General features: G+C 41.8%; 1 protein-coding gene across 4 annotated transcripts; it reads right to left on the reverse strand.

Moving 5' to 3' along the window:
- Positions 1 to 11553: 11553 nt before the first annotated feature.
- Positions 11554 to 99179, reverse strand: TAF1 (TATA-box binding protein associated factor 1). Of its 4 annotated transcripts, none has more exons than XM_075184450.1 (40): positions 99034 to 99179; positions 90446 to 90563; positions 82147 to 82263; positions 81915 to 82031; positions 80843 to 81084; positions 72654 to 72869; positions 72207 to 72425; positions 70890 to 71094; positions 70684 to 70800; positions 70295 to 70462; positions 70005 to 70132; positions 66217 to 66324; positions 65824 to 65997; positions 63890 to 64063; positions 63659 to 63763; positions 63360 to 63560; positions 63109 to 63250; positions 56739 to 56869; positions 56574 to 56654; positions 56347 to 56496; positions 48756 to 48878; positions 47950 to 48125; positions 41754 to 41995; positions 39451 to 39658; positions 39188 to 39353; positions 38775 to 38986; positions 38328 to 38436; positions 30733 to 30831; positions 30121 to 30298; positions 29962 to 30029; positions 24341 to 24463; positions 23942 to 24034; positions 23728 to 23812; positions 23109 to 23176; positions 22883 to 22999; positions 22208 to 22330; positions 21642 to 21740; positions 21402 to 21552; positions 20973 to 21147; positions 11554 to 12190 (listed from the first exon to the last, which is right to left on the reverse strand). In XM_075184450.1, the coding sequence occupies exons 1-40, from the start codon at positions 99139 to 99141 to the stop codon at positions 11974 to 11976; spliced, it is 5853 nt and encodes a 1950-aa protein (XP_075040551.1). In that variant the 5' UTR covers positions 99142 to 99179; the 3' UTR covers positions 11554 to 11973. The 4 variants fall into 4 exon arrangements, with proteins under 4 accessions (XP_075040551.1, XP_075040550.1, XP_075040549.1 ...); XM_075184449.1 differs by having other exon boundaries at positions 39451 to 39664; XM_075184448.1 differs by having other exon boundaries at positions 70684 to 70812.
- Positions 99180 to 129811: the final 30632 nt, after the last annotated feature.

Raw genomic sequence — 129811 nt, forward strand, 5'->3', positions numbered from 1 at the left:
TTCCACTCTGTAAATGTACTTTAATTTTGCACAAGTTCAGACCTGGTGGTTATGCATTAGGTGCCAATTTTTGCAAGTCACTGGAAATTGGTGAGTTTTCAATGAAAATTTAAAGCAGTAATGGCTTTAAAGGCATTGTTTTGCCTTTAAAGCCATTGCCGCTTTACATTTTCACTGCAAACTCGCCGATTTCCGGCGACTTGCAGAAATCGGCACTTAAAATTTTTACCCTCTGGTGGTCTTCGTGTCTTGTCCTATACTTTTTATGGGTCCTGTTTTGAAAGAGTAATGCAGTTACGAGTGCCACTCTGAGCAATAATATTGAATAATAAGCTCCATGCACACAATTGCAACCTGTAATAAAAACAGCTCTCATGTCCACTTTAATTTAAACCTAATCTTAAAATAATGTAATTTAATGAGGCTAAGCTGAACAGTATTTTACGCTTAAAACTGACGGTCCTTTTACTGAAAGGTGTGGTACCAAAGTGGTAGGAGATTTTTTCATATGATATTTCCATTTTTTGCACTTTCACTCCGGAAATTTTTCTAGGCGTGTGGAGGTGTTTTCCAAATTGCAGAATGTAGGTGCACCTTGAAGTGTTGGTTGGCGGAGCATCCGGGTGCATATGTGCAAAACCAAGGCATTTTGCAATGGGAGTTGGGTGAGCTTTGTAAATTACCTCATATCTAGTTTTTCCTGTTACACCTGCATAGCCCAGCAACCTATATGGTAGCGGTAAAGGGTTCAGTGCAAGTATATTGTATATTTCATGCAATTCAGTGTAATAAATGATTAACCAGGAAACCTGTAATCCAATTCGTATTATCAGGTACAAAGTTTAAAAGCTGTGACATTACTGTTATTGTAAAGCTGAAAAGGTAACAACCACATTGTGGCTGGATCACTTATAAATAACTTATTTGTGGCTGGATCATGTAGAATTAACTTATTGTAGAAATTTATTAGGAGTGCAGTGCATCTCTGTATATCATTGCAAATGTGCTTATCTTTTTATATTGGTATGTGTGGAAATGTATTGACTTCTGAGACAGTATGTCATGTTTGGGTTTTGAAACTGTCTGGAGACAGGTAATCTCATGTTAATTAGCCCTTTCAATGGCTGAGTGACCAAAATGTCTGTTGAGCCTGAAAGACAATAAGAGCTAATTATACTTGTTGGTAGACTCCCTATGCAAGTGATCACAGATGAATGTGAATTTTGCAAGTTAAATTGCGTTCAAAGCAAGATTAGAGAAATGTTATATCCTGAAGATAAACATTCAATAGAAAGCCAAAGTAAAAAGTTTTTAAACCCCTCCAGGATAATTTATGTGCAGGCTACATGAAGCACCTGGATTGGTTAGAGGGCAGAAGGCTGGATTGCCTCCTGCCAGTGAATCTGTGTAAATCTGTATAAAAAGTGCACTGTTTGACCATGTAGTAATATACCATCTGTACTTTCTGGAAATCACCAGTACCTCAAACTAGTGTGTAACTGTCCTTTGTAGAACTTCCTAAGCTAATAAACATCACTGCTTTAGGAAATTGATGCAGGGGCGGATCCAGGGGGGGGGGGGCAATTGGGGTGATCGCCCCCCTCACTTAAAGTTCATTTATATGTGGTTAAGGAATTTGTAATGGAAATTGATGGATTATACCTGGATCATCATCATCTATTTATATAGCGCCACTAATTCAGCAGCGCTGTACAGAGACTCACATCAGTCCCTGCCCCATTGGAGCATGGGAGGAAACACCAGTGTGATGAAGGTGGGAGCAGTGTGATGAAGGTGGGATGAAAGGGGCATACATATCTGTTATTTGTTGCTCTTATTGTTGAGATTTTATAGCTATATACTGTTTTATTTAAAATAAAGCAATGAACAAACCTGACTGTTACTACGGTAATAGTGCTCATTATTATCGTTAGTTTGGCAATCTTTAACGCTCATTTTTGCGGGAGCCGCGAGCAGAGATCTGGCGGAAAATTACTGTATAAACGCTATAAACGCTATGTTATTCCTAGAATAACGTGGCTGAATTGGATCAGTCCTGTAGTGTTGTAGGGCACAGGGCCTACAGGAGTTGGGACTGGAGAGGGGAAGGAGTTGGGACTGGAGAAGGGGATGATTCAGGAATGGAGAAGGGAGGGGCTAACTGTAGAGGGGGGGAGGGGATGCCTACTTGCTTCCTGTAACTCTTGTGACCTATAGATTAGACCAATCTAATTTTTTTATCCGGCTATTCTGAGGTTGGAACCCTGCATTAGGCACCAAAGCTCTGCTCGCTACCTGCAGCTCTGGCCAGTTTGATAGGTCAGGGGGAACCATCCACAGCAACCCTGATCTGAAGGCAAGAGATCAGGGGTACCAGCCCAGGTGCGCCCAGGAAGTGGGGACCCTAGCAGTGAGAGTTACACAGAAGGAAGTGGTCCTAGGTGCTGGTGAAGGAGCCTAGTGGTGGCAGCAGAAAAAGTTCCTACTACTACTACAGTTAGACGGTGCATTTAGGATAAAGTAAAGGTGGTGGTGGCAAGGCAAGCCCTGCTGGTCCCCAGCAACACATGGACATGATGACATAGGAGGTCCAGTCTGTTACACACATATCATGAAAATCCATTGTAATTTATTAAGATGGTAACACTATATTTTTTTTAAGATGGTATTATGAAACCATTGCTGATCTTGTGTACGATCACGTACTTGGGAACTATGATGTGGCGTAGTACCTCACTCGCTGTTGCCTTTCTCTTCTGTACCAGCTAAGGCATGGGTGTGGCATCTGCAACCAGAGGGTCCTCTTAATTATCAGGTGTTTAGCACAATTAAAATGGAGTGGACACTAGTGGTGTGCCGTGCTATGTCAAATAAGTGTTGGGCACCATACCAGCTCATAGGAAAATAACATGTCTTCATTTCAAATGACTTCTCCCTCATGCACATAGGACGGTTGCAATGTATAGGTCACGAGCGCCAAACTGCTCCAGCACAGATCATAATGGTTACAAGCTCAGCTTCTTCCAAACGCCTCCATCACATAACTTATTACTTACTTCACAGCAATCCTTTACTCCACCTGCACATTTCTTGCTGATGCAGTAGTTCTACACTTTCTAGAAATAGTGGACTTTTTCTCATAGGCATACTTCGGTGGTTCATGCGCACGTTCCAACAAGGATTTTATTACATTCCTCTATCCAGGGATTCTTCTTGCCATGGTGCATCCCATTCCACAGAGGGACTCTCTTACTCCAGCCCCACTATTGTTACTGGCCACACTGCACTTTCAATTGTCATCCCAATATCCAGGGACCTTTAAATACGTAGGGAACATAATGCAGTACAGTGTAATTACATGAACAGTTATTCAGGCAGATCTCTTGAACACATCCCAGTAGCCAAGGATTCTGCCTCATTTGCTTGTACAGTTTCTACACCACAGGACTCCCATCTACTTTTAACTGTGGGGACTTCTTTCCTCTAGAGCAGCCAAGCTGCCTAGTTGTAGGGCCCTACACAGGGTTCTCTCTACTCATATGACATGTAGCTGACATCCAATATCCCTCACTCCTACCAAGGGTCTCTGCAAGCTCATCCATGCCTCTCTCCAGGCACACTCATTCAGACAACTTTCCATCCAAAACATCTCTTCTCTAGGACCTTTACTGCTGGGTTCCTCCCCTTCTTGTCCACAGCTGTCCCAGTACAGCCCACATGCTCTCATTAGCACTGGTACTCCTGAAGATGGGAATCCCCCTCTGTAACTCCCCTTTCTCCAATGGGCTCTCATTAACTTGGGCGCAGTATATCCCCCCTTATGGGGGACTTTTTCTGTTGCCTCATGGCGTTTGCTGTGTCTCCCTCTCACAGGGGACCCGGGACCAACCTTATGCTGTACAGGTCCTGGCCTGTTTAAAATGGCCGCTCAACACCTAAACGCAGGAAACAATAAAAATGGAAAATATAAACACGCAAACCATTCTCATCTATTCATAGCCAAGTTCTAATAATAATAAATTGTTCACAGCCAAATATTAAAACAAATAAAATTAGTGCCTGACAGATTGTTTCTCTTCTACGCTGTACATATACATATATATTAGCTGGTTACCCATTCTTCAAACTATTTTCCAAAGAAATCTTCTTAATTGTTTTAAATGACCAGTTTCTTTGCAATATATTTACAATATCAATGCTTCCTTGTCAACTACATTTTGGTTTCTTTTGTTATGGTCAAAATATGAAAGATCTTCTTTTTACCAGAAGGAAAAGATGATGAGAGCGTGAGGCGAAAAGGTTAAATAAAATGTATAAGTGTAAAGATAATGGGCCTGATTCATTAAGGAAAGTTAAGCCAAAAAATTGAGTAAGTTTTTTTTTTACTCAAGTTTTCTGGACAAAACCATGTTGCAATGCAGGGGGTGCAAATTAGTTTATTATTTTGCACATAAGGAAAATACTGTCTGTTTGTTCATGTAGCACACAAATACTTGATAGCTTATTTGTACACTGAAATTTAAAGTTGCTCTAGGACATGCCCTACCCCAACTATAAATCTGCCATCACATTTTAAATTTACCTCCCCCTTCATTGCAACATAGTTTTGCCTTCCTTGCTTAGTTTTGCTTAACTTTCCTTAATGAATCAGGCCTAATATGGATAATGTGTAATAAGGGTTAAAGGACTGTTACCTACCTGCTTTTTTTTTTTTTTAACAGTGACTGCAAATGTCTCAAAGATACACACTGGTATATTTTAGACCACAATTGTCAGAGAAAATCTGGAACTCCTTGATTGAAGCCTATAGACATGCCCGTCATTCAGTGCGAACGGAGCAGAGAGGAAGGAAGAGGGACGCCCGCGCCGCGATCATGTGATGCCAGTATTTATTTTTTTTATTTTTTTTCTTTAAATACCCTGCTCCCCACCCCTCCCGCTCCCTGCTAAAAATAATAAAAGAAAAAAAAAGAAAAATTATAAAACAAGTTTAAAAGAAAAAAAAAAAGGTCGGCAGGTCCGGGCCGGGTAAATAGTAAAATCGCCCATCCTTAAAACAGAAGTCGTTAATCTAATTGGAATTCCTTTAGCTATGAAGATCTGTAGTTAATCATTTTTAACTAATTGGCTTCTACATTAACTATTTCTATGAAATCTACACATTGCTTAATTAAAAAGATTATAATTTCTTTTACATTAGTAACCTTCAGGCACTAATAACTTCTATGATTTTCACTCCCTCCTCTACTATGCCCTTCCTCTCCTATGGATACCTCAGTTTTGACTAACCAAGTGTACGACAAGGAGCCGCCCTGAAGGGCAAAGAATAAAGGCTTTAACATTCACCTAACAGATCGTTTACAGAGCAAGGGAGGGTGCACAGTGTCCCCCAGTGGAGTAAGAGAAATTGATTTTACGGTGAGTAAAAATCTTCTTTCCTCTTTCCTACCACTAGGGGACACTGCAAGACATTGGGGACATACCAAAGCTGCCCCGAAGGAAGGGAATGCTCTGGAACGGCTGCTCTCAATACTTTCCGGCCAAAGCTCTCATCAGACGATGCAAAAGCCTGCAATGTGTAAAATTTAGCAAAAGTATGGACAGAAGACCATGTGGCCGCCCTGCATAGCTGCTCTGCCAAAGCACCATGACGCGCCGCCCATTACGCACCAACCGCCCTGGTAGAGTGAGCCCTAAGCGAAACTGGAATCGGGAGAGAGGCTCGGACATAAGCCAGACTAATGGTGGAGGTGATCCAGCGGGCAATAGCCTGTTTTGACGCCGGCCAGCCGCGCTTTTTTACTTTATACAAGATAGATTGTTACGAGCCGCGGCGGTGTCCAGCCGCCGCGACTCTCTTTCATGCGTCCCGGTCGTCATAGCGACGTCAGCCTCCCTGCCAGTTATAGCTTCCAGTTTTCTGTCTGCTACCTGCTCCTGTGCTGTTGGTGTAAACCTTTTTGGATTGTCTTTGCCGTGTATGACCCCTGCCTGTACCTTGGATTTGCCTCTTTGCCTGTGACCCTGACTCATCTTGCCTGTGCACTGGACCCTGCTATATTGCTTGTGACCCTGACCTTTGGCATGTTTCCAGACTATTCCTGCTTGCAAGTGACCCCTGACCTTGGATTTTGTTTGACCATCCGCTGCCATCTACGCTGCCTCCTGGCCTGCCGATGCGGTTTAGTATCACAAACTTACACTACATTTGGAGATAAGTCCTGGGGGCATCTGAGTACCGGTGAGCGTATAAAGCTCTATGGGAAAGGCGGCTGCTAAAGGTGAAGACCTCCGCCAACTAGTTCTGTGAGTTTGTGTACTGACTGTCAGCGTAACAGAGATCCTTAGTCTTGCGAACTGTAGCTGTGCGGTTGACATAGCACCGGAGAGCCCGGACTACATCCAGCAACCGCAAGACGTAATCAAAAGAGGAAGACAACGTGGAGGAGGAAGGCGAAACGGGCCAGAATGCTGGAACTACGATCTCCTGATTCAAATGGAACCTGGAGACGACCTTTGGGACAAAAGAGGGTTTTGTGCGAAGCACCACTCTATCTTGGTTAAACACAAGAAAGGGAGAGTTGCAGCAGAGTGCTTCCAACTCCGACACTCTCCTAGCTGATGAGATAGCTAAGAGAAAAACAGTCTTCCAAGTCAGATGGTGCAATTCTGCTGTCTGAAGAGGTTCAAATGGCAGATGACAAAGTGCCCTGAGCACCAAATTAAGGTCCCAGGGCTCCACCGGGTGAGAGAATGGGGGCTGAATATGAAGAACCCCCTGCAAAAAAGTCTGGACCTCGCTGAGTGACGCCAGTTTTCGGTGAAAATAAATAGAGAGTGCCGACACCTGTACTTTAAGCGATCCTAGTCAGAGTCCCTTATCCAGGCCCTCCTGCAAAAAGGCCAACAGCCCGGACAGGCTAAACCTGGAAGTATGGACACCCTGAGACTCGCACCAGAGAATATAGGGTTTCCAAACTCTGTGATAGATAGCCGAGGAAGATGACTTCCTTGCCTTGATCATGGTGGTAATGACCCGTGACGAGAATCACTTAGCCTTGAGGACTAAGGATTCAACCGTCACGGCGTTAAAGCCAGACGATTTAAATCGTGGCAAAGAAGGGGCCCCTGAACCAGTAGGTCTGAGCGCATGGGCAGACGAAACAGCGGCCCTGTCAACATTTATAGAATGTCTGAGAACCATGCCCAGCGAGACCAATGAGGGGCGGGATAGCGGGAACCCGCTCATTTTTTAATTTCTTCTGAACCCGCGACAGCATGGGTAATGGCGGAAACTGATACACCAGACTGAACTGCCATTAAATGGCCATGGCGTCGGATGTGTGAGCTAGAGGGCCGCAGGACTTGGCGCAGTACAGGGGAACCTGGTGATTCAGCCTGGAGGCCATAAGGTCTATCTCCGGCATTCCCCAGTGTTGAACTAGGAGGGCAAAGGTCTTCTTGCATAGAGACCATTCGCCTGGGTGAACCTTTTGCCTGCTGAGGAAATCGGCTTCCCAATTGTCTACGCCTGGGATTTATACTGCCGAAATCTGAGACACATGGTGCTCCACCCAAAACATGATCCTGGCCGTCTCCTGCATGCTGCGAGTCCCCCCCCTTGATGATTTACGTATGCCACGGCCGTGGCATTGTCTAATTGGATTTAAAGAGGCTTCCCTGCTAGGAAACACTGCGCCCTCGTCAAGGTCCCGAGAATCGCCCTGAGCTCTAAGACATTAATCAGAGTAAAGAGTAGTCTCCTGGTGGGACCAGAGTCCCTGAAACCTTCGGGGTCCCGTGACCCCTCCCCAGCCTGACAGACTTGCGTCTCTGTTAACTGAGCTCCAGAGACCCGACTGGAGGGTCTGACCTTTGTCTAGATTTTGCGTGGTAAACCACCACGTCAGAGAAAGTCGAGTCGGTCTCGACAGGCGGATGATCTGCCTGTCTAACTGTTCGTGAGACCCGACCACTTCTGAAGGATCTCTAGCTGGAGAGAGCGGGAATGGAACTGAGCGAACGAAACCGCCTCGTACACCGAAACCATGGTCCCCAGCAGCTTCATGCAGCTGAGCATGGATACAGAGTTCTGGTCCTGCGCTGAAGGGCGTTGATCTTGTCTTGAGGCAAGAAGACTTTCTGCGACACTGTGTTGAACAGTAACCCCAGAAAGCACATGCGCTGAGCTGGGATGAGGGAGGATTTTGGTAAATTGAGGATCCACCCATGGGCTTCCAAGATCCCCATTGGGGTTCGCACATGGCGAGCTAAGATTTCTGCTGACGGAGCTTTTAAGAGAAGATCGTCCAGGTAAGGGACTATAGTGACTCCCTTCTGTCTTAGAATACTCGCCATAGTGGCCATGATCTTGGTGAATACTCGTGGAGCGAAGGCAAGGCCGAAGAGGAGGGCCCTGAACTGAAAATGGGCCGGCCCGAAGGCGAAACATAGAAGGCAGTGATGACGATCCCATACGGGGACACGCAGATAAGCATCTTTTATGTCGATGGAAGCCAGAAACTCGTCCTGTTCCATGCCTGCGATGACCGTCCGAAGGGACTTCATCTTGTACCTCTGGGTAATTACCTGTTTGTTTAGGGACTTTAGGTTCAATATAAGAAGAAACGATCCATCCTGTTTCGGCACCAGGAAGAGGCTGGAGTGGAACCACTGACCTCTTTCCTGCTCCAGAAACGGAACAATGACGCCCGCCCCTTGAAGGTTTGCCACCGCCTTCAGAAGCGCCTGACGTCTGAGGGGGTAAGAGGGTACGGGAGACGAAAAGAACCTCGGTGGGGGAGGCTGGTCCAAGTCTATCATGTATCTCCGCAACACGACTCCCCGAGTCCAAACATCTGTCGTGGCTGTCCACCACTGGCGCTTGAAGCTAAGGAGTTGTGCCCCTACCACAGATACCTGAGTGGGGGCAGAGAAGTCATGCTGAGGGATTATCGCTAGGGTGCGAAGCTCCCCGTCTGGAAGCGCCCCTGCCTCTGTTACCCCCTCCTCTAGGTGCAGCTGACTGACCCCTTGGCGGACCACTCAGGCCTCGGGAGAAGGAACGAAAGGAGCGAAAACGAGCCTAGCGAGGCTTTCGGGATCCCGTGGCCACCTCAATAACCTTTTCCAGTTCTGCTCTGAAGAGAGTGACTCCATCAAACGGCAAAATCTCTAAAGATCTTTTCGATTTAACGTCCGTGGTCCACGAAAGTAACCATAAGGAACGCTGTGATGCAATAATAAGACCACCAATTCTAGAATTGACGGCCACTGCATCCATGGTTGCCTGCCCTACATAATCTGAAGTCTCCTGAATATGCTCAGCCAGGGAGAGGAGATACGCTTGCGGAGTGTTGTTCTGGATGCTCCAACTGCTCCGCCCACGTCTGGACTGCCTTATTGGCCCAAGCGATAGCCATCGTGGGTCTGACCATGCTACCAGAGGCTATGTATGCTGAACGGAGTGCATGATCGCACTTCTTGTCTGTAAGGTCTCTGAGGGACACCCGCTCTTGGGTAGGAATGGCTGAGGAAGAAGACAAACGGGCGACCGGTGTGTCAACCCTGGGAGACGCCTACCATTTAGTAGAATCCTCTGCTGGAAGAGGATAAAGGCTCTTAAATCTGCCCGGCACCACAACTTGTTTTCCTGGTCTTAGCCAAGCGTCCGTCACCATTTCCACCATCTGCGGAGACGGTGGAAAAGTTGCCACCTGAGCTTTCACCCATTTGAAAATAGAGAAACCTGAGGGAGCTGAGGGCTCAGGGTCTGGGAAGCCTAAGGTATGTCTGATACCAAAGATAAGACTATCCACATTAGTTGCCGAATCTACTATGCTAAGCGAGTCTTCATCCTGCGTCTCCAGCTCTAATTCCCCTTCCTCATCGGAGGCGTGATCTGAGTCTGGACTGCGACCCCGGTTCACATCCCGCATAACACGTTTAGCCCAGTGGGTAACCGAAAGCAGGCGCTCTTCACTCTGAGCTACAGAACTCTGGGATGATGTGCCTGCGTTTTCTATAGGGTTAAACCCCAAAGCCTCTGTATCTGCGGCCCTTTGCTCTGCTGACTGAGCTACGCTGGCTACCTGTGTTTGCTGCAGTGTGTTCACGTACCTCTGCGGCCAGTAACATCACATTGGTGAAATTTTCCATGGCAGAGGTAAAGGACTTGACTCAGAGCGGCTCTTCTATGGCTGCTGGTTGTTGTGCCGGGGCGGGACACTCCTGAGTTCCGACCTCGCATGTCGTGCAAAGGGCATTTTCTTTTCCCCTGCTGTCCAACAGGAAGCTTTGTTCTACATATGGCACAAGCAAAATACACCACAGACACTCCAGAGGATCCCTTACCAGAGTTCCCTTTGTTAGACATATCTGAACAGTATTACAGTATAACCGGTAACACAATTCACCAATATAACTTGTCAAAACAGTGTCTCAAGACAGTACAGCAAGATTGTATACCAGATCTATATACCAGGCTACAAACTTGTATAAGTAGTGTTTTTAACCTCTTTGCAATGCAAAAGAATCTGCCAGAGAAGGTTCAATATACTTTGTGTCAAAAAAACCATGGTACTTTTATATCACTGTAACGATACCCATCACTGGAGAGGCAAGAGAGGAGAGAAGCAGCCTGCTTTAGCTGCACAATGTTTGCTGAAAATGGTGCTCAGTGCTGCAGGAACTGAATATGGGGGGGGAAGGACGTTCCTCCTCCGGATCCACCCCCTAAAGAAAAAATGTCTGCTTCTCTATGCCATAACCGATCAGCGCATCATTTGTCTGGCTGTCGGCGCCTACCGCACACATGCTGAATTACTGTGCCCAGGCAGCGTGTGTGCTTTCTCCCCTCCTCTGGCTGCGCCGTCTCTCTATATAGAGCGGAGCTCTCTAAACCCCCGCTGCTTGTTGTCTAAGTGCACGTGCAATTACATAAACAAGTGCCCTGTGCTATTTGCTTTAAATAAATTTATACCAAAAGTTATCTAATAGTGATCCAGTCACAAGAGGTCTAAAATGAGACCTTGCTCAACTCTCTAGCTCAATCAGGTGAGCTACAAATGCAATTTAAAAAAACGTTAAAAGCAAGTTTTTTTGTTAAAAAAGTGCTACTTTAAAGACGTATAACTTCAAAACCAGTGCACATATCAGCCTTAGATTTATGGGTTTTCTTTACACCCTTGGCAACATGTATTATACCAAATGTAATTGATATTAGAGAATGTAAGATAGAATATTTTCTAAAATTGTTTCGATTTGATGTGGAATGACCCAGAAAAGATACATAAAATGACATTTCTATATGTCCAGCAGAAGAACTTGTTTTACACTGGTCTCAGGGGGGGAGGAGTAGAGGTTGGATAGATTCAGAGTTTTATTAGATAATCAACACCCAGATAGTTTATAGCTTCAACTGGAACATGGAGAGAAGATTGACTGTGCCCAGTCTGTACATTTACCAAAATCTGATCTCATAATAGGTTAGCAATTTTTCACTATATATATTTTCTGCTGTTTGAATTTTTGAAAAAAAAAACCACACAGAACTTTAAGAAAACATTTATTATCAAATGGTATACTGAATAATCTTTGTACATTATACACACATTTTTTCAAATTTTCTTTGCACATTGAAGCACATATTTACAAGGCAATGCTTCAGCTATACAGTGTTTAAGGAGAAGCAGACTTCTGATACAGAGTAGCTCCTCAACAGCAACTTAAAAAAACAGCAAATTTCACGCAATGCGTGAACTTTATAACACTGAACAATGGATAAAATAAAACTTGATACTGAAGTAAATTTTATGAAAGTACATTGTTCATTTTGAGATAAGTCGATTACTTTGTATGCTTTGAAACATTTCTCATCTACTATTCTCAGGCTCTGATATTACCCCACCCAAAACAGTTTGTTGCATGGTTCAAAAGGCAAATACCCTGGATAAAAAAAAAATCTTAATTCTATTAATTGTCAGAGTCCATGTCAGTGTCTCCATGAGTTGATGTAAAGTCTTCACTATCCTCTTCATCTTCAGTTAACTGTATCTGGCTGAGTACATTGGGCCCATGACGCTCCTCCTCTTCATCCTCTTCTTCCTCGGACATCTCATAGCCTCCAATGCTGCTGAAACTGGTGTCTCTAGTATTGGATTTTGGCTCAGGCTCTTCATAACTTCCATAACTATAATATATAATAAAAGTTACACATAAGTAATAGGACATGAATCTATTCACCACATTTTGAATTAGATCTGTTGGTAATCCAAAATTGAGTAGATAGAGTAGACATTTCGGTGGGAAGGGGGTTGCAGGAAAAATATATTCACATTTCTGCGCAAGGTAAATGTACTTCGGAATGGAGACAAATACATTTCAAGGAAATTTTCTAGGATTGGTAAATTTTATTTATATTTTTGTTTTGTTTTCCCTTGGTAATGGGTATAAAAGGCTATTTCAATTTGTTGCAAGTAGAATTCACAGAAAAAAAAATAGATAAAAAAAGAATTAAGATGGAGGCAGCTAATAACCAATACAATATGCCTAGATAATAGGCCTAGATCAGGTGTAAACCATGTCCAGGCCTGAAGTGGTTAACTATGGTATTCTAGTCTCTTTCAAGACATCCAGCGAAAAGCCACATTTACATACTCGCTGGACACTGATGTGTGTGTGTTATATATATATATATATATATATATATATATATATATATATATATCTATATCTATATCTATATATATATATATATCTATCTATATCTATATATATTATATCTATCTATAGATATAGATATTTATTTATTTCTCTGTCATATCATCTGGAGGACACTGCTTCACCATGGGGATATAGAGATAGATGCAGAGCAGGGCACTTGGGAGTTAATTTAAAAAGTAAGGAAGTTCTCCTCCCTCCATATATCCACCCCTGCACCCTACCTGCTGGCAATCAGACTTTTTCCTGTCCCTGGATTTAGGCACTTTCCTCAGATGCCAAGGTTAATTTTTTCTTTTTGCTTGCGTAGCTTTGGTTAGTGCTAGCTGGCCGTTTGCTTCTGTTGAGGGATACTCAGCGAGGGACATGTCTGGTCTGTGGTGTGTGCATGCTCGAGTCCACTGCTTCCTGTGTGATGTGGTTGAGGCATGGTTTGCACTCCTGGCCCTGTTACCGTTGAAGTGTTCAGTAACTGTACGGTAAGCCATACAGTTATTGTCAGGGAACAGGTCAGGCTTCAAACCCTTTCAAGGGAAGTTTTCCAGCCAGGAGAAGCATGGTACCGTTTCTTAAACAGCTACCCTTGCTGCTGACCTAGGGGAAGGTCAGCAGCACTCCCCCTATTATCAATTCTTCCTCCTTTGTGGATTTTTTCTTGTATGTAAAATGCATACTTTTTATATGAATACTTAGTTGCTGAAGGGCTCCTCTCCTCTTTTTTCCCTGTGTTTGTAGGTTGAATTAAGGGGTTGAGTTTTGTTCTGACAAATTCATTGTTTTGTATGTTTACTTGTAAGTTGGTTCTTCAAGAATATGTCTGAAAAAGGGACTGGTTCTAAAGCCAAGACTCCCAAGTCTTTTATTTTACCTGTTCTAGATGGCAGGCAAAATTGCCTAGTGAACATCAGGAACCAGATGCCCAATGTACAGCTTGCAAAGCCCAGAACAGTGATCCGCCTCTGCCTGGGATTGCTGCTGCTGAGACAGAACCAGCTTGGGCGAAGTCCTTGTCACAGTCCATTGCTAAGCTAACTTGCATTACGGTGTATCACAAGGAGGCGAGGGAGTTTCCCTCAATTGTACAGGCATAAGGATCTCACACATTTTGAAAGTGTATAACAAAAATGAACGAAACTATTTAGGAAAACATTGTATTTATTTCTGAAAAGAACATAAAAGAGGATTTATGTACTTATGTTAAATCCGTTACTCCAATTCCGTCTGGGGGACACTGCTTACCATGGGTTGTGGAGGGGAGCTCGGGAGTTGGCACCTAGCTAGTTAACTTTAGCACTGCTGACAGACCCCTCCCCTCTACAATCCCCCTGCCTCTTCCTGTTCAGTTAATTAAAAAGCCCAAGGAGAAAAGGTCAATCAAACAAGAGCACACAGAAGAAAAGCAGAAGGGAGGGATCGCAGTGTCTTTTCTCTTTCATCCAGTCTGGGGGACACTGCTTACCATGGGGACGTTCTAAAGCAGCCCCCTAAGGTTGGGACTACTCTGAAAGCCCCGCTCGTAAAGCACTACGAGCGAAATTTGCATCTGCGGATGTAAATATATTAAACTGGTAAAATGTTGTAACGGTGTGGACAGAGGACCAGGTGGCTGTCCTGCAAAGCTGGTCTGCAGAAGCCCCATTTCTCGCTGCCCACGACGCCCCTACCGATCTGGTGGAACGGGCCGTAAGCCTCTCTGCCACCGGACGTTTAGCCTTTATGTAAGCTTACTTAACGGTTGTCGTAATCAATCTTGCAAAGGACTGTTTTGAGGCTGGCCAGCCTCTCTTATTAGCATCATAAAGAACAAACAGAGAATCAGTACGCCTAATCAGAGAAGTTCTTTTGACATAAATGCGAAGAGCCCTAACCACATCTAACTTTTCCATAGACTGTTGATCTGAATGGGAAGTACATGAAAAGACCGGAACTACAATTTCCTGGTTCAGACGGAAAGCCGAAAAGACTTTTGAAACGAAGGAAGGGAGGGTTCTTAACACCGCTCTGTCATCGTAGAAAACCAGATATGGTTCCCGGCAAGACAGAGCTCCTAATTTCGAAACCCTACGTGCAGATGCAAAAGCCAAAAGAAAGAGGTCCTTCCAGGTCAACCATTTCAAATCTGCCACAAGTAATGGCTCGAAGGGAGGCCCTTTAAGCATATCCAGTACCAGGTTAAGATCCCATGGTGCTGTAGGCGGAACATAGGGAGGCTGAATATGCAAGACGCCCTGAAGGAAAGTCCTAATATCTGGCAAATCCGCTAATTTCAGGTGAAAAAAGACTGAAAGTGCCGATACCTGAACTTTTAGGGAACCTAACCGAAGTCCTGCTTCCAGGCCACCCTGAAGGAAAGCCAATAAGCGAGGGAGACGAAAGGAGGACGTGTGACATGTCCTATTTTCGCACCATCTGATATAGGCTCGCCAAATCCGGTGATAGATGCGAGCTGAAACTGACTTTCTGGCTCGCATCATAGTGTTCACGACACTGGGAGAAAAACCCCTAGCTCTCCAGAGGCTGGCTTCAACAGCCATGCCGTTAAACTGAGCTGAGGCCGAAGGGAAGGGCCCGAAACTGATAGCGGGAGGACCCCACTGTGAATCCTAGGAGAGACTGATGGTCGCTCCAAATGGGAACGTGGAGGTATGCGTCCTTTATGTCTATGGAGGCCACAAACTGATCCTTCACTAAGCCGTTTATTACCGACCTCAGGGATTCCAGCCGAAATCTGTCCACTCGTAAGTGCACATTGAGGGTCTTTAGGTTTAAAATGGGCCGAAAGGACCCGTCTGGCTTCTTGCCCAGAAACAGATTTGAATAAAACCCCCTGTCCCTTCTGGTTGTCTGGGACCTTGCAGATGACTCTTTGCGAAAGAAGAGAGGCGACACAAGCCTGTATTGCCTGTCTTCTTGTTGGATCTCGGGGTAGAGGGGTTACAAAGAAACAATGTGGTAGAGGGCCCAGCAGGTCTATCATGTACCCCCTTGATATAATGCCCCGAATCCAAGGGTCTTGGGAAGACACTGCCCATTGTTCCCGAAACAGAGACAGACGTCCCCCCACTGGCGCTACCTCCGGCAGAGTAGAGTGGTCGTCAGGATGTTTGAGGATTCAAGTAACTGGTTCAGCTTATCCAAACCCTATATAAAAGCTGCGGACCATGCCGGTTCTGTGGGAACAGGGGCTTGGTCCGTATTTAATGAGGAAGGTCCTGGTATAGACGTTCCAATAGAACCTGTGGTAGCAGGGAGGCCCAAGGGTGTACTAGTATTATTAGCCACCGAAGTTGCCACAGTAGATAACAATTGATTGGATTGAAAAACCATCTGTTCTAAAGAGGAAACCGACTGTGTCAGGGAGGCCACCCAGGCCAGTTCCTCCGTCAGTGGGGCTGAAATATGCTGGGTTTATGCAGGGGGGACCCCTGCTTCGCAGACAGAGCAGAGCGCCAATGGGTCCTTCTGCCTACAAGGTAATTTTACATTACATTTTGAACATGTGAAATATTTTGGCATAGGGCCCTTTCCCTTATCTGTCTTTTTTTTTTTTTTATAAAGGAAGGCACACCAAACACACAGACTTAAATTGTTCAATTTAGCATGCGCGAGAGAGAGAGAGAGAGAGAGAGAGAGAGAGAGATTGAGAGTAATCAACTAATCTCGTCATAAAAGTTGTACTTGTAATTATTTTAAACACAATATAATACTTAGGCAAGTAGGAGAACTACAATATAACCCCTACTAGCCCATATTGTACACAGCAATACAGAGTATGTGTTTAAATATATCAGATACTTAGCCCAACGGCCAAACAGGGGAGAAGTCCAACAGCAGTGTCCTGATGCCTGCTCCCTCAGATCTGTTCTCCCTTCCCGGGCTTCTCCTTGGCGCCAGAAGACAGGGTTAAACCATCTCTCTCTGGAAGGCGGGGGAGCTCTATGTCTAAGCTCCCCCCCTTCAGTAGTGCTGCCTCTGCAGCGATTCTGTGGTCCATATAAAAAATTAAAAGGGTTAAGTGGCAGAGTAGTGGAGACCTTTTTGAAAATGTGTGGACAGACGACCACGTAATCGCTCTGCACAACTGCTCTGCCGAATCACCATGATGTGTCGTACAAGAAGAGCCAACAGCCCTGGTAGCGTGAGCTCTCAAAGTCACTGGGACAGGCCGAGAGGCCAGTACATAAGCTAGCTGAATGGTGGAAGTGATCCAGCAACCAAGATACTATTTGGAAGCTGGCCAGCCCCGCTTATGAGCATCCTAAAAGGACAAAAGAGATCCTTAGTCTTATGGACAGAGGCCATGTGGTTAACGTAGCACCGAAGAGCTCGAACCAGATTCAGTAAATTGCAACCTGTCGTCCAAAGAGGCAGAGAAAGAACGAAAAGCTGGGACCACCATCTCCTGATTTAAGTGGAACCTGGATACCACCTTCGGGAAAACAAAAGAAGGCTTTGTGCGAAGCACCGCTTGATCCTCATGAAAAATTAAGAATAGAGGAATGCAAGAGAGTTCACCTAATTCCAAAACCCTACAAGCTGACGCGATAGCCAATAGGAACACGGTCCTTCAAGTAAGATACTGTAAATCAACTGCACCCAGTGGTTCAAATGGGGCCACCAAATTTAAATCCCATGGCTCCACCAGATGAACAAAGGGGGCTGAACGTGAAGAACCCCTTGCAGGAATATCTGAACATCCCTGAAGCCAGTACGAAGGGACTCCATCCGAAATCTTTGAAGTCTGACCTGCTAGTTCAGAGACTGTAGGTTTAAAAGGGGATGGAATGACCTGTCTGGTTCAGCTACCAGGAAGAGATTGGAATAAAACCCCTGACCTCTTTCCTGCTGAGGGACCCAGACAATGACCCTGGCACACAGCAGCTTCTGGATGGCCTCTTGAAGGGCCTTGAGCCAGATGGGAAAAAGGGGTAGAGCTATGGTGAAAGCCCGGGACACAAGTCCACGCAAACATCCGTGGTGGCTCTGGAAGCGAAGAAGACGCGCTCCCACCACAGACTCCCCTGGAGGGAGTCTGTCCTGTTGCGGGCTTGTCATCTGGTCTCCTGGCTTCTCGCGTAACAGCGCCTCTCCCCAGGAGGCCGAGGATTGACCGCGCAACGGGGTTCCCCGACCTCTTCCAAAGGAACGAAAACGAGGAATGGTCCTTATTCTTGGAAGTCCCTTTTGCAGACATATTGAAAGGTAAAGGCACAAAATCGCAATAAAAAGCCCTTTAAAAAAAAATAATTATATATATATTGTAACAAAGGGAGGCATTTATCTGACAAAATGCAGAGAAAACCTACAAGCAGAATAAAACATTGGCGCAGTTATGCACCTAGATTGAGGTTAAACCAGGTAAAGACTTATGTTTAGTTTAAAGTTTGGTTAACTTACATGATTAGAAAGCTCCTTCCTCTCAGCACACAGACAGGGTGTGTCTGTTTGTGCAAACAGAGCCAGTGATAGGCGTTTCCTCTTAAAGAGAAGGTGGGTATGTCACCTGTCCATCAAGCTAAGGCTGGGGGAGGAGTATCAGGTATAAAAGCTTGTTTGTATCATTTGTTCAGGGAGACCAACGCTGGGGAAGCTGGCTGGTCTTGAGAGAGATTGTCTATGTCTAGCTAGCGTTTAGGGTCTCCATATCTGCTGTGAAATTCATATGGTGTCAAATACATTTTAAACCATCCTGACAATAAAGCTGCATAAAAAGAAGTTGTTCGCGTGTGCTTCAGCAGTAGCGGGCTCGTGCCAATATATATATAGCATAAGCAATTTAAAAGTCTGTATACTATGTAATTCCTAAGTATTTGACACCAAATCTCCAGAGACTGAAACAGTCTTAGGGGTGAATGTATCAAGCGGAGAGTTTTCCGGTGGGTTTAAAAAACTAAACAGATTCTACCTATTATTTATTAAGTACATTCTACAAAATGAAAGCTAGACTTTGGTTGGTTGCTATAGGCAACATCTCCACTTTCAAACCCGCCGCAAAACGCTCAGCTTCATACATTTACCCTCTAGTCTATGTCCAAATAGAGACTGTACATGTTTAACTTCGTTTAAAAAACTAAACGAGTAAAACAATCAGAGGTACCGGCATATTAGATGCAGAGTGGTTACAGCGTGCAGCACGGTGTATCTTATTGGTACAGTCTAGAGAAATGGCCGCCGTCCGCGCCAGAAAGCCGAAAGGGTGGGGGAGGAAGTTCCACCCTTCATCCATCCCTTAAAATGGTTGCCTCCATGTACTGCCGAATCACGCATACAAAGTATGGGTGTCGGCTATTAGACTGCATCCTCCACCTTAAGTTTATGGTATCCAGGCTGCAGGGCGCATTAGCGAGCTAAAGTCTCCTATGAACCTAAAACTAACACAAGTATAGGCAGGAGCCTATACCTATGTCACCTATCTCCTAGGCACTTAGAAAAAAACTGATGTATCTGCAGCAGAATAGGCCCATAGAACGGGAGGAGTGTGTGAATTAAACAAGTGTAAGTGCCTAAACTCTTAGTACCACCTACTATACCCCAATGTCTCGCAATGTCCCCCAATGGTAGGAAAGAGAAACAGGGCTTTCCTCCAATAGTTATGCTGCCCGGGATGTCAAGAAAGCCCGGAAAGAAAAGACTCCAGCGATCTTTTGGCACCAGACTGGCCAAAAAGAACTTTGTACCGAGATATCCTAAGGATCGTAACAGAGCCAGGACGATAACTTCCATTAAGACATGATCTTCTCTCTCAAAGTCCCTTTGTTACACCACAATTTGCTTCATCAGACATGCCGTTAAAATGAGTTGAGCTAGAGACTTTAAAGGGTCAAGGGGTTCTGTGAAAGGGTGATCCAGACTATGTTGAGAGCTAGGAAACCTTTTTCTGCCTTAAATAATCAAAGAGTTTGGAAGACCTATTTGCTATGATGTGAACATAGAGGATTCCAAACCTCAGTTTTGAGTCTGCCCATCTTCTCGCTTTTCTTCAGGGTAATTTAGGCAATGGGCGAGGAATAGGTTCTCTAAGGGTCAAGGTGTCTGTTCGTTCAGTCTCCAGCCGCCTTTTGCTCCTCCTATAGAACCTTGGGATCTTAATCTGGTTTTATTGATTTTGCAACATCCTTTTGAACCTTTAGATTCTGCAGAATTTAAAGGGGCAATGCAAGCAGGTGCAGGCTGTAAAAGGAGTTTTACTAAGCCTTCTACATTGTAGAGCCTATGCCTGCTTGCATTGCCCCTTTAACAGCATAATTAGTAGTACGGCTGTTAAACGCGACATCCATGCAGCTGTCGGGATATTAAATCGCTGCAATAGTTCCACGTCCATTTTGTAAACAGGCGCAATCAAAAGTGTAACTGAAAATTACATCTTCGGAATTAAGAGTAAGTGGGGGAATGTCAGTAATGCTATTACACTGCCGTTGTTCGTAGTGTCGGGGTTTAGTTAATCGGGATTAAGATTACCACTGGGCAGAAAGTGGTTTCAGGATTTCACATTATCAAATTTTCATTCCTTTTTGATAAGAATGTTCAGTAGATAATCAAAGTTCCTGTTGTCTACTGGATGTATTCAGTTTGTTTAGGACATATGTGTCTAGAACTTCTGGTGTTTGGAAGACAGATTCTCTCAAAGTCTTGTAGGATCCCCGGAAGAGGGGTTGTCGAGCGACGACCTGGTCCTCAGTCCATACTTTTACAAAATTCTATTGTTTCAACATTCAGGGTTACTTGTTTTGATAACAAAGTTTTGTGCTCAGCAGTGTCTGAGCGAACACTCCCTTAGGGCTAGCTTTGGAAGGTCTCCATGGTGCCTCAGAGGATATGATAGAGAAAACACAGACTTTTTTGTACTTCCATTAAATGCATTTCTCCGATTTTAGCTGAGGACACTGCAATACCCCTCCCTTAAATTACTGTTGATTTTGTTATGGTTATAATTCTTTTTGCTTTCTCTAGGCTTTTTTCAGTGAGAAACTTACTGCCAGCAGGTGGGGGCTATGAGGAGGGGATGAAACCTTCTTTATTTTTTAAATCAACTCCTAAGTACCCAGCTCCATAGCTACTTCTATTTCCCCATGGCAAAGCAGTGTCCCCAGATGAAATCAGATATATGGATTTACCGTATTTAAGTACAAAAAATGCTGTTATTCTTATTATATGATGTGAATATGGATCATACAACGGTTGTGAACAAAAATAATGAGAAATGCAAGTAAAAGTCCATATACATGAAGAAATCTCAATATTCCAATATGTACCTGATGTTACTGTCTTCCATCACATGTGAGGTTTCCATTCCTTCCCCGTAGGACATCATACTTTCATCATTCTCCATCCCCATCCTGGTGTTCTCCTGCATCATGTGTGGCTGTTTAGGTCTAATCCCTCCTGACTCAATGTCGGAGTCACTGCCACTCTCACTAAGCTGGATAGCTGCACACAAAGATATAAAACACAACAAATGTAAGAAATCAAAATAAGCTTATTTAAAATGGAGAATTTAAACTATACCTCTAATGAAGTCTATCTGATTTTTTTGTGATTAATACAATGAAAACTGCTATTTGTACAGATATGGCTTCAAAAAAGGTGCAACAAATGCAACAAAACTAGTCAACTGAAATCAGCGAATCCTCCTGCTTTCCATTAAGACCATACTATCATTATTTAATAAAATAATGACTTACAAGAAAAGGGATTATCGCCTTCCTCATCACTTCCTTCATCATCATCTTCCCCATCTGACATCAATAAGTCCTCATATAGCACACTGGCGTGAGGCTGCTGCACTGTGTTTTCATCTTCCTCAGCCAAATCTCCATCAACATCTTCAACTTCCTAAAATAAGGCATGGATTTAAAAAAAATAATAGAAGCCAAAAACAGCCGGCTATAAACTAGACACCAACCCTTTCTGGGTGTACTTACAGGGGCTGGAGTTTTAGGTTTTCCATCATCATCATCTTCAAATCCTTCAATATCGATATCAGAGTCATCTTCACCTAGACGACCCCTTCCAAGTCTCATCTGTAGATATATATGTTCATGTCCAGAAACCATCAGGAACATCACTTGCAAGAATACACTTAAAGCCTATGGGCCATTACACATGAAATGTGCCTTTTTATGTTAACCCAATGCATGCGTTCATCACTTAAAATGTCAAAACCGATCCAATTAATAATGAAACACAGTAGGTTTGGTCTTAAAATTGGATGAGACTGTTGACCATATAAAAATATAGACTAAAAAGATCTAATGTGTTTCATTATAAACTGCCCCAGCTATAATTACTGGGGAATGACAATATTCAAACACTTTTGTCTTTTAGTTGACCAGACTATAAAGACAAAAAGGTACACAAGTATGTTTCTTGGTTTACCTTCTAAGCTATATTAGGTTAGGAAATAAACCATAACATATTTCATGAGCCTGAATTGAAAGGAGTGCTCATGTAAAAATCTTTAAAAACCAAAATATGGTAAACTTTTTACCAAGCTTCTCTTCTCCAGTGAGGCTGTAGCTGCTTCTGTGGCAGACATGTTGCTTTCATCCTGGTAATAAGAGGCCTCCCGGGACATGCTGAGTGAAGTGTTTGTGTCATAGTAGTCAGGAGGCTGCAATTTAATAAAAATATTTGTTTTGTGTGATTTAATAATGTGTCAAGTAATTATAGTTAGTTAGTGGGCATGGAACACACATGCAGCACTTTCTCAGCTGAAGCACTGTGACAAGGAAACAACATTACCCATTCAAATTAAGTCTCACTAAGAGCATCCGATTACTTCACAATGTCAGAGTTAACAGGAGAATGCCAATGTGTCATAGGCCTGAAGCATGGCAGTGTCATAGCTACAGCTCATGGTGAGCCACCAAGGACTTGGTTATTAAGTAACAAAACTTATTTCCAAAATAATCTGACTTTTAGACATGTATATAAATGCAAATCAGAAATTAAATCCGTTTGCACACACTAAACAATGCTGATTCTTTTCTCTGCCTTATACATTAGGTATGTTTCCCTTTTAATGAATGAGCAAGTTTTAATATTCACATATTCTATTATTTTAAGCAGCTATTTACATTATGTCTATGCATGGAAGACAAAAACTCCCCAAAGCAGCAGAATATTGTGAAGAATGTAGACTGAATGTCTCCACTATACCAACCTGAGGAGTGTATGGTCCTGGAGTCATTGGGTCCAGGCTTTCCAGATCAGCCTCATCCAGAGCAGCCTCTTTAGCTGTGGCAATGTCCTTTTCTAGCTGTGTCAAGTGCTCATCGTACTGGTAAAGAGAGGGGACAAAGAGCAGAACACAGTTTACAATAAGTAATGTGTAAAGGTCTCACAAACTAAAAAAAAAAACTAAAAAAAAATACAATACCACTGCTTACCTCGGCCAGAGTCTGGGTACAGATGTTGACAATCTCCTGTGCTGTTTTACTATACTGACTGTCTGGTCCTGTGTATGGAAATAAAATATCAGTGTATGTGCGTGATGTAGATACACAGACACAGAGTAAGTATTAGAACAAGGACATCCAGACTGCTCCATGACATAAATAAATTATGATGATTTTCAAAAGTAGTGGAGGTGAAGTTAGAGAAACCGAATTAGACATGGGAGACTTGGAGAACTAAATCACGGCACTGCTGGATGTGTAACTGGAAAGCTTTACGTCTAACAATTTGCAACATACGGTCCCTTATAATAATAATTAGAATGTGTGTGTGTGTGTTGTTTTAAGATTATTACCTCCAATTATATATTTTACATTTGAAAATCACATTTGCTTTACCTACAATCAAAACATCATTGTTTATCACATTAATATATAATAATTATTGTAACCTCCTTCTAAGCATTTTACTTCATAAGAGGAAACTGTTGCAGGATGCATTTACGTTGGATAAATGACAATGATATGTTGTGAAAAGAAGAGACAGGTAAACAAGACAGACGTATCACTAGAAGTAGAAAGGCAGATTCATGAAGTGTAAATATGAACTTACCATTATACCTTACACTGTTTGCACTGATTAGGCTAACATCAGACAGAAATCTTTCTCGATTTTGATATTTATGTTTAGAAATATTCTAAAGGAAAAAAAAAAAAAAAAAAAGCCATTATTTGTTATAGGAAATAAAAAACAAAAAGCATTCTTTGAAATGTAAATTAAATGATGTGGTTTTAATACCAGAGGGGTAAGGCATCAGGTCACTTACCTGCTGGATGGTTTCCAGATCCATTGGGTTAATTATTACTTTATAGTAGTCAGGAACAAACTTTTTGTTGACAGGATGGTGGAAAGGCCATGACTAGATATTAGAAGAAAAGCAACACGAGACATTTATACTAGAAGAGTGCACTGGTGAAATGGATAACATTGAATCATAAATATAAATAATAATTAAAAAACACAATAAATAAATAAAATAAACGACTGGTGTGTTCATGTACAAGCCACTTCCTCCAGTTGTGATTGCTACTTGGAGAACACACTAAGAAGTGGGATGATAGAAATAGAACAAGAAGCTTGTTTTCATGAGAGTAAACATTCATTTAACAAGTGAATAAAAACCCCCAAAAAATAGTGTGTATATTTTAAAATTTGAAAAACTCACATCTGGCACTGCCATCATCTTTTGCGTCACTATGTTATCCAATATAAAGGAGAATGCAACTTGGTCATCATCATCCAGTAATGGGTTGATGGCTTTTTCCAGTCGTGCCAGCTTATCTTCTTTCTGGAAACAGAAACAAACAATAGTTGTTTCACAAACCCAGAACACTAATTCTCTCGTAATCACATACTCTTAATTATAGCATCCCTAACCCAGAATTCAATTATTTACAATAGGACAGCATTATCATTTATTATGAGACCCACAGATTCTGCCGAGCAACACAGCATTGTTCTCCCCAGAAATTTTTGACAGTCAGGAGGCATCAACAAGCAGCAGGAGGGGGAGGGCAGCAGTTGTAATACTTTTCAATAATAATGAAAAATGTATGAGGTTGTTGCTTGCACCTGCCAGGACTGGTCAGACTAGTACCTGTAGTGCCTGTTCTATTAGGAGAGAGAGTGGTATATTCTATTATATTAGGACTCTGTTGGGCTCCAAGAGACGGGTGGCAAGCACACGGAAAATAGATGCTGGGGAGCACACTGTACAATCAGTTATACACGAACAGAACGTCTTAATGGAGCAAGAGAAGAAACAGAATATAAAGAAACATTTTCAAGAGAAACAAAAACGGAGAAACTGAGGGTGATGGGAACAAGTATAAAGAGGAAGTGGAGCGTAAAGAGAATGTTATCTTGGGATGTGGTGAGGTAGACAAGCATGAAGGGGGTGAGTTTTGAGGGAGAGCTTGAAAGATTGGTGGTTGGGTGTGAGCCTGGTAAGGAGGGCAGGGAGTTCCAAAAGAGGAGAGCTGCGTGGGCAAAGTCCTGCAGAGGCGAGTGTTAGGTGGCGATAGGAGAGCAGGAAATATAAAGGACATAAGCAGAAGGATGTGGGTGTATAGGGGAGCACATCTTAACAAGGTCAGAGATAAAGGAGGGGGGTGTTAAAGAGGGCTTTATAGCAGAGTTTAGGCAGCTTGAACTGTATTCTGGATTGAATAGGGGGCCAACCGAGAGCTTTGCAGAGAGGCACAGTGGAAAAGCAACATGGAGAGAGGAACATCAGACATGACGCCACACGCGGTGCCAATCATAACACTTAGGCAGCGTGTATTGGTAACATGGGAACGATTCACATTATCACCTTTGAGAAAAACCAGGAAGAGGGATTGTGACAATGGGCGGTGGAAAAAACCTGACAAGCTCGGTTTTTGATGCCGAGCTTGAGGTATCGTTCAGCAATCCAAGTGAAGGTAACAGAACAGCAGTCGGAAATGCAGGAGATAAGAGAATGAAAGATATTAGGGCAGGAAAGATAGATTAGAGTATTGTCAGCATAAAGGCGATATTGGCGACTGAAGGAGTGATTGAGTTGACAGACAGGAAGTGTAAAAGGAGAAAAGGAATGTGCCTATAAGAGTATTGGAAAACCCTGACAGCTAGAGGAAGAGGAGGGGAGCAAGTGCCTGAGGAAGAAACTTTGAAGGAGGGGTCAGAGAGGTAGGAGGTAAGTCAGGAATGGACAGTGCTCTGAAGGCCAAGAGAGTAAATAGTGTTAAGGATCAGAGGGTGGTCAACTGTGTGGAAAACAGCAGAGAAGTCAAGAAGCAAGAGCAGTGAGAAGTGGCCCTTCAACTAAGTCAAGAGTGGATCTTTTGTTACCTTGATGAGGGCTTCTCGATGGAGTAGAGAAGGCGGAAGCCTGATTACAAAGGGTCAAGGAGAGAGAAAACAGAGAGAAATTGTGTTGAATGGCTGTACACCAGCTGTTTGAGAACTTTGGAAAGAAACTGGAAATGTAATTTGGGGCTGTACCTGGAGAGAGAGGTGAGGTCTAGAGGAGGTGCGAGGCAGGGAGATGTGATTGATGGGAGTATATTTTCCACTAAGCTGCAAAGACTGGCCGGTGAGGAAGGGCAGAGTGGGATAGAAAAGAGTTGGGGATAGAAAAGAGTTGAGGATGGCAAAGAGGCGATGGGCCTGTTAGACTGGGAAGAGATAAGAGTTTTGGAGTAGGTCTGCTTGGCAAGAGAGAGCAGCGTAATTGGAGGACTGGACAAACTTTAAGTGGATACATTTGTGCATAAGCGCAGAATTTCCTCCAGAGAGCATAACAGGAGCAAAGTGAGCTTGGAATGTCAGAGACAAATTGTAGTGGCAGGGGCAGCTTCATCCAGGGCTGCAAAGACAGTGGAACTGTAGAAGGAGATTGCTCCATTAAGTAGGACAATGAGTAGAGAGGAGGAGTAGTTCAAGGTTGGCAGAGAAGCATTAGGGGTCAAGATCATGCAGATTGAGTAGGGTCCATGCATTTCTGGATGCAGTTTGTTAAGTGCCTAAACTCCTAGTCCCACCTACTATACCCTAATGTCTTGTAGTGTCTCCTAATGGTAGGAAAGAGAAAGAACGTGTTAGAGAAGTACAAGATATCACAGAGGTGAGAGAACACAGGGTACAGGGATTAGCCATCACAGCAAGTATAAGAGGCCCACTAGGTGAGACCATGGGCAGAGGTAATGAAAAGGAGTTTGGAGGCAGAAGTCCCAAGTAGGGATGTCAACAGGAATTTTGAAGCCTCCAAGTAAGAGATTTGGGAGGCGGGAGGAAAGAAAGTGGAAGAGTCAGGCGGCAAAGTTGTTGAAGAAGTGGGAGTTGGGATCAAGAGGGTGGTAGATGTGTGGAACGTGGAGATGGAGATGAGATGTATAGTGTGAATCTTGAAGGGAGATTCAAAGGGACACTGAAAGGTGCAGCCAGGTGACAAAAGCACACCTACACAACCAATCCTGCGGCCATGAGAAGTGTGAATAAAGGATAGCTGCCACGAGAGAAAACAAGGGGTAGAATGCTAGATGGTAGTGAGCCAGGAAGCAGAAGTGTAGTGAGTGGAAGGCATAATGGTCACTAGGGAATATAGTAAACGTAGAAAATACATTAAAATAGACATTGGAGTGGAATACTGGAAGGAACAAAAGAGGACTGGTTGTGTTGAAGATGGAGGGTAAGAATTTTGTCCGTATAGGGAAAACTGCAGAGGAGTCACCGGTGGGTTCAGTAGGTAGAGGGAAACAGAAGGTTGCATAGCTAATCAATTGCTAAAGTGTTGTTCAAAGATGCAGGGGAGGGGGTTGGTGTAGACAGGTCAGGTTTCTGGAGGATCAATGATGGAGGGCAGGAGGGAGTAGTTGAAGATGCTGGAGGGTATAGAAGGCGGGCCATTACAGCGGGAGTTAACTGTATTATAGCACTAGCGTCTATTACAGGCCAGCATGTGATAACACTGTTTCTTTGGGGCAGTTCTAACTGTTCCCAGAAGTAGTACTGCAGAGGGGGAGAAGACATTAAAGGGTCACTGGCAGGTAACATAACAAGTGCAGAAGTTGGCACAGTGTGGTGAAGGGAGCACTTTATAATAAAATTTAGAACAATTATACTCTGCCCAATATTTGGTAAGATGCTATATTACCTGACAAAATACATCAAAACACCTTTAAGGACTTTTGTACTTGTCACTACACTCATTGCTTGGTATGAAATTGTTGGTGCTTAACTTTTGAGTTAACTTTAGTGAATTTTACCCAGTTAGCAACAAGCAACAGTGGGTGTAAAAAATCGAATTAAAGCACGGATATCATTATTCTGCAGTGTTCCAGAATCGTGATATCCGTTGCTTTAATTCAAAGTGCAAGGCAAAACAGGCAAGCAACTACAGATCAATTAACTACAATTTTCAACCTGCGTTTAATCAAAAACGTTCAGAGAAGTACCATACAGAACAGGATATCCTAGTTAAGTTGCATTGTATGAACCACTCATCACCTGGCAATGCACACGTTGCGCAAGTTTAGTGGAGCAAAGAACACAGGCAATGGACTATTGATAAGTGGAAGAAGGCCATATGGTCAGATGAGTCAGCCTTCATCTTATTCTCGATAAACAGATGAGTTGACATGTGAAGCTAACCTAAAGAACTCTACAGCACTGAGTGCTTGTATTCAACAATGAATCATTTTGGTGGTTTCGCAATGTTGTGGGACACATTTTCCCGACACGCTTTGGATGTAGCCATTCCCTAAGTATCTTAAAGTCACAATTCGCATTGACCTTTTCTCCTGAGTGATCAACCTCCTACATGTTGCAGAAATGATTTCCCCATCCACAGAGCATGTATGGTTGCCTAACTGATAAACATGATACCGAAATTATTTGTGTGTCATGGCTTTCTCAGTCACTAGATCTAAACCCAACTAATACATTACAAATCCTGTTTCTTTCTGGAGAAGCAATTTGTGCTGTTCTATCAGACCAAATGGAACAGAGATTTTACACAAGTCTGGTTCTGGATCACAAACAAAATGCATCTAGCATCTTTGGACAACACCATCAATGACGCCCATCTCCACAGTCCTATTTAAAAGACGCACCTAAAGATCTATATTTGCTCTAAATATGAGGACACGTGTCATGGTCGCCGAAGCTATGAGCGTTTACTGCAAGGAAGCCAGCCATCGCAACCATACAACAAGCTAGAATGTCAACAACCTGCTGAAACGACCACAGAGAATAGAAATAGTTTATGTGGCTTTGGAGAAAAAAACACCAGAATTTATGGCTCCAAATAGTGCAGTGATCAAAACAGATCTCCTGGCCTGTAGAAAGTGGAAGAGTCAGCTCAATGCAGAGGGAGGGACGACTATTGCAGTCCCTTTGACGGTCCACTTTCATGTTGAGAAAGTGGAAGAGTCTTTTGCCTTTACAGCCAATTCCCCAAAGGAATCCCAGGATTGGAGACCACTGCAGAACATACATGTGCTCAAGCTGGTGTCACGGTTATCCACCCACACATGGTGTGCATGGTGCCTGTAGTAGGAACAATTTAAAGCAGTAGCATCTCATTAGGCATTCCTTGACTACCCAGTCATATAATAGTTATCCTGTACTTGCAGAAGCCACATTCTTATGGAAACAGCAGTATTAAATTGTCTACAAATAGAGATTAAGCCTCAGTGGCTTTTTCCATGCATTCTTTTTTTTCTTCTCCATTTAAAATGTTTTTATATGTGGCATGATCGTCTGATCCTACCTATTTGTTTTGCTGAGCAGATTGTGTGAACACTTACTTTCCATGTTGTGTGCCTGTGAGCATTTTTCAAATCTCTAATGTTAACTCCTGGGGGCAGACTCAATTTAGAAAATATCCGCATCCGTGCGAGGTGCCTCTGGAAAGGCCACGAGACACCTTGCGTGAATGTTTTCTGACAGAAGTAGCGCTGATTTCTGCTTGCGCCCCATAGAGGTGCAAGCAAAAATCTGTAGTCACGGTAATAAAGCGCACCCGCGATGCTCTGAGGAACATTGCGGCCAACTGAATCTACCCCATAGACTCCCAAAAGTTTAGTTACACTGCATTCTACTATTTATCACTGTTGATATATGTGCGCCACTCACAGTTGTATGGAAATATTTGCATGCGTCTCTGCTTTGGAAAGATATATGCATAAAAGTTTTCTTCTCTGCTACATTGTACAATGGATGTGACCGGTATGTGCCATGCCATAAGAATGGTTTGTCACCTTTGCTATGCAGAGCTGCATTATCAGAAAGTTAGTTGCTCACCTCTCGCAGTTTCTCATCACACAAGTCCAGCATTACCTGGCAGATCTGGGTCAATGAATGTTTGGGCCCTAAAATATGAAAGAACAATTACAAAACTTCATATATCTATTCTATATTCAACACACTGTCTTGATCTCAGATATACTTTAATGCTCTTACCATTATAAAGAACGCTGTTCTTAACAATTAGTTCCACTTGTTCACGAAACTCCTCACGTGATGGGTACATTCGCTTGCGCACATTCTCCCTTAACGTTTGTAGATCCATTGGATTTGTCACAATCTTGTAGTAATCTTTCACTACTTTAGCATTGACAGGGCTATGGAAGGGGTAAGTCTGAAATTGAAAAGGATAATATATATATTCTCACACACACTCAATATAGAATGTAAAAAAACAAGAGAAATTGCAAATGAAGCATTAGTGAAATATTTCAATAATAAAACAAAATAACCTTTTTCAGACACTGCAAACTACAAAACAATCAAACATTGTAGAGCACCTGCTGCGTTTGTGGAGAAGATTACATAAAACAATACAGTAAAAGCCACAAGCTAAATACTATAGTCAGGCCACTTTGGTCTCAAACTTTTCTTTGCAAGTGATTAACTTGACTAACTAGCACACTCTTCTCATTGCTCTATTGCTTTTTATGAGTTTGTGTATACATATCTATGAAATAACAAAAATGTATGTGCGCCTTTTGTAAAATATAAAATTGTAATATTAAAATACAATTATAGAATATAGTACATAAAAGTGTAACATACATTGGGCATGTCTCTCATGTCATTAATTATGGACTCCAACACTGAAGACAAGGTGACCATGGGATCTGTTCTTCTGCGATGTATCGACTTATGGGGGCGCTGAAAATAGAGAGCAAATTACACACCGGTACATTTGTTTTATAAAGCATTACATTTAATGGGCTTCAGAAAGCATGCAACATACAGCTTATGCCATGTGTTTTCTTGCATTTTGTATTTGCAAGTAAAGGTATAGCTACATGCAGACCTTCAATAAGGAATTACTCCAATGCCACCCCTATTTCATTGCCCAGGACACAAAATGCTATTAATACCAGATATGAAAAGCTTGTGAATTACATGAAAAAATATTAACACTGGTTCCTTATGTGGAAAAGATTTGGACATGTTCGTTGTGTAAACATAAATGTTTAGCAACTGACATCCAGCAAGCTTTTCATTCCATGACATAATTGGGGTTATCAATTTTGGACAGCTCTACAGATTGCATAACCATGTAACCACAGCAGTGTTCTCCCAAGAAAATTTTGCCAGCCGGATGGCATTAAGAAGTAGCTGAGTGGTCCTTTTTCCAAAAACACATACAACGTCCTTCCTGTGGTATCTCTCTCCCTTTTCTCTATTGCGGTTCTAGCCACAGCGCTCCTCACTCTCTCTCCCTACTACCCCCCCCTTTTCCTTCTATTTTTTCTCTATATGTACCCTATGTTAAACATTTGGTTTTCTCTTTCCTACCACTGGGGGACACTGCGAGACATTGGGGTATAGTAGGTGGCACTAGGAGTCTAGGCACTTATCAACTTGTTTGTTCCTCACACTCCTCCCCTACTCCCCTACTATGCCCCTCCTCTCCAGCTAAGACCTCAGTTTTTTCCAAGTGCCTAGGAGATAGGTCACTTCGGTATAGGCTCCTGCATATGCACCCAAAGAATAAGATACAGATTTATTCTGTGACACCTTTCCTAGCATTGTATTATATCTAAAAAAAGGCAACCCAGGCGTATGATACCTGCTGGTTCATTGGTACCGCCTTATATATCTACCAAGATTATATACAGATTTATTCTGTGACACTTTGCCTAGCATTGCCTTAGGCGTCATACAGACCCATTAATTTGTATATTTTTATACTATCTTTTGAACAGCTTAGCCCGGATGCAGCTTGCGATGCTGAAGTCTCAAAACCAGGTGCTCCCACTTCGGTGTCACAGGCAGCATCAATAACCAAACTCACTAAGGTGATGTTAGCGTATGAAAAGGTACGTGAATCCTCCCTTTTCTCACACTTCTACACACACTCAGCCAACACAAATCAGATCTGTCGTAGGCACATCTTCACAGACAGAAGAAGTGGCTATGTCTCTGTCCCTGTCCGAGACCACCCAGACAGACACATGTTCTCACCATCTCACAGGGGTAAGCATATTTTTGTTTTTCAGAGTTGTCCACAGTCAGGATCAGGATATGGTACATTCCTCGGTAGAGGATGGCTAGTTGGGTCTTGAATTCCAGACAAGAACATTGTTAACTCTGAAAGTTCCACATCCCTCACAGGATGGATAGTCTCAGCTTAAGCATCAGACACACTTTAACCCTTGCAGACCTTGAGTCTGCGGCCCCATCTGCACCTAATTAGATGCTGGGCAGGGTGTCTGCTTATTTGGCTTAATGCCAAAAGTCAATTTTTAGACAGGGCAGATTCTCATCTCTTTTCCCTCTCCTGGCAGAGAAAATAGATATATGGGAAGATACCCCTAGGGTTGACAACCCTGTAACTAGTCTATTCAATTATACTGCTATTCCTACACAGTGTAATCTAGCCTCCACTCAGCTTAAGTGACAGCTGGCAGTATGTTTACACCCAACAGGGTCATAGCTGGGTTTTGTAAAAAGCCCACTGGGCCATGGTCAGAGCAGTTAGCCAGAGGTATTCTGGAGTACGTTCCAGGATCGGAGATTCTCATTTTTGCGGCGTTACAGTGTAGTCTCCAGGGGCCAATGGAGGTAAGAGTACATCTCTTCAAGTCAGCTCCACTAGGCAACGTCAAGAGCTATCTTTATCCCTTTTTTTCCCCAAGGGCTATGTACCCCATCTCGTATTCCCTTCTTTGCACTTGTGCAGGTACTGTATGTTCCTATAGGAGCTGTTAAGTTAGAAACCTATATACCTGGTGGTATTCCCGAGCGTTTGTATTTTATTCCAACCTCTTCCTGGGCCACAGACCAATTCTTTCATTACATTTAAGCTGGCAGGCCCTCAACAGGCAGGCCTGCATTCCCTTGTTTCAGATGTAGTCACTACGCACAGTCATTGCAGGCAGGGCCGGATTAACCCGAGGTCTAACTGGGCTATAGCCCAGGGGCCTCGGGCATCCAGGGGGCCCTTCAAACTCCTCAGCAGCATTATTGATCGGTCGGGGGCGGGGGTGCCCCCGGCCCGATCGATGCTGCTGAGTACTGTCAGTGCAGTCCTCCGTCCCGGCGCGCTGTAGTCTGCTTACTGAGGATATCTCGCGAGAGTTCATGAACTCTCGCGAGATCTCCTCAGTAAGGAGCTTACAGCGCGCCGGGACGGAGGACTGCACTGACAGGTAAGTGCTTGGGGGGGTCCTCGCGGGGGGTGGGGGGCGGCGGACGGCTCACATTGGGGGCCTCGCGGGGAATGGAGGGCCCCTTAGCCCAGGGGCCTCCATTCCCTTAATCCGGCCCTGATTGCAGGCAGTGAACAGAGACAGTTCCTGGCCTCAATATACATCATCTTCTTACATGTCAGGAAGGGGGCACCGGTGTCTCTTCCGCTTTGGCGGTACAAAGATTTCAGTTCCGGCTCAGGATCCTACTGCACATTGCACCTCGTGGGTTTCCGAGGTTATGGCATTCATGGCAGGGCTACGGCGCACCCGACGAGTCACGATAGTACCCAGTCTGGATGACCTCGTTCCGAGGGCTCAGTCATCTTTCGCTCACAGGCAAACCTCCATTCGGTTCCTGTAAGCGCACATCTGGGTGCAGAAACTATGTAGGTCCCCTCTCTATCTGCCACAGCAGATACGTTTCTTAGACATCATCTTCCTACCATAGAGCACTACGAGCGAAATTTGCATCCGCGGACGCAAAAACATTAAACTGATAAAATTTGGTAAAGGTGTGGACAGAGGACCAGGTGGCTGCCCTGCAAAGCTGGTCCGCAGAAGCCCCATTTCTCGCTGCCCACGATGCCCCTACCAATCTGGTGAAATGGGCCGTAAGTCTCTCTGGCACCGGACGGTTAGCCCTTATGTAAGCCTGCTTAATGGTTGCCGTAATCCATCTAGCAATGTTTTGAGGCTGGCCAGCCTCTTTTATTAGAATCAAAAAGTACAAACAGAGAATCTGGGAAGTTCTCTTAACATAAATATGGAGAGCCCTAACCACGTCTAACTTTTCCATAGATTGCTGATCAGAATGAGAAGTTGATGAAAAGCCCGGAACCACAATTTCCTGGTTCAAATGGAATGCCGAAACACCTTTTGGAACAAAAGAAGGGAGAGTTCTTAATACCGCTCTGTCCTCGTGAAAAACCAGATATGGTTCCCGGCAAGACAGAGCTCCCAATTCTGAAACCCTGCGTGCAGATGCAATTGCTAAAAGAAGAGTACTCGAGGAAGCATGGGAATCGGGGGAAACAGATATCCCTACCTGAAATCCCATTCCATGGTCATGACGTCCACTGCTACCACTAAGGGGTCCCTTGCGCAAAACCTTGGAACATTTTTGTTGTGTCTGGAGGCCATGAGATCTATATCCGGAAGACCCCACCTGTGAACTAGCGACTGAAATACTTCCGGATGGAGGGACCACTCCCCTGGCATCATCGCATTGCGACTAAGATAATCGGCCTCCCAATTCTTTATTCCTGGAATGAACACTGCCAAGATTGCTGGAACATACTGTTCCGCCCAAAGAAATATTTGAACTGCTACTTGCATTGCAGCTGCACTCCTCGTTCCTCCCTGTCTGTTGACATATGCCACAGCCGTGGCATTGTCGGACTGAACCCTGACTGGATGGCCCCGAAGAAGAGTCTGGGCCCCCCAAACAGCAAAAATAATTGCCTTCAACGCCAACGTGTTGATGGATAGGGCCGATTCCTGAACTGACCAAAGCCCCTGGAGCCGGAGATGCAGTACTACAGCCCCACAACCTTTTAAGGCTGGCGTTTGTTGTGGCAATGATCCATGACCACGGAGCAAAGGACCTGCCCACCAACATGTGAACCTGAATCAGCCACCACTGAAGCGATGCTCTCGCCTCCGGAGACAGCAAGATCTTCTGGTGATCCAACTGTAGGTGGGATCCTGACCATTTCGTCAACAGATCCCACTGGAAGCATCGTGAATGTGCCCGACCGAAGGGGATCGTCTCGAAGGAGGCTACCATCTTTCCTATAAGACGCATGCACAAATGAATTGAGGGACTGGGAGAGGACAAGACCTGAGATGTTATACTCTGAATCGAACTGATCTTCTCCGCAGGCAGGAACACCTTCTGCTGACTGGTGTCCATGATGAGTCCTAGGAAGACCATGCGTTGGCACGGAACTACCTGGGATTTCTTTAAGTTTATCAGCCACCCACGGCTCTCGAGGAACGCTATGGTGAGGGATAAGTGCTGACGCAAGCAAATCTCTGAGGACGATTTGATGAGCAGATCGTCTAAGTAAGGCACGACCTGAATTCCCTTTAAGTGAAGGCACGCTGCCATCACCAACATGATCTTCGTGAAGACTCTTGGAGCTGTGGAGAGGCCGAAGGGGAGAGCCCGAAACAGATAGTGGGAGGCCCCCACTGTGAATCTCAGGAGAGGCTGATGACCGCCCCAAATGGGAACGTGGAGGTATGCGTCCTTTATGTCTATGGAAGCCATAAACTGATCCTTCTCCAAGCCGTTTTTTACCGACCTCAGGGACTCCATCCGAAGTTTGTCCACTCGTAAGTGTACATTGAGGTTCTTTAGGTTTAAGATGGGTCGAAAGGACCCGTCCGGCATCCTGACTAGAAAAAGATTTGAATAAAATCCCTTTCTTTTCTGGTTGTCTAAGACCCTGCAAATAACTCTCTGCGGAAGAAGAGAGGCGACACAACCCTGTATCGCCTGTCTTCTTTGTGGATCTCTGGGTAGCGGGTTTACGAAGAAACGATGTGGTATCGGACCCAGCAGGTCTATCATGTACCCCCTTAATATAATGCCCCGAATCCAAGGATCCCGAGATGACGCTGTCCACTGTTCCTGAAAAAGCGACAGAGGTCCCCCCACTGCCTGCTGGAGAGTAGAGTGGAAGTCAGGACGCAGGCTTCTCTTGAGCCTTGGAGGCCTGGCGCTTAGCTGCAAACGAGGACCTACCTCTGACGGAGAAGCCTCTAGCATTCGGTTGTCTACCCCTAAATGACTGGCCCCTAGGAAAGGAGGTCCCCCAAAAGGACTGCCTAAAGGAGCTGAAGCGCGGGGCCCGGCCTCTACTTGTGTGTACTGGCAAGAAAGTGCTTTTGCCACCCGTTGCCTGCGAAATCATACTGTAACTCTGGCCCGAACAAAGCTGCTGCTGAAAAGGGAATGGTTTCAAGGGATTTCTTAGATTCTGAATCCACCTCCCAGGATTTCAGCCATAACCTTCTTGCTGAAATTGCTGCAGCCTGAATAGAGGAGGACACAGACGCTGTGTTTTGAGCCACCTCATAAAGGTACCCTGATGCCTCTTTCAAATGTAAAGCTAGGGGAAGTAAATCTGAGTCCTGTAAGGCGTCTGCCAGTTGTTCTGCCCATGCTTCCATGGCTCTAGCACCCCAAGCCGAAGCAAAGGTAGGTCTAAAGGAAGAACCCGCTGCTACAAAAATAGATTTTAGCCGAGATTCAACTCTGCGGTCAGTGGGGTCCTGCAGAGTTGCTGTGCCAGAGACTGGCAGGATAGTGTGTCGGGCCAAACTGGCTACTGGAGTATCTACTTTAGGAATCCCTTCCCATCGAGCCACGTCCTCTTCCTACAATGGATACAAGGAGGAGAATCTCTTTGGAACAGAGAACCTTTTATCAGGCTGTTTCCAGGCTCCCTCAGCAATATCTACAGAAGGAGGAAACTGAATAACTCTTCTTTAGGCTTTCTTAAAGAGACTTCTGTCTATAGAACTAAGATCCTCCCTTTCTGGGAGGTCCAGAGCCTGCCTCATCGCTAAAACTAAATCATCACACCTTGGTATCTAGCGTTTTCTTCCTGTTCCAACAGCTGAACCTGGTCAGGATCAACGTTTATGTCGCCTTCCTCTTCAGAAAACCCCTCAGAATCCGAAAGGACCAGTAGAGGTTTTGCGGATCTAAGCCACTTTCTTTTAGAAGGAGGTAAATCTGGGGATTCAAGCAACGGATTTAGCCTGTCTAAACCCTTTATAAATGCTGAGGACCATGCCGGTTCTGACGGACCAGGAGGCTGATCCGTTACTAAAGAGGAAGGTCCTGCTATAGCCGTTTCAGGAGAAACTGTGGCAGCAGGGAACCCCAAAGCTGTAACAGCATTATTTGACACAGCAGGAAGGGCTGCCACAATTGTCAGTAATGGAGTAGATTGAGTGATAATCTGTGCTAAAAAGGAAACGGACTGTGTCAGAGAAGCCACCCAGGCCGGCTCCTCCATCAGTGGGGCTGGAGTGTGTTGGGTTTGCGAAGAGGGGGCCCCCCCTCTGCACTCTGACCGCCTATGCTCTGCCATTGAGAGCCGTTGCTCTCTCTGACCGAGCCCTGTCATGCTGCGATTTTTTTCTGGGAGTGTGCGCTCTATAATAGAACACACTGCCAGCTCTGCCATCCACCTAACTACTGTTTAATGCAAACATTAATTCACAGAACATTTAAGTGCATCGCTCAGCTATATAAAGATAAAAAGTGAAAGCAGCCATTATATGGACTGAGCCAGTAGAATCCAAAATTGCACGCATAAATAAGTTACATTCGCTCAACACTGTGGCTTGAATTGCATACTTGTGTAAATTCTGCACCATGTGTTAAAATGAGACTGATCTGCACTTTTTAAAGAGTGGTCTGGTGCAGTGTTGCGAAATAAGCACATCAGAAATTATGAGTTACATGCGTCATTAATTTATATACACCCAGTGCTTGGGTTCTTCAAGATAGCAATACACATGACCCAGGATATAAGTAAATAGGGACTTTATGGTCACCAAGTTGAAACAGGGAGTTGCTTAGAAACATAAAGTGTGCTTTTTTGGGTTTACAAAACAGGGGACCCAAGAAGTCCTCTTTACAATAGTGACAGAGCGGACATTCTATTTTACCAAACATGCCTATTCAAACAAACATTAAACCTTTTCCAATTTTCAATTTAAGATTCAGCACTGAACTGTTGTAAGATTGCAGCTTAAATACACAGTACACTGCATGATCAGTTTTCCCACTTCACAATGTTTGTTTGAATCTATATATAAAATTACTTTGGTGCCGTTGATAACTATTTTCAGTCTACAGACCAAAAACCGTTGATAAACACATGGTTGTAACAGACATACATTATATACTTATGACTGTTAATCTCTAGTAGGAAAACTTACATTTAAATAATCACAATGCACGGTGCTCCCCACTCTTCGTTTCTTCTTTGGAGGCAACTGCTGTTTAGGGAACTTCAAGACCAGTGATTTCCTACGGACTTCGTCAGCACTAGAAAAGGACATACCGTAATATATGTAAATATTTAATTATCCTTTAAAGTACAGGTTCTAAAAAAAGGCTTTTTTTCTTTTAGCTAGGATATCATTTTGTTCATTTGTATGAAAAAACGAAGGCGACAGGTATGGATCCTTTCACATATTTAATTAAAAACATTTGTGATTTACATCCGAGTAGAATTCTTCCTACGTCACCTTCAGACATCTGTTAGTAAGAGGCTATATTGGCCCGATAGCCAGAAAACCAAAAAACAAACACAATAGTACACTTGTACTAGACCTGCCAGAGAAGTGCTTAAGTTAGTACACACCCTGCTAGTTCACCTTTACCTTTCAATCAGCTGTTTTCCTAAAACAATTTTGGTCCCCTCTACTTTAATCAGCTCCTCATTGTCATTGTGTATGACCGTTTTCTCCAGCTCCTCTTCCTGTTCTTCAGTCATTGCCACTGGGTTAGATGGAGGAGCATTGGTTTGATAGTAGAGTGGGCAAAACTTGTTGGTTCTCATGTGTCCAATTGCTCCACAAGCTCCACATTTTAGCTTCAAGAAAAATGAAGACTCAGATTTAATATCTAAATTACACACATAGCATATAGGTGCTTAACTTGTCTAAATTTGATAAACCAGCTTTATTTATCCAGTCAAGCAGCAGATTGCTAGGTATGATTTAATGCAAAGCTTGAACCCAAAAACAACGACAGCCAATTGGTGAAGACTTTAGAGCTCATTTACTAACATTACCTTCAGGTCTGGGCGCTCCTTCATTTTCTTGGGTTTCTTTTCTGGGGGACCTCTGAGCTTTTCCTTTTCTTGGTTGCGCTTTAGTCTCCGAAGCTGCTCTTGGATTCTTCGCCTCTCTTTCCTCATCTCCTCGCGGTGTTGCTCATCAAAAAGAGCAAATTTCCGGCTTTAGTATAGAGAAGAAAGAATCAAGAGTGTTGTGATCCCTTCCATTTCTACTATGAAGTAAAGCTCTAAAATCTGAAACATAAAGATGTACTCACATAAACTCGTCATCTTTGGTAGTACGGATTCGACTATATGCATCAATAACTGCTGGTTTGCGCACTGTCTCACATCGCACATATTCTTTCCCATCTTCATCTCTAAAAGTGCGGTAGATTTTCAGACGGCGTCCACTTGCTGCAGAATTTAAACTGGTCACAGAAGCAGTGTCATCATCCTTGTGAGAGCCTCCTGAAGTTGCCGACCCTGTGGCTAAGAAGAAGGGGTTTTTGCTAGATTAAAGAGCTAAGTAATATAAGCTAGAATTTGGTTAATAGCTGTGGTTATGGCACAGTTTGTGATATGTTGAAATACAAGGAACCACAAACTCACTTAAAGGCATATTAATTCTATTTTTTAATGTTTCCTTTATAATTTCCTAAAATGATGATACCTATACATTACCAATTCACACTATTGTTGCAAAATGGTCTCTAGTTTCAATATTTGTTTGCAGAGTATAGCTAGTCTACACAGAGCTCAAACTACCTTTTGCCAATCCATGCATGATAATACAGCTTGAGGATGTGGACTAGTAGGCAAGGGGAGGCAGTCGCAAAACACTAAGTGTGCTCATAGCTTGTATGAAAGTATATCAGCAACACATGTTAACAAATTATAGACAGAAGAACAAAGCAGAAAACTCTGCACAGAGAGATCAATACCTCATAAGGGTTGTAGTTGTGGATGGAACTGCTCTTTTATTAACAATTTCAAATTAACTTACTCGTTTATAGAGCAGAGGGTGCTACCCAAGAGAAAGTGTTAAACATATAAAGACAAAAAACAAACAAAAAGGTTCTTAAGGTTAAGCTTAAGGTTGCATTTCGACAAAGCTGGAGGCGACACATACGTCAGTGCTAGACAGCAGTGTATCTTCAATACTGCCGCATTCAGAAATGCTCTTGCCGTTAACCCCGAGAAATGATAACGGTTTCTCAAATGGAACAATAGCAGCAGCAGTGGCAGTACTTTAACTTTGAGATTCGCTGTAGATAGAACCTACCCTGTTCACTAGTTGCTGGATGGGTGAAAGGAAAGACACGTGCCAAATTATCCCATACTAGGGATAGCAGTGCGCAATCATATAACACAAAACTTCCAATCACAATCTAGTCCCCTGGGAGACGACGTCTAAAACTAGTAAAATATAGGTTTGTCAGGCAGTTTTACTAATAGATACAATTATTCAGTACGTAAAGAGAACCTGAATGGTATGTTAATCCATAGACTGGGTAGATAAAGAATGAGTATGCACAATCATCCCAGCTAGGGAAAGTATTAAGCGAATATACAACTCCCAGGAGAATTACGGTTAACATCAATTTATCATATGTAGGCAGGAAGAATTGCAATTGATAGATATATAAAAAAAAAAAAAATCAGCATAATCAAGCAAAACTAACCCTGAAGGGATAATGAATATTTGACACTAGATTTGGAGATATCTGATCGGGTGGGCAGGATATCCCTGATAAACCGATTATAGGTAAAGAAATTTGATTTCTCCATTTCCATCGAAAAGAAAAACAACATCACCATATATACCCTCTCTAATGTGAGGGAATATAGATCCTTTGTAGTGGAAAAATCCTGCTACAAATAAATGCTGGAAAGTCTACGATATAACACGAGTAGGGCCTATGTATCATGTATCTCTGGGGAATACATATGAACGTTATCCCTATATATAACTAAAGATTATATGCCTATCAGGGAATCATTCATCAGGAATGAATAATGTAGAGTAATTATAAATTCAAACACAAATGAACTCAGGGAATCCTGATATAAGGAATAATACCCCAAGTTAACCCAGGCACACTGATTATCTTTATTAATCCTGTTTTATAACCTTCACAAATACATTCTCTAAAATGTGATGGTCAGATTAGAGAAATTTAAGGGATATGACATAACATTAGCAAGAGCATCCTTAGGATGTGTTACTTACAGTTTTTCACTTATTCTATTACTCACCTTCTACTATTAACATTTCGCCTGATTATGGTTATATGTTAATAACAATTTTTTTTGAATTATTAAAGAAATTTGGTTTTATTCAGTAACACATTTAATTAAGGAAAGGTAGAGAGAACCTTTTATTTTCTTTGTCTTTAAATGTTAACATAAACCTTGAAAATTTTCTGAGGAATATTAAGATTGGATAACCACTTTACGTTCTCTTGCTGAAGCCAAGTCTAGCCTTCAACTAGAAAGTTTTCATAAACTTCAAAAGACTTTCTGCAATAAATGTTAAATTTGCTCTTGTAAGTCTAAAGGAGGGTGAAAATATACTCACAAAACCCTTTCCGGTCCCTCTTGTCTTTTCGGCTCCTCTCTTTATCATTACCACTGTCTTCTCCCATCAACATTCTTTGCAGCTCTTTTCTCTCCTGTTCTTCTCGCTCCCGAGACAGCTGAGAACTGGTCTTCTTGTTCTGCAGCATGTTCTCAATATTTTTTCCCATCTCCTCAAAGTCACTGTCTTCTGCAGAGCTACTATCAGTGTCTGTGGACAAAACCTCTGCAGATTCTAGAACTCTAAGAGGATGGGAGAATAAATAAAATGATAGTAAAATAAATAAGTGCAAAAAAATTAGCAATGATCCAAAGCAAACGAGTGTTCACACTTTACAGCTTTCTCAAAAAATATATACTTGTGGGATACATAGAGAAATATTGAACAGGACGTCCTCCAAGAAAAAAAAAAATTATTGACACCAGACTACTTAGGACCTAGTACGAACTTAGTTTTCATACTGAAGCATGCCAATTTTATGATAAAATAGGATTTATAAAGTTAAGTAAAATATGTTTCTCTTAGTCCACTTGGGGGGCACAAGGGGCAATGGGGTGTAGAGTAGTGGGAAAAGGCAATGGACACTTTAATAACTATTACTAGCCCTAGCTGCTCTTTCTCTATACCTCACTTACTATATAGGCAACAGTTTATGTTTAACCAAGCCCCACTAAAAATTAGATAATAAAGAGGAAAAAAACAAAAAACAAACAAACCATAAAGAGAAAGAACAACCTTCTCTTGAACAGAAAAGACAACATGTCATGCAAAAGGAGAAACCAAAGTGTCAAGGGTGGACACCTGGAGTCCCCCATTGGACTAAGAGAAAAGGATTTTAGGAAAGTATAAAAATCCTATTTTCTCTATCCTCCTACTGGGGGACACCGGGGACGTCCCAAAGTCGCAATTATGGGTGGAAAAGGTCAGAAGAAATGGCACAAAGCACCATTTCCTCAAAACTTGCATCCCCTGATGCAAACACATTAGACCTGTAAAACTGAGTGATCGTGTGAACAGAGGACCAGGTGGCTGCCCGACACAGCTGCTCAGTCAAGCCCGCCCCAGGAAGCACTCACCAACCTTCTGGGGGTAAATGTATCAAGTTGAGTGTTTTCTGGCGGGTTTGAAAAGTGGAGATGTTGCCTATAGCAACCAATCAGATTCTAGCTGTCATTTTGTAGAATCTACTATATAAATGATAGCTAGAATAGGATTGGTTTTTCAAACCCGCCAAAAAACTCTCAGCTTGATACATTTATCCCCTGGAGTGAGCCCCAATATTAATAATAGGTAAAAGGTGTCCAGCCCCATTATAAGTATGAAGGATTACAGCCATAATCCATAGACCAATATACACCTTAGAGGCTGGCCAGACTCTCTTGTGTGCATCAAAGAGGACCGAAAGATTCTCCCATCTTATGAACATCTGTAGTCCTATGCACATACATAAGCAAAGCATGGACTACATCTACTAAAGAATGACATTTGATCAGGGCACGGATGACAGTGTTCTGATTTATGTGGAAAGTAGACACCATCTTAAGTAGGAAAGAAGGCTTTGATCGAAAAACTGCCCTATACTCATGAAATATAATAGGATACTAACTGATAATGCTGCAAGCTCTGAAACTCCCAAAAGGCAGACAGTTTTCCAAGTCAAAAATTTTAAATCTACATGGTACAAGGATTCAAATGTGGAATGCTGTAAAGCATTTAAAAACACAAAGTTTAAATCCCAAGGCAGTACTGAAAAAAACAAGAACAAAAACAAAAAACGGAGGCTGTACATGAAGCAGCCTCTGAATGAAAGTTTGAGCATCAGGCATCACAGAAAAAGCAAATACCGGAGCCTTAAGAGAACTAAAGTGCAAACCAGCATCCAGTCGCTCGTGCAGGAACATAAGCAAAGTGGACAATCGAAAAGAAGAGGCAGGGTACCCATTTTTTCACATCAGGCAATATATGTCCTCCAGACATCATAGTTCAGCTGAACCTGGTTTGCAAGCCCGAATCATGGTTTGCACCATGCTCTCAGACAAACCCTTAGCTTGAATGATCATGGCCTCAACAGTCACGCCGTGATAAAAGATGATAAAACGACAAAGATGATAAAACGACAAAGATGATAAAACGACAAAGATGATAAAACGACAAAGATGATAAAACGTTCCTCAACTTAACAGGTCTAATTGTAGTGACACATGCCATGACCAACACCCCCCCGCCATGGAGAGAACCAAGCCCTCTAAGGCCAATCTGGCACCACAAGAATCACCAGAAGGCCCTCTCTCTTTACCTTTTTAAGACCCTCTGAAGCATGGCTACCAGTGGGTATAGGTAAACTAAGCGGAAATGCAAAGATATAGCATCTACTGTGACAGCCAGTGGATCTCTTGCCCGGGAGCAGAGGAGCTGGACTTTGTGGTTCAAAACAGATGCCATCATGTCGACATCCGGTTGACCTTACCTATCTAACAACTCACGAAACACAGCCTGATGGTGGGACCATTAGCGGGGATTTAGGGTCTGCGTCCCCTGGGATGAAAATTGCCATGACAGCTTGAACCTGATATTCGGCCCAATGAAAGATCCTGTGCGTCTCTTGCTAAAGGACTCTTGGTTCCGCCCTGGTGATTGAGGTATGCCACTGCTGTGGCACTGTCCAACTGTATCTTCATCGCCTTTTACTGCAGCAAATGTTGCGCAATGATCAGAGTGTGAAACACTGCACGCAGTTCTAGTCCAAACACCCTTAAAAACCGGGTATGAAGACAGATGACACCCCAACCCAGAAGGCTGGCATCTAATGTAAGCGGTGTCAAAACCCACATTGAGAATGGTCGAACCCTGCAGGGATTGTATTTCTGCTGTCACCAAAGGGAGCGATTGACACACTAAAGGAGAAAAAGAGAACACCTGATCGGACATATTCAGGTGGGATTTGTTCCATTTCGAAAGGAGTTTCAGAGAACTCCCATTCATGAAACTGGGCACACTGGACAGTCTTGAAAGTCTATACCATCTTGCCCAGAACTTTCATGCAGAAGTGTACAGAGGTCTGTTTGATCGCCAACAGAGATATCACCATCCTCTATAAAGCCTGAATTCTGTCCAGAGGCAAGAACACCCGCTGTTTGGTGTTGAAAAGAAGTCCCAAAAATATCAGCTGTTGGGTCTGAATCAACTTGGACCTCTTGCAGTTGAGGCGCGAACCATGGGACTCTAGAGTTTGGGTCGTTACCTGGATATGGAACAGGAATACCGCCAGGCACTCTGCTTTTAGAAGATTGTCCAAGTGATGGATGATCGTTATCCTCTTGGCCCGCAACAGTACAGCCATTAACTTGGTGAAGACCCATGAAGCTGTGGTCGTACAAAAAGGAAGTCCCTGGAATTGGTTGTGATCCGACTCAACCGCAAATCTGAGGTGGGACCAATGACCCTTACAGATGGAAACATGCAGTTAGGCATCTTTGATGTCTAGAGCCACCATGATCTCCTCTTGTTCCATAATGTAAATCATCGACTGCAAAGACTCCAGTGTGAATGGCCTCTCCCAGAGCAAGTCTATTTTCGTACATGTGGGAAGCCACGTGGAAAGAAACACATGGAAGGTACAATCAAGTATTCCCAGAGCATAATTCCCCGTACCCAGGCATCCGTGGTAGACTGAAACTACTGATCCCTGAATATAAGAAGATTGGCTCCCAGACGCAGAACTTAGAGGGGCAGAATGTCCATCATACAGACTGCTTGTCTGCTGACTGGACGCTGAGCAAACCAGGCCCGACATCCAGGCTGTAAACCACCCATGGAGACCGAAGACTGACCTCCAGGGAACGGACCTGTGGAGTACTGACCCAGAGACCTGCATGAATTTTGAAAGGACTGAAACCTGGACATCTTCAGTTTTTGAGCAATGACAGGAAGAAAGGTACTCTGACCTCCTGTTGCTTGACTTGGTGTCAAGCTGAGGCCCAAACAAAATATCACCAGTAAAGGAATTGTTCCAAGAGCCTTGTTAGATTAAACATCAGCATCCCAGGACTTAAGCCAGAGTCCAACTAGCAGAGACCGCAGAGGCAGAATCAGTGTCCCAATCAGTCCTACGTCCAGGGCCGCCTCTCCTAAGAAATCCATAGCTCTCTGAATCTGATCCATCAAAAGAAGCAGTTCAGAAAACTGTCTTTCGACCAACAAACTCTCAGGCAGCTGTTCTGACCAGTGTTCTACAGCTCTCTTAACCCACACCAAAGGTGGCCGCAAGGAGGCACCAGTCCCAGCAAAAATTGACTTAAGGACGCCCTCAAACTTAAGGTCTGCGCTGTCCTTAAGAGTGGCTGCATTGGGAACAAAGACCTTAGCCAACCTTGCAACTGTGAGTCATCTCCTTGAGTGGATGCTCCATTTTGCGAGAACCTCAGGGGGGGAAAAAAGAAAACAAGACTGCAGCCAACGGTGAAGACCAAGGCTCACTCAACAAATCCTCTAATTGAGAAAAAGAGGGAAAAGACAAAAGTAGTATTTGCCCACCGTATAAACAGAGAAGGCTCAACAGTGTCAGGGACTACTGCCTCAGGAATCTCCGAGTACCTGGTGCACAGCTTGTATCAAATCCTCTAAACACCGACAGTCAGGAGAAACTTCCACCACAAAAGAGGAATTCTCTATGTCAAATTCAATAACCACAAATCACACTCCTCCTGGGAAGAAGTCAGAATCTGACTCATTTGCCTGCAGGGTTGCTGCCACCCACCTACATTTACGAGAGGAGGATGGCATAGCAGATTGCAACATCCTCTCTAAATGAGGCGGAAACGAAAACCAAACCTTGTACAGAGGTTGCAAGACCACGTACCCAGGTCGGTTCTTCAGAATCCGCAACCACAGGTCCAGCCAAACCCAGGCTTAGCGAACCAGGAATATAATCTACCCCAGTCTCTACAGAGGTTAGAGGATTTGGAGAAGGGCCGCCCACAGATTGAGACCGCACCAATTGGGCAAGCTCAGCCACAGTATTGGCCAGTGACCAAGCCCAGGACTGCTATGCTGAGTCAGAACCAGAACCCCATGGCACACATGGCATGCAATCCCTATACTGACAGGCTGAGCGCAAAGCGTCAACGCTTGACCGCCCCGAAGGGAACTTAAGAGTTACAGATGGCACAGGTGAACCTTATCATAGAAGTCACCCCAGTCTTAATCCTCAAGGATCTCCCCCCTATCTAATATGTTACATACAGGTCGGAAAAAACACACTGAAAGACAAGCAGCACACAAATCAAAGCACAGAAAGTGAGCCTGCCATATAGCCCCAACAGTCTAAGGGACAAACCACTCAGAAAAAAAATAATTCACCCCATGTGCCTATTTTGGTGTCTACACATGAGGAGTAAGACACAATCAGGGAGGAAGTGCAGGGAGAGGGAAGAACTACCTCCTCTCAGGGCCCAACACTGGATTGGCAGGTGTCCAGCAGGGGAGCTCACTTCCACTATTCCAGTGCCTAGTAGGGGTTTACACAAATACTGTAACCCCTACCTGAACCAGGCACCAAAGTATACCAATGGCTGCCTCTAGTAAGAGGCAGCCCTGCAGTGACAGAGAAGTGGCTCTCTGATCCGCCGATGCAGCTGTGCATGAGACAGGAAGCAGAAGCCTCCGATAGTAAAATTAAAACTAAATTAAATGAAATAAAAGTGAACATGGCAGCAGAGCAGCTCTACAACAGCCCGATTTGCCCAGGCACTACACTTAAATTGCCTATACAGGAAGTGGAGTATAGAGAGTGAGGAGCTAGAGCTAGTTAATAGTTCTTAAAGTGCCCATCACCTATTCCCACTACTCTATACCCCAAAGTCCTCCAATAGGAGGATAGAGAAAAATAAATTGTGTTATTTATGCTCTTTAGAACGTTTTGAATGTTACAAATTTGTAGAATGTAACAGTGATGCAGTGAGCTGCATTAATAATGGTTGGAACACCAAAGTTCTGATTACTGGAAACTGAAATGTCTTGTACTAGAACATTAAAGCAGAGAGCATAATATTAAAATGGGGAAGGCAAGTCTTCATATTGATGAGTGTTTATTTTAAAAACTGAAAATGTCTGAACTACACCCTAATTATATACTCCAACCACACTAGTGTTTATTTATTGGGTGTGCAACATACTGCTTTATCAAACTACCACATACTTGTTCTGAAGATCAAATATCCGCTGGCATTCTTCCTTATATCTCTCCTGATGTTCTGCAACTGAGAAGCGGGAACCTCGTGCAAATTTGCTCATTGGTCCCTCACCAGAACGCGCCTGTTCCGTGGACATTGTTCTCACTACATCAATCACTTCCCAACGGGATAACTTCTTGATCTGAAAACAGGATAGTGGTTTCTTTATTGGTAGAATTAGCATCTATTATGTAATGTAGGAAAACATGCGCAAAGGGTAATTGTAAGGGTCTTGTAGACATAGATGAGAAAGAAGAATTGCTAAATGGAGAGACTCACTGAAGAGATTGCATTGTTTCAAAAGTAAACAAACCTTTTCAGATGGATTTTTTTTTTCAAACTGCTAGCTTTGGACAGAGAAATTTATGGAGGTGTGGTTGACAACCTCGCTAGCAGTTTGAAGAAACCCATCTGAGCAGGCAGGAACAAGGAATTCTTCATGTGGACTGTTTGTGCCAATAGAAGAGCCATCATATCAGTGTATTATGGGAGCACATGTAAGCAGGATTTTCTTAATTCCATCCACATTAAAAAAAAAGTGTTCTTGTCACAAACATAGTAGAAACAGCCATTTTGTGAATCCAGTCTATCAATTCATGAAAACTGATTTAACCCATAAAATGTAGGACTCCATTGTTCACAGCCAAGATAGATTAATGCATGCCCACCAAAATGTTGACTACTAGCACGTCTCTGGTGTAGCTATAGATAAGAAAGGATACTTTGAGCATTCACCCTTAGGTTCAAACTCTGCACCACATTCCATCCTCACCTCTTCCTCTGGCACTCCAAATTTGCGCAGTAGCTGTTTGGCATTTTTTAAGGAAAGTCTGCGTAAATCTGCATCTGTTCCAGTCACAGTTTTTTTCACCGGCTGGGGCTCTTTATCATCTTGCTGAAATAAACATTACATAATTAGCAACAAACTTCATCTTATTAGGTAAGACTCTGTGAATACATGCATTTCGGCCCAATTCCCATATATAGAATGAATTCATTTTCAACAGTGCATAATGAGTTCAAATACAGAATTGCAGTAAGTCCACAATAACCATGATGTAATACAGTTCAACTGTAAAATTCAAATACTGAAGAAAAAAAACATTTGAACAAAGTATCTCTTAATAAGAAGTTACATACAAAGCATGCATTCATTTTTAAAATAAAATATTTTGGTACAATACTACTTTAAAAATTTTATTTCAACAATGAATAATCATTATTCATTGTCTGTAGATTCTAAGGACCTAGTAAGATGAATTTACATGGACTTTTACTGCATTTTTATAAAGTGAGCTTAAAGTGACCATGGGCTTTTGAAATAAGGTTTAATCATGGCAGAGAGTTGTTCTTAGTACATCAGACTTCCCTTCTGCAAAACTCTTAAAAAAAACTGACTGCAGTCAAGTAGATAAGATTGACATCTAGGTTGCCTCACTTATTTACTCCTGGGAAGGCATTCCAGCCTAAACATATACATTTATGAATGCTACAAGAGGTTTTTCATATTCGATCAACTTGAAAGTTGGTTTAAACTAGGCAGATTGGGGCTCTTTGTTGAAACAAGTTAGGCGCACTAATGCTTCCCCATTCTAAAACAAGATTTTGTGTTTCATAACAAGATGGACTAACTTGTGGCAATTCCACACTTTGGGAGGCATCTATAAAGAACATTTTAAAAAAAGGGAAAAAAAATGGCTGCCATTATTCCGACAATACTTACCTCGACGCGGAGACCCTGAACGGATACTTCACGGCCTGGGTCCAGGACGACTGCTGTGACTGGCGACAGGCAGGGATCGCGACCAATGAAGAATCCCGGCCACTCTGCATGACGTCACTGCCGACCGCGACGCTCTTGTCAATGCTGTTAAGGTGGAAATGTTAGTATGCAGCCATAGACAATGTACAAACGCTAAGCAAAGTACATTGTCTATGACCGCATACTAACATTTCCACCTTAACAGCAAGGACAAGATCGGAGTGACCGGGATTCTTCATTGGTCACAATCCCTGCCAGTCGCCCTGGAGCCCGGTCGTGAAGTATCCGTTCGGGGTCGCTCCGTTGGGGTAAGTATTGTCGGGGTAGTCAGCATCGATATGCTGACTACCACCGGGGCAGATGCCCCCCCTGTCCCCCAGTCAATCGCTGCAAGTGGCCATAAAGCCTTATTACATCTAAAGAGACCATTTATTCTTCTGTCTCCTTAGGAGTGGTCACTGCAGTCCCAGAAGAGCAGAAATGTTTAGGATTCGATTTAAACCTTTTCCTTGTCCAAAAACCAGATACCACTTTACGGCACATTTGGAACCAGAAAGCCGCAAACACCCAGTGGATAGATTCAAGTTGGAATTCCTGAAAACGGTTATTAAACAGCTTGGAGGAAAAAAAAAAAAAAAAAAAAAAAAAAGATGAAAAGAAGTTTCTGGTCTCCATGGACATCAGGGACTCATGTTTACAGGTTACAATCTGAGAAGGCCTTTAATATCTTCTCAGATTTGCAATTTGGTCTAGTCACTGTCAATTTCGTGCCCTACCTTTCAGCCTGGCAACTCATAGATTATGCTAGCTATGGCTAATCTTCAGAATTACAGTGGCATAACAATTATTCCTTCCTAGACAACATATTAATCAAGGCAGGGTCCTCAACCTTATTTCTGGCCCATATGCAGATGAAAGAATGGACTTTGGAGTCTCAAGCGTGCATAATAAAGTACCAGAAATTCAACCTGGTATCTGCACAGCTAATTATTTTTCTTGTGTTTCTGTTTTGACACCAGTGTACTAATACTTGAAGACAAGATTGTCCATATTGGCTCCGAGATGGACATCTATCCCTTTTTGTATGAAGGGCTAAGGAAAGATGGAATCGACTTTAGAGACTTTGTTCTCTTCCATTTGAGAGTTCCAAATCGATATCTTATCGAAATGGAACATGTCACGCCAACCCTTGTCCAGTCAATTCATCTGGTTATCTCCGAGGATTTTGATAGCTCAGGGCAGAAAATTTAAACAAACGTCACCCCTTCACCATTTGAGACAATTAGGATGACAGATGCTGTCGCTTTACAGTACCATCTGCAGAGCTGATGGTCCCCATTAATTTTCTGGAATGAAGAACAGTGTTAAAATGCTCTAGTAAGAGAACAGCCTTTCCTACAAAGGTTATAAAAATCCAGTCATACGGTGGTGGCATAGATCAACCATCAGGGAGATACCAAGAGCTCCCCAACAATGAAAGAAACCAGAAGGATAATGCGCTAGGTGGAACTAAATGTTCCAGCACTCCTATCAGTTCGTCAGGGAACGGGATCTGACAGATGTCAACAAGATGGCATCTCGGATGAAACACAAAGTGGAGTGTTACTGCTCAAGAACAAGGGATCCAAAAGCCTTTCTGGTAGAGGCAATGTCAGTCCCTGGGGAACTTCAGCTAATCTATTTATTCCCTCTGGTAACAATGGTTACAAGAATTCTAAAGAAAGCATAAAAACAGAGCTCTCACGTGATTTTTGTGGCACCAGATTTTGTCAAGATGGCAGCATCATGGCGGTTTACTCTAAAATTGGACTTGTTAAGTCAGCGACCATTCCATCAGGATTTAACTCAGCTGATTTTAATAATGTTTAAGATATGTAGCAAAAAATTATTTTTAAAAATTATTAAAAATCTATGTGATGTTAAATACTTTCGTGTCAAAAAAGTGATACCTTTATTAGCGAACCAAAAAAAAGTGGATTTATACTTACGATAAATCGGTTTCTCTGATTCCATCTGGGGGACACTGCTAACCATGGGGTAGAGTAGGGTAGGGAGGAGTCTGACACCCAAATAGTTAATCTTTTGCTGCTGACAGGCATATCCCCCGCCCCTTCCCCACAGAACTCAGTTTGATTAACAAAGCCCTAGGAGGACAGGCCAATCAACCAAGATACACCAAACACAGAAAAGAGGGGGCAGGAACGCAGTGTCCCCCAGATGGAATCAGAGAAACCGATTTATCGTAAGTATAAATCCTCTTTTCTCTTTCATCCACCTGGGGGACCCTGCTAACCATGGGGACTTACTAAAGCAGTCCCTCTGATGCGTGGGACCGCTCTGATCGCCCCGCACGTAGAGCACTACGGCCAAATGATGCGTCCTCAGACGCAAAAACATTAAATTTGTAGAATTTTGTGAAAGTATGGACCGAGGACCAGGTAGCTGCCCTGCATAGCTGGTCCGCTGAGGCCCCGTTTCCCGCTGCCCAAGACGCCCCAACCAAACGGGTAGAATGGGCAACAATACGCTTCGGCACAGGACGCTTAGTACGGACATAAGCCTCCCTAATTGCTAGGGTAAGCCACCTAGCAATTGATTGCTTAGACGCAGGCCATCCTCGCCTAGCGAAATCAATAACACAAATAGAGAATCTGTCTTAAGTATCTTTGCATTTCTCTTAACATATATCCGCAACGCCCTAACGACATCTAAATATTTACTTCCTTTTGTTCCCGTAACCGGAGGATCCTCTCTGAATACCGGAACTACTATTTCCTGATTAATATGGAAACCCGACACCACCTTAGGGAGGAAGGCTGGAATAGTCCTTAAAACTGCCCTATCCTCATGAAAGACCAAATATGGTTCTTTATAAGATAAGGCCCCCCAGCTCAGAGACCCTCCTAGCTGAGGCAATAGCCAGCAGGAAAACTGCCTTCCAAGTCAAGAACCGCAATTCCGCTGAGCGAAGTGGTTCGAATGGAGGCTCCTGCAACATGTCCAGGACCAAATTAAGATCCCAAGGATCCGTAGGATGCACGTAGGGTGGCTGGATGTGAAGAACTCCCTGCAAGAAAGTTCTAACATCCGGAATCTCCGCCAGCCGTCTGTGAAAATACACTGACAATGCTGACACCTGAACCTTTAAAGCAGGGTTGTCCAACCCACGGCCCAACATGCCTGTAAATGTGGCCCAGCAGGGGTTTTGGTTGTGGCAAGGGGGCAGTGCTGTTAATGAAAAAAGAAATCCTGCAAAAAAAGAAAAAGATAAGAAAATACTTACCTTGTGGTCACGCGGTGCCTCCTTGGTCTCCTCCTCCGTGCGGCGCTCACAGTGAATGTCGGGCGTGACGTCATCACGTCCGACATCCATTGCGGAGCACAGCACATAGGAGTCACCCGCGCAAACTATCAGCAGCAGTGAAACGGAATAAACAAGAGAAGAGGATCAGAGGACAAGCCAATTAAAAGGTAAGTTAAGGTTTTTTTTTTTATTATTTCAAGGGACGCTGACCAGTGCATAAACTCACCTGGTCCTGGAGCATCATGGACCTTATATTCCTGTCTTAATGACTGCTGTATTGAAGCCCTTCATAAAATATTGTAACAATATCACTTGATGTTTGACAGCAGCCATTAGCATGTCATTGAAGCACTGAGCAACAACAAGGAGCATTAGCAATGTTTTCTATGTTTTTTTTGGATGATCAGCTATCATTAGTGCTAGTGTATTTTATGTGCGGCCCAAAACAACTTGTTGCCTTCCAATGTGGCCCAGGGAAGCTAAAAGGTTGGACACCCCTGCTTTAAAGGTTCCCAACCGGAGACCTGCATCCAAGCCACCCTGCAAAAAAGCTAGAAATCTAGCCAGACAAAAGGATTTTGAATTGAAAGATTTCTTTTTTACACCACCTTATATACACATGCCAGATGCGGTGATAAATCCTAGCCGAAACTGGCTTCCTGGCTCTTAGGAGAGTGTCTACTACACTCACAGAGAACCCTCTGGCTCTCCACAGACTGGATTAAAAAGCCATGCCATCAAATTCAGCAGATCTCTTCGAAGTGGCAACCGAACCCCTTGACCTACTGCTACCAGAAGAATCTCTGGGAACCATACCCTTCATGGCCAGGCTGGAGCTACCAGAATGACTGGTCAATCTCCCTGCCGGACCCTTCGGAGGACCCTGGGAATCATTGATATGGGGAGGGGGGGGGAACAGGTATCCTAGCCTGAAGTCCCAAGGCATTGTCAGGACGTCCACTGCCACAGCCAGTGGGTCCCTTGTTCTTGCGCAAAACTCTGGGACTTTCCTGTTGACTCTTGACTCCATCAGATCTTGATCCGGAAGTCCCCATTTGTCCACCAGCAAGTGGAATACTTCCGGATGCAGAGCCCACTCCCCTGGTAGAACTTCGTGCCGACTTAGATAGTCGGCTTGTACGTTCTGTTTCCCTGGGATAAACACCGCTGACAGCGCAGGCACGGTTCTTTCTGCCCAGGCAAAAATCTGAAACGTGACCCTCATCGCTCTTGCACTCCTGGTGCCCCCTTGTCTGTTTATGTATGACACTGCCGTGGCATTGTAGGACTGGATGCGAACTGGCCTTCCCTGTAACACACCCTGAGCCCTCTGCAGTGCTTTCAGGATGGCCATAAGTTCCAGCACATTTATGGGAAGAACCGACTGTCTCTCTCTGACCACAGTCCCTGCATCCTTAGGTGAAGGACCACTGCCCCCCAACCACTCAGACTGGCGTCAGTGGATACTAAGATCCAGGCCCACGGGGCAAAGGATCTGCCCTTTATTAGGTTGTCCTTTAACAACCACCAGCTGAGGGATTTTCTCGTCTCTAGAGATAACCTCATCCACTGGCGATCCAAACAGAGGAAGGACCCCGACCACTTCCTCAGAATGTCCCATTGAAGACATCTGGAGTGGATCCTTCCGTATGGCAGCGTCTCGAAAAATGCCACCATCTTTCCTAGCAGCTTCATACACATGAGTACTGACAGCCTCCTGTGTGACAGAACCCTGTCTATCCACTCCATCAAGGACCTTATCTTGTCCTCTGGAAGAAAAACTCTGCTGTCTGCAGTGTCCATTAGCAGCCCCAAAAATGTCATTCTTTGACAAGGGATCATTTGTGACTTTGTTACATTCAGGAGCCAACTGTGCTGTTCCAGCACCCTCACCGTAAGGCGAAGATGGTGTTCCAACAACTGAACCGTTGACTCCTTGATTAGAAGATCGTCCAAATAATGTACAATCTGCACCCCTTTGGAGTGAAGGAGTGCTGCCATAATCTTTGTGAATACTCTTGGGGCTGTGGCAAGCCCGAACGGAAGAGCTCTGAACCGATAGTGAGCTGAGCCTACCGTGAATCTGAGAAGCGGCTGATGCCCCTCCCACATCGGCACATGAAAATAGGCATCCTTGATGTCTATTGATGACCGATAATTCCACTCCCTATTGTTTTCTATTTTTTTAAAGCCTAAGGTAGTATCTACTTAAATCAGGATCTCAGACCTTGGGTCCTCCTAGTCAGTCGTTTGATCAGGGGGTGGAGGGGAATCTCTTTTGTTGGATGTTGTTAGGGCCCTGAAGAAATACCTTGATAGGACTTAAAAATTTTGGAAAACAGGTGACCTTTTAGTCCTGTATCATGTTCTTAAGGGGTCGGCCTGCATCCAAACAGATTAATCTCTATATATGGATCACTTCAGTAATTAGACAAGCTTACACTGAAGCAGAGATGCTTGCTCCAGATAATATGATGACTCATGCTACCAGATCAGTGAGTGCGTCCTGGACTGCGAGGTAAAGGGTGTATGCTGTGTCAGGCAGCAATAAGGTTATCTGTTCATACATTTACAAAGTTTTATAAGTTCATTGTTGTTGAATCCAAAGATGCTAGTTTTGTATGGAAGGTTCTGCGCACACCAAATTCAGAGTGTTCCCTCCCGTAGGGGCAGCCTTGGCGTCATCCCCATGGTTGTAGTTTCCCCCCAATGTTTCTTTTGTTTTTTTTTACTTGTGTTCACCAAAAAAAACAAAAAAAAACAAAACAAAACAAACAAAACCATCTTAGCTCTGTAAATACAAATTTTCAATACTCAAAAGTGGCAGAGATCCTCCGTTTGAATAGGAATTCTTTTGCACCAAGTCAGACTTTGTACAGGAAAGTGGCAAAATCCGACGAATGTAGAAAACCAATCAAATGTACGAGGGTAACACATATAGGGAAGACTTTCCCGATGTCTCCTTGCTCTCATAAAATATTTAAGACATTCAATGAGGCTGGAACAAGCAATATTTCAGAAGAAAAAAAAAGGAACAGCTAAAATTAAGGAGGGTGTCCTTAAAGTGTAAGTAGGCCAGGACTGTAGTGACAATTTTACTGTATCCCTTTTACTGTACATTTCTATGTGCACCTCCAAACATGTAGAAATTCACACAAAGTGTTTAAGCAGTAGTTTCCACATTAGCATGGGGGTTACTAAGTAGAACAGGCAATAAGCACATTTGTGGAGTCTGAATCCCATTCATGCATTTAGTAAGGGAGTATTAACATTTATCTGTGAAAAGTACCCACTAACCTTTTGTTGTGTTGGTTTGTTAGGAATTTTAACATAAGAGAAGCCTTCTCCACAGCCAGTGGGGTCTGCAACCCCAGTCACCTCCAGCAGACACTTTCCTTTCATTGCAGCAATAAATGCTCTTGTAGTGTTCCAAGGGGCAGTCCTCACCTGTGTGAATTTAGCATAATGTCATATAAAGACCCAACCAAAACAAAAATAGAACCTCCTCACTTCCCATATATTACCTCATCATCTATCTTCATTTGAAAGTCTTCCTCATTCTCTTCTTCTGGAGCAAAAAAAGATTTTTCTCCATAGCCAGCATCCTGTAAGATATGTAAAGCCATTCTAAATATAGTGTGCTAATAGACTACTACAGTAGAGTTTAAAAATGTTAATAGATCACTTACCTTCAATCGTTGTTCTGCTGCAATCATACTGTAATATGCACAGCATTGTTCAGGAGACACCATTGCACGAATTTCTTCTTCCGTTGGTAAACGAAAGTCTGGCTTCAGCACCCACCAATTAGAATCCATGCCTAGGACACAGAGAAATATTAATTCATCACTTGTTTTCAACAAGGTGTAGAAAACCTGCAGCGCTTCAAACTTAAACTCAGCATAACCAATTTTATTTGTAATAAATAAGAGTATTTTTTTCACTCATGATAAATCTGTTTCTCTGATTCCATCACTAATACAATGGGTTGTGTGAGGGGAGGAGGCACTTAACTAGTTAACTGTTTATGCATGCTGCGGACAACCCCCTCCCATCTGAAATCCCCCTGCAGCCTTCAGTTTAAGTCTAAACCTCCAAGGAGGGGGAGTCAACCAACTAAAGACCAAACAGCAGAAGAGCAGTGCCCCCCAGATGGAATCAGAGAAACAGATTTATCTCGAGTATAAAAATCCTCTTTTCTCTTTCATCCTATCTGGGGGACACTGCTACCATTGGGACTTTCTAAAGCAGCCCCCTTAAGGGGGGGACCGCTCTGACAGCCCAGCACGTAGAGCACTACAGCCAAAACTGGCGTCTGCCGACGCAAAGACATTGAATTGGTAAAATTTAGTAAAGGTATGGACCGAGGACAGATGGCTGCTCCGCATAACTGTTCCGCCGAGGCCCCATTTCACACAGCCCAAAACGCCTCCACAGAATGGGTAGAATGGGCAACAATACGATCTGGCACAGGTCGGTTAGCATTGATATAAAAGCCTGCTTAATAGTCATCGTAAGCCATCTAGCAATAGATTGCTTGGAGGCCATCCAACCATGTTTTGAGAAGTCAAATAAAAACAAACAAAGAATCTGTGCGACGAATCTTTAATGTCCTATGGACAGATTCGAAGAGCTCTGACTACATCCAGAAACTCCATAGATCCTGTTTCAGACACTTGTGGATCATCCGTGAACACCGGAACCGCAATTTCTTGGTTTACATGAAAACCGGAAACAACTTTTGTTCTGAGAACTGCCCTATCGTCGTGAAACACCAGATAAGGTTCTCCACATATCGTCCCCAGCTCGGAAACTCTACGGGTTGAGGCAATTGCAAGTAGAAAAACCACTTTCCATGTTAAGAACCGTAACTCTGCACTCTGCAGCAGTCCCAATGGAGGTTCTTGAAGCATATTAAAGGACCAGATTAAGATCCCAGGTTGCCGTGGGCAGAAGATATGGAGGCTGGATATGCAGGACTCCCTGTAGGAAGGTCCTGACATCTGGTATGTCTGCCAGGCGATGGTGAAAAACACTGAAAGAGCCGAAATCTGTACTTTTAAGGATCCTAGGCGAAGACCCCCAACCCAGGCCATCCTGGAGAAAAGCAAAAAACCTAGATAGGCGGAACAAATCAGAGTGGCAGAATTGGTTCTCACACCATCTAATGTAAGCAAGCCAGATATGGTGGTAGATCCAAGCAGAGACTGGTTTTCTAGCTTTAAGAAGGGTATCCACTACTCGTGAAGAGAACCCTCTGGATTTCCAAAGGATGGCTTCAACAGCCATGCTATTAAATTCAGCTGCGGTAAGTCCTGATGTAGGAATGGTGCCTGAAGTAGAAGGTCTTCTCGAAGAGGTAACCGAAGACCTGAACCTACTGCCATCACCAGTATTTCTGGATACCAGACCCTCCGCAACCAAGCTGGAGCCTCCAGTATGACTGGCAGTACGCCCTTCTTGACTCTCCGAAGGACGCGAGGAATCATGGAAACGGGAGGGAATAGGTATCCTAACCTGAAGTCCCAGGGCATTGTCATTACATCTACTGCCACTGCCAAGGGACCTCTTGCCCTCAAGCAAAATTGTAGGACCTTTCTGTTGTGACGAGACACCATTAGTTCTCGATCCGGGGTCCCCCATCGGATGACCAGAGACTGAAAAACCTCCAGATGAATAGAACATTCCCCCGGCAGAATTGCATGCCGGATTAGTCTGCTTGCCAGGACTGCGGAAATGGCGGGGAAGTGGTTAAAATCTGATTAGTCACCTCCATTGCTCTTACACTACTGGGTGCAAGAGCAATGGAAGAGCACCTCCCTGTCTGCTGACATACGACACTGCCGTGGCGTTATCGGACTGCAGACGGACCGGTTGGCCCTGAAAGATGGAATGTGCATCCTGTAAGGCCTTTAACATGGCTTTTAGTTCCAGTATCTTGATGGAGAGGGGTCTCCTGAGCGGACCAGAGCTCTTGAAGTCTCAGATGAAGAGCCACAGCCCCCCCCCCCCCCCAACCCCTGAAGGCTGACGTCTGTGAATATTAAGATCCAAGACCATGGGGCAAAGGACCTGCCGACTAGCAAGTTGACCCGGCTATCCACCATCTGAGGGATTGTCCTGCTTCCGGTGACAAGCAAATTAATTGACGTTCTAACTTCCGATGGCATCCTGACCATTTCTTTTAGGAGGTCCCACTGGAAGCAACGAGAGTGGATTCGACCATAAGGGAGAGTCTTGAAGGTCGACACCATGTTTCCCAATAGGCGCATGCATAAGAGGACCGACGGTCTGCAGCAGGACAAAACTTGAATCGCAGAGTCTGCAGGGATTATATTTTGTTCTCTGGAAGGAATACTTTGATTGTTGGTATCCATTATCAGTCCCAGAAAAGTCATTCCCTGGCAAGGGGTTAACTGGGATTTGGGGCGATTTATGAGCCACCCATGCCTCTCCAGGATCCTGATGGTAAGCTGAAGATGTTGTCTGAGCAGGTGAGCCGAAGCAGCCTTGATTAGTAAATCGTCCAGGTAGGGCACTAATTGCACACCTCTGGAATGCAGATAACCATCACCGCCCTAATTTTTGTAAACAACCTTGGTGCAGTTGCAAGGCCGAATGGGAGAGCCCTAAACTGGTAGTGAGAAGATCCTACCGTGAATCTGAGAAGAGCCGGATGTGGCTTCCAGATAGGAACGTGGAGTTAGGCGTCTTTGATGTCTATCAATGCTATGTACTGGTTGTGCCTACAGTCCGTTGATAACTGACCTCAGGGATTTCATTCGAAATCTGATCACCTGCAGGTGACGGTTCAACTGTTTTAAGTTTAAGATGGGATGGAAGGAGCCATCCGGCTTTTGGACCAAAAAGAGGTTGGAGTAGAACCCTTGTCTCTTTTGGTCTTTTGTCTCGGATAACTCCTGCAGATAGAAGAGAGAGACAACACATAGAAGCATTACATGTCTTCTTTGTGGGTGATGGGGCAAGCTGGTTGCAAAAAACAGAGGAGGGGCTGGGCCCACTAGGTCTATTATGCAACCTCGTCATGATCCCGCAAATCCAACTGTCCTTCGAGGACTCTGCCCACTGATCTCTGGACAGAATCAGACGTCCCCCCACTCCCACTAGAAGGGGGGAGTGGGCATCATGCTGCCGGTTTATCCGGGAGCTTAGAAAAGGGACGACTTGTGGAGGAGGAGGAAAACCTACCTCGTGCCAATGTCCTCTGGTGCCAGATAGTCTGGACCCGAGTGTCTGGCCCCTGCCAGATGGGCCCCCTCGAATAGGCTGTATAAATGAGCCAAACCTGGGTGTCCTAGGCTTTGGGACATTGACTGCTAAGAATGTAATTTTGCCTCCTGTGGCCTGGGAAATTATTCTGTCCAATTCCGGGCCAAACAACACTCCCCTGGAATAAGGGAGGGACTCCAAGGACTTCTTAGATTCAGTGTCCGCATCCCATGACTTCATTGGGCCCTCCTTGCCGCTACTGCTGTTGCTGAAACGAGGAGGAAATGAAAGCTGCGTTCTGGGCAGCTTCATACACGTACCCTGAAGCCTCCTTGAGATGAAGGGCCATGGGAAGTAAGTCAGAATCTTGCAAAGCTGTAGCCAACTGGTCAGTCCATGCTTCCATAGCTCTGGGAACCCAGGCTGATGAAAACATGGGTCTGAATGAAGTACCTGCTGCCGTGTAGATGGACTTTAAGAAAGCCTCTATCTTGGGGTCAGTGGAGTCCGGCAGGGATGCTGTCCCTGGAACAAGGAGCATGGTGTTTCGAGCCAAGCGTGCCACTGGCGTATCCACCCTTGGGACCTGTTCCCAACAAATTAGATCATCTTCCTGTAGCGGGTATAAAGCCAGGTTCCTTCATGGAATAACAAACCTACGGTCAGGTTGTTTCCAGGATGCTTCTGCGATCTATTTCAACTCCACAGATGGAGGAAAACGGATCGCCCATCTTCTGACCTTTTTAAATAGACTACGATCTGTAGATCTAGTCTCCTCTATGTCTAGAGGTCCCAGTGCCTGACGCACGGCTACCACCAGGTCCATCAATCCCCTGATGTCTGCGAGACTCCTCTGTGTATGTAACCTGTGCGGAATCGGAATCTTTTAAAACCTCACCCTCCTCTTCTGAGGATCTCTCCTATTCAGAGAGTGACAGAAGGGTGTTAGAGGATCTGGGTCTCTTTTTCTTGAGGTAAATGTCTTGCAGACCGAGCCGGTTCTCCCGTAAGGGGGCCTGAGATGGTAGTGCGGATGGATCTCCCGCTTATCCAGAGACAACAGACTCTGCAGTCCCCTTGGTTCCCCCTGAACTAAGGGGGAGCCATCGTTCCAGAAGGTTGAAGGGAGTACCACAGCAACTGCTGGAATTTCTGTGGGTTTATAAAGCAGTAGTACCAATGTGGTAACCCCCTGCGTTAGGGCAGCCGCCCACGCTGGTGTTTCCGTTATAGTTAGGGCGTTAGTCTGTGCCTGCGTTACTATGGGAGCCCCACCGCAGTCAGTACAAAGCGCCCCTGGGTCCTGCTGTTCAATGGGTAGTTTAACTTTAACCAACTTGAAGTATAATATTTAGCACAAGGTGCTTTACCCTTGTCAGACATTTTAAGGTAACAGAGTGCAGCAATCATGATCATCACCAATTATTTATATGGCGCCACTGATTCCGCAACGCTGTACAGAGAACTCGTTTACATCAGTCCCTGCCCCATTGGAGCTTACAGTCTAAATTCCATATGAGAGCGAGAGAGACTAGGGTCAATTTTTGATAGCAGCCAACTAACCTACTAGTATGTTTAAAATGTAATAAAATGTAATACAGGCAATCACACAAGAAATAGTCAGAAGTCAAAATATAGTATCCCTATTAAGGCTATGTGTGAGACAACAGAATATCTATGCAAGTAGAATTGTATGTTATAAATCTATTTGCATGAAATACATTTTCTAATACACCCCTATTTAAATTATAGTGAGTATAGAAAAAGAAGTTAGATTTTTTTGGTACTTAGCCTTCCCAAGGCTAAGATGTCTGGAAAAGTCTGTCAGCGGCTCTGTCTGTCTCATAGTAGCTGGTGTGCTTTTCCGGGCAGTCTTTTGGCACCTTGAGGAGAGTCCACACTGTCTGTGCAGGCGGGGGAGCTCTATTGTTTTAGCGGACTCCAGCCTGGCCATTTACTGCCTCTTTAATAGGCAGTAATCACTAGAATCCTGCTCCTCTGCCAACGTTGTGGCTACTGCAACATGTAACAGAGTTCCCACCCTCCTTTCTCTGCGGGGAGGACTTTTTATACTACTTAATGGCAGCCTCCACTGCTGGGCAAATAAAGATCAGTGTGACAGCGCTTATAGCTGCTTATCACACTGAGAAGGGGGATATAAACGAACCTCCTGCTGTCAGTGAGAGCAGTAGAGCTCTCAATGTCTTACAGCTGCCCCCTTTCACTGAACTAGTGTGCTCTATATAGGACAGAGCATACTCATCATCATCACCATTTATACAGCCCAACTAATTCCACAGCTCTGCACAGAGAACTCAAATCAGTCCCTGCCCCATTGGAGCTTACAGTCTAAATTCCCTAACATACAAACACAGACAGACCTAGAGAGAGAGACTAGGGTCAATTTGATAGCAGCCAATTAACCTACTAGTATGTTTTTGGATTGTGAGAGGAAACCAACGCAAACACGGGAAGAACATACAAACTCTGCACAGATAAGGCCATGGTTGGGAATTGAACTCATGACCCCAGTGCTATGAGGCAGAAGCGCTAACCACTTAGCCACCATGCTGCCCATCAACACTCCTGTTAAGAAAAAAAGAAAAGAAAATCAGTTAAATAAAATAGTAAAAACTATACTAATTATGACTGCTAGCATAATTAAGCCCAACTCCCTGGAGGCTGCAGGGGGATTGCAGAGGGGAGGGGTTTGTAGGCACCATACATTAACACAGTTAACTAGTTAAGTGCCAAACTCCTCCTCCCCTCACACAACTTATGGTAGCAGTGTCCCCCAGATAGGATGAAAGAGAAATATAGTTTATTTACCTGTCCTTTTAAAATCAGCACAGAGCTTAAGTCTCTTTCTAATGCTGCTTTCAGAATGAGAAGGGAAAGCCTTTTTGATATCCTCCATACGAATCCGACGGGGCTTGTCCTTGCTTTTCCAAAACAGTCGGTATATGAACACCTGGAAACGAATTTTAATAAAGTTATTTGTAACGCTTGCATGTTTGTGCAAAAAATATGTAATGCATGCACTGTGCGCAATCAAACCATCTTGAGTACAGGCCACATACCTGCAGGAAGTCACGGATATGAGTGTTTGCCCGTTTAGAGTTAGGACCAGGAACTTCAAAAAGGGAACACTGCTGCCCAACCACAAAAATATCCACCAAGTCACGAATGTAATAGGCTTGACGAGTACGAATAATAAGAAAATCTGTATCAGGCATCTTGTGCAAATAGATCGGAGATCTGAACAGATTATTTTCAAAAGCCTAAAAGGGAAAAAAAACAAAACAAAAACAAAAAAGATGATAAGCACAGCAAGCTCATAAATAGAAAACTTCAAACTTTCATTTTGGTCTGCTCTTACCTGTAGCAGCTGTCCTGGGTGCAGAGAGCCTAGGAATGGTGAAGTATGACAATAAACAGTCTCTCCATATTTGCAGTCCGGTGCTCCAGGGTCTTTCCCTGGTTTCTATGGATAAAATAAACCATCTGACCGGTTAAAAAAAACACTAAATTGTTTATTGCATTTCCTTGATCATCAAGATTAAGAAGAAGAAAAAAAAAAAAAAAAAAAAAAAAAGATAAAGAAACTAACCCTTTTGTAATAGTTCTTAATTTTGGTTGCCATGCCAACTTGCATCATTAAAGGTGGATTCTCTTCACTGTACTCAGCCAGAACGAGGTCGCCATCTTTGCCGGTGAGATCTTGTGAAGTACGCATAAAAAACATCTCTCCCCCTCCAGAGGCTTGGCGCTCTTGCTCCCTCATCTGGTGCACATACACACAAAAAAATGGAGGACATGTACAAGATATATCAAATACAAATTGTACAAGAAGCTAGGTTGACATAAATCCACAATATATTGTGGACAGTGACAGTGAGCTTTGTAGAACACTGAATACAAGGTATATGTTAATTTGTCAAAGGTTGAGTTTAAAAGAATGCAGCACCATTAAAAAGAAGATAGGTTGGCAGCAGTTCCAAATTCTGGAGCAGGTCAGAAAAAAGACAGATCACCACCACAGATCAACCATGATCATCATCGTTTCTCCACAAGAACTTAGTACTGGCCCAAGGTCTCCGTTTCCTGGGCCTATCTGGTAGATGGTTGATATCTATCCCTGCTGGAAATATATTACAGACCCCAGCTTGCAAAATTAGGAAAGTAAAAGGAGGTTATTAGACAACCAACCTAAGGATATCGTTAAATTGCAAAACAAGTTGATCTGACATCCAAAGTGAAGATGGCAAATGTTATTTACCATTCACAAAATAAACATTCACAATAGACAACAGTGCTTCCTACCAACACCCATTGTCTGATTGCCAATGCTACCTACCAACCCTATTCACTCATTATCTTGGTGTCCCATTTAACTGATGCATAGGGACATGAAGTGCACCAAACCAAGAATACCAAAACCTAAAAGACCTAATTGTTTTCTTGTTTCCCATTGTTAATAAAGTGACGTCCCTGTCTTTAGCCTAGGAATGGTGCTATTTCTGTGCCAATTTAATCATCAATTTGATACTGTTTAGAATAGGACACATGTGCTACATACACTGCCAATAACTATCCTTATCTTCTTAGCGAGATCAACCTCTAATTTGCTGACAGGGAACTAGAATTGCAATATGTCAACATTAAAATGAACACAAGTTGAGGAGTGCTTATAAACATGTCAGCTTTATCATGGTACACTGAATGGAGTATGAATGAAAGACATGCTGTGTCCATATCACTTGTTTATAATGCAGGAACCTTCCTCAGCTTTCAACAACACCCCTATTTGCAGTGTCAGTTAAGCTGCATTCACCAAGTCAAATGCCCATGTATAAAAGTCCTTAAATACAGTATATTGCCACTACCTTTAACTACTTCACAAGGAAGGAGATCTGCAGTTGAATATATTTATGCATTAATAGCAGTGGCAATATCTAGAAATATATAAGTGGTATATCTGTAACACATTGAGAAGGCAGGAAAAGAACAGACCTTAATACAGTTGCAGAGAACTGTAAATGAATGGCCCACTAAATATCAAACCTGTTCACAAACAAAAAGTTACATTTGTGTGACGCTGTAGCCATCTTTGAGGTGTGAACACCATATTCAATTATTATCTCTGCAATACATTGTAGACAGGGAAACAGAACTTCAAAAAAATCACAGAATTTTAAGCTTACTCCAGTAATTTGTGTAATTTTAGAGGGCGACAGTTCAAAAGTCACTATTCTAACAATGGTCGTTTGAGAATTGAGAATCTACACAGGGCCAACATAATAATCCATTCAAACAAACAGCACTAAATCTTTCAAGTTAATCTAGCTATATTTTCTGTAGTTTAATAAATAATTATTTTGGCTAAAAACCATACTAAAATAAAAATATGTTTACTCTTATCACTATGGTATTAAGTCTCAAGTTATCTTAAACATTTAATTTAGTCACTTTTGTACCATAGAATGTTTTCCCTTCATATTAACGATTGGACCACTTTTGTCTACCATGATGTAATGAAATTACCTTTGCCTTCTTCTTGATGTGTTTTAGCAAAGGCTGAACAGAGTGAGCTCCTGGCTGTGACAAGGCTCCAAACGAATATTTCTTTAAAGGAGGGCGATGGAATTGCCTGAGTTTCATCGGACCCATATGTGTTGGGAAGAAGGGCTGCCTGAGCTCGACTGCTGGGATAGAGTGCTGCCAGGTGAATGAAAAAAATGTGATGAATAAAGACAATATTTACAGTCACTTCAACAATCATTCAAGTATTTCATGTCCCACTACCGTCTAGTTAGGCTGGAAAAATATTATGGTTTAGGTAAACTGTGAACATCTTGCCTTGTTTCATACCAGTTGTTTACATATATTTGTAAGCTGCTTTTAGTATGAAATAGGGTACTTCAGTGCTACAGTTACCTGGATGATATTTCCACCAAATGTTCCACGTAAGCCCTGCTGTTTGGGATAGTAAAATTCATCATTGGATAAATTCCATGGATCCTTTACCTCTGGTTGGGACATGTTCTGTAAAAAAAAAAAAAAAAAAAAAAAAGTCTCTTAGAATAAAGCTTCCAACAACTTTAGACCTTAATAGTAACAGTGTGGGTAGCGTAAGACATTGGTGACTGTGCATCTTTGTCAATGTAGCTAGGAAGTAAGCAGGTTTGTCTTGCATCCTGAAGGGCCAAAAACAGACAAAGGAAATACTACACAACTTATCCTGGTGTCCCCAATAGTCTATTGGAGGAATGGATTTTTAACTAAATGATAAATTTGTCTTAATTGCAGGTACTGGTGGAACTGTTGCTTTGAGAGTTCAGACAGGTTATCTAAATCAGAGACTTGAGGAAACACACTTGACCTCAGGAGGTTCTTTATAAACAGTATACCTGCACTAGACCAAGTTTTAGCCATATGGGATGAGAGGCTTGGAGGGAAGGCCAGGTTGACCAACAATGGAATTACTGGGAAAGAGAATGGGGACAGGTTACACATCCTATTACAGAAGGACTAGATAGCCGGGAATAGCCAGATGACTGGATGTAAGCGAACTGAGGGAGCTCTCAAAGTCGTTGGCCAGCCAGAGCGAAGCACTGGTATAAAATCAAGCCCAAAGCTGCTGCCTCTATAGCTACCCAAATGCTGGTGCCCAGGGGCAGATCCCGATTGGACGCACTGCCCCAGGTAGATTGAGGTTTTACATCTCCCGTCCAAACTACTTCAAAGATTTGTGACCCCCCCCCCAAGTTCTGGTTTACCTTTCAAGCTGAACACAGCTCCAAGGGAATAGAATTCCAAAACTCTGAACAGCAGCCAGTACTGCCCTTTGACATTGACTGTGGTGCTTTGTTCGCCTTGGCGTTCCAGGGTACAGTGCACTGGCTAGATTCATTAAAATCCTTCCAGCGCTACTGCTCCACAATTCTCACATTGGGAGTCAGCAAGCAGCAGCCCGAATAGTGTGTGTCCCCTTCTCTACACAGGCTTCTACAGGATTGAGGAAAACCCTGCAGAGTTACTACGAGGACTCTCATCTTTGCATTCTCTAGCTCCCAGAGCTCAGGAGGACATCGCCAGAACCCACTGATCCAGTTGATGACAAAGGATTTTTTGTGGAAGAGATTTTATCCTATTATATATACACATTTCTAGTTTTAGCAATAAAATAGGGCATGCATGTTTATAGTATATACAAGGCGCACTGGGTTTGGGGGCAAGGAGATCCCAGCCTCACCAATGTTAATATAAATCAACATCATTTGAGGTCTATGGTATTTATACAATTTAAGACCAACCTTCAAGATTATCTTTTTAACTTGTAATTCCTTTCAAACCAGTAATTTAAATGAGCTGGTTCTTCATATGTAGATTTTATATGCTATGTACACGTTCTACAGTGACAATGACAATTGTTATACTGTATATGTTTAATGAGAACAGCTAAAAGAGTTTAGCACTACTGACTAATTAAATTAAAATAATAAATAAATGAAAATTAAACTAAGTGTCCCAAAATACACAACAATAAAAAAATTGAACACAACCTACAAATCTAACACTTGTTTCAATAAGTGTCACCCACTCCCAGTGCATTAACAGGCTGCATTCTTAGGAATATGGTTCAGTCAATACATTGCTCTACCTTGCATAGGCAACAGATGCACATTAACAGACAGCTGTGCCAGATGCTTTATGATTTTAGTACGCTTCCATCTCCGTTAGCCCACCTGTCATATGTCTCGACACCATTTCTGTTCCAGGTCATTCCTTGTTAATTCACCCAGCCATGATACCCACCGACTCAGGTTTTCATGAAACTTGGTACACTTGATACTACCACATATCTAGTAACCCATGTACAATTTATCTTCACTGGGCTTCATAAGTTCTAAGATATAGGGGGCCAAAGTTATGTAAAATTGCTCAGAAATGCCACTCCTGATTCTCCGTTTTCAGTGTGATATGTTCCAAAGAAATCCACATCTCAGTGCCTAATTCACAAATCACTTTGAAAGTTTTATGCTTTGTCAATCATAATATGGGGATTCCTAGAAAAACGTTTTATTAATCCTGCCTGAGAGTCATTAAAAATTCATTTAGTTCAACAATCAAGAATTTTCTTAGACGAAAATATTTGTGTTCAATAAGCATTATCAACCTGAGGCAAAGGAGTTAACTTGTTCCTTTTTTTTTTTTTTTTTAACAAAAAAAAATATAAAAAAAAATAAAAATTGATCCTTCAAGCATACTTTAAAAGACTATAAAAGAGAAATAATTTTAATAAAACATTAAAAAAAAAACCAAAAATAAAACAAAAACAAAAACAAACAAAAAACACAACACATTTTCTCTTTTTCACTAATTAGTCATAAACTTGCCTTTACAAGCCAAACTTTACAAGTAAATTTCAGCTGTTAACTGGCCGATTTGCGGCGAGTTGAAAAAACCGGACCATAATACATTTACCCCCTGGTGTTTCCCTTTTGGAATTTTAAACACCACCATTACATTCCTCATAAAAATGACTCCTATAAGACCCACTTGCCCCTCTTAGTTTGGTATACCCTAGCATTAAAATAGGCTTCTCGAAATTCTGGATGCTGCGTCCAAAATGGTGCGTGTTGGCAGTGTCCTCTGGAACACATTTTGTATGCGTTTGTACATTTTATCAGAATGTAAGTCTTCTGCTTTATGTCTGTCATATAGAAGAGACCTATTGAAAGGAGATTTTCTATCGCACAGATTACGGGAACTCTCTATATCCTATAAAGTTTACTTGAGATTCCCCTTTAAATGTACATATACATTCAAAGGGGAAAGAATTAGAGGTTATTTTCTTTATTCAAAAAGTGGTGCACTAAGTTCCCTGTTGGTGAAAAAAGTGGTGCACTAAGGGATCTTAGTGCACCACTTTTTGAATAAAAAAAATAACCTCTAATTCTTTCCCCTTTGAATGTATATAGAAGAGACCTACCAGGATCTAATTACTTATTAGTCTGTTTAAAATATAACAGATACTGCATGCTACGACAGTGCTCTGTGTTCACCAAGTGAAAAATTAAAAAGCATTCTACTTGAGAAATTTGAAGACTGTGACCCTGAAGATGAAGTTTCTTACAGAGATGGTGAGATGCATTGCAACATTTGATGAATATTTAGAAATTTATATAGATTAAAGAGAAAAACTTGTCCCTCATTAATTTATTGTGATGGCACAATCAAAGTTTGAAGATACATATTACATGGGTTGGTAGATATGTGGTAGTATCAGATATACCAAGTTTCATGAAAATCTGAGTCAGTGGGTTGTCCAGGCTGGGTGAACTGACATGGAATGACCCTTCCACAAACTCTCGCAAGTAAAGCTGGTGCCACACCTGGATTTTGGAATCATGTTTTAGGTGTCAAAAAAAAAAAAAGCAGCAGATATTTCAAATCACTAAAGTCTATTAGATTTGTTCTTTGCTGGGATAAGCCATATCCAAAGCTGCTAACACAGGAAAGCTCCATGCAGCATTTACATGCAGATTAAACAAAAAAAAAAAAACACTGGCTGGAATCTAGTCTCAGTGGTGAAAACATTGTAAAAACCTAGTGCGTTTTCCATAGCCGATACAGACAGCTTCAGAAGTGCTCCTAAAAAAAAATCTACTGTTTATAAAATGTAGGTGTGATACCAGCCTACATCATCATTATTCTCTCACCTGCTGAGGCTCCTCCTTGATGACCCCAGTTTTTCCTAGTAATATTCTACTTTTCTTTAAAGAGGACTCCTTTTTGCTTTCCTTAGAAGGAGAATTGGATGTTGTCTCTTCCTTTTCATCTGGGATTTCTGTTGATGAAGAGAACATGCAACACAATGAAATATACATGTTCAGAGATCACAGACCACTTTCTTATTTCAGGTTAACCACTTGATAAAAGGTGGTTAGTTGTTTTTATAAAGCACTCTATGTAAGTAAAATAATATTTTAGTATGTAAAATTTTACCAACCTAAGATAATGTTTTCATCATTGGGGTCTAACATTAACACAGGAGGATCAAGTATCTTGTCCATTGCTTGATCATCCCAGATAATATTATCTTCCCATCGTCCATATACCAGTTCTTCATTGTCAATAGGAAAAATGGAAAACCATGGGCGGTCATCCTCCACAGATGCTGCAAAATGAAGGGAAAAGTAGTAGTGGCATCAGCACCTTCAATATTCATAATATTACATAAAAATTAGATATGAAACCATCATTAGTGATGCAGGAAGTGACAAATGTATCGACCTAAAAAGGTCAAAAGTCTCTCTAATTTTGCTTAGGAACTCCATTTCATAGAATAATGGATCTATTTGTCATGATTATTATGCTCAAGCTTTGACCGGCATTTACCTTGTTGTTCAGGAGGGTGTTTTTCTTTCCCTTTGGAAGAGATCAGTGAACCTGGCATGCTTGGCTTTTGTACAAGAGGTGTTGGCAGATTCAACAGTGATCCACTTCGATTTAGTCCTGCATGAAAGTCTCTTTGAATCAGTGAATAATCATAAAATATATCAGACTCTATTATAATAGAATAACTGCTAAGGACAGTGGCATACCTTGCTGAGCATTGTAGGCTGTGGCATTCCTGGTCATACTGGAGGGAAGCCAGCCAGCTAAACTAGCTCTCTGCGTTTTGGTTACTTTGTGCTTCACGTCCTCGCCATTCCAGATCACATCATCCTCCCACTGAAGTTGTGTCACCATCAGGAAGTGTTCATCTTGAAACATACTCTCACTTGATTCCTCTGCAGCCTCAATTTTCTAAATAAATGTTAGAAACTGTATTTATAAAATGGGGTTTGTTGCTCCTATTGTCAAATCTCTTTCTCTGAAGCTGCAGGGGCACAGAAAATGGTGCTTAGGATGCAAGTTACTTGAAAAAATAAACAAGAATAGACTCTTCCTCCTCATACTACAAGTAGTCCAGCAGGAGGGGGGGGGAAGCAGAATTAAAAGAAGACATGCATTACTGGGTAGATTGGTCTGAAAAGGATTTAACAAAACTATATTACTTCTAACTTCACCAGTATTATATCCCATTACACACCCTGGGTATAGAAAGGTTTGTGGGATTAGAAACTCACACTCTTAAAGCAGAGAGAGGCATCACATTATACACTACATGGCCAAAAGAATGTATACTCCAGGTCACATCCATATTTGCTTGTTGAGCTTAAGATTTCTCTTCACTGCAATTAATGGGCCTAGACTAAACCATGAAAAACATCCCCAAACAATTATTCTTTCTCCAAACTTTACAGATTCCAGTAGCATTTGGGTAGGAAGCATTCTCCTGTTTTCCGCCAAACCCAAATTAGTGGTCCTTCAAAATGAATGCAGGCCGTCCTTGCTATCCAAGGATGCAGGAAATTCCCCATTCCTCATGTGGCTCAAAAAAAATCACTGAACGAGAAGAGTACATTTTGGACCAAGAAGATATTAGTAAAAACTCAGAGCCTAAAAGATAAAGAAATAGTTTGGGGGTAGACCTTAAAAGGGCATCAGATATCCCAAATTGATGATGTTGAGCATTCAGTCATATATTTGAGATGAGAAGTTAGCAAATCGGAGGATTCAAGCCTCTATACAGCTGTTGAAAAACACCCGCTGCCAAGCTCCAGGAGACAGCTGAGGATGACCCTCGAAGGGTAATTACATTTATTATTTTTATTTAAATAATTAAGAACAATGACCCTGTGTCCACCACCTCCTATGTAAGGCAATGGACAAAGAAGTGAGGTGAGGCTTGGGAATGCTGAGTTATAGGGAGGCGTAAATTATTTTACTTCCAGTCCCCTTATTGTAGAAGGAGAAATATGAATAGAGCAATACTTTGACTAGGTACAAGTATTAAACAAATAAAAATCACATACCTTTTCTTTAATTTCATCATCATCATCATCATCGTTTTTTTCTTTCAGCTTAAAACCATAGTCAAACCCACTGCCATCTTCTGGTACACCGAGCATATCATACCACAACTGAGCAGGCCCATAACGCCATTCTGCTACTCTGGGTTTCGTATCTGCCACTTTATCTGTATCACCTGTGGACTGGGAGAACTTGGATTCCACTGGAGCCATCATGGTGATCTGCACAAAATAGAACGCTTATGAATCTTAACAAAAAAAAAAAAAAGTGTTACCAACACTAGGTTATTTTTTACATGATTATTATCACATAACGAAGTAGAATGTGGGGGGGCCAAAAAAAAAAAAAAATGTAAAAAGAGGTACCTTCCTAAATATACAGAAAACAGATCTTAGAAAAAGTAGGCATTATATAGGCAAATAGAACATGTTGCAATACTAAACTCTTACCTCATCATCAGAGAGGCACTGTTCGGGTGGTGGTGCTGGAGCATATTCATACTCCCAACAAGATTTCTTCTCTATTACTGCCTCTGCTTCATCACCTGCTTTTGTCTGTACTTCCTGAGTCAACTCCCGATGTTTCTTTCTGCGCTTTCTGCGAGCACTGCGCCAAACTGATAGAACATTCTTACCAGGTCCAAAAAGACGAAGGAAACGCAAGACCTGGAGAGGCACATTGATAGTTGTTAAATACTAAATTATTTTATTCATATATGCACATTAGAATGTCTAGAGATATACAAACTGCTGTATGGAATGTACGTTCCAGTCATAGACCTATTTGTCCGTGGATTAAGGGGTTTAATAAATGGGATTTGCATCTGTGTTCTGTAGTATTTTTCTCTTTAAAGTGAAATGAATATTAGACTAAAAATGCATGTGTTTATTGATGAAGTCTCTAAATGAATGAAATGCTAAAACTAACTTTGTATAGGCAGGAGCCTATTCCCCAGTGACCTTTGCTCCTAGTCACTTTAAATAAACTGAGGAAACCACAGGAGAGTAGGGGCATAGTAGGGGAGGAGAGTAAAAGATAAAGCAAGTTAATAAAGTGACAAAGACTCCTGGACCCACTACTATACCCCAATGTCTCGCAGTGTCCCCCAATGTCAGGAAAGAGAAATATATTTTTTGTGACTGTGGGAGTCGGGGGATGAGATTCTAGGCGCATGCAGGCTGCACTTGATTAGGAGCACCAGATTTAAGTCTATTCTGTATTCTAGTATTAAGGGAATTAAATTAGTGTTTTATTTTTTTTAAAAAATTATGAATGGGAGGATAAATTACATGGAGAGACCACATGCATTAAGATGTTAGAATGGTTTGTTGTCCAGACATTTCTGCAAGGCATGAAGATTGCTTGCCCTGCAGATTCACGCAACAGGCAGGCTGGCTGTTATTTTGCACCCTGATGTAATCATTGCGGAACTCATTAGAATTTAATAGCTGGCTAATGCTGCTCTCCATTCACATTTTCACTGTTTGGTTCTGGATCTCTTAATGGAAACAATGAGCAGCCTAAACAAGAATGTTGTAAAGCTTGCACTGTTTACTTGAGAACGATTCCAGTAGACACTTTCTCTACACTGCAATTGTTTATGTGAATTCTATGTCAACATGCATTACAAGACGTTTCTTAGGTTTGGGTATTTATTAGTTTAGTATTTGTTTTGTGTATGGGTTGCCTTGTATTGTGGGTCTTCAAGCAGCCAGTCTGTTGTTAAGCATAAAAATAAAATAAAAAATATACAAGATTTAAAAGAAAGAAAAATGTCATTTAACAGCAATATGCTATTTTCTTAATTTCAACAAACAAAAACCAAACAAAAAACTATTTACAGCATAGTGGTGTAGTTTCTCCACACACAGAAAATAAGAGATCCTGAGAATTAACATGTGTGGACAGGTTTATGAGAACTTACTTTGCAGGAGACTACCAAGAAGAGCTGTAACAATGCAAGCATACGGCGGCGTTGCAGCTGTTGTGGAACCAGAAGACCCAGCATTCTGAGACTTCTAGTTCCACAATAGCAAGTGACACCCAGATTGCTAACTGTTCTGTATTATGCTCACACCACACCTTGCCCCATTCACTTTTTTTTTCCCTCTGGTTTGCACCATGCACAGTGTTGGCCATGTCGAATAAAGGCCAATACATTTTTTAATAATCAATTCAGGAGGGTATTTATTTTCTTTAATCAAAATGTATGTATTCATTACCCAGAACCCCAGAACCCCACAGCTCGGGTAATGTCTGGAGTTCTAGTGCAAGATAAGTACACACTGCTGGGTTGCCTGTTTTACTGATAATCAGTCTGGATTGGTTACAGAATTTATATTAAAACAAACAAACAAACAAACAAGAGCACTTTAAATAAATGTAAATAATTTAGGCCTTAAAAGTATCCATGTAAAATCTTCACAGTGTCAACAGGATTAACTACAGGCATCAGGAACGGACTGTCAACAACTGTTTTGGACCATGGCGGTCCTTTGTTAAGGGATTAAGTTAAAACTAACACTATGCATCAAATTGGGAAAGGGCGACAATGTTGCCCACCTCATGACATCTCCAAACATTACCTCACTTCAAATCACCAAAATATTAACATTACAGTTTATACACTTTAAAATTCCCAAAAAATAAAACCATTATAAAACTTAGCTGGTATCTAGCCAACCTATAAAAATGTTACTTTAGCTGTGGTTTACAACCTAACCTTGGACACATTTTAGCATTATTAGCTGCGAGGTGAATGTACATGATTTTAACTGCAGTGCATGTAGATGTAGGTACTTGCAAAAAAAAAGATAAAGGCCATTCACATTGGATTGTGAGCTTAAAATGTGAACCAATTTTTCATTTTTATTGTTCTAAATACATACATATGAAGGCTGGCAAGGACAAGCACAGATAGCAAGTGTTATGTTTTTTGCAGCCATATAAATCATTTATATTGCCCTGACCAGTGTCATTTGTTTACTATTAGGAGTTTCAGGAGGCGTTTAAAAAGTTTATGTTTTTAAATATTTTTGTTGATATTCCATTTATTGCATCTGGACCAATCTTTCAACAGATTAACCTACATAAAAGTTTACAGACACATCAAAGCATATTCTAGTGTTTGACAGTTTATAAAATCATTAATCCAATAGTCCTTATCTAGTTTAGTACATAACATTTGCTTTATAAACAAGTAACAAAGATTATTAATTATTATTCCATCTAAACAAGATTTGCTCGTTAATTAGTGATCAAAAACAAACATAGAATTGACATTATAATTGCTAGGATCTTGTTCTAAATGTAACCACTGGAGGTTTTTTACTTTTATCCCCAATTAAATAGTTACCTTGGCTAATATGCCAATGTCATTTAAAAGTACTTTTTAACCATACAGATTGGGGGCTAAGGTCAAGAGTGAATGTAAATAGTTTAAAAGTCACGTTTCTTAATTATTAGCAAGTGATTCCCTTATTTGTCTTCTTATTCACTCACCATAACATTTCCATACCAAGCTAGAGACACAATCATTCACTTCTTTATTACATTAAATCAACAAATTAAATGGTATAGCTTTTTGAAAAATGAATATCAACAGTGTTTAAGATAATGGTTGCTTGCCTCTTAATTCTCCATCTTAATCCTGAGAGGAATCAACTAATTTAATTTCTAAAAATGCTGTCTGTCCAAAAATAGATGTAAAGCACAAGTTAATGTAATTGAAGGGAAGATATGTCTTTTTGCAAATTGCAAATATTTGAAACAGGGTTGATACACCAGAATCTGTGTACACTAGACTCATTGAAAAACGCTTTAAATAAAGACCGGCTTAAGACAATTCATGTAGACCCCAAAAAAACAGATGTTCAATACTGAAGGAATAGTAGTGTACCGCGAGCAAAGAATAAAGTGACCAATGAATTTTAATTTTAAAAAGACAGAAAATATGGAGGGGGGAGCGGGCAGACAGAAAGGTGGAGGGGGAAAAAAAATTACCTCTTGATTAAATTTAAAGCCCAAGAACACCTTTAGGAGGAGATGAAGATAACACAAACAGCTCCAACACCCACCTGGTGGAGCAGATGGTGAGGAGAAAGGCCATCTTTAAGGAAACATCAGGAATAAATCGGACAATGGTTCAAAGAGGTCTGCATTGAAATACGGGACAGTGAAAGGAAGATCCACTGCAACATTGTTTGACATTGAGGACGGTCAATGTGAGACAGACCATCTCTGAAGCTCTTCACTTTGGGGGTGAACACCTCCCAGTCCAGGATTAAGATAGATTGATATCATAGAGCCGATAAGTTTTTAAACCCGATAAATCATAGGGAAGGGAGACTCAAACAGTGACACTGTCTGAGGTTGAACCCCCTATATTTACTCTTGAGGTATAACATTTTTATGCCAAACTGAAGTCCCAGGAATAGCATATTTGTAGTCTGACTAATCATAGGGGTCCCACCTCAAGGAGAAACTGAAGAATCTAATGCTTCTCCTATACGAGCACATAGCCATAGGGTGACATTGCTTGAATGAACGAGCATAAGAACTACATTTAGAAATTCTCCTGCTTGAGGAAGACACTGAGGGCCTTGTAGGTTAGAACTGGCAGAAACTCTGGAATGGACTGCCAGAACCCAGAGATCCACTTGGCAGCCTCCCCAAATTATTTAAAGTCATGTAGCCGCCTTTCCACCCGTCTTGGAGAGGACAGCATAAACATGAGAATGTGTACATCTGGCTTAGAGTCTGCTCATTAAAAAGGTTTATTCTTTTCTTTCGTATGTGACTATCTGAAAAGGACTTTGTCCAAAAAACTATTTCAGAAGATAGCTCAGTTACAAATAAAAAAAAATAAAAAATCAAAAAACTTATAGGTGGGAAGAGGACAAACTCTGGGGAAAAAGGGCTCTTTTCCTGCAGTAGCATGTGAAATTTTCTCAAACTGGAGGAGGCAATCAAGATATTTCCTTGAAAAAAAGGTAGCAATATCAAAGATTTCTGGGAATAGGGATTATCTGCCCTAGGTTTCAATCAGAACACTGTAGTCTTGCTGTGCAGACACCGATATTGCATGGCCTGGGGTCAGCTATCTCCCAGTGGGCTGAAGCATTTAGATCAAGTGGGGAAAAAAAAAAAAGGCCAGAGAGGAGTTCCTAAGCATGCTTTTCAATGGCTTTTACTAACAAGTGGTCAGCGGCATTTTGGATGAAGCCATTATATTTGCATGAAGTATATATGTACTCTTTTTAATCTTATTTTGATCATTTTATTTGATGTGGTATTTTTACTGCAGTTATACTTGTATGCCGAAGACAGATGTGAGCAGCAGTTGAGTTAATTCTAAGAACAGATGTTTCTCATTGACTGTTGTTGGACAAAGACATTCCTCACTTCTTAAAGCTCCCAAACACTTGGGACCTCAATGGACTATGGAACACCTACATACTATCTCAACCTATTGTAATATGGCATTTGAATTTTAATGCAACCTATTTTTTTTAAAGCTGAACAAAAATTGAGAGGCTGGAACAGGTATGGAAAACTAAGTGTCCACAACACAGTATTTATGAGTGCCACCATTGAAAAGTAAAAAGTATTCCCTGGATCTTCTAAAGCAGTTGAGAATTCATTAGGCTGATCTTCCTCACTCCCAACCATCCATTTATCTGAAGAAAAGTTAGACAATTTGACTTAATCCTGGTTTAGGGCTACAAATGCAATAGACCTAAATAACTTGTTTTGCTCTATAACAAAAGATGTTTTGATTCTAAGAATAAGGATATAATTGTAACAATTTAGATACAGTCTTCAGAAAAGGGTATAAAAATAATAATGAAACGAGTAAGTTTAAAAGAAAATCTTAATTTAACCATACAAATATAACGGGCCATTTTCTTAAGAGTGTTTGCATATGTCGAAGTCAGCAAATTGGATAAAGTCATTTCAATTGATATCGAGCAAACTTGATCGTCTTTGTCTGAAATTATCCGTAGAGCACGCTACGGCGTGGAAGGGCGTATCCAGCCTCAACACGTGGCAATAACAGTTTTTACACTTTAGTATACATTCGCACCAACACACACATTTGTAAATAGTACACATTAATCGTAGTTGCAACACATAGTTATTTATGTCGAAATATAGTAGTGTTTATGTGTAATATTATAAGTTACATGCATATTAGTGATACATATGGTTCAGGTTAAAAGAAATGGGTCATGTCTAATATCATATTAATCCTCTCTACATCAGCAGCTGTTCGGTGCATTCGGCGAAGAGATCGCACATTGCATACTCTAGTTATTGATGTTAGGGAATAAACCTTTAATATGATATTAACTGTCAAATGCTAATGGACTGATTGTAATTGGAGTTTGGCGGGAAGAACAGAGCAGTTTGGCGGGAAGAACAGAGCAGTTTGGCGGGAAGAACAGAGCTCATCCCCTGGAGAGACCCCCACCTTTGGATTCCTTAGATTGAATCAGCCTATGATTGGACCCTCCTGATGCCTGGACCAATAGAAGCAAGCCATACCATCTGCATTGTTTCACTGTATCTCCGTTTGCATATAAGCAGTAGCTCTCATGTAGTGTTCAGTCACCTTGACCACAGACCTGAATGACTTCACTGGATCCAGAGCACCTGCGAGGGGTAACGGCTGTACTTATTATTATTTCGCTTGATTTATTCTGCTACTTTTTGAGAATAAATATTTGTGCGTTGGAAACACAAATCGAGATTCGACAATCGTTATTGGATAGCGACAAAACGCTCATAACATATATTAGTCAGAGATGACTTTAAAAGTCTCCAAAGAAAGAAACAAGAAACAGCATAATCTAAATTTAAAATAACAGTGGTGAAAACCATACAAAAGAACAACAGGATTGTTGTCAATTCAGCTGACAAGGGGTGGGGTTATAACTATGGATAACAAAAAATATGAAAAATAAATTTATAGGCAGTTACGAGAGGTCAAAAGTTGATCCTCTATAGAAAATTCAGAACTTGGCATGAAAAAGATAAAAGGGGTTTTTCAACAATGAAATAGCACAATATTTGAATATATTAATCCATACTACTACGGCAATATACATGCTGCTCAAAGTTCATAAAAACAACAAAGATCCCCCAGGGAGACCTATTGTAGCTGGCATAAATTCACTAACAGCCAACTTATCTGAACGCATAGATTTAATCTACAACCGATAGTCGCTAGGAATCAATTATACTTTATGGCTACTGGCAATATAATAAATTAATTGGCACATATCCAATGGAAGATAACGGATATCTTACTAAAATTGGTGTGTTCCTTGCCGTTATAGACTATAAACATGGTTTTCAAGCAATAGAGTACATTTTAAAACAAAAAAAAATAAAAATGTAAAAGTAAACTCGAAAAACCATTTTGCTGGAGAGCATACAGTTAATTTTAAGTAACAGCTATTTTTATTTTAACAAGGGATATTATTTGCAAGATGTTGGCGATGGATCCTCCAAGTTTTGCAAACTTATTTATGGCCTTCTGGGAGAACTTTACTGTACAGGCAGGAAGGCCTAGTGTCCTGGCATATTTTTATAGACTATATTCTTTTTATTTCTAAGGGAGATAGGAATTTGTTGAATCACTTTTCCTTATATGTATACAGCAATGATAAAAACACTGAATTGTCTTATGAAGTCAGTAAGACTTCTGTAAATTTATTTGCCCCTATTTTTTTTTTACATAAAATAAGGACAGATATGTACTAAAAGATTTAAAAAACAAACAAATAAACCCCTGCAAAAACCCAATGGATTATAATTCCTATATCCAAGCTTCTAGTGAACACTTAGAAAAGATGGCTAGACAATATTCCATTATGGCAGTTTAAATTGCATAAAAAGAAACTGAAAATATAGTTTTAGAAACGCAACTTGACCAAAATGAAAAAACAATTTAGAATAAAGATGTATCCCAACAAAGCAATAAAGGGAAGGCAGATGTCTTTCTGGGTACTAGGCACTGATTCTCAAAAGCAATACCCCAACCTTGAATTTCAAAAAATACAAATTACAAATATGCAGAAGAATTTTAGGCATATTGTTCGATTTATCTTACATAGACTAGTCCTTTTCATTTGGTTACTGTTGTGTGTGCGATTAAAAGGTTTTCAGCCTTCAGATATTTCTTATATATTCCTGCAACCTTTACTAAATAAATAGTTCTCTCATTTCCTTCTGTTTTTTTTTTTTTGTTTTCTTGTTTTCTTTTTTAACCAAGGACTTTAAATCACTCAAGCAGAATTGTTTATTTTATTGCTCTTGTATAAGACATGAAAACGACCATTTTATCCAATGCACAGTAGATGTGGGTGTTACTCAAAATAGACAACTTTTCCAGGTAAATATATAGTGAAAAACACATAAAAAAGTCAAAGCTAAAGCAATGTATTTAGTAAAAGTTAAGGGATGGCACATACAAAACGATAAATTAAAGACATAAGTTTACAGGATTTCCAGAACATAAGGAAAGCAGTTGAAAAACACAGATGGTTTACACCCAACCACAACAATCTTGTTCTCAACAACAGCATGTCTTTATACCAACTACATGAGAGAATAATGGGTTGGTGGAACATACCTTGCCAGGCCTGAATTCTGGGAAAAGCTCAGTAACATTTGGAAGTGATTTGGTGGCATCTTTTTGCATTATTCCAGCAAGAGGTAACGTCAACTTTCGCTCCTTCCCCTCACTTTTTCCACGCTCTTGAGGGCCAATCTCAGATTCAGAATCTGAAGAACTGCTGAAGTCCACCTTTTCCACAGTAGCAGAGGATGGAGCGATAATGGAGGGGAGAATTATTCCATCTCCATCTTCAGAGGCTGTATAAAATAAGTAGAATTCTCTTTCAGGGCTTGTGTACAGAGTGTGCTTCTCAATGGTGAGCCTATTAGATTCTGTTGTGCCCCAGTGAGTGTCTACAAATTTAGGACGTAGAAGCTGATTGTCAGCTAATTTTATTAAATCAAAGTGTGTGACTTATAAATACTATATAATAAAAAATGCAAATAGATAAAATAAACCATGTCTACATATTTTACAAAACAATTATTTAAAAATAGTTACTAACGTTCCCTTATAAAATATATCCTGCATCGACAAAGCCTTCAATTGTAATAAATTGTAAAAATGTATGCCATGCCTTGGAACACTTAAGAAGAATAACATATACATATAAAGTGTGTTGATACCACAATAAATATTCTGAAACCGCCTCTAAATCTAGAAAGCATACTTTTTATTTTATAAACAGTAAACTGATTTCTAAAAATATGTTTTTTTCTTGTTTAACTTGCATGTTTTAGATATGCTCACATTAAAGCATGAAAAAAGGGAAATAGATTGCTGTGAAAGCTCTGGCTGATGGTAACTAATTCCTGCTTGCAATTGTGGAAACCTTTCCAGGCCTTTGCTTCTTTTTGTATAGGCCAAATTAAAGAATATAATAGAATACAAAATAAAGTCCTGTTTGTCCTGTAAAAAGAAAAAAATTCCCTCTTAAAAAAAAAAAAAAAAAAAAGGGGAGGACAAATAAGCAAAAAACAATTATTCTCGTTTAAGTCTGTATTTAAGTGGAAACATAATTATGCAAAAAGAGATGAAAATATTTTCTCTTTTATCCCCCCTACCACACATTTTGCAACTCACTTACCTGTTGTTACCAGGCCCCTTTCCTCCTCTTTTTTGCATGACACCGGAGGAGGAGGCGGTGGTGGCATTAGCTTGGAATCAATGTCTTCACAGTCCGCATCATAGTCATCATCATCATCTAATCAAAGAGTCAATGGTTGCATGAAAGCTTCATATGTGTAAAATAAATCTCTTTCTAAATCCACTAACATTTTATTATTTCTGTATTTATCAAATTGATCTTCCCAATTTACCTGCTCTTCGAGAAAGATGAAGATTCCCCATAGCCTGCCTATATCTGCGAGACTCATCTTCAGCCACTTCATTGATATCGGAGTAATCAATTGCATCATCGGTACTCTTAACCCAGCCTAAACAATACATAGAGACATACTGAAATAGAGAAATCCATGCAAAGGCATGAAAAGTGAAGACAAACTGTAAAAAAAAAGGGGCTGTAAACCAAACTGCTATATGCCTAGATATTTTCCAAAGAACAATACTTTTAGTGCACAATACTAGCGGTGATAATTTACAGGTACATTTGAAGTTTCAATAGACTGTCATTTACTTCAAAGCAACTATACTGAAATCACATTGACCTACAATATCAAAGCAATTATTAGGGGAGAGATGATGAAAAAAACTGCTGCTTGAAACACCAATTACTATCAAACTGTTCAGAAAATCAAAAAATAATATGCAATGATTTTAAGAGAGGGCCTAATATTCATCCTAACACAACTGCTAATGACCCCTCTACTTCTCAAAATAGCTAGGAGGTAGTCCAGAGCACTTCAGCTGATCTACAGTGATATGGGTACCCACAATACCTCAACATCCACTGGTTGGGTTCTCATGCAGCAAAATGGATGATTGTGCCTGAAAGTTCAGGCACAATCATTATTTATCAGTGTGCCAACATTTCTTTTCTTATAGGTTTTATATATTATTATTATCGTTTATTTATAAGGCGCAACAAGGTTTCCGTAGCGCCGTACACAGTACAAACAATGGACCGTACAGGGAATAACAGTACAAAACAATAAACGAGTAGTACCAAGACTTCAGAGGCTCCAGGCAAGGCAAATATATTGAAGTGGAGCAGAAGATAAGGTAGCGAGACAGGAGGGAGGAGAGCCCTGCTCATACGAGCTTACATCCTATAGGGAGGGTAGACAGACGGCAGGCACAAAGGGAGTCGGAGGAGGGGAGCAAGTGCTCCCCACTACTGAGGAGGAGCGAAGTGAAGAGAGTGAGGGTGGAGAGAGGGTTAGGTGGAAGGCTGGTAAGCTTTGAGGAAGAGATGAGTTTTGAGTGCCCGTTTGAAAGAGCACAGGTTAGGGGACAAACGGACGGAGCGTGGGAGGTCATTCCAGTGCAGGGGGGCAGCTCGGGAGAAGTCTTGAATTCTGGAATGGGATGAGGTGATCAGAGAGGAGGAGAGGCGACGGTCATTGGCCGATCGCAGGGACCGGGCGGGAGTGTGGATGGAGAGGAGATTGCAGATATAAGGGGCAGTGGAATGGGAGAGAGCCTTGTAGGTGAGGGTAAGAAGTTTGAAGAGGATTCTGTAAGGGAAGGGGATCCAGTGTAGGGCAAGGCAGAGAGGGGAGGCAGAAGAGGAGCGGCGAGAAAGGAAGATAAGCCTCGCAGCGGCATTAAATATAGAACGAAGGGGGGCAAGGCGAGAGCGGGGGAGGCCGGTGAGGAGAAGGTTACACTAGTCCAGACGGGAAATGATAAGCGCGTGGACAATAGTTTTGGTTGCTTCATGAGAAAGGAAGGGCCGAATGCGGGCGATGTTGCGAAGTTGGAAATTACAGGATTGGGCGAGGGATTGAATGTGGGGGGCAAAAGAGAGCGAGGAGTCGAGGGTGACTCCCAGGCAGCGGAGTTGGGGGACAGAAGAGATAGTGGAGTTGTTGACAGTGATGGAGAGATCCAGATGGAATGGGGACTTAGATGGAGGGAAAACAATGAGTTCGGTTTTAGCAATGTTAATTTTGAGAAAGCGTGAGGACATCCAATAATAAAATAAAGTACACTTTAAATCAAATTCCGGACTGAATGCTAGATACCAAGAAAATTTGTTTTCGTATGGAGATATCTTTTCCCGAGGGACAATATATATATATAGATTAAATAGAAATCTTGTCATTGAAAAAGGAAAAATGTCTGTATTAATATGACCATTTAAAATCAGAGACATTTCTCTTTCCTGCCTATGGGGGACACTATGAGACATTGGGTATAGTAGTGGGTCCAGGAGTCTCGTCACTGTATCAACTTGTTTGATCTTTACTCTCCTCCCCCTCTTCTGTAGTTTCCTCAGTTTTTTTTAAAGTGACTATGAGCAGAGGTCACTTCGATATAGGCTCCTGCCTATACTGAGTTAGATTTAGAAGATTCATGTATTTATTTTATTCTCCCAAGTAGGTGCAACGCGGGGCTCGAACTGAAGACCCAGGTAAGCGAGTAGGACTTTTGCTCTGCTCACTCCGGGTCTGGCATCAGGTAAGCAGAAGTTTTGCTCACTTACTTAGCACCTCTGCCGGCATTCCCCCAAGAGACGAGCAATACAGCGGCCAATTTGGGGGCACTGTGACCACTGGTCACAGACACTGGGCTTATTATACAAGCCCACATGCAGCGGGGCCCGCGGCCGCAGCTCTAATATCAGACAGGGGAGTGAAGCTGCAGCAGCCTATCCTCCCTGTCCGTGACTCAAGCCGGCAAGCCCCCGTCCGTTCCACGCTCGTCCCCTAGACGAGCAACAAGGGGGACTATATAGCAGGGCTCGCACTCGCTAGGAGGCGAGGCAGCTGTATTACCCAGCGCACGCACCTGGGCACTATAGATATGGCGTGCGCCGAGCAGATACCCGGTGGTCATCTTTCCAGAGGCACAGGAAGTCGGGAACAGCCAGAAGGGAGGGCAGGAGTTCAGGGATGGACTTCCTTCCTCCCATTCATTTCCTGCAGCGAACGGAGGACATTTCTCACGTGGAAACACCAGGAGAACATCGTACAGCACTCTGCCTCTCCTCAGACTGCAGTGCATACTCTATCTGGTATCGTTAAAGGCTTTGTAGCCAATTAAGAGATTGCAGGGAGATTGTTGTGTTTACTGTGGTTGTGACTTTTAGATTACTATCTTTCACATACAGGACTGTATTATCCATTGTTGGGGGAGAGTGCCATTTATTATAGGACTACCTAGTATAGAGACTTGGTAAGACTCCTATCTAAACAGCCAGCAAATTTCTAAGATTTTAAGAACTGGTTCCATTTATCGGCTTGCTTAAAAATATGGCTGAGAAGGGGACAACAGGAAGCAAGGCACACTATCTACTGTGTTATATTCTACCTGTACCAAGTGTAATACTAAATTATCTGTTGGACAGCCAGGCCAGTATGCTCTTTGCGCAGCCTGTAGCGCTGACGTCCAAGCGTGGCACAACCCAGCCCAGCCGGTGTCTACAGCAGTGGAGGAACCACTCTGGGTAAGATCCCTGTCAACAGCCGTGGAAAAACTCACTAGTGTGATGCTACGGGCAACAGAGGTACATGAACACTCTACTTCAAACACCCTAACACACAGTCAGGCTGACGAGGCCACAGTTTCACAGGCTGAGGCTGCTCACAAAGAGGATAGATTATTATCTATAACTCACAGGGGCAAAGGATTATCCCCGATACGGTATTAGAACTCAGATCACTCCTCAGCAGAGGAAGGGGAGTTAGATTTAAATCCAAAAGGAGGAAACTCGTCAGGACGGTGATGCTGCCTCAGCCCGTCGCCTCATTTTAGGCTTTGCTGAGCCTGAACCCACGTCACCATCAGGTTTTTCCTTCTTTAAAAAGACCAAGGCACAATTCGCAGCTTTTCCACAGTCACCAGAAATGTTGGAAATAATAGCAGAGGCTTAGCAAAGGCCTAATAAACAATTTATGATGCCAGATAGGTTCAAGTTTCTTTACCCCCTGCCACCAGAGGACTCTATTAAATGGGAGATTTTACCTAGGGTAGACACCCCAGTAGCACGCTTATCTTCATCCTCTGCCATTCCCATTAAGGAGCGGATATCCCTTAGGGATCCTACTGAAAAAAATGCAACTTAGCTCTCCGCTCAGCCTATACCGCGGTTGGCAGCCTGTTTAGACCTAATATGGCCGTAGTTTGGGCGAACATGGCCATCCAACTATGGACTGAAAGATTGGTGAGGGGATTACAGGAAAACACACATCGTACGGACCTCTTAACGTTAGCAGAACATGTACTAGAGATGTCTGCATACGTAGTGAACGCAGCCATGGACGTTGTATCCTTCAATGCCAAGTTGTCGGCACTACTTATTGCAGCCCGGCGTAGCCTATGGTTATGGTCGTGGACAGTAGATGCAGATTCTAAAAGAGCCTTAGAAAACTTACCTTTTTATGGGGTGACTGTTCGACTCAGAGCTGAAAAAGGTTATACAGGAAGCCACGGGAGGCAAAAGCACCTCCCTTACCACTGTAAATAATAGACCCCGGCAGGTAGATTTTGGAATTTTGCCCGAGGCAGGGTTGTCTCGCCAAAGGCAGAGGGGACAGAGGCAAACCCACTGCTTGACAGAGCCCCTCTAGGGGAAACACAGGTGGGGATGCGTCCTCTTCGATTCCGAGATCAATGGTGGGCATCCACCACGGATCTTTGGATTCAAGGAATCATGTCCCGGGGCTACATCATAGATCTGTCCTAGTTTCCTAGAGGTTTTTCACCACGCTCCTTCCCCTGTGCCCACTCAAGCGCAAAGCGCTTCAGGAAGCCATCCAAAAACTGCTGGCAGCACAAGTGATAATACAATTACCACTTCAGGAGAGGTGACGAGGTTTTTACTCCAACCTCTTCCTTGTACCAAAGCCGGATGCCACCTTCCGAACGATTCCAAAATCTTCAGTTGCTAAATAAGCAACTAAACGTTCAGAAGTTTCGAATGGAATCTCTTCGTTGAGTTATTGCCGGTATAGAATAAGGGCTAATGAATAATAATCTAATCCGCGCACGCACCCAGCTGCTGCCTCACGCCAGACCGTTGCCCAGGAGATGGTCGGGACCACGTTATTGGAAGTGACGTCTCGGTCGTCATGAAGGCTTGTGACATTGACAATTTATTAAGCTGTGAAAAGCCTTGGTAAAGTCATCTCAGGATGGTTTTAAATATATTTTTCAATGGTTTCCAGCTGAAGTCTCTCTGGCTTCACTGAATCCCTCATGGGGCAAGCAATATGCCCACAGCACTTCCTCCATTTGCCAGCAGTGTTAAGCTGCAGACCAATGCAATCATACTTCACATGCAATGTCTAACAATTTCACCAACGACTGAAAGTCCAGATTAGTATGACAATTCATGCGTACACACCTACACAATTCACCTTCACATCTGTTATCTTCATATCCATCTGTTGCAAAGACATTGTTCCATAGTGGACTGTGATTTTTAGGACGTTTATAAAACCAAATCAATAGATGAAATGTGTTTTGGTATAATAATATATGATTGTGGGAGCGTATACACTCTTGCAATGACCAAATTGTCATGAATCGTGAGATCTGCGCAATAATTGTATAGGTGTGTACCCAGCTTTAGGCTGCCAGTGAAGAAGGTAATGTCAGATCATCATATAAATTACATTTGGGCCCTAAAAATTTGATAAAACTAAAATATAGAAAAGATGTCCCTGCTTGCATATTTTTCATTAAAGAGAAAGGGACACCCACTTTCTTTTAATAAATACATTGTAAAGAAACTTATTTTTCACAAGCACATTTACTACATTTTAAAGCAAAGAGTTTTCTAATATGTCGCTAGTATATTTACTGGCGACTCATAAGATTGATTGTGTATGACATATTTAATAAATAATAAAGTACAGGACTTTGATCTTGTAATTGGAGTTACAATATGAGTTCTTACGAGAGGAATACCATTTTTTTCTTCTTCTTTTGTGAATGTTACATGTATCAGTAGAGCACCCCTATATTATAAAATTTGATGAATTTATAATACGATCATTTATTGTTTGGTAACATTTTAGTGCAGTGAGGGTATACTTTTGTGTTTTATGTATACATCCCAAGAGGGTGCAGAGGTCTTTCATGGCTCCTTAATTTTTATCAGGTCCTGACGCTCAGAAGGCTACACCTATATGTTCAAAGCCTTCAAATACTTTACCGTTCCACCTCACTTCCACCACAACTTAATATCCTACTGAATGAAGTTCACTATGTTACATTAAATCTTATCCCTTACTTGGTTCTGCTGGGCCGTATGCCGTATCCGCAGTCAGGGGTGGATTGGCCATAGAGCCTACCGGGTCATTTCCCGATAGGCCGGTGAAAGGGGGAAGCTGGTAGACTTTTAATTTAATTATGGAGTTTAGGTGGGGGCTAATTATTTAATGGGTGCTATTTTATTTGTGGGGTGATGGGACAATTTAATTTAGTGGGGGGCTATTTAACTTAATAGTGGGGCCTAGTAAATTAAGATGGGGTGACGGGACCTTTAAGGCAAGGGTTGAGTTTCGGGAGAAGGGCTATTTATTAAATGTGAATATAAATTATTTAATGCCAGGAATCGCTGTGGGAAATGGAAACGTTAAACGTAATTGCTATCAATTTTTTGCTGGGGTTGGTTGAAGGGAAATTGTTCTATTTATTAAATGCCTATACTATTAATTTAATGAAAGGGTTGGTTGGAAAGAAATAGATCTATTTATGTGAGTACTATTTTAATGTTGGGGCCGGAGGGAGGCCTAATTATTAAAAAATGATGCTATTGAATTAAAGCCTTGGCTGGTTGGTGTTTTCTAATTTACATGTATTATTTTTTCCCCCAAATAGGGCCCCCATTATTCCAGGATCCAGGCAAGCAGTACCTGGTCTAAAGACACATGCAGCCATAAGTGGTCAAAGTGACAACAACATGTAGGAGAGAGCAGAACAGTCTGCCAACTGTCCTGAAACTGGTGGTGCAGTCCCGAATTTGAGCGATTGTCTTGCTTGGTCCGACTGAAAGGAAAGCTGGGAAGTATGTCCGGCTTCACACTGTACTGCTGCTTGTGAAGGCATGCACCTAACAGCAGTGCACACAGTTTTGCCTGTGCATTGGTCTAAAGTGTGTCTAAAATGATAACCCTCCCTCCTTAAAGTTACTTAATTATACCACCTGAGTGTGTGCAGGCTAGAATTTGACTATATAAGGATTTAAGTCTGTTTCCAGCCTTCCACTGCAGATTCCCTGGAACCTCACCTGTCCCTATGAAGGAAAGGTGTGGCAAATAGGCGTAGACCTGGTCAAGAAGTTCAGTTGTTATTCAGACCAAACACCAGAAAGGGTAAGAAATGTGATTGATCTAAGTGACATTGATTGTGGAATGATTGTTGTGGTTTGAGTATCTCAGAAGCTGTTTATCTCCTGGAATTTTTACACATGAAGAGAGTTTACTGAGAATGGTGCACAAAAACAGAAAACATTCAGTGAGCGGCAGTTCAGTGATAAAAACAGGCTATTTCGTCTACTATCGAGCCTTACCTGTTGCTGGATAAATCTTTAGAGGAAGGAAAACTGTCATCTGTACATGTATTCTGGACTTCTGGTAGAAGCCATCCACCCTGATTTATGTGGTTGTTTTTATCTCTATGTATGTTCTTAACTACGTGTACAATTTTACTGTTAAGTGTGCAATTAAAACGTTAATACACTAGAGAGCTTCTCTCCTATTTCCTTTATGGTACCCTGTAGTTCACTGTATCCAGAGAGTCTTTTGGGAGGATAAAGCACATTTGTTATACAGTGCCGCTGAGAAAGAAGACTTTCTTTAAGCATATAGAGCACAAGGGAGTTGGTGGTGCGAGACACATAATTGAGGATATTTCGTCTTCAACTAAATCTTGGGACATTTCTGGGACTCCCACTCTATGTTGACAGATTTATATTGAATGTACTACACTATCATATTCTATTTTCGTTTTACATGTTTTCTGGTATATCTGCAAGAGTACAAGCAAGGACTTCTACTCATATTTATGTGTACATCCTTGAGCGCCCTTTGTACGTATAATTTTTATCCTGTTAGTATAAACCGGTTTGTGTTTTTGCACAAAAAGACATGCTGCTAAGGAATACATTTGATTTATATTAATTTAGATGTCTCAAAATATCTCCCAACTCGACACCTCCATTCTGCACGATATCTGCGCCCCTCTTCCACTCTCATCACTGCCTCCCATTCTCATTTACAGGACTCTTTTGGGGCTGCACCCTTACCCTTGTGTATCAAACCATTGTCCCATAGATTGTAAGCAGGGCCCTCTTACCTCTCTGGATGTATGTATTACCCAGTATTGTTTTATTACCGTTTGTTCCCAATTGTAAAGAGCTATGGAATCTGCTTGTGCTATATAAATAAATGATGATGATGTACTTTATAGAATTGGACAAGTGTTTGAACACAAGGCACATAATGATTTTGCTGATGTTTACAAGATATGTTTTATCCATGGCATTACCATCCTCGTCCAGGTTAACCCCATCTGTCTCTGGTGCCTCATCCACACTGGATGTGATTTCTGTTATAAGATTCCCAAGTCCCAGAGCTCCCAACCCTGCAAGGTGTTTCTTTGACTCCTGAAAGAGAATCAAAAACAGTCACATTATCTATTTTGTTTTTAAATAAAGCATTTTATATAAAACTATTGCCTCAACTATTTAGGACATTGATTTAAACTATTTATCTGATCTCTAACTATTTCTTAATATACACTATCTGTAATAGTTCAATCAATAAAAGATACATGTGTAAAGAAAAGAGTGCAAGGAACAAGCTAAATAGCATAGAGAATAAAGGTGGTGAACTTAGGGTTGATTACTCTATTATGTTGAATATACTATATGTATGAACTGTAAATGCAAGGCTTTCTGTGCTAACAGTAAAATACTTTAATTTAAATACATACATATGTTGTGCGTATTGGCTATTTATGACGGATCTATACTGTGAAGTAGGGATGTGCACCGGCCACTTTTGGTGTCTCGTGTTTTGGGTTCGGATTTGTTTCGCAAAACACCTGACGAAAGGTTTTGGTTCGGATTTAAGGTTTTGGATTCAGATTTATTTTGAAAAAAACATAAAAAGTGCTAAAAACCAGTTTTGTGTTTTTTTTTTTTTCACTCCTACGCTATTATTAACCTCAATAACATTCAATAACAATCATTTCCACTAATTTCCAGTCTATTCTGAACACCTCACAATATTGTTTTTAGGCCAAAAGGTTGCACCGAGGTAGCTTGAGCACATAATGCCAAAAAAAAAGGGTACAAGATGGAATTGTTCTGGGTCCTCCCTCCCACCCCTCGCGAGATTCAACGCGAGACTTGGACGACAGAGCCTCGTTTTCAATTTTTTGCCCGCTGGAAATATCCGAACAGTGCTCGGATCCCGTTCGGATCCGCACTATTCGGGTGGGCTCGGATTAGCGGAATCCGAGCCCGCTCATCTCTACTGTGAAGTAGCGCTGGGATACAGTAGTTAGTTATTGGATAAGTAATTCTGTAAGGCTTAAGTGTTATTTAGTGTGGTGAAACGACTGAATAAGGCACATTATTTAAGGAAGTGTGTATAAAAGTACAAATGTATCAGAGAACAGAATAAGAAGATAGTGTGCGCAATTAAGGCGTAACCACAGGATGTTACTACGTCCTTTTCTTATCCAACATGCTACCAAAACTCTAATATACCTTCTTGACTACTGCAACATCCTGCTATCTGCCATTCCCGACGCCCATCTATCCCTGCTTTAATACATCCTAAATGCAGCTGCAAGACTGATCTTCCTCACCGCTCCACCACTTTGCAAATCCCTACACTGGCTTCCTGTGTCCAGCAGAATAACATTCAGATTACTAACCCTTACCTACAAAGCTCTCAACACCATCACCCCTACATACATCTCAAATGTCATATAATATTCTCCCTCTCGTTCTTTTAGATCTGCCTTTGACCTACGCCTTGTCTCGTCTCTGGTAACAATCTCTCACTCTCGCCTACAAGACTTCTCCCGTGCTGCTCCCCACTTATGGAATTCCCCACCACACCCAATCAGGTTTTCCCACAGCCTTCATATATTTAGACGCTCTCTGAAACCCATCTCTTTTTTTAAAGCGAACAATACTCTGCCTTTACCACATACACTAATGCACCCTCACAACTGTCCCAATCTTAGATGCTGAACCATGAACCACACTCGCTCTTCTTGTTTCAGCTGCGCCCTCTTACACTTAGAATGTAACCTCTCTCATGAGCAGAGCCCTCCATACCCTTTGTTTTAATGTCTGCATTTATTTTGGGACAATGTATAATATGCATTTCCTGTTTTCTCTACTGTACGGCACTGCAGAGCACTGTGGCACCTATGATAATAAACATAAACGGAGGACGGAAGGTTTCAGTAATGCTGGGCACACAGCAACTGATCCTGCAGACTGTTTTTGTGGGTTCAGAAGTTGACAAACACAGGCAGATAATTAGTATCTTTCAACAGCATTTACTAACAAATACTGCAGCAATGTGATCGATTTCTGCTAATTATTCCTAGTAGGGTTCTCATTCGTTAGTTCCTGTATGGGCACCTGACCCTTTTTAAAGAGCATCTGGACCTTAAGTTTGGTAAAAGCGTGCCCTTCTAGGCCCACCATAATCTTGAATCCCCACTGTACCCATCTCTGCAACTCCTTATATATCACACTCCATTTGCCAATGGAAAAAGTCTGAGAAAAGAAAGGATATTAAAAAAAAAAAAAAAAAAAAAAAACCCCTCAAAAAAATAATATAAAACAGAACAATTGGGATGTATAACTGCATGACATAACACAAGAATAGTGATGGGCCCATGATGATGCAGTTGCCTCAAATAGGATTTGAAGCACAATGTCATTTTATCGCTCAGAGAGTATGGACCATAGTCAAACTTATCAATATGTCTAATGAGTATTAAAGATACAATAAAATAGCACAAGTGAATTAGTCTGTATAAAGGAAGAGAAGGGCGCCATTTCACTGACATCTGTAAGATACACAACACGAGCACAGCGCCCTCCATACCCTTTGCTTATCTGGGTCTGTCCTCGCCTGGTTCACCTCATACCTCGCTAACCGCTCCTTCTCTGTATCCACGTCTGGCTCCTCCTCCATCCCCTCCCCTCTTCCTGTCGGAGTCCCTCAGGACTCTGTTCTCGGCCATCTACTCTTTTCACTCTATACCTCCTCCCTTGGTGCTCTCATCTCCTCCTTCGGTCTTCAGTATCACCTTTATGCCGATGACATCCAACTCTACACCTCCTCGCCCGATCTCTCCCACACCCTCCTCTCTCGTGTATCCGACTGCCTCTCTGCCATCTCCTCCTGGATGTCCTCCCGCTTTCTCAAAATTAACATCTCTAAAACTGAACTCATTGTCTTTTCTCCCCCCCAGGCTCCCCTCCCACCATGACCTCTCGATCACCGTCAACAGCACCACCATCTCTTCTGTCACCCAACTTCGCTGCCTGGGCGTTAACTTCGACTCCTCTCTCTCTTTTGCACCCCACATTCAATCCCTCGCCCAAGCCTGTCGCTTTCAGCTTCGCAATGTTGCCCGCATCCGGCCCTTCCGCTCTCAGGATGCCACCAAAATCATCATCCACGCACTCATTATCTCCCGCCTCGATTATTGCAACCTCCTCCTCTCTGGCCTCCCCCTCTGCCACCTTGTCCCCCTCCGCTCTATTCTCAATGCGGCTGCAAGACTCATCTTCCTCTCTCGCCGCTCCTCCTCCGCATCCCCCCTCTGCCTTGCCCTTCACTGGCTCCCCATCCCCTACAGAATCCTTTTCAAACTCCTGACCACCACGTTCAAGGCGCTTTCCCAGTCCACTCCCCCCTATATCTCTAACCTCCTCTCCATTCACACTCCTGCCCTCTCCCTGCGCCCGGCCAATGACCGTCGCCTCTCCTCCACCCTGGTCACCTCTTCCCACTCCAGAATCCAGGACTTCTCCCGTGCAGCCCCCCTTCACTGGAACAACCTCCCTCGCTCCATCCGTCTCTCTCCCAATCTAATCTCCTTCAAACGAGCACTTAAAACTCACCTCTTCCTTAAAGCCTACCATCCTTCCACCTAACCCATATTCCCCTCTCTCCTCCCGGTCCCTTCTCCCTCCCTTATGCATCAACTGACTCCCTTTGTGCCTGAGTCTTTTTCACCCTCCCTTAGGATGTAAGCTCACTTGAGCAGGGCCCTCTTCCCTCCTGTATCCATACCTGTTCTTCTGCTCCGTCCTTACTGCATTAGCCTGCCTGGAGCCTCTGAAGTTTGGTATTTATTGTTCAGTAATGTCTCACCCTGTATAGTCTACTGTTTTGTACAGTGTACGGCGCTGCAGAACCCTTGTGGCGCCAAACAAATAAAGGATAATAATAATAATAAGATGGTACACAAATTTACACAATTAGGATGGAGATTTTTTTTCTATTATTTTATTTAAAGCCAAGTGCAACTTTTATTCAGCTTTACTTATATTTCATATTTTACAGGTGAACGGATGGTAGACAATTATTTATCTACAGATTAGTGATCTCTATGGAAAAGTGCATGTAAGATGCAAAAGGTTTTAAAAAAAAATAATCAATGACAGAATATGGACAAACGAAAGTGCATCACAATATTGCTCTACATGTTGCTTCCCACACTTCTCCATAAAAGCAATGATCACTATTTGAGCACATTTCCCTCCTGTCACAAAAGGGGACACATGTTAACAGAATTAGAAATGAATATAACTTGCCTAATGTGTTTTATTTCTAACTAGCAGTACAAAATGTTACAAAGTATAAAGTTTACTTATTTACAATTAAGCTGTGTTTTAATGATCTCAAGACCATCTGTGTACTGTCTTTTTGAGCTTAAAACAACACTACGGTATCACTGCAAGGTGGTAAAACAAAAATTGAAAAATAAATCACTCATGATGGCAACACAGGACTGCCTCAAAGATTTAAACTAGATCAAAAATCAATTTAGACATGCAACGGGTGGATCAAACTGCAGAGATAGGCTTGTTCAGTGTTTTAAATCTGCTGAGTCACTCTGTCAGTCTCTACAATGGTTGCCTGTTTTTTAAGGAATCCAATATAAAATTCTTCTAACATACAAGGCAATCACCAAAATTGCACCAACATACATCTCCTCACTTGTCCCAAAATATCTCCCAACTCGACACCTCCGTTCTGCACAAGATCTGCGTCTCTCTTCCACTATCCTCACTTCCTCCCAATTCTCGGTTACAGGACTCTTTTCGAGCTGCACCCACTTTATGGAATTCACTCCTTCAATATTGCAATTTTAACATATTGAAAACTTAAGAAGTCAAATCAAATCTGTTTGAGGAAGGGCTATAATCAATGTATGACTTTCCTCCAGTCTTCAGACCTTCAAGCGTTCTCTGAAAACCCACCACTTCAGACAAGCTTAGAATATTCCTCTACCCGCCTCTTAATCTCCCTAGTTTACCCCATTATCACCCTCTACACAGCTAACACAAGACAACAACCCTCTGACCAACAAAGTTGTGTGACTGAGCATACAGCCCACTAAATACTTTGTAACCTTTGCATTCTAGCTGGACAAATATTCAATATGATGTAGCACTTACCCTTGTGTATTAAACAATTGTCCAACAGATTGTGACCTTTGCGAGCAGGGCCCTCTTACCTCTCTGTATGTATATATTACCCAGTATTGTTTATTACCGTTTGTTCCTAATTGTAAAGTGCTACAGAATCTGCTGGCGCTATATAAATGTTGATTATGATGTCTAGGATACAGCTAGGTAGCTTTGTCAAAACTGAGCAAATTGCTGACCTAACCAACATACAATGGACGGAGGTACATTCCACCCAACAAAATGTAGAACATGGAGAAAGGATTAATATCCTGCATGTGAAAGTAACAAAACAAAATTGGTATTTTATACTGACTTTTTCTGTCTTTGCTCACTGGATTTCATTCACAGTAACAATTTTTTGTTTTTTTTGGGGAGAGAGCAATGAAGTGACTAAGAATGAATAGAGCTGACAAGTGCCCTGCTGATCACAGACAGAAGTGGATAAGGGGGTGGGGGGGGGGGGGGTCACTGGAACAAAAATGTATAAATCCAACGTAAATACATTCCAGTGTATTAAGAAGTATCTAAAATACTTTACAAAAATATTAGTAATATGCCTATTTAAATTATGTTTTTTCGGTTAGGCCACATACACACTTACTTTACATGCATCCACTAGCATTTTTAACATATTGAAAATTTAAGAAGTCAAATCATATCAGTTTGAGGAAGGACTATAGCGAGGGTTGACCAGTTATTGAGTTCCAGACAATATTTGTCTGTCTTCAGTCAGAAATAGGACATCACAAATGCACAATGATGCACACAGGGCCAGTTCTACACTAGTGGAGTCCACAATGAAAAGTGCCTTTGACAGTCCTCCCCCACGGATATTATGTATTGTAATCCTTACTAAAAATTAAATTCCATTATTCAAATGCATTAGTTAATCCGTGAACCCTGCTGATTTTACAGGCTTTTCTAATAGAATACTGCTTACATGTGTAGTTATAATCCATGGAAAGGACATTTGCTATTATATTAGGCCCATCCTGGTGAGACACTTCCTGAACAAGATGGTGTGGTTTTGTGTAGCCAATGAAATGTATGAAAAGAAAACTGCTATGTCAAAGAGCTGTAATTAAGTACAGTCATGGTTTTGAGAATGACACAAATATTGGTTTTTAGACCTTTTTGTCAGATGTTGCTATGGTATACTGAAGTAAAATTACAAGCATTTTAGAAGTGTCAAATGCTTTTATTGACAATTACATTGAGTTTATGCCATATTTGCAGTGTTGATCCTTCTTTATGAAGACCTCTGCAATTCACCCTGACATGCTGTCAAATCATATTCTGGGCCACATACCGACTGATGGCCACCCATTCTTGCCTAATCAATGCTTGGAGTTTTTCAGAATTTGTGGGTTTTTGTTTGTCCACCCGCCTCTTGAGGAATGACCACAAGTTCTCAATGGGATTAAGGTCTGGGGAGTTTCCTGGCCATGGACCCAAAATTTCAATGTTTTGATCCCCGAGCCACTTAATTATCGCTTTTGCCTTATGGCAAGGTGCTCCATCATGCTGGAAAAGGCATTGTTCATCACCAAACTGTTCTTGGATAGTTGGGAGAAGTTGCTCTTGGAGGATGTTTTGGTAGCAGTCTCTATTCATGGCTGTGATCTTAGACACTTCCTTGGTTGAGAAGTATCCCCACACATGAATGGTCTCAGGATGCTTTACTGTTGGCATGACAGGGCTGATGGTAGTGCTCACCTTTCCTTCTTCAGACAAGCGTTTTTCCAGCCTCAAATAATCTGAAAGGGGATTCATCAGAGAAAATGACTTTACCCCAGTCACCAGCAGTCCAATCTCTGTACATTTTGCAGAATATCAGTCTGTGCCTGATGTTTTTCTTGGAGAGAAGTGGCTTCTTTGCTGGCCTTCTTGACACTAGGCCATCCTCCAAAAGTCTTCACCTCACTGTGCATGCAGATGCACTCACATCTGCCTGCTGCTATTCCTGAGCAAGCTCTGTACTGGTAGTGTGTGTCCTTGCCCCAATCCCACAGCTGAATCAACGTTAGGAGACTGTCCTGGCGCTTGCTGGAGGTTCTTTGGCACCCTGAAGCCTTCTTCACAACTAGTGAACCTCTCTCTGAAGTTCTTGATGATCTGATAAATTGTTGATTTAGGTGCAATCTTACTAGCAGCAATATCCTTGCCTGTGAAGCCCTTTTTGTGCAAAGCAATGGTGACTGCACGTGTGTCCTTCAGGTAAATATGGTTAACAGATGAAGAACAATGATTTCAAGCACCACCCTCATTTTAAAGCTTCCAGTCTGTTATTCTAACTCAATCAGAATGAAAGTGTGATCTCCAGCCTTGTCCTCGTCAACACTCTCACCTGTGTTAACGAGAGAATCACTGACCTGATGTCAGCTGGTCCTTTTGTGGCAGGGCTGAAATGCAGTGAAAATGTTTTGGGGATAAAGTTCATTGTCATGGCAAAGAGGGACTCTGAAATTATTCAGAATTCATCTATCTGATCACTCTTCATGACATTCTGGAGTATATGCAAATTGCCATCATAAAAACTGAGGCAGCAGACTTTGTGAAAAATAATATTTGTGTCATTCTCAAGTCTTTTGGCCATGACTGTACAACACTTGCCAGCCAAATCTGACTAGTATACAAAGCACAATGTAGTACGTTACAGCAAAATCCACTTTCCCACATAAAATCATCCACGACAACATATGCAGTGTTATGGACCATAGAATCACATAATGTGGTACATTTACCCCACAGGTACCACTGATTCAAACACAAGATTTCAGATATCCATCGCAGAAAATCTCAGTTGTTACAAAGCCCCCAAATAGATAAATGCATACAACTTGGAAGTATTTAGAAGTTAGATGCACGCATATGAGAAAACTATACCATCTTCCTACCAGCAATTTTAACTCCAAGTCACATATTTCATAAACCTATTAATCATTTATACATATACATGCATACTTGCTAAGCATTTCAGGCAGAAGAATATATAGTATATCCATCAACTCCAAAATCAGAAATGTACGGACACATAGGATTGTAACATTTTATTAAACCACTTTTACTTATATTTCTGTATACAAAAACCTAAGCAGTCTGATAAATGATAAATATCATAAGCCACGGACACAAACACAACACAATTGCAATACACAATAATATGCAGACAACTCGCACATCTTTATCAGTCTAAAACATAGACCATTATCATTGAAAAGCGAGGGCTTGAGAGTTAAAATATTGACTTAACTATCCAAAATGGGTCAGATGGGCAAAATATAGAACTCCAGAAGTATTTATAATCGCTATGCCACAATATTTACAAAGTCCAGCAACTCACTCCCACTACAAATCATCCATCACACAGCAAGTCCCTTGTTTGCCTAATCCTGACCTTGTCCAACACAGAATCATCCTCCAGCTGTCCATCCTCGTTAATATTCCCAAACAAAAACCCGGTAATGGAGAACGGCCGCTCCTCATCACTCTCCGAGTCCGACATTTCAACCCGGAAATAAACCGTAGGCAACCGGAAGCAGCTTTGGTAAACATGACCTCTGCTCGGCCCCCAAACCAACAGTGAAACGCAGCCACTTCCGCATCCGGGAACCGGGGCATTTCCTTCAGATGGACACTGTAAATTATCTTGGTACAAGTGCACTGAAAGTAACATTTAATAGGAAGGTTTTGTTTAATTTAATCCCGTGTTTCCATATCGTGTTTAAATTGATAAAATACAAATTGCATTTACACAATCGAAAATTCTCCGACATGATTCTTTCCGTTAGGTAATTTTAGTTGACAAGCACAATTAACGTTAACTTTTGCTTAAAGCTCCACGTTTACGTGTTAAGAGTAAAAATAACGTATGTACTGCGACGCACACTGCAACTCAATTTGCTAATATATTATGGTGTCTGGTTAAATTAAATTACACAATACACTTTATTGTGAGAATATATACCTGACCTGCATTGTTTGGTGATCAAATATGTATTTTTGCAGCAGAGCTGTGAATGTTTGGTAAATGCTGTGAGTATGGCAGGTAAATGGTTAATCCTTTTAACTTGCCCACTTGTTGGTTTTTCTACTTGTAGCCTTATGTATCATCCTAGCACATCCGCTACCTTAGTGGATACAAATTGAAAAACAAAACAGTGATGTTATCCACACACTGTATTTAAATTTCTTTTCAGGAACATATACCAAGGGCTTCACCACACCAACAGGTTAATATACATGCCTATCATAAAATGAGCTATATTCACCGTCTTTGCTGGAACGATGTTCCATCTGCTCAGCCACCTTTGTTTACTTCACTGCCAGCAAGGTGGGTCCAAGGCCCAAAATCTCCCCAACTCCTAAGAAAATTGCAGCCTGCTCAATCTAAGAGCAAAAATAATTTAACAATACTTTAGCAATCTCTGCTAAAAATAACTTAAATCTAAAAATATATGAGTTAATGTTGCTAAAATGTTGCCCCCTTCTTAAAAAGTTAGAGAGTGGGGATGCCAAGCACACTTAACCTTTGTTGTCAAGTAGCTTGGCATCCCCTGCTATCGCCACTGGCACTATGATAAAATAAATTATATAATTTTTTTAATTAACATTTTAATAACAAAAGAATTGAACATAAACAAAATACAACTTGTTTTGGTTTTTCTGTACAGAAAAAGAGAATTGTAAATTAACATATTGACATTTAAGGATGGTGGAAAACATAAATATTTAATGTGCACAGTATGGCAAAATAAGTACTATGCACTGATCCAAGTGTTTCTTCATATGCCTCCATATATTCAATATATTTCCATATGGGAAGAGCAATTGCAAATATTGATTTCCATTTTCTAAGTCATATAGACTAGCAATGGGAAACCTGATACCCTTTCAAAATGAACCATCACTTTTTTGTTTATTGGGTAGGGTCAGTTTTGGATAGCTGTTAATTTGGTGTTTAACCAATGTCCTTCCAATTCTGTATCCTATGTACCGCTTCCATTTCAATACAACCTGTTTTAGGATTGTCTGTCCATCCTGCCTCATGAATAGAATCAAACACAGCCTGACCATGGGTAGATGTGACTGTCTGTCAGAGCTGTGTATGTTTGCAGCATCTAGGTATTTGTGATCTTAAAATTTGTCCATCATGATTTCAAAATATTATTGAGTCCCCAAGTAACTAAAAAGGAAACACTCTATATTGACACACCCCTTATTTAGAAATGACCATCTTTTCTTTTTGCCCTGTTTGTGCGCGGTGCTTGACTTCATCAAGTATAGAATGGTCAGATACTATGCTGTACCCAAAATGTCCATCCATCAGTTGATCCACATAGGGTAAGCCTCAAATTTAGACCTAAAATTCACTTTACATATTACAGTAGTGTACACTCCTGTCTGGTTTCATAATCAAGACAATAAACTTGAGCAGTAGTTTTTTTGTTTTTGTTTTATATATATTTTTTTATTAAGCGCCTCAAACATGGATAAATAGAAAATAAGCAAAAGTACATCATGTAATGGAGAGTGATTGATAACTACAAAAGAGCCCAAATAATGGTGCTCGCTCGGCTTTACATTATAAAAAAAGGAGGGGAAAAAAAGAAGGGGGGGGAGAGGCAAGGGGCTCTCTTGGGAAACAAAGTGTTGGGATAATAATTTGAAGTTTATATCACCCAGAAAAGAGCAGACAACCAGTAGCTTTTTTATCTCCTGTGTAGCATCAGGTAGTGCCTTTGGATTTTCAGAGGACAAGCTTACTGGCACATGGTTACTACCAAAGGGATCATGGCTACTCTTCCACATTCTAGTGGTATGTGGACAATCATATACAGTTCTTTTAGTCATTACTTGGTGTTATGATTCTGGCATATTCAGGAGTTAGGAAAATTATATATAAATGTGGCCATGATTACTCCCAAAGATATGAGTACCTGAGGAAATAAACCAGGGGTTAATATATCAGGAGATTCCTTCAGAGATCTGCTGTATGCCAGCAGGCATTGTTTAAGCAGAGAGGCCTGGGCCTAAATACACATTAAGATGAACATGTCACCTATGATTTATGGACAGCCCAGATGTTGTGAATACTAAGAACAATAGTTGTGGTCCCCCCAAGTGCACTATGTTTTATAGAGAAACTAACGTACATCAAAGCTCTACTTTTCGTAATCTAAATTGGACAGACTGCTGTGTGTATGTGTAATCCGTGAAGCTACATGACATGTCAACCATGAATATCAATCTGATAGGGAACATAAATAAATAACATATTTTCATAATAATTAATATTTCACAATGATGTTTATTATGCATATGTGTAAACCCATGCTCTTGTAATTAATGTAATATTATTGCTCTATTAGAATCCTGAGGAAAAATATCCTAATAATAGAATTTCTGACCAGAACTTGTTTTGAATTAAAGGCATTAACATGGTTGTAAAACCAATTAGCAGAAAAGAAAAGGAAAGGGAGGTGGTGAGTCAGAAAACTTGTTTAAAAATCTTGGAATTAATTTTGAAAATGGTCAGTTTGTGGGTTCAGTCTGCTGCCCAGGAACTGCCTATTTCCAGCCTTCTCCCAGGGGGTAGGATTATGTAACGTGTATGTGAGTATATTTTTCTATTTTTATTCTTGTTCTATTTTGAAGAGAACTGTTTTGTATTTCTGTAGCCCAATTTTGTTTTTATTCAGTAAGCATTGTGACTCTTCATTATATTAAACTTCATTTAATAACATTCTGTCTTTGTGTTCTTAAAGAATTTACAAGTCAGATAGACCTGTGTTTTGTTTTGTTTTGTTTTGTTTTTATAAACACTACATTTAAAGCAGATAACATGGGTTTCCTCTGGGTGCTCCAGTTTCTTCCCACAGTCAAAAACATACTGGTAGGTTAATTGACTTCTGAAAAAAATATACCTGTGTGTGTGTTTGTGTTAGAGAATTTAGAGTGTAGGCTTCAATAGGGCAGGGACAGATGTGAATGATTACATATTCTCTGTACAGTGTTGTCTAATGTGATTGTTGATATATAAACAGGGTCGGACTAGCCCGCCGGTGGACCGGACTATCCACCGGTAGGCCCCGACCCTGAATCACTCCCCTCTTCGTTGGTGGGGGAGCTAGAAACTTTAATAGAAAAAAAACAAAAAAAAAAACTCACGTGACCGCAGCGCTGGCTCCGTTCGCACTGAATGGTGGGCGTGACGTCATCACGCCCGACGTTTAGTGAGGAGCGCCGGCAAGACAGAGGAGAAGAAAAGGAAGAAGCCGATAGAAAAGGTAAGTGATAGGGGAGCATGGAACAGAAATAGGAGTATGGAACAGAAATAGGAGTATGGAACAGAGAAGGGGGAACATGGAACAGAGAAGGGGGAGCATGGAACAGAAATAGAAGTATGGAATAGAGAAGGGGGAATATGGAACAGAGAAGGGGGAGCATGGAACAGAAATAGGAGTATGGAACAGAGAAGGGGGAGCATGGAACAGAAATAGAAGTATGGAACAGAGAAGGGGGAACATGGAACAGAGAAGGGGGAGCATGGAACAGAAATAGGAGTATGGAACAGAGCAGGGGGAACATGGAACAGAGAAGGGGGAGCATGGAACAGAGAAGGGGGAGCATGGAACAGAGAAGGGGGAGCATGGCAGTGTGAAGGGGGAGCACAGACAGTATGGCAGTGTGTGAAGGGGAGCCAGGAGAAGGGGGGAGCAAAAGCAGCATGGAGGGTGCAGTGTGATTATAAGGAGGCACATCATGGTGATGAAGGGGCGCAGTAATGTGTGTGTGATGGTACAACGGGCTTGTGGCAATGTAATGTGTGTGTGTTAGGTGGTGGCTAAATAATGGGTGCTATTTTCTTTGTAGGGTGAAGATGGGGCAATTTAATTTTATAGTGGGGACTATTAATTTAAGATGGGGTGGTTTGGGCGCTATTAATTGAATGTGGGGCTGAGTTTGAGGAGCATGAGGTATATTTATTAAATGTGAATATGAATTATTTAATGGCAGTGACGGTTGCAGGAAATAGGTATATTTATTATATGTAAATGTGATTAATTTATTGCAGGGGCTGTCTGTTGGGAGGGAAATAGGTTTATTAAATGGGAATACTATTACTTTTATGTTGGGGCTGGAGGAAGTCCTAAGTATTAAATGTGGGTCCTATTGATTTAACGCCGGGGCTGGTTGGAATTTTCTAAATGTACCCATTATTTTTTCCAAATAGGACCCCTCAACATTCCAGGATCCAGACAAGCCGCAGCTAAAGAAACCAGCAGCCACAGGTGGTGACAAGAACAGGTAGGACAGTCTGTCAAATGTTCTGAGTCTAGTGCAGGCTTGGCTAACCTGTGGCACTCCAGGTTTTGTGAAACTACAAGTCCCAGCATACCCTTCCAGCAATAGGCTGCTATATATTGGTAAAGCATGCTGAGGCTTGTAGTTTCACAACACCTGGAGTGCCACAGGTTAGTCAAGCCTGGTCTAGTGGGATAATCCTGATTTTTGGTGACTGTTCTGCCCAATCTAAGGTGCAGATCAAGACTGTATTCTTTATACACACTGCATTCTTTATATACTACACTATTGTGCTAGCTGTCCTTTGTGGGCTGACCACTCCCCCTCTAGTGTCTGGTCTCGCCTCTTTGATGGTTGGCCACACCCCCTCTGGTGGGCCCCTAGCGTTGCTGTCCCCTGGTGGGCCCTTCATGCCCCAGTCCGACACTGTATATAAATAGACTATGATAATAACTGTTTGGTTAAAGTAACTGAGTAATTTAGGATGTGATTGTATTTTGGGATGTCAGGGAGTTATTGATTTCCTAAGAAGTGTCAGTTCTGAGATAATGTAACAATCCTGTCCAGGTTTGCTACTTTCCCTGTCTGCTCTGTTCTCCTGTGGATCACATGACTCACCTCAGGGCGGGTCATTCAAACCTGCTCTATTTAAACTCAGCACTGACACCTGCTCATTGTCAGGTCAACTTGTTTGCTAGCCTGACTCCATGGACGCCTGTGTATTCCTGAACTCTCCTGTTGGATTACCTGTGGGTGAACCTGCTTCATCAACCAAGTGCTGGTAGCACTATCTTTGGGACTCTCCTGTTCGCAAGTATCTTTATGCATCATTTGACAAAACTTTGTTTATTATGCCAAGTGTGCAGATTATCATCATTGTGATATACTGAACTGCCAACTCACCTATACTACTGTACAAGAACTTATTTGATACCTTCTGGACTGTTCCGCTGATGCTGCTATTTCTACACTCTGCTGTGATCAAGACTCTTACCTTGCATATATGTTGTAGTGCTAATCTCTACTAATTACCGGAACCCTGTGGTATCCTGAACATCGTTACTCACCATCTCTGTGTACAGAACTTTGCTGGTCTCTATACATGTCTTGTCACAGCTATCACCATCCATGCTGCATACTGACTACTGCCAAATACAAAACCATTGCCATGCCCTGCCGTGACTAACTTACATATTCTGATGTGCACAGAACCTGCTAGTAGTTAGCTGTGGACTCCTTCTGTGCTCAGTGGATGCAATACATATTCTATGTGTTTTATTGATACTTGCATTTATGTCCCATATATATATATTCCTTGTGATTTGCAGTACTGCCGTGTTTAATGCTTAAACATTGTAATGTTATATATGATACTCTGCTTATCTCTACATCTCATTACTATTTGCTGCATTGTTGTTATGTGTTGACATGTACTATGCTCATATTCATTAAAGTACATATTAAGCAGACCCATTGCCTTGTGTTCTTATTCTCTAAGCATCATATGATCCTGACTCAGCTAGTCACGTGCCCAGGCCTTCGTGGGAACCGCCCACTTGGCCTGATATTATTCCAGTCCATAACAGATAATTAGCATTTGGTTCAAGAGCTGAGTTTAGCTGTAAGAGTTTAACAGTCAGTGCGAGATTTGAGTTCAGTCATTTTTGGACAGACCAGGTGGTTTTGTTTTGCTTAAATATTTCTAATCCACTTGCCACACATACCCAGGAAGGCTTGTCATGACACTCTGTTTTCCCACATCAAGTGTAGAAAATCTCTTCCCAGAACAGCACCATGCTGTAATTAGTGGACTAATCCCACATTAAAAACAGTGGAGTCACATGGGTTTTCTATATTGACCTTTGCTGTTAGATATTAACGTGTGTCCCCAAGAATGGAAATTACCCCTGTATTTCCCATGCATTTTGTGTAGTTCACCATCTCATGTTTCGCCATTTGTTAGATATGGGTAACCAGAGTGCCTGAAACTAATGAAGATGTTTTCCTCCACAATAACAGTTCCTATAGACTCTGCCTTTGGCACTGTAATGCATGCTAACTGGGCAATGGTAAATATCTGTTCACATTTGCAGCATCACACTGCAGGGTAACATTATTTAATGGATTTATTAATTTGCAGCAATATTTCCTACCATTTTACACCTGAATCAATTTTCATACTTTTATTTAGTGCTTTACGAGGTGATGAGCTTCCTGGCCTAGCTTGTTTTTCTTCAGGTTCTAAAGTACCTATATTTTTACACCTGGTTTTGTCAATACTCATAGTTTACTTTTCCCATACAAAAGTCTTATCAGGTAGTTCTGTTTTGTGGATTAGTGTATATTTAGGTAGACTCATCAGCTCCTCAGCCGACGTGTAACATCCCCAACAGCTGGTAAGCTGCCTTTGGGTCTCCATGGCTTACTTACTTGCGCAAAGCAGCATGTAGGGATTCCAGGTACTTATCATTGCATACCTTTCCACGATCTGTGGTACTGTGAGGAACTCTGACTACAACCATTTCTTGGTCACATGGATGAGAAAGGAGAGGCTTGTCCACTTATATCCAGTGGTGCACAAGATGGACAAAAAAGTTCCAAGATTTCAGCTTTGAATTTTTCGTAGTCCAAGGCAGCTGCATGGCACAATTCAAGATGTGCTTTTATTGTGGCAGAAGATGCCTGCCCACTGTTCCTTTGGTCAAGCCTCTCACTTGGCGATCCTCTACAACATAGTTGGATAGGCTTCCACACCATCATTTGTAGTATTTTCCTGCAGGAAGGAAGCTTCAGCTAGCAGCTGATCCTGCAGAGAAATTCAAACATTGCGGCTAGCTGATGAACAACCTCGTACAACTTCCTGGTCTGTAATTCTCTGGTTGGCCTATTTGAGTGCTGTAAACCTGATCACCTCTCACTGCCAACTGCTGCACCCTGGTAGCCTCCTGCTGAGCAGTTACAGCAAGGCTTTAATTACATTCTCCATTTTAACAGCAAACTGTCTTTTGCAACAAATTACTATTTGGGTGACTGGTCCCTTAATTTTTTCACAAAAATGTTACTGATGCCAGATTTTCGCTTACATACTCCATCAACTATTGCAAACTTAGTTATAAAAAGCCATCTTCTGGGGTAGTTGGTGGTATGCTTCAACAAGCAATCATTAACGGTAACACAGTGCAGCAGGTAGGGCGTAGCTTGCCTGCAGCTAGTTTTATTTTGCGGTGGTTAAAAAAAAAAAAGACAAAATAATGACAAGCATTGACACCTCTAAACTTTTTCCCAGTGTTTGTATCACTATTAGTTTGTTATAAGGATACAATATAAAATAGAGGCTTTTGAAAAGGGTCTATTGATGGTTTCCATTTAATAAAAAATAAAAAAAATAAACTAGTTAAAATGGTATTCTGTCTGTTATGCAATCACACATTGCTCACTGCAATTAAGAGATTATTTGTGCTCTTTTCTGCCAACAAATTTCAATGGGATATTCTTTGGTACAGGGCACTATACTGTCCCTGATTCATTGATATGATATCTACCCATGTTCTTTCAATCTCTGGCCCTGCTTAGCTTGTCTGTGTTTTTCTTTTTTACGTTCTGTGCTTCCAAAGAAGTTGTAGCTGGAGGCAGCTGTTCTGTTTTATAGTTTAATATTCTATATTGGAAACATTACAACACCATTAAAACTAAAATACAAGTTCCTTACTATAAAAAGCAAATAACACATTTCACATTTATATTCACAAATTTTATGGAACTTATTAGAACTATAAATATTTGAGTTAAAGCTCCCCAAAGCCAACATATTTATTTCCTATACACTTCCTGTCTGTTTTAATGAGACAGCACAAATATGGATGATTCAGGGAACAAAAGTTTGCACTCCATTAAATAGTCCACAGATTTATTATTGCAGATTATTAAAAAATCAAATTAATTAATTTAAAAGAAAAACCATGTAAGGTAACTTAATAGCTAAATATTAAAAACATTTAATAGAAAGAAAAAAATTGTATAACGTGAGAAATTATAGAAAAATGTATATACAGGATGGTCCACAAGTGTGTAAACACGATTTTAAAATGGAAATAAGTAAGGAAATATTAATACAGTATCTACACATATGAAAAGTTTTTAGGGTAAGTTTTTCTACCACACCCAGATCATATGTGTAGACACTGGATTAGTATTTCCCTACTCATTTCTGTTTTAAAAGGATGTTTCCACACTTATGGACCACCCTGTATAGTGTTCTTAAAACCAATTAACCTCATGTAACAGACGAAAATATTAGAGGAAAATGGGGATAGTTGTGATTCCTACTCCATAATTATGAAAACCATCAATCGCATACATGAGTACTCGCAGTAAATTTAAAATGATTCTTTGTGAATGTTGCAAGATGTCTTTTTAATAAAGTTTTATTTTCTATTTTAAATGGTTCTTTAATGCAAAACCACAATTTATTCTTAAGCTCACTACCAGCAGTTATTAAATTAATGAACAATGAGCAATAGTGAATACTAAAAGGTTTTTGCCACTTCTTGGCCAGATCAGTTTTCACATTTTTGCACTGTCGTGCTTTTAGGCATTATTTAAGAGAGACACAGATAAAATATAAAAAAAACAAGTTTTCATGACATTTCTTGGCTACTTTCACAGTTAGGTTGACCATGAAATATACACCTTAAGATTGTTTTTTTTTTTTATTACTGCAGCAATAATACAATCTTAGATGTACTTGATCACTAAGCTTCTGTTAGGCCATTTAAGCACATGCTGTAACACTATGGACACTGTTGGGAGTGCTATCTTGGTCTGATAAGATCCCAAAGCTCTATTTGCTACAGGGATACTTTAGTGAAGACATGGAAGAGATCCTGTGGCTCCTGCATACAGTGGTCCTAGAATGTTGAGTGTAGTGATTTAACTGATACCCTGACAGATGCAGGATTCAACATTTGGCAGTCTGACGGACAAATCTGGGTTTCCGAGAATCCAGTTGAATGCTTCCTAACCAAATGTTTACTGCCAACTCTAAAGTTAAACATCAGCCATGCCTGTCTGGCACTCACTACACATTTAACGTAGGCCCTCTTTCAAGTGTGAAGGACCTTATGTCCCACACACAAATCAAACACATATCATTGCTCACCACTGCAGAGTCTCTCAGGTTTGAGAGATTGCACATTTCAAAAAACAACTGCAGAACACGAATGATCAGTGAAGATGGACTCTTGCCCTTAGGCTGAAAATAACGGGCATGTAGATCTATATCTGGGGGTAAATGTATGAAAGTCCGATATTTATTTATTTTTCAGCTCGCTAAAATTGAAAGCGTTGATGGCTTGTAAAGGCAAGTTTGCCTTTACAAGCCATCGCCGCTTTAAATTTTAGCTGCAAGTCGCCGCTTTCCGGCGAGTTGAACAAATCGGACTTTCGTACATTTACCCTCTGCAGTTGTTTTTTGAAACTGGATATGTTTTTGTTTCATTACAATAAACGTTGTTAGGATTTTACACTAGGATTTTACCTCCGCTCTGCCTGTGACCACTGCTTCACTGATCACCTCTTCTTACTCCCATCTCCAGGACTTTGCCCGGGCTGCTCCCCAGCTGTGGAATGATCTTCCATGTTCCATCAGGTTAGCATCTACGCTCAAAGGCTTCAAGTGTGACCTTAAGACTCATTTTTTTTATTTAAGTCTATCAGTCCTCCTCTTAACTCCCTTGTCCCGGCTCTGTCCCCCAGTTAGTACCACCCTATTTGTGTCTCCCCCTTTCCTTTAGGATGTAAGCTCTCAGGAGCATGGCCCTCTTTCCTTGTGTGCTCCTTCTACTATTCCATCACCCTCTTTACCTCTTGGCCTACTTCTTGCTGATTTCTACCACCACTTCACTCATTGTCCCAGTAATAATTTGATTTTCACTACCATGTTACCTGTGTCTGTGTATATATATTTTTGTTCATTTTTTTTGTTCTTTCTCTATCATGTTGTGTCATGGCTCACTGTTTTCTGTATATCATGTACGGCGCTGCGGAACCTTTGTGGCGACTTATAAATTAAAGATAATAATAATAATGTTTCATCGCGATGACTGGATTCTATATCAGTTCATATTAAGAAGCCATTTTAATCAACCTATAAATTTTGGATTGAACATCTAAGTACTTTATGAGAACGGTTGATCACCTGATTATTGTTTTTGCAAGAGACCTTCATTTTAGACTGTGCATAATCCTAGCGCTGTCTCATTACTTCCATTTTTTTGTTTGTTTGCTATTTGACACATAGGGGTTTATGTGTGAAGTATTTGAGGGCAGCAGTGGGTTTGATTGTGCAGGTGTATCCAGTCCTTTCATTATCTATCCATGTTTTTTGTACACACACACATATTATATATCCTAGATATATATAACATCGGCAATAGTCATATAAGTCCGCCGTTTTTGGTAGAACTGACGTCAGCCTTGCCTGTCTGGCACTCACTACACATTTAACGTAGACCCTCTTTCAAGTGTGAAGGACCTTATGTCCCACACACAAGTCAAACACATATCATTGCTCACCACTGCAGAGTCTTTCATGAGGCATTCAACCTCCTCCCCAGGTTTGAGAGAGATTGCACATTCTAGCTGCATTTTAACAGGCATCACACAGGTTTCGCCCGTTACCTCTGAGAGGACCGCGACCTGCAGTTAGGGAGCCGCCAAGTCCATAATCTCTTCTGGGAATCCCTGGTGAAAACCTCCCTCTCCATTAGACTCAGGACCTCAAGGGGGGGTGGCGCTAAATCAAGCACTCCTTTCAGGAAATCCTAGATTTACGAACTGTGACAACTAATAATAACCATTAATCAAGAGCCCCTAGGGCTTATTATGACACAGCTCTTCCCTGTTTTCTGATAGGCTACTTTGTGTTTAAGACAGGGAGGGCTCCCTACTGGTTATAGCATCTCTATGAGGAATTGCTGACCTGCTCTGCCATTGTGTTCTGTGAATTCTACAGTACTTTGGACTGCCCTTTTGTAGTGACCCTTGGCTTGATATTTGCACTCTGTTCATTCTCTGATTTTCCTGACCTCTGGATCTGTCCCTGGATATTCTTGTTTACTGCCAGCCCTGACTTTATTGCCTTCCCCTGATCATCCTGTCTGCTACGGACCCACGACCCCGGCCTGCTTCTGGCTGCGCGCTACCATCCGAATTTCCTCCTCCTACCTTTCTGCTACGGTATTGTTCATCAACTTGCACTGCATTAGCGTTATGACCTGGGGGCATCCAAGTACCTGTGAGCGCATCAAGGTATATGGGAAAGGTGGCTGCTATAGGTGAAAACCTCTACCACTAGTTCTGTAAGTTTATGACAAGACCAGGTAGCCTAACACTAATAATTCTGTGAAATAAAAAGATGAAGGCTTAGTCGTGCATTACTTATAAGTATGGTTTTACCTTCAAGGGGGATAGCGATGGGAGGGAGGTAGAGCAGAGAGGGACAGGTGTTACGGTAGGAAGATGGAGGAGGAATCCCGAGTCAGTACTTTAAGACATGCTTGGTATTGGGGAATTGTGAAACTAACATGAAGGGTCCTAAGTCTTATGGTATTTTGCTAGGGAATTGTTAAGTGAATCCTCTATAAATTCCATAGAGGAAACATGCCAGATTCAATTTAATAGCAGATCTTGACTGTGGAGAGTTTTTTTTTCCAATTGCTAATAACTTGGACATGTTACATATATGTCTTGTCTGTAGGGTTGCTCAAGGATTTTAGAGGTCTGTTAAATAGGAATGTGGATGGATACCTGGGAATCTGAACTTCAGTTACCTGTTCTAAAATAGCTGTGGTGATGCACCAGAATTGTTGATTTGAATTAAGGGACACTCCCAACAAATATGGACAAATGTGCCAGTATCAGCACACAGTTTTTCCAACAAGTTTAGACAAGAGGGGGTTAATGTTATGGATCTTGTCTAGCATCATGTACCATCTTCAGTATTTTTTATGAGTTCTTGCAAATACTAACATTGATGAAGTAGTATGTCTTTTTATAAAAGACCATTCCTCATTGTCTAGCGTAATCCCCAGCTTATTCTTTCATTGAGCGCGGTTCACGTGCAAGCATTAAATAGTATATGACGCAGATTGATATTTTAAGGAGTCTTTGAAGATGTGCATCCATTGCCATAAGAAATTACTCAAAATGTAGGCAGCAGCAGTTACTATTTTTAGGCACAGTGACTAACCGGCTCCGGGGCTTTGTCTGTCCATGGGTAATATAATTATAATCAAAATAGTTTGCTTTGTATTATTTTCTTTGCCTCTGCTGTTTGGGCCCTAGTGTCAAATTGTCCTTATATTGTGTCGAAGTCAGCAAAGGAAGGTTTGTGGTCATGGTTCAACTGTCTATATACCCCATGCTGTATCAGCTCTGTTAAATTCAGCTCAAACCAGACATGTTTCTTCAGCTAGATTCACAAAATGGGAACTAGCTCTGATGGCACCCTCAAACATCAGCATCAAACGATGTAGCACCTTAAATCCAGCTACATACCTTCCATATGTGTCTCAAGAGACACAAAGGGTGGGAGGTGAGGAGACCCTGGTTGATGATGAGTTTGACAAGAGTACTGATACCCATGATTGTATGGAGTACCTGAACCAGACCTTTACTGCGAGGCCCAACATACGTGACACCCCCTTAGAAAATGTAGATTTTACGTTTTATACAGACGGGAGTTGTCATAGACAGACAGGAGAACTATGTACTGGTTACGCTGTTGTAGACGATCAGGATGTTGTAGAAGCTGAACCCCTTGGCCCACCTCACTCAGCCCAGGTGGCGGAAGTAGTAGCATTAAGGAGAGCGTGTGAGTTGGCAAAAGGTAAATCGGCTAATATATATACTGACTAGGTACGCCTTCAGGGTAGTGCACAATTTTGGGGCCCTTTGGCGTTTTAGAAACTTTATGACAGCAGCAGGCATGCCAGTGGCACACTCACAACACATAAAAGGACTTCTGACAGCGATACAGTTAACCAGGACAGTAGCCGTCATAAAGTGTAAAGCCCATACCCCTGAAGAAGACCCGGTGTCATTGGGCAATAACAGGGCGGATGAAGCTGCTAAATGGGCAGCAGGGCAACCTATGACTGTATCGACCGAGACTATGATGGTTTTTCAGACATTAGACATGCAGAAATTAATTGAAATGCAAGATTTGTGTTCCCTGCAGGAAAAGGCGGTCTGGAAGGCGAAGGGATGTGGTCAAGAGTCCTCAGGACTCTGGAGGAATGGACAAGGTAAGCCTGTAGCTCCCAGAACATACTATCCAAGCCTGGCTGAAGCAGCACACGGTCTGACTCACCTGGGTAAAGAAGGTATGTGCAAACTGGTGAGAGCATTCTGGTGTGCTCCTGGATTTTCCTCTCAGGCTGGTAAGAAGGCAATGTCATGTCTTGTTTGAGGAAAAATGTCGGGAAAACTATTCCAACTGAGCCATCCCACATCCCTCTTACAGACGGACCTTTTCAGGTAATACAAATTGACTTTATCCAATTACCACCCTGCAGGAATCTAAAGTATGTATTGATGTGTTTTCTGGTTGGGTAGAAGCATATCCGGCAGCCACTAAAACTGCTGTGTTCACTGCAAAGAAAATTGTACAAGATTTTGTGTGTAAGTTCAGAATCCCTAGAATCATTGAAAGTGATAGGGGTACCCACTTTACTGGTGATATCTTCCAAAATATGTGTAAGCTCATGGGAATCAGTAGCAGACTTCACACCCCTTACCGACCACAAGCCAGTGGTATGGTGGAAAGAGTAAATGGTACTATTAAGAACAAGCTTGGTAAGATAATGGCTGAAACTGGTTGGCGTGGCCTGAAGCTTTGCCACTTGTCCTCCATAGCATCCGAACCACTCCTAGACCCCGTCTTAATCTGTCCCCCTTTGAGATACTGTTCGGCCGACAACCTCATTTGATCGTGAGTCCGCAAGACGACACTTAAAGTGTAATAATGAAGTGACTGCAATATCTTATAAAAATGAGCAGACAGCTAAAACAACAACAACAAAAACTCAAAATGCTGTCACTTGGTATGCCAGAAACGAACTGTCATGATGTTGAACCTGGGGACTATGTTATGATCCGCAATTTCTTACGCTCAGGTTGTTTAACAGACCGTTGGGAAGGCCCGTACCAAGTGCTGCTGACCAGTACCACATCGCTGAAGGTTGCAGAGAGAGACACTTGGGTCCATTCCACTCACTGCAGGAAAGTCAGTACCCCGGAGAAAGTGCGAGATAAAACTGAGACCGACGACACCGATCTGTCACTCGTAAACCTGTTCCGGGAGATCTAAAGCCTGCAGTGATGGAGTGGCGGTTTTTGTTTTTCATTTGTTCCAGGATTTTCCTTGTTTTTACTTTTTTTAGGACACTCGATTTTTGTGATGGAGGATGGAGGACAGAGGCAGGTTCTGGTAGTGATACCGATGAGATGGAGTTATTAGAATACCCAGAGCAGCCCATTATAAAGCTTGGTATAGGGGTTATGAAAAGGTCTGCTAGAAGAAGAAGTTGGTACTGAATTATCTCACCTCTGTTACTGGTGGATACTGTGTGACTTTGGCCACCCAGTTCGGTGTCAAATGTTGCACGCACATCACCAATAATACAGATGACCCCAAAGAGGTTATAGACCGTAAGATGGATGAAATTCTGCAACTGAAATGGGAATTTCGAAGGAACCATAATTCTTCGTTATATGAGGTCGGGGAAAAGGTGGCAGGTTGGTTCTCGTGGTTGAACCCTGTGAAATGGTTCTCTGGTCTGGGGGAGTGGGTACAGTAAATGGTTGCTAGTGTAGGTAAGCGCCTTCTCCTTATACTAGGTGTCATCTTAGCAATTGGTTTATGTGTAAAATGTGTTCCTACTGTGTTGAAGTGTGGAAAACAGTCTTCTGGGAGAAACACTGAGAACGAGACTGAAAGGGTGGTGAGAGATACCGAGATCATGGTCTGTAAAGAAGTGTTACATAATCACCGTTTCAAGTTCAGGATTATACGAGTTTATTACACTATCAAAGAGTGGAACTGTTAAAGTCAGAAAATTGGATAAAGTCATTTCAATTAATATCGCGCAAACTTGGTTGTCTTTGTCTGAAAAGATGCGTATTGCACGCTACGGCGTGGAAGGGCGTACGCAGCCGTAACACGTGGCAATAGCGGTTTTTACACATTTACACACATTCGCACCAATACGCATCTTTGTAAATAGTACACATTAATTATAGTCGCAACACATAGTTATTTATGTCGGAATATAGTAGTGTTTATGTGTAATATTATAAGTTATATGCATATTAGTAATACATATGGTTCATGTTAAAGGAAATGTGTCAAGTCTGATATCATATTAATCCCCTTTACATCAGCAGCTGTCTGGTGCATTCGGCGAAGAGATCGCACATTGCAGACTCTAGTTATTGATGTTAGGGAATAAACCTTTAATATGATGCTGACTATAAAATGATAATAGCCTAGTTGTAACTGGAGTCTTGTCGGGAACAAAGGAGCACTTTAGTTTTAACTAGCCTATGATCTGCAACCCCCTGGACCTTCCTGAAGCCTGGACCAATAGAAGCAAGCCATACCATCTGCATTGTTTTACTGTATTTCTGTTTGCATATAAGCATTAGTTTTCATCTAGTGTTCAGTCATATAGACCAGACTTCAGACCTGAATGACTGTTTACTGGATCCAGAGCGCCTGCGATCAGTAACGGCTGTACTAATTATTATTTCGCTAGAATTATTCTGCTACTTTTTGAGAATAAATATTTGGGCGTTGGAAACACAAATCGAGATTCGACAATCGTTATTGGATAGCGACAAAACATGCATAACAATTGTTTAATATGTAGACACCAGGTTGAAGCAAGCAGAAGTTCTGCTGTGCAAGTTCCACAAATGAATAATAATAAAGTAATCTTGTGCACTGGGATTCTGATCACTCCCTCCAGCAATTGGAGGCCTGGAAAATTAGACTGCTCATTGCCAGAGATTTGTCAGTGTGGAGGACTACCAGTTAGTTGACTTCTATTCTTTTGTTTTGTTCTGGAGAACTGCCTCAGGGAACCTAAGTGGTCATGTACTCTAGATATGACCAACGTGTATAGAGAAGGTAAGAAGAGCTAGACGTCCATCTTCTTTGGCTATAAGGCGTGCCACTCTCATTTATGCGTCATCCCTCCATTGCAAAGGTTAGTACTGACTTTGATTAAGTATAGGTGTCATCACTATCTTGTGCCACTAACCCTGATCCCCCTCTAAGCCCTTTATGAGATTTTTATTTGATTTTTTCATAGTTTCAGCTGTATTTAAACTTGAGGTGAACTTCTTGATTTTAAACTGTGTGCTCATTACCTAGACACAGTGATGGCAGTCATTTTGTCGACTAAACCAATATTCATGAAAACATGGCCAATTGTTTTATTGGGACCCAAAGTCAATAACCAAAAAGTGAGTAGAGTTTTAGTTGGTAGCCTAAATCTTCATACATTGTGTCTTGACCGGACTATCTTTCCTATGTGAATCTTTAATAATGGTTTTCAGTAGTGACCTAAGCAAAATTTAAACGCTCAGTTTCAAGTGAATGTGTGAAAATATATATAAAATTTGCTTTGGTTCTGTGACAAATTGTAGTATATCTAATGACTTATTTTCTGTTAAATTTCTGTGAATATTTTATGTAACATTTCAAAGTGTATTTTGTTAACTGACAGAGTCTGACCTAGGCAAGTGTCAATGGTCTTTTGAAAGTAGCCAGGCCCAGATCCAGATAAGATCTCTCAGTAGTTTGTGTATGTAGCGGAGTTAGACTTAGCCAGGCCGAACGAGCAGAGGTGAGAACTCAGGTCCTCTGAAAATGCCAGGTCTCAGGACATCCATGATTAACTTTGAAAGCCCTGTGTAATTTTTTTTTTTTTTTAAAAGTTTTATTTTTGGGAAGGTCAATAATGAACATCAGTCCAAGACAAAATCTGTTACAGTCAGGTTATACACATTCAGGGACTAATACAAACATTGTGTATCATAATGAGAATATTGAGATTGACCAAATTTTAGCTATAGGGATAGAAGAAGAAAGAAACAGAAAGGAGGTCAGTCAGAGAAAAGTGGGCAAAATAGATTAGGAGGCGGTGTGGCAGACCGCCAATAGAAGAGAAGAGAAAGAAAGCAGAGCAAGAAATAGAGAAGTGGAGGGAGGGGGGAAAAGGTAGCGGGTTGAGGAGGGATATCAAGTGGAGTGTTTTAGAGGAGTCATAGGGCAAAAGGAATTTGGATTTGAAAAAATGACATCCAAGGTTCCCAGACCTTATTGAAAGATTTAGAGGTGTTGCGCAATAAGCATGTCATAAACTCCATTTTGTATGAGTGCCAAACTCTATTAATAATTGTCTGCATAGTGGGCGCGGTGGGTTGTTTCCAATTAGTGGCAATTTGACATAGTGCTGCAGAAACTATGTGGCGGAACATTTTTGTTTGGTGTTTAGTTGCGGATGGAATTCCAAGTGGGAGAAGGAAAAATCTGGGAGAGAATGGGATGTCAATCTGCAGAATCTGAGATGCGAAGTTCCGTAGTTCCGACCAGAATGGGGCAATCTTGGGGCACTGCCACCAAATATGGAGGAAGGACCCTTCTGACGAGCATCCTCTCCAACATGAGCTGGATGAGTCCGGAAAGATTTTTTGTAATCTGGTCGGGACCAAATACCATCGATAAAGAAGCTTATAGGCATTTTCTTTCAGCTTCACACAGATTGAACTAGAGGCCGTGTTGGCTTTTATTTCATCCCAATCTTCCCCATCCAAGGGACCCCCCAGATCCTCCTCCCAGGCTCGCTCATGGGAATCTTGGGTGTCTGAGTCAGGGACTCTCAGCCCTCCATATAGCCGAGATATAAGGCCATTGGTAGAAGATCACCGGAGGAAAAGTGACTCGAATGAGGTCAACGGCCTGATTCTTAAAGATGATTTAGTGGTGGAATGAAAGTTTCTTAGTTGTAGGTATTGAAAAAAAAAAAGTGTTGGGAATATTGAATTTGGTTTTTATGTCTTCGAATGACGGAAAAGAAGCGCCTGTAGTGATATTATTAAGATAGTAAACATCGTTCCTTTTCCAAAATTCAAAGGACGAGACTATTTGACCTGGTAGAAAATCTGGGTTATCAAAAAGAGGAACAATTGGACTAGGAGCCGGGGCAAGATTAAACTTAGTGTTTGCCCGGTCCCAGAGAGAGAGCGAATGCGATACAATTGGGTGAATAAGAGCGGACCGAGGACGTTTAGTGCGAGGGAGCCACAGGAGAGAGGAGGCGGAGGAAATACCCAGGCTCTCAGCTTCAATCGAGACCCAAACTCTGGAGGAGCCCGGGGAGTTCCATAAAATACACTGGGCAAGTTGCGCTGCCAAGAAATAGTTTTTAAAATTGGGGACTCCCAGACCGCCCTCCCGCGTCGACCTTTGTAGGACAAGGAGCCGAACTCTTGGACGTTTTCTACCCCATATGAATTGTGAAGTGTAGTGTTGCAAAAATTTGAATACATAAGGGGGGATGCGTATGGGAAGGGCTTGGAAGAGATATAGCAACCTGGGCTAAATGTTCATTTTAACTGAATTGATTCGTCCTATCCAGGAAATTAGGTTTTTACTCCAGGTTTCTAAATCAGATTTAATTTTGGGATAGTAGTTTAGGATAGTTAGCTTGGAAAAGCTGACTATATTGTTTAGTTATGTAGATACCTAAATATTTTATCTTTTTATGGTGCCATTTGAAGGGGAATTGTTGAGTGAGAGAAGATTTCATACTTTCTGTGAGATAGAAATCAAGAGTTTCTGTTTTTTGTGGATTGATTTTATATCCCGAGATGTAACTGTAGGTTTTGATGTCTGCAAGAAGGGGAGGAAGAGAAACAGCGGGATCCGAGAGAGTCAAAAGAACATCGTCGGCGTATAATGATATTTTATGTTCGGATTTCCCTGTTTTAACTCCATGTATCGCCCCGTTAGATCGGATTTTTGCCGCTAATGGTTCTATTAACAGGGCAAAGATTAAAGGGGATAGTGGGCATCCCGGCCGCGTCCCATTGGAAATTGAGAAGGGGGAAGAGGCGACTCCGTTGGCCACCACCGTTGCTCTAGGAGATTGATATAAAGCTAACAGGCCATCTAGAAACTTACCAGAGAAACCCATTGACCCCAAAACTCTAGACATAAAGGTCCAAGAGATGCGATCAAACGCTTTTTCGGCATCAAGTGCCATGATCAATGACGGTAATTTACCAGAGTGGATAGAATGTATGAGGTCAATAGCCCGTCTGGTGTTGTCTATAGCTTGGCGGCCTGGTATAAATCCGACCTGATCTGGGTGAATCAGGGAGGAGAGAAGGGTGTTCAAGCGGTTAGCTAAAATTTTGGCATAGATCTTGAGATCCATGTTTAATAAGGATATAGGCCTATAACTCGGACAGGAGGTAGGATCTTTATCTGGTTTTGGTATAACAATGATAGTGGCCAAGGTTGTCGCCTCGTTAAAAGGTGAACCCATTAAGATGTTGTTAAATAAATCTGTCATATGTGGGGCAAGGTCCCTGGCAAATTTCTTATAATATTGTGCCGTGAATCCATCTGGGCCTGGAGCCGATGAGGATTTCATCATTGTTATAGCCGAGATTGTTTCTGTCTGGGTGATATCCGCGTTCAAGAAAGTGATATCAGTGTCTGAGAGATGTGGTAGTGAGAGAGATGACAGAAAAGATGTAATTTCTGTATCAAGAGATTCGACAGAGGATGAGGTCTCAGGGAGATTGTATAAAGCTTTGTAATAATCGTGGAATTCTTGAGCGATTTGCACCGGGTCATATATAGGCTGCGAGTTAGGAGATTTTTTGAGTTTTGTAATCTGTCCTCGAGATTTTTTCTGCCGCAGTTTGTTAGCGAGCATAGAGTCGGCTTTGTCAGCCTTTTCGTAATATTACTGATTTAATTTTTTGAGAGTATTCGCTGCTCTGCGAGAAAGAATTGCATTTAGCTGGCCTCTTACTGCGGAAATTTGTGTGAGTAATGTCGTGGATGGGTGGAGTTTATGTTGATCAAGAAGGGATGTTAGTTCGGTCTCAAGGGAATTAATTTCTTGAGATGCTAGTTTTTTAGCTGCCGAACTTTTACTTATCAATCTACCTCGAATGGTAGCCTTATGGGCTTCCCATAAAATGCCTGGGGCAATTTCCTCTGAAGTATTTAACTCAAAATATTCTTTGATTGCGTCCTTAATTTCTTGACGAGTCGATTGGGCCAACAAAAGGGAGTCGTCAAGACGCCAACGACGAGAACGTGGAGCTAATTTTACTAAATCAAAGGTGATGTGCACTCCGGCATGGTCTGTCTAGGTAAGCGGGGAGATTCCTGCCTCTAATATTGTTTGAGTGAGGGGATGAGAGACAAATATCATATCTATGCGGGAGTAACTACCGTGTGGGGCAGAGTAATGTGTAAAGTCTTTTGCATCAGCGTTTTTCAGACGCCAGGTGTCATGTAGCGATAAATTGCGTATGCATTTTAATAATAACTGGGAGTCTTTTACGGAAGAAGTAGATTTTTGGCTGGAAGAACCCGAGGACCTATCTAATGTAGGGTGTAAGATGGTGTTAAAATCTCCAGCGAGAATTATATGACCCTGTGCAAGGCGCCCAATACGATTAAACACATCTGAGAAAAAGGCGCTTTGACCCTGGTTTGGTGCATATAGAGAGATAAGAGTGACCTGTTCAGAGCGGAGTGTGCCTATCAAAATCAGGTAACGTCCCTCTGGGTCAGAATGTGATTTAGTTAGGAGGAAGGGAACTCTGTTGTGTATTAAAATAGCTACTCCACGCTTCTTGCAATCCGCAGAGGCAAAAAACGTTTGAGTATAAAGCTTACTTTGGAGACGAGTATGCTGTCCTGTGAGATGGGTCTCCTGGAGGAAAACTATATTGGCTCCCTCTCTCCTGCAAGCTCCCAAGACCACCGCACGTTTAGTAGGGGAGTTCAGGCCGTTGACATTAATCGAGAGCACCTTGAGCGCCATGGGTGTTGTAGATGGTGTGAATCCTACGTAATATCAGCAAGAAATTTTTTAGAACATAAACAAATTGGGAACAAAAATAAGCATCAGTCCACTTGGTGATTTGAGAGAGGGAAGGGGAGCAAGGAAGAAAGCCACAGGTAAGAGAAAGAAGAGAGGAGAGATGAGAAGGAGGCCTAAATAGGCCATAACCCTCAGAGAGGAGAGCCCCTGTTAGGGCTATCATAGAAATAACACAATGAAAAAAATACATTGCAATACTACTAAGGGTGCTTGTGGGGGGTGGTGAATTTAGTGAGGTATTGGTTGGCCATACGAGGGGCCGTGAAAGATTGTCCAGCTCAGTTGGCTGGTGTAACTAGAACATTATTGTAGTGAGTAATTGACCAGAGGGAGGGGGGGGCGGTAAAAAATAAAATAAAATTAGAGAACGAAAATTTAGGAAAATAAAGGAGGGATGAAAAAGAGGAGAAAAACAAAAACAATACAACAATACAATCTATGATGTAGTGTCAAATCTGTAACAATGACAACAACATTACTAACTGGTGATGCCAAACCAGGGCACCAACAATACTGTTATGCCCTTGAATTCTAAATCCCACAAGGGGGTATAATCTGTAAACTGTAAATAACCTGGTGCATGTAACAAAAGGCAAATCGGTTATTAGGTGCCCTTGGTGGTTGCCCAGTAGCTAAACGAAAAAAGACAACAGTGTTCTTGTAACTTGAAAAGATACTAGGTAATCAGTGTGTGAGAACCTGAGTCCAAAATGAAGGAGGATGGATCCTATTAAAGGCCTTCAGAAGTTCGGTCAGTCTGGAGCCGCAGGAGATCTTGCAGGCCGTCGTTCCACCGTTGTCCAGTCAGGAGGAGGTGCTGAATCAGATCTTGAGGAATTACTACGTGTTGTAGATGAGGTGGGGTCTGGAAGAATCTTGAGTTTAGCAAGGATTTCTTGCCCTTGAGGTAAGGATTTGGCATATAGGATAGAGTTCCCTGCAAACACTTGTAGCTGGAATGGAAATCCCCATCTATATCTGAAGTTGTGTTGACGGAGTATTCGCGTCACTGGCTGTAAATCTCTGCGTTTTTGGATAGTGGAAGGAGCCAAATCTTGAAATATCTGAAGTTGCATATCTTGGAAGTCGATCGTGTCTTTGGACCTAACTGCGTTAAGAATTTTTTCTTTCGTTTGGTAATAATGAAGACGTACGATGATGTCTCGCGGTCTTTGATCAGCAGTTGGTTTAGCTCTGAGAGCTCGATGTGCACGATCCAGCAGAATTTCACTGTCTAGAAGATCTGGAAGCAAATGTTTGAAAAGGCTATTGAGGAAGTCAGGTATGGAAGAGGAGACAACCGACTCTGGAACATGACGGATCCTCAAATTGTTTCGCCGAGATCTATTCTCTTGGTCTTCTTGTTTCTCTTTCACCGAGTCCACCTCAGAGCGAAGCAGCGCTAGTTCTCGCTCAAAGGACGTTTGAGCTCGACACATATTATCCGTCTTTGATTCAAGACTGTCCGTTCTAGTGCCGAGAGCTGCAATTTCTGATTTAAATTCAACAATTGCTTTCTTAAGTTCCTGCTGGAAAGTAAGTTTAATGTCATGCGCTAGGTTAGTTATAGCTGCCTGAACTGTGGGATCTATGGCCTTGTCCAGCTGAGAGGTGGGACTCGAAGAGCGAGATTGATCAGATGGCGGTGAGGAAGTTGACACCTTCTTAGAAGCGGATGTGAATATAGGAGCTGTATTTCCTCCAGCGTGCTTCCTGTTTTTAGATGTCATTATGAATGCAAGTTCTTTTCAAGATTTTAGAATCTGCTGTTTTTCTTTTTTATGTAAATTTTGTTCTTCTCAGGTCTCAGAGGAGGAGAAAAATAAAATTGGAGGGGGTAGAAAAGGGAGAAAGGACTCTGGTCATGTATGTAGAGATGGTTGAAGCATTCCGGTTAAATCATCTTGACCCCTCAGGCTCACGGGCTCATTGAAGATTTACATCAAACTTCTCGCTACTGTACAGCAGTATATCAGTAAGTCATGGGTGCTGATAATATAGCAGGAAATTTAATATGCAGATGTAATTTCTCTAAGTAGCCACTGGGTGGCAGCAGAATCCCACACTGTGAGTATGTGAACGATCTGATCTGTTCAATCGGATTGCTGACCCGAGCAGCGGTGGAGATGAACCACTTGGGAAAAGAAAATAAAGTACTCACTGTTCACTGAAGGGTTCAGGAGAACATAGGTGATCCAGTCATGCAGGACCTATTACTTTCTGCCCCGGAGGAGATCTCAGCACAGCAGATGCAGGGAGTCAAAGGGAGAAGACAGAAGGACAGCGCCGGGCCGTTCCGCTGAACACAGACCTCACTGCAGGTAACTTTCTGCAAGGGACTTCATCCAGGGTCACGAGAGTAGGCTCTCCAGGGCCAAGTCGCGGGAGCAGACACCCTAGCAGCGGTTGGTAGTGATGGGCTGCCGTTCAAGCAGTGACTCTGCTGGCAGCGTCGGGTCTGATCAAGTGGAGCTGGGAAATTGTGTCCTGTCCTGTCACTGCAGGCTGCGCTCCGGTGGGTCAGCTTTTTTTTTTTATTTTATTTTATTATTTTTTGGGGGAATGTTACCTAGGGTATTTGAGAGCCCAGAGTGTCTCAGGGCAAACAGCAAGGGGTGCACGCTCCGTCCCTGCTGGGTTGGCGGGAAGACAGGCCGCAGCTCAGTCACGGTGTTTTGGCTTGTCCAGAGGTCAGAGGGCTTAGATGACCCTTATGATGTTAGGGTTTCTTATATTCCACTTTTGTGGCCGAATTTGAGCATTTATCGCTCAAAAAGAGAGTTTTGGGGCAACGCTGTGTCGGAGCTGGTGTGGTGCACGTCCTACAGCTATGGCGTTCAGACCACGCCCCCAGCCCTGTGTCATTTTGGGCATCCATCTAACTTAGGTGAAAATAAAATTCCTAAGGTGGGGGGTGAAGAGCCAACAAGAAATGGTTTAAAAATCCTTTGTATCAGTAGTAGTGTTCATTTCTTTGAGGGAGTCTATTAAGACTGAAATGTCCCATACGTCTCAATTGTGTTCCCTCAAACATCAGGCCTAAACGAGTAAGTAGTGACTATGATTTTATTTCCTATTTTATGAAACTCATTTCTACAACATATTGTATGTCTTTGTTATTAGTTTTTGTAAATAAGCTTTGGAAACATTTTTCAGATTAAATTTATTAAAGTAATTCTATCGTTTTCAAATAAGCATTGCATAGGCGATTGTATTGTGTTTCTAATGCACAAAGTGATTTATTTTAGCAGATGTAAATAGTCAACAATTCAATACATGATTATATTATTATACAGTACAGTACAGCCAATACCAAAAGATAAATACATACCGCTGCTATCGCATGCGCTCGCTGCGCACCCACAGGACCCGGTGGACAGTATATCTGTTAGAATACTGCGGTCAGTGAAGACTGAGGACTGGGTGCACAGCTATGATCATATATACACATTCAGTGTTACAGAGAACAATGCAAATGACGTGGCTTGCTTCTATAGGTCCAGACATCAGATGGGTCCAGGCTAAACAGGTCATAGGGCTGATTCAATCTAAGGAATCCAAAGGTGGGGGTCGTCTCTCCAGGGGATGAGCTCCTTTCTTCTCGCCAATGCTCCAGTTACAATTAGCATTTCAAAGCCAGCATCATACAAAGGTTTATTCCCTAACATCAATAACTAGAGTATGCAATCTCTTCGGCACTGGAACCAGACAGCTGCTGATGAATAGGGTTTTACTATGATACTAGGCATGATAACTTTCCCATAACCTGAACCTTGAATATCACTGAAGTGTACATATAATCATAATAAATATATATATATATATATACTAATAATAAACCAAATACTATCTGCTCATAAATTAGTGTAACGGAACCAATATGAATTATATAATAACTAAATGTTGTAATGCGAGTGTGAGTGCGTATTTTACCGTGCGATCGCACCATGCCACGTGTTACGTGGCGTACGGATCGCAATCACGCGGCAAAACAATATTAACCAATATACTTTCGTTCATCCAATTATACGACTTCGACAAATTAATATAATCTAGCGTGTTCTCTGGGATTCTTTGTGAACTTTCGAAGCCCAGGGAGGCTCATGCTACATGTGTATGTGATTTAAGTGTGAGACATTAATAAGTGGTTCTGGTGAACATAAGGACACCATAATAAATCCTTTGTGGTGGCAAAAAAAGGTGTCGTCATTGCTAAGTGACTAAGGTGATGCCAGTCACGGCCAGCTGTTCAGATTGCTGTATCTGGCCGATGCGACAGGTACTGTAAAAGTAAAACAACAAATTATATTCTTGGTGAATCTTGCAGATTGTAAATGTTATTTTAACTTAATTTTTAGATTTTCAAATGAAAATTCATGAATACTTGTAATATTGAGGGCTACAGTTTCTACCAGTAGAACAAAGAGGGCCAATAAAAAGTCATCACTGTCTCCTTTATTTCCAATGTCACACACTGCAGCACCATAGTGAGTGATAAGATTTGAGATGCTGTACTTTAATTCAAGATGTTAATTGATAGAAAAACCATAGACAGTTATATAACAGCACGCTGCCTGCAGGAGAAAACAAGCAACATAGGACACCCACCTTATGTTGGCTTAGGTAAGTGATCTTGTAGGATTAGGTGTGATTGGTTATGCTCACCATTAAAAAAAAATAAAAAATAGTTTCAAGTTTTGGTTGGAGTTATTTAGTCATTTGGAAAACGCACATTAACCTAATGCTATCAACAACTTTTGTAATCCATGGGCTAGGGTTTAATAAAGAATTAACTTAAGACATAACAAATACTATCACTCCCTTGTTTCTGTGGTTTAAATTCCACCTACTCTCAATAGCTCCAAACTTCAGATTGTAAGATCCCTTGAGCAGGGCCCTCTTTTCTTGTGTCCTCCTCCTCGGTTTCCTTTGCCCTTAGCCTTCTGCCTCTTCTGTCCATTTAGTCACTTGATTCCTGCCCCCACCTTTCCTCTTCTCCATCTCTGCCCTAATCCTGTAAATGTTGCCCACTCTAGTGGACACAGGGAATACCTTTATTCAGTCCCCCATCTCTCTCCTTCCCTTCCTGTACATTGGAATTCACTTTTACCTCTTTGCCCTATGCACTTCCCTCTGCTAAATTGGTACTCCTTTATACATATTGCGTCTTGGTCTATATTTATTAGTTTGCTTTTACTGCACTTTGTTTAAAAGATAATAATAATTTCAAGGAAGTAGTTCAGAGACAGTAGTCAAGATTCTAACATCCAAATTTAATGAATAAATGGGCGTTCACAGAAATAACTGACTAGGTTAGGAATTATGGTACTAAAAGCTGAATTTCTTTCTATTAGTGTTTGTTTACTCTCAGTGATGTGATTACATAGGTGATGGTTCTAGCTTTGCTTAAAATTACAGGATAGGCCATAGCAGATTTATAAGGTGCTATAGAAATATATACGATTTTAAATTGTTAATGATATCCAGTGCTTCTTATTTGTTGTCAGCAGAGACTAAAGAACGAAAACATTATCGCAGAAAAGTATGGAACCCTTTGGCAATAAAGCAGGGCAGCTGTGGGCCAACTTCTCAAAATAATTCTCAGAAGTATCTTTTCTGTTTTTAAAGTAAACTAGATAAACCATTATTTAATATTAAAGAGACAAATTTGGTTTGTGAGTACAATCCCAGTTAGGAAAACCCCTAATGTCCTAAGAACTGCACCCCAAATTGTTGTGCAATAAACTCCCACCTAGCAAAGCCACAAGTGTGCCATTACAGAAGCACTCACCTCCTGCTTTGTCTGTGGAATTTGAATATAACTGCTGAACTTGTTTAGCAGCATCAAACAACCAGCAGCTGCAGCTCTCACATTCATGCTCCCGGGTGTGAGTCTCAGACCAATAAAAGGGACTGCATCATCCCCTCACTGTAGTGGTGCCTAGTCGACCTCTTGCAGGTTTGCTAGTTATGGGTAAGGGGGTACTGAGTAAATATCTAGAGCTGTAAAAATGTTACGAGGCATGTTTAATCTACTGAAAGCATCCTCATATAGGCAGGAACATGAAAATATCTTACAATGAAGACATGTCTATTCCAGAACACAGCAGCGGAACAATATAAAGTACAAAAATGCATCTTTCTGAGAATTTTTTTTAACCGTCTGCTGTCAGAATAGGGACTGCTGCCAAGAATGGAGAACTTTATGTTTGATTTATACAAATAACTTGAGGGAATATGCTCTCCAAGCATATTTCCTTATTGTCACAAGAAATCTGAGCTGCTGCTTGGGGCTGTTCACAAAACTACTATTTTTTTATTTTATTTTTTAAATGCTTGGTGTTAGTGTTGTATTTTTATAGGACATACCCAGAAACACTTTACTGAATGAGGCATCCTGCAAATGACCTAAACATTTACCTGGCACAGTAGAGTAGTGACTCGCAAACTTTGGCATTCCTGCATTTCCTAAAACGACTTGCAGAGTTTCATGAGAGAAGATGCAGTTCAGCAATTTATGGCAGAGCATAAAACATTACATTTTGCAGAGGTAAATCACATGACTCATTTTATGTAAGCCACAGCCTTTTTTGTTTTTAAACACAATTGGTTTCATAAGGCTGAAAACCTCATACATTTCCTTTCAGTCAGTCATACAGAATTCAGAAAAGAGCTCTGACTTTAAAAATAGGTGACTTATTCTGCAAAATATTCACATTTGTTGAAGGCTCAAAGGTGAGTTTGAAGGCTCCTTCCAATTTCCTCACTTAATAGCAGCAGTTTTTATTCTGGAAAATAAATTACAAAATTAAGGAGCATCACTTCTCCATTTTTTGAAGTGAACCCATAATCTACACACAATGAAGGCAGCCACTTGCAGGCTGAACCATTCTTCAACCTGTCCATCCAGTAAGAATTAAGGCACAGTAAACAGGTAGGCCAAATAGTAGCTGAGTCCACAAATGGCCGCTTCCTCTTTAATCTACCTTGCAGGAGGGAATCGCCACAGAAAGAAATTAGCTTTACTGAGATTCCTGAACTGCTAGTGTTACACATACCACCTTATGGTTAAAGGGTTGTCAAGTTAGTTTTGCGCCCTACTTCCTCAAAACATTGCACCCCTTTATCTTCAGATCTTTGCAAAATAATACATGATCTTATGTACACATAAGAATCAATTGTTATGTAGACCATCAATTTTTTCAGGCAAAGTGCAAATTCTATTGCTATAGCTGTATTATAATCCTCTCTTACACCTGAATTTAAATAATGCTGCAATCCTACTGTAAGTTATGTTACTTTTTCATTATATACTAAAGTGTTCAATTAACATGAGTACAATAAGAGATACATATTCTAAATTAACTCCTTTTTTTAACTCATTTTGTGCATCTCAACAAATTGTTTGCTTGTTTGTTTTTAAAGGCTTGCTCCGATTTACCTTAATGCTTTGGCTTGGCTTATTTACTTCACTAACTGGTGCTGCCTCTAATTCTTTAACTTTTTACCCATTTCAATAAAACTTACAAATTAATCCACCACTCTGCCCTTTACATTACAAGCTTCTCTCCAGATTTCCCCCCACAGCTTAATCAATGCTTTCATCCGATCTCATCATCTTCTGCCTCACAGCACTGGGGTCATGAGTTCAATTCCCGACCATGGCCTTATCTGTGAGGAGTCTGTATGTTCTTCCTGTGTTTGCGTGGGTTTCCTCCGGGTGCTCTGGTTTCCTCCCACATTCCAAAAACATACTGGTAGGTTAATTGGCTGCTATCAAAATTGACCCTAGTCTCCCTCTCTGTCTGTGTGAGTGTGTGGCTATATTAGGGAATTTAGACTAAGCTCCAATGGGGCAGGGACTGATGTGAATGAGTTCTCTGTACAGCGCTGCGGAATTAGTGGCGCTATATAAATAAATGATGATGATGATGAGCTGCACCTTACCTCTAGAATAAGCTGCCAAGCTCCCCAATTATCAACCATTCCCTACAAGCCCAGCTTTTAACAAAACCCTGTGCCATTTCTGTCAGTTTGACTTTATCTGCCTCACTCTCACAGTACCAAAACTATTTCGGCTGCAGAGTCTGTAACAATTTATTTAAAAATAAAAACATGGCTCAGTTACAAAACATATTTCTTCTCCATTAGAGGCCATTAAAGTATTGCATATTTTATGGTTTACAGAATATGCCTCCTTATACATACAAAGTAAAAGCAAACAAATTCCTAGAATCATTGTAGACATAAACACTACATTTCTACACAGGTAACATTAGCAATAGTACCATTTGGAAGGTTTTTGTTTAAAAGAATAACATAGAAAAAAGAAAATAGTGCCTATGTTTTGTTGTTTCAAAGACCAAAACATAATGCTTTATACTTACACTGTACCAATACTCTAATTGGGCATTGTGAGCACAATATTATAAACATAGATCTTACAGTTGTCTGGTTCTGTTCCTGCAAGCCTTTGTAACAAATAAAAATATTAGTTAGTTATAGACAATGACCCATGGATACATATGTCTAACCTGGTATTCTCCCCATTTTTTTTTTTACTAAATTAAACCTGATCTCAATACAATAATTGATGGATAGCAATATTTTTACATCAATTGAGCCTTGACCAATGCAGAAGAAAGGGAAAATCCCTGGCAATAATAATAT

This window comes from Mixophyes fleayi, chromosome 9, assembly GCF_038048845.1.
Source record: "Mixophyes fleayi isolate aMixFle1 chromosome 9, aMixFle1.hap1, whole genome shotgun sequence".
Classification (NCBI taxonomy): domain Eukaryota; kingdom Metazoa; phylum Chordata; class Amphibia; order Anura; family Limnodynastidae; genus Mixophyes; species Mixophyes fleayi.

Excerpts from the sequence above, each read along its gene's own strand:
- TAF1 (XM_075184446.1), bottom strand. The coding sequence starts at position 99,141 with ATGTCGGACTCGGAGAGTGATGAGGAGCGGCCGTTCTCCATTACCGGG. Across the intron at positions 56,870-63,108 it reads TGCTGATTTTAAAAGGACAG|GCATGGATTCTAATTGGTGG; the intron begins GTAAATAAACTA and ends TCTGTGTCCTAG. Across the intron at positions 41,996-47,949 it reads ATATTTGATCTTCAGAACAA|AGTTCTAGAATCTGCAGAGG; the intron begins GTATGTGGTAGT and ends CCATCCTCTTAG.